The 144,179-nt window shown below is 39.9% G+C and overlaps 1 protein-coding gene across 8 annotated transcripts; it reads left to right on the top strand.

Moving 5' to 3' along the window:
- Positions 1 to 25,238: 25,238 nt before the first annotated feature.
- On the top strand, positions 25,239 to 137,829 carry phf14 (PHD finger protein 14). 8 transcript variants are annotated; one of them, XM_084378999.1, is made up of 18 exons: positions 25,239 to 25,327; positions 30,325 to 30,435; positions 36,062 to 36,801; positions 37,748 to 37,880; positions 48,840 to 48,999; positions 49,783 to 49,894; positions 50,894 to 51,031; positions 61,666 to 61,812; positions 62,146 to 62,416; positions 65,482 to 65,588; positions 68,408 to 68,503; positions 74,831 to 74,937; positions 75,188 to 75,319; positions 81,884 to 82,034; positions 89,008 to 89,070; positions 92,432 to 92,553; positions 112,922 to 113,039; positions 136,354 to 137,829. In XM_084378999.1, coding segments are annotated over exons 1-18 (2,784 nt in total). In that variant the 5' UTR covers positions 25,239 to 25,326; the 3' UTR covers positions 136,429 to 137,829. The 8 variants fall into 8 exon arrangements, with proteins under 8 accessions (XP_084235125.1, XP_084235124.1, XP_084235123.1 ...); XM_084378998.1 differs by having other exon boundaries at positions 81,884 to 82,046; XM_084378997.1 differs by lacking the exon at positions 136,354 to 137,829 and adding an exon at positions 124,750 to 124,929.
- Positions 137,830 to 144,179: the final 6,350 nt, after the last annotated feature.

Genomic DNA, 144,179 nt, shown 5'->3' with positions numbered 1-144,179 from the left:
CATGGACGACTTAACGCCGAACACTAGCACAATAGTCCGACTTTTAAAAAAAAAAGTAAACGGACTGATTGTGTTTACTTGGGGGTCCTTTAACTAAACAACTCAAAATCCAGCTCCTGTTATGCTTTTATTCTACTCTTGTGATTATTTTCTGCCTTCGCAAAGCTCTGAGAAGCCTATGACAGAATATCACCATGTTGCTAGGCAGATCCCATAAAACATTTACTGTAAACCAATATGACATCCTTCTATAAAATAATATTTGTAGGAATAACTCTGTTTCCTTTTTCCCAGCACCGTATAATAGAATACCCTCCTTATTTCACAGGAAATGTATCACGTGCAGCACTGCCAGAAGTTAATTTACCATGGCGCAGATATCCCGTGCTGCTCTACCTGTTTTGATGTCGATGTAAATGGTTGTGTTTGAGGGCTTGAGGAAACATGATTTCTCCATACAATCTGTGGGCGCAACAGATGGATTTTCCCCTCCAGGAGCTGAATGAAGAAAGAGAACATTCAATATGTAATTACCTTCCATAGACATTGTCACGGTGTTGTCAGGAATTCTATATGCACCCATGACACTGGCGGTGTAATGCGAAGGAAATAAATGTTTGTTTGGCTTTGTGGAGGAGGGCGAGAACCTCCTTGGCTGTTCATCATGAGAAGCAGGTCGAACCCCCTTCTGACACTAGGAGATGTCTCACCATGCCAATGAGTTCCTGTCGCAGCACACATACAAACCCCAACAGATAAGTCTCTATGTAGTGTTTGTAATGGTTGTGTGAGACTCCGTCGCAATATATTTTTTATTCTTATTAACTGCATGGGTGCAATTTATTTTCCTCTCAGGCAATGGAGGTGGTTGGGAGTGAGGGCAACTCTGGTCGGAGCTGATAAGCTGCTCCTCACACGCAATCCTGCTGGAGGGACCAGATTTACCAGGAAGACAATGTCCACGAGGTCAGACGCTCACATGTGAAAAGCACACGCACAGACACATACACACTCATCTGTATAACTATTCCTGTGAGGACATCAGCTACATTTCTACCACAACCTCTCACCTCTCTGCCAGATAAAATATTTCAGTGGTTTTCTTGGATAAGAAACAACAGTTAACTCAGCAGCTGCAGCGCAGAATTTCTGGAGATGAAGATGTTTATGTCTGTATGACTGGAATACTGAAACAGCAGATTGGGACAAATGGGGCACCACAAAATGAGGAAACTGGTTGAAAAAAATATATAGGCACATATATATTCCAATGAAGATGTATGATTTTTGCCATGGACGACTTCTGGGTCAACGCCCAGCGCGGGGACTGTGGTTCATGTGCAGAACGCCTAATGGACTAACACAGTAGTCTGACTTTTTCGAACAAAAAGTAAACGGACTGATTGTGTTTACTTGGGGGTCCTTTAACTCAACGCGTCAAGATCCAGCTCTTGTTATGCTTTTATAACAAGCTTTGCCTTCGCAAAGCTCTAAGAAGCCTATGACAGAATATCACCATGTTGCTAGGCAGATCCCATAAAACATTAACTGTAAACCAACATAACATCCTTCTACAAAATCAAATTTGTAGGAATAACTCTGTTTCCTTTTCCCAAACACCGTATAATAGAAACCCTTCTTATTCAACTTTTCTTACAAATAGCACCTTTAAATGGATATATGTATTTTAGGTGGCTAAAATACATCTTGCAGTTGGTACAGTTTCAGCAGTACAACGCTCCTGTTCCTGCCGGTGCTGCGCGCTGCTTCTCCACCCAAGCGGAGAGCTGATGGTCATTTACTGCAGGTAACACACTGACTAGGGATAAGTACCTCATACAACCCCACATCAAAAGACCCTAACTATCCCTTTAAATTAAGAAGTTATAGATTTTTTTTTTTTTTTTTTCTCTTTACAAGTACATTATCGGCTCTCCTGGTTCATACCAACCCTCTCTTCAGGTAGAGATTTTGTTCATTGACAATTTATTTTATGCACTTACTTGTTATGTAGACTGCATGCCAGAGTGACGGCGCCAACTGCCAACCTTAAGAATTGTGACAAAAGCAAAGGAGGAAGTAACACGATGATATAAAGCAATAAATTCAAGTATGAAGGGAGGAAGTTGGGTGGATGCGTGGGTCAACAGAATTGGACTTTCACAATGACTTTACTTTTGTTTTATGCATAAACATGATCTATCCTTAACCTTAATCAAGTGTTTGTTATTGTAACCATGACAACAATGGTCTACTTACCATATTTTATAGGCACTTACATTAACCATCAAAACCATGATCTTTCACTAAACCTAACCAACATACAGTACTTTAGTGCCTAAACCTCACCAAACATTAACGCTAATAATAGAACATAACTTAAACACATGCTTGCACACTAACATACAGCACATGCATGCATATCTCTTCTGTGACATCATAAACATAAACACCATCATAAAAATTAGGTAGTGAATCATGGTGATTACCATGCATGGCATGTCAGCTCCATCACCTGAGTTAAACAATCCCAAAGTCATGATTATTCAGTTGTCCTGCTTGTTTGTTTACATAAGGAGGCCGGGAACAGCAGTGTGACGATAAGGGAGAAAAACTACAGCATGCGATGCACAGTCAGGAGCACAGAGACGTCTATAAAGTGAAAGAAGCACTGCACTGTCGGAATATGACAGCCAATCCATCAGAGAAATGGAGGCTGTGTCTAAAGCGCCGAGGAGAGAGTGCCTGGAAGTTTTATAAATAGTTGTGCCTTTTAAAGGAAATTGGAACTTGTCAGAGACATGCCATCTCCATTTTTTTGAGAATATCTCCAATAGAGGCACTATTTGAACATGACTGAAACATCATAACATACAAAGTGGCAGAGCTGAAAGCTTATCTGAAAACGATTGGATCTCCTGCTGCACTGAGAGGAGTCTATTCACAGCCCGGTAACATGGTGTCAAGGTGCCAGGGCTAATGAATCGAGTTTCCATGACATCTATTAACCTTGCTTTTACTTATGCTGTGTATGTGTTTGTGTGACTGATTGTGTCACTGTGTTTTGCAAACATCTATTTTTATTACGACAGTTCATGAAAATCCTCTAGGGGCTCTGATTCTTGTTCTGCAAAGGTAGACAGAAGATTATGACCTTAGCACTTAGCAAACTTTCAATGTAGTTAAATGAATTCATTAAGAATACTGATGTAAACTAATGTATTTTTGAAACAAATTAGTGTTCTCCAAGACACTTCCAGCTCAGAATGCCTTGATTGATCAATCAGGAGTCATTTCAAATGTTCCGCAGCGTCGGAAACACTTGCAGTACATTTCATTTTTACCTTAAAAGAAGAGTTGCAGGGATGTTCCTTCAGGCTCTGCAACCCATCATTACACTTTATTGTTGTGCATTTAAGTCTGTGTTTATACTTTACTCTTTGTTGGTTCATCGGTAGCCCCTTTCAAGATACCTTTTCAAGGCAGGAAGTGACAGTGTTTCCCACAGGACTTCCTGAGACTGGTGGGTGGACCTCACCCAGAAGAAAATTTTGCACATTTTAAAGTTAAATGCATCAATCTGGTGCACTTTGAGAGAAAAAATAGGATGCAATCTCATAAATAACATGACCATAAATGAGAAATTATGGAAAATAGAAAATGTAGAAAATAATTAAATATAACACTAAGCTTTGGTTCTGCTGCCTGGTGATTAGTCCAGTCCTCTACACAGCTCTGGCTATACAATGTTAACACAAGCCTATTAGCTGTATTCAGTATCAATCTATTGCTGTTCATCTTGTAGCCTGTTGGTCCAGACTTGTAACTAAACCTTGACTGAGAGACCAGATAATTGTTGACTTGTCTCAATCACGGGCAAAAAGTGTCTGTGAGTGCCATCTTCACTATATATTGTCTGGTCTGTATGGTTGATGGTGGTGCTGGAAAACGCAAGTGTCATATCATGAGCAGTTCATTGACACAGCTGCCCATTGCCATTTATCAAATGTATTAAATAATGTGAGTTGTATTTCAATCTCACGTTTTTTCAGGCAGTTTCGCAAAACAGAGCTGGAAGTGGCTGGCAAATAAAACACAGAGCTATACGTTATGTACTGCCCAGGCGGGGGGGTCAACTGACCCCCAAATTCCCCCAAATCCGTGTTTGGTCTGTTTCTGATCCGCCAAGAGTAAGATAAAGATAAAGATGTTCCTTTATTGATCCCCCTTGGATGAAATTTGCAGGTAACACAGCAGTACATAGTATAGATAGGTTTCACTCAAGTGTGTACTTCCACTGGCTCCGCTGCTTATCTACTTCATTGCAGTTCCGGCAATCCAGACCCTTCCACAGCATTAAGCCAAATTCAGCACAGAGCAGACAGGAAGTCAGACACCAAAACAACATCAAAACATCCGCTTAATTTTCAGAATAAAATGCTCCATGTTGACACCAGCACAAAAATCTAAAAAAAGAGACAAATCCAAGCAAGTCTACTCTTCGGCTGGGAACACATTTTTTTTTGTCTGTTTGTTGTTGTGTTTATAACACATACAGTTGTAATTGGGATCGCGCGTGATTCTGTAATTACCGCGGGAACTCCTCGGTCTCGCCACTCCAGCTGTCCGGCAGTGCTGCACTCAAAACGGAGCCAGCGGGTGTTGACGGACGAGGGAACGCGGAGCAAAACCGTAGCGGAGCCGTTCTGCAACACACATGCACCCAGTGGAATTCTAGGGTGACTGGGACTGAAAGATGCCTTGCTGAAGCAACAGCAAAACGTTAGAGATCTTGAGTGCTATTATGAGAGGTAAAAAGCATTTTTTGGATCAATATGAGACTATGGTGCAGCAAATTAAGACGATGGCGGACCCCCAGAGTCTCATTAATTAATGGGAAACACTGGGTAAATCAACATATGTGTGAAATTGTAAGCCAGCAGGGCAGGACATGGGTGTTGTGGTCTGATGGCACTCACAGTCTGACAACAAAACAGATCTCTCACTGGATATCACTCAAAATAAAAGAGAAATGTCCCACACGTCAACTCAAAAAGCAATGTTACCAGACCAGACAACAGTAATGTGGTAGCAGGTAGTGTCTTTGGCAACTTATATCATGCAGAAATGATGTATGGAAAAGTCGCTGTCATGCTGTGACATTTCCGCCCGTCTGTCAGCGAGAGCCAAGCAGCTCTCAAAAAAACAGGTATTTCCAGGAATAGCGTTCCATTTCCCGGAATGAAACCCTCATACACGTTGATATCTCATCCTTTTGGTCTTCATGATTCTTTTTATGATATGTCTACATTTAAATGAATGATTAGCAGGTTCTGTTTTATTCTACATTGCTGTAGACCATTTTTGATTATATATCATCTTACATGTGTTTAGAAAAAACATTGTTCATTGTTGCTGTTTATCACTGTCCAAGCTTGTAGCTAGGGGTGGGAGGATCGATCCAAATATCGATAGTGAGGTAAGTATTGGTATCTGATCGATACTAGCGTGATGAGATCGATATTTTTGTTGTAGTTTCTCTTCTATAAGTTCAGCAAATCACTCGTATTTCTTCGCAGAGTTTGTGTGAGCGCAGCAGCTAGTCCTTTCTAGTCCTCTCCACCTGTCTCAGGTTTCTTAATTGTTTTACTGGATCTCAAAAATATATACTTATATTAAGATATATAGCCTACCTCAAACCTGAAGTATGAATATGGCAGAATATAATAACCCTTTTGTGTATCTGTTGAAGGAACATTAGTATTCCTATTTTGGCTACATGCAGATTTTCAAGTAAAAAGTATCGGTATCGGTATCGGTAATACTGGCCCTGTAATTACTTGGTATCGGGACGATACCAAAATTTGCAGTATGGCCCACCCCTTGTTGTAGCTACTAAGGAGCTGGCCAAAACATAGCGTTAAACAACAAAATACTCCCTTGGTAATTATCTTTCCTTTCGGCCCTGCTGGTCTTGGTTTTTTTCCAGTTAATCTTTGGGAACCTGAAGAAGGTCTGTAGCACACGTCATTGCAGCAGAAATATCATGTTTCTGTTGGCATCGGAGGGCGATATGAGCAAAGGCTTCACCAGTTACTGTTTGCTGGCAGCAGCTCTGGATAGTCAGTGTAGTTGTAGTTCTTCCGAGTACCAGAGACATGGGTAGTTCCTGGAAGACTGGCAGGTTTTAAAGTGGCCCCTCAGAGACACAGAGAACATTAAGAAACCTAATTGGTGTGTGCCTCAGCATGCCCCAGATTCAAATAGATAGAGATTAAGGTTGAAACTGGAAATGTTATCCTTTAAGATATTTAATCGTTTTGTGCTATGCATTACATACATTGTTAAATGTCAGACAATTTAATTACAATGGGCTAACAAGTGGCTAAATGAGACTACAGAAGTTGTTGGGGACATTATACATCATCATGCTGAACACAGAGACTCATCTACTCCCTTTTCCATCTTTACAGGTGGACTTTAGTTGCAAATTATTCTCACTCTAACTTTACAACTTGTAGATTGATCCATTTATAGAAAAGTGGTAAATGGACTTGCATTTCTATAGCACTTTTTCTAGTCCACTGACCACTCAAAGCACTTTACAACACTTGTCACCATTACCCATTCACACACACATTCATACACTGATGAAAGAGGCTGCCATGCAAGGTGCCAACTTACTCATCGGGAGAAATTTGGGGTTCAGTATCTTACTCAAGGATACTTTGCAGCCAGAGGATCGAACCAGTGACCTTCCAATTACTGGGCGACCCGCTCTACCTCCTGAGCTATAGCACCCCCTAAGTTACAGAGACCCCATGACTTACACATTACAACGGCAATGTATTCTGTATGTCTAACATTAGCTTTTTACCTCTAGTGTTTCAATTTCAGCTTAGAAAATGACAAAAGTGGTCGCTGGACCAAACCTGCACGTATCATAAGCTTGTGTTTGCCAGAGAGCTTATTTTCAGTGATAAATCTAAAATCCAATTAAAAAATCCCATAGGCTTTTTATTGAGGGGACCAGGGTGATGCTAACTTCCAGGTTAGCTGACAAAAATACCTCACCAAATGTCACCAAAGCCACGCCACTTACAGTTTGCTCCATTGGACCTATTTCAGAAAAACTTTGTATGGTAGTGAATGGAGAGAGACAAATAATTTTTTTAATCACTTGAATTGTGCCATGTGATGCTTGCCAATTAAAAAAATAATTTTCTAAGTCAGAAAGTTGCAGTTTGTCATAAAAGTGATGAAATATAAGACTGTGAAAATATGTAATTATAAAGACTACACAACCAACAGTCACATTAGTCTCGATGAACGGTCACCAAAACCTGTAACTTAAACATTGTAGAGCTGGTCCTGTATATTGTCAGATTTATTGTTATTTTCAACTTTGTTAATACTTTTTCAGTGCCAAGTTGGCGTTGGTGACGTGTGTTGAGTGAGACGATGTAGTTCACTGAGTGGTTTAACACAAAACTAGATGATACTTTACTTTATTTACGACAAGCTGAGACTTTATTGACTTGGAAAATGATCTTTTAAATTGAAAACCATCATATGTGATACTCATGGCAAGATTTAAGCCGGATCAAAAAAATCTTTGTCTCTTTCCATTCACTACCATACAAAATCTTTCCAAAAAATGGTCCCATGAGGTCTCTTTTATATATGTCAATTATAGACTAATCTCAAATCTCTCCTTAATGTTGAAACTGTTGGAAAAGTGGTTGCCAGCCAACTCACTGCCCATCTTTCCAGTAATAGTATTTGATCAGTCTCTTGAGCAATACATCAAGAATAATATGAACTGCCTTCTTCCAACTCCATAAAACAGCCCATATATGGCCCATTGGATCAAAATCAAATTCTGAAATTATCCTACATACCTTCATATCCTCAAGAAAAGATTGATGTTAATTCACATTTCTCTGGTCTTCCTAAGACAGCATCAAAAGGTTAGCAGCCAGAGTCTTGACACAATATAAGATGTTTGAATGAATTACACCTACTTATATCTCTACATTGGTTACAAGAGCTGATTTTAAAATCCCTCTAATCTATAAAACTCTAAATGAACCGGCTCCCACATTAATTCTCCTTACATTCTATCATGTCCTTTACGTTCTTTTAGTGCCGGGTACTTAACTCTTCCCTGATATAATAAAAACTCTTGGTGGTTGAGCCTGTGCCCACAGAGTTCCACTTCTTTGGTATAACCTACCACTACACATATGGGAAGCAAGCTCTGTTGATATCTTCAGATCCACATCGAAAACACTTCTGTTCTTTGTCCATTATCTCTCCTGACTTCACTGGCTAGGAACCTTAATCACTGGCTGTTTTCCTCACTGACAATCCTGTTACGGATTCACTGTATGATCCTTGTTTTTAAATTACTCACCTTAACCATGTAGTCTCATTAACACTGTGACCTATTATACTTACATATTTTTTTGTATAATGTGGTGTTAAATTATTGGTCTCTTTTAGTCACTAAAGCCAGTTCGCATGGAAAGTAAAGTTTCATCTATTGATCCTTGCCAGATATTAAAAATAAAAGTATGTAAGAAATGAGAGAAACAACAATCTAAAATAACAGTCTTAAATTGTGAATTTGATTATGCTCTGGATTTGTTGGAAGGCTTTCCCCCCCTACCTATTTCCTGCATGTATAGCGAGGCTATGCAACTTCTGGTCACTTGGGGCCATAGGCCACTTTTCAGTAAAACTTAAATAGTCTCCTCTTAAGGGGCATTATTAAACTTTTCTGTGTTTTAAAACATTTTCTAACCTCTTTTTAAGGCCAATGAGTGAAGTTTTAAGCCTGTGGCCATCTCATCTTGTGAGGCGTATTCCATATTTGACGTGCATGCTCGCGACTGCTTTTCTCATCTAGCTCCTAGCTAGCAACAGAGCATCGCAGAAGCTCAGAAATGGAGCCACTAACAAGCGACAGCTATCCTCCACAAAACACATACCAACAGACTGCTCGTAAGCCCAAAAAAAGAGAGTAACATCCACTGAAGCCAGTCTGGCCAGACAGGAATTGGACTCACGTCAGGCAAGAAGTAAACATCGGTGGTGCATTCGAGTCATAGAGGGAGCTTCGCTCTGTCGTGAAGCTCCTAAACGATGCAGATGTGGCTTTCTTCCTGTTAGACAGGTAAAATAACATTGCAACGAAGCATGTGAAATAGCTGTGGATGTCATCGCCTTGTTACCACAGGTTAGTCAGGTTAGCTTTCTTGCTAATGCCGATGAACTGCAAAAGTAACTAACGTAGCAATTTACTGTGTTGAGTGGAGAACGTCAGCTATTTCATCCGGACTCCCCAGGGCTGATACAGCTGGAAAATTGGCTGGCTTGTTTGAGAATTACTTTGTCAGCTAACGTTACGAAGAAGTCAACACCAGATCAACGCAGCATCACTATGTTACCACTGAAATGTCTTCTACTACAGCAATTGATAGCTAAGCTAGCTACTGCTATTAGTGGTGGATGAGCAAGTATGTCACACAGCATTATCATTTCTACTGAAAATGCCATTTATTTTTAGGGTTTGTGGCGAGGGGTGCTTCATGAATGTGGTGAGTCGCCACATCCAGAGGTGGATGTTGACATCTGCCAAGGGCCTGTTGACAAGACTTCATGATACCTGGTTCTGCAGCACATCAGACACTCTCCCAGATTATTCTCAACAGATGCTGGCCTGAAGGATGTTGAGAAGTTTCTGACCTTTTGGTAAGACTAAACACCGTTATCCTGACAGTTTTTTATTATTTAATGTTATAGAAATGTTATAGCAATATTATCAATATGATGCCCCTATATGACTGGCTTGTGCAACAGGTATATGTCGGAAAGTTTTTTTTTTTTTTCATGAATCTTGAATTTTTCGTCTTTGCACTACAGGTAAGCATCAGCTCTGGAGCCCTTTCAAAATCATGTTCTGATGTATGCCGGCAGTGGTTTGCTTCTCTCCTCCTGTGTATGAAGCAAGGATCCTCCTCGCTGCACTAGGCTTTAATCACCACAACCCCCGGCCAGTGCATGTCAACCATAAAGGGGAAGTTTCATAAGTGGTACGTGTGAAAACATATTCTATTGTTTGTTTGGCCTGAGGAATCATAAGGGGGGTTCACCAAGTTCACTAGAGGATGATGCCACCACTGACGTGGAAATGCTTTGGTAGAATCTCTTTCTACATGAATTAAAAATCACACAGTAAAATGTCACTGTTAACTAATGTTAAACGTTGCCGTGTCCACACAATAAAAGCTGTCAAGGATTACAGCTACATATTAGCTTATTATCTTGGGTAAACGCTTGAGCTCTGCAGGGGGACTCAAAAACGGAGTCTCGGGCCAGACGACCCACAGGCTATTGGACTTCCACCTCCCTACAGTCCTATCTGGTCTATCACAAAGAGCCACAGTGTTTGATTATGGTCCATGCAACAGTATAGAATTCAGGGCTACAACTCATGCCTGTAATGGCTCTTCTACTCAGTCTCCTTTTCTGTGGGTTATATGCCACTGTAATTTCATTTTGATTGAACATGACCCGCCAGTTTGTTTTTTCTGCCAATATGACACACATGCTTATACTTAATAGATTTCTGTGTATGTTTAGTCATGTAAACATACATTAAAACATTACACATTTACTACTTACCGTGCGCATGTTTTGTGTAGACGTGCATACGATGCACTCGTGCTCCAGCTCGATCAGTCGGCTCTTGGACTGTCAACTGCATTTTGGAGCTTCAGGAGGAAGATTGAAGGAAGTTAACGTGTTTAGTGCCACTGTGAAAGCCGAGAATGTGGTCTGAATCCCGTGCAAAACTAAACGTTTTCTGTCACAATTTCACATGGATATGATAATATATGCACATGCATTCATTGTTAATTGTTTGTCCTGAACGTTATTTCATGAATTAATTATTACCAAACTGTTACCTTGACAGCTCGTCCATCAACATGGCTAGTATAATAGCAAATACAACCTACACCTGGACACTCATCGTGGATCATCAAAATACCTATAACCTGTTCCTAATACAGTCACACAATAGTAGTACACTTTATTAATTTCTGTTGAACACTTCAGTGGAGTGATTATTAATAAACTGCATCCAAAAGATGGATGATGACCTCCAGACTTTCCTTCATCAACGCCTGGTGTCAGAGGCAATTCACGCGTGAATTTTAATAACACAGGTATCCATGTGACCTCCCGGGCTCCTTAGTTTAACAATGAAGACAACAACTCCTATGATTCCATGTTACCTCAAGGTGCTATAGCCTGAACAGGCTGGACACACAGGATGCATGTGCAGCACTGCTGCTTGGCATTACCCTTTGCTTTTCATTTCAGCGTCCATGTTAACAGGTCAGACCGTTCACACTGGATGCATGATACACGCTTCTCATGCATGTGTCGCTGCTGCGCCACGTGATCTAGAGATTCAGTTTTAACGTAGAATAAGTCGCAGACATGAAGAGAAAACACACAACAGGTGAGGGGCAGTTTCTTTCCTTTGCACTATCTTTATTTCAAGTTCACTTTCTCTCCCTCCCTCTCTTTCCCCCTCGTGTTTTTTCATATTTATCGATAATCATCCAAGGCAAACTCCATATAAACAGATAGGGCAAGACGGAGCTGCACTACACAGGCATCCAGAGTGTCCAGCCTGTAAGCCATCATGGAGAAAAATAGACGGATTGTTGAGTCTCATTTCCAGGTTGTCACATACATATGCTTTGGTTGGTGGCTTGGACCTAAAGCATTGTTATTTGACAACCTGTGAATGAAACTCAGCAATCAACTCTCTTTTTCCAACATTGATTACTGCACCTTTTCAATGTCATCAAACTTGTTTTCATTGTTTTGATTGAGAGAGAAATGACAGTGGCAGAAATGACATCCTATGCATTTTACCTCGGCTAAACATGAAGCACACCTATCATTGCATTCACATAGCGATGAAAGTTATCAAACATCTCTTGATTCTGGATAATCTCTGTCAGAATAACTTTGATTAAATTTTCAGAGTCAATGAAACCACAGTAAATTGATTCATGTCTCTTCCACAAGGGCTCCTGGAACTCCTGAAGGCCCCTGTTTGACAACCACTGAATTAAATAGTAAAGCATTTTATTCCATGTTCATCAAATTGCATTATCAGACTTATTTTAGAGAGAGCTGAAAATTACACTACTTTAAATATAATTTGTTCTGCATGCTTCAGATGTAATTGGTTACTGGTGGACATTTTATTGCTAGACATCGTTGAGCACTGCCAGTGGGGTAATAATACAATTCACTCTCTCCAGATGTAGAATGAAATGTAAAGGCAGCCACATGAAAGATAAATGCACAACGTGGTGTCACATGATTTACACCATATGAACGGACAAATATTCCAATTTAAATGCAAAATCTTGAGGGGGAGCGAGGCTGTAGATCAACACAGACATTTTGGCACATTTTACCTCAGGTTTCATAAATAACATCCAATGCAATTACTCCTCTTCAAATGAGGTTTTAAACCTTACTTGTCATGCTGTGTCCTTATAGTAATGTTTTTATTTCCTAAACCCTGTGTTATTCTTGCTCTCAATGTAATAGCTTCTGTCCTGTGGCTCATCAGGCTGACTGATATCTGTGGTAGGACACTTTCTCAAGATCTCAGCTCTCTGCACTGAGCCTGCAGAGCCCATACTACTGCTCCTCTTAAATCAAACTTCACTAAAGTCACCACCATCTAGTTTTATTGTCTGCCGCATTTCATTCAAACTCAGATTAATGGGTTAAGGGTAATTTCCAATGTATACAGTGTGTTTGTGCACCTCATTTGTCCCTTTTAAATGACTCCAGTGCTCTTGAATCTCAGTATACTAAATAAACAGTTGAATCTGTGTGTTATCACTCAGGAAATTACTTTTAAATTGAACATATTAGTAATTCATACCTTTAATGGTACATCTGATGAAAACATTATCACCGTTTGTGATTACTGTCTGATCAGACACATCTTTAACTCCTGGACAACTCCACAGATCTGTTATTTCTTAACCACTGAGTGTACAGCCTCATGGACACCGCATCATTTCAATCAACCAATTTTATTGCCACTGCTTAAGGTTGAAAGGCTCAAACTGTCCGCCATTTGATGGTTCTTCCAAAATTATATTGTTTGAATTGTCCATCAAACTATAACAGTGTGAGGATAGCATGCACTGATTTTTTACAAGAATTAACAAATTTCAGTGGCAGATTTGTGAAAAGGTGATGTTTCTTCAATTCACTTCACAGTTACTTTTTAAACTCCAGTTGCACTATAGATTGGTACAGTTTAATTTTCTGGGGGAACATTTCTACAGTTCTCCTGGATGTGCCCTACATTTCAGGGGTTTTGGCAGGGGGAATGTGACCCCCCATTCAACATTCATTGACTTGTTTTTCCATTTGATCCAGAGATTTGTGTAGCTTTACTCACTCCAACCTTAAGAATAGCCACACTATTAGGCTCACAGAGTAAAGCATTTTACAAGATATGGCAACCCTTTTTGAATCATATGGAAAATAGACTGATTGGAGCCCTGTTGAGTCTGTGAGGTTGTGTTTACCACATGATCCTGGAGATGAGATGTTGCCCTGAGTCTCTCAATGTTTTGTCTTGTTTTGTTTATAGACTTTAATTTGTTTTTACTGTGGAAAGTGTCTATTTGATGTAAATTTTGCTAATTGTTTGTTGTACTGTCTGTTTCCATATTTGGTTTTGGAAAAGCAAAATAAAATATTCTAAATAGTAATATTTTTTGATAATAATAACAACCATAATAAAACATTTCAGTCCAGACGGAGTGTATGTTGAACTGCACAGACAGCAGAGGAAGGTGTACAAAGTGCAGGACTTTGACACTGGAGGCTGGACTCCTCATCCTGTTTTCCAACTAGGTTTAGGCTATTAAAAAAAACTTTTTATGTTACATTTTAATCAGATTTAATCAGATCAATTATCAAAATCGAAATAGTGGCGTATGTTGTTGTTGTTTATGATATGATGCACATTCAAGTACCCAGCCTATAGGATTATAATGACATATTAAGACCCGCTGTGCACATAGACTTTGGGAGTGGGGGTGCCCCTTCCCCCTACCGACTGCTTCCTTTGACTTCACCAAATATTTTCTTTTAAAATAAAGAATTGTTGCTCTGTCTAAATTTCATTTCTGACTATATTTACAGTCATAAAATTGGAAATAATGAGTGAGAATGCCTGCAGTCAGTTATGGCACGCCAGTGCAGAGTTTTCTTTTATAAATTCCAAATCAACTTGAAAATGAGTTGATCCACATGTACCGCCCTCTCCACAACCACATTGTTAATTCTTTCATGAATGTTGTCCTCTCACAGTGCAAATACAGTGAAGTCTGTGCATGCAGCATTACGCACGAGTGGCACCACACTATTTATATGGTATGTTTACAGAGACCAGACTGACTGCTTCAAGTGCCGAAATTATGCATGACAATCAGTGGTCTTCCCCACCATGTGATATCATTTGAAAATGAATGAAAGTTATTTATTGAATTTTAGTTTTGGTGAATGATGCATTATGATATCGACTCGTGATGGGGATGTAGAGTGTAAAGATTGTGTAAGAGCTGTAACTGGGTTCATTTCCAGACTTTGATCATTTTTACAATCCATGTGTGCAGGAGGTTAAGATGTACTGGTGAGCTGACTGGAGAAAGCAGAGTGTGTGCATGGAGACCATGCTGTCTCCAGTTTGCCCCTATGACAGCAGTCATGTTCACTGCAGTGATTCTATACACAATGTTAAACTTAAATCGTATATATGTGATATATACACAGTATTAGTTCTTTCAAGCTATTTGATGTCTTCTTTGATTTCTACAAGGTCAAGGTCAACAAGGTCAACTTTATTATCCCACAAGTGGGAAATTTATGCGGTCACCATTGCACGTTCCATTGCTATATACTGTACAGCATTAAAAAGAAAAGAAAAAACATAAATACATAAATATAGAGAAAAAAAAGAAGACAAGACAAACAAAACAGTAGGAACATTGGGGAAACATGACAAGCATGTATGAATAAATGAAAATAGTTGAAAGCTCAAATGGAGTCGTTTAAAGTGCTTAGGAATTTTTTAATCTATTGTTGTGCAGTCTAATTGCTGTAGGCACAAAAGACTTGTTGTACCTTGCGGTCCTAATTTTTCTTTGCAGGATTCTGCCACTTAACCTGTTAGTTCTTAAAAATGTCAGGTGAAGTGGGTGGGTTGAGTCATTTAGGATTTGATCTGTCTTTTTTAAACTGAGGTCATTGTACAATTGAGCTACAGATACCTGATCAGCTCCAATGATCCTACTGGCTATTTTGACTATTCGTTGTAGTTTCTTTTGATCCTGAATATACATGTTTCCAAATGCACAAATAAGGCCAAAGGATAAGACACTCTGCAAGAGAGTTTTGTAAAATATCTGAAGAATGCAGCTATCTATACTAAAATGATTCAGTTTTGTAAGAAAAAACATCCTCTTCTGCAATTTTTTGGTCTTATTTTGTGCACATGTCAATTTGTTGTTAATTTCAACACCCAAATACGTGTATGTTGAGACTCGCTCTACCAATTCACCATTAATATTTGAGGGCGTAACTATAATTCCCTTTTTATTAAAATCTCCAATGATAATTTTATCTGTTAGTAACAAAACAGTCCAGCCCTCACTGCTGTGCTCCGGGGAAGCGCAAGTACAAATAACACTGCTGGTTTGAATGTTCATTATAAGATAGATCTATAATTAACATTTGATACTCAGTGAAATCAAACACATCATTATGTGTAGAATAATGTCTCACACATTTAATTTTAATAATCTGACTTCAGTTCACAACTTCACCGTCTTGTCTGTAGACACAGCCTTCATAAGAGGGCCGTCATTCTCGTTCAAGTTTTAGCACTTTTATGATTTAATTGATGTCTTTTTTATTGTCAAAATAATAATCTTACTTCTTATTATATATATTCTCATCTTTTTTTTAATAGTTTTATATTTCTCAAATTATTTGAAAGTAAAGTCTTGGGAGGGCTCAGTCTAAGCAGCCCACTGCTGTGTTGTGTAGTGCTACTCCCCATTTACAGCACCCTCTCAGAAAATAATTCCAACGTCCCTGGCTGTGCAGTAAAGGCAACACAGGGTAAGATACGGGGGAAGGGCATCTTCCAGTGGCAGCAGATGTGGAGAAAATGAACATAAACACACAGTACACAGTAAAAATACACAGTACACAGTATAAACACACGGTACACAGTATAATTACTAAGTGCACAGTAAAAATACACAGTACACGGTATAGACACACAGAACATAGTATAATTACTAAGTGCACAGTAAAAATACACAGTACACAGTATAAATACACGGTACACAGTATAGACACACAGTACATAGTATAATTACTAAGTGCACAGTAAAAATACCCAGTACGTAGTATAAACACACAGTACACAGTAAAAATACACAGTACACAGTATAAATACACGGTACACAGTATAGACACACAGTACATAGTATAATTACTAAGTGCACAATAAAAATACCCAGTACATAGTATAAACACACAGTACACAGTAAAAATACACAGTACACAGTATAAATCAGACTGCAGCTTGTTGTTCATGCGCAGCTGTTTGTTAAACAGGTAACAGACAGAAAATCACAGACGCAGTTTGATCTTTAAGGTTGTGGGTTCACACAAGAAATTCAGAAGAAGTTTAAAGTGTTTAACAGAACTTAATTTGCACGAAATTGAATAATCAGGATATCAGCAGGTGCATCGCATCCCAACATGTCCAATGAGAGATAAAACTGTGATGATGAAACAGGAACTGAACTCAAACCACAAAACCAGACAGCAAAGCAGATGCAGATGCAGCTGTTAGTGTTTCTCCAGAGATCAGCCATTGAAAAAATAAAGTGATCATCGAGCCAAACTGTTTGTCGTCTCTTTAAAATATATTTAAACAGGTATAAAGGGCAGGATTGGTTATAATGTACAGTAGGACACAGACAGCAGTAAAATAATGCAGAGTACTAACTGCAAAAGAAATAATATCTTTATTTTAATCAATCTATGAATCAAGTTCATCACAATCTAATTTCCAAGTGTAGGTCTAAACTATATTCACTACAGAACTTTAATCACATAAATGTTTATCATGGTGATGATGTGGATCACAGGTTCAGTATTTATTAGGCTATTTTAAAAGTTCATAGATATCTAGACACAATATAAGACATTACAGGTGAACATGGGGAAAGCTAATAGATATCACCATGAAGCTTCTTCAGGACTTATATTAAGTCAATTATTTTTTGTATTAAAAGTTTTGTAAAACTGTATGTTTGAATATGCAATTGGAGCCGTCTATTTAAATATGCAGTAATTTGACGGATCCCTAAATGTGTATTTTGTACATTTTCTTTCCATTTGTCTGAAAGAAGAAATGTTTTGGAAGCACAATGGCCCAAAATCTCATAATTGACCAGTGCTTTGTTGTTTTTGACCCACAATAATCTCATACAGTATTATCCAGCCTATATTGTACATCCAGTGATGTTTTTATATCAAAGGATACAAGAGAAACACAGCACTATGACGTTAAACTGTAATTTAGGTGAGCTCTCTGGAGTCTGATAAAATGGCTTGATTTAAATAAAAAAAGAAAGAAAAAAATGAAACTTCTGCAGCTTTAAAATGCAATTCTTGACATCCACATGCTTTTTTGCTAATTGTATCCTCAGGAGGCCCAGTGGACTGTCTTTACTGCCCTATATCCATTTGTATTTCAGGAGTTGTGTAAATGTTCTGCTTGGAAAAAGAAATTCAGTGAGTGTAATTCTGTTAAATGTACACTTGGCCTCACTAACATAATCAGTGCTATCTGGCTGCATCAAAGGCTCTATGTTGATCAAAGCAGGGCAGGATAGAAAATGATGAAAATGCTGATAGTGACGATGACAATGATGGCTACTGCGATATCCCCAAAGTGTTTTGATGTAAGCTGGGAAAAAAACCTACCTCTTGCCAACACAATACAGGGCCATTTGTCATCAAGCAAGGACAGTTGTAATCATCCCTTTTGCTTCCCTGCCCCATCAGTCTTCCCCTTTCCATGTATCAGGATCAATCTAGGCTCATTTATTTTAATCATCTCTTATTTGCTAAACTGGCAAAGTCAAAGTAGGACAATAGAAACAAAGCTCATTTTGAATATGAGGTACATTTTTATGCAACTGCACCCTTTCAAAGGAACTTGACCATTCCTTCATAAACCCAAAATAAAGTCTGAATACAGTAATTACATGATGAAAATGTTTTTAAGAACTTTTGAGGAGAATTACAAACAAAATAAGATTCAAAGGGAAGATAATCAGGGTCATCTTCAGCAGTCATCCAGAATCCAATCTGACCAATTTTGGCAATTTTGGTACCAAACTGTTCCAAACATTTAAACAGGATTGAAAAAATCCATTACATTCTGATCATCATCTGCATGTTTATTTGGACACACTGGAAAACATGGATCATAACTCTATATGTTGTTTAGGGAAACAACAGTTTCACACATTTTGGGAAAACTGTTCATTTAATAACTTGCAGAGAGGTCTAAAATTAGACACATCTATTGATCAAGAAGAGGCCTCATCAAGAATGTGGTGAGGGAGGCATGTGGTTGTTTCTTTTGAGAGGCCATTGTATTCAAATAGCTGTTCTGATTTATTGTGATTTTTGTAAAAAAAATAATAATAATAATAATAATACATTTTGAAAAATAAAAAGAAGGCTGTTTGTGCACAGTAAAATAACAATGCACTATAGAATATCAAAGTAACCAACAAAATACTGTATTAAATCTAAGTAACCACCAATGTTCTGTACTAAATCACAGTAACAAACAGTGTGCTGTATAGCTGGTGGCTAGCAGACACTGGAGCTGACGGGAGGCTAACAGGTGGCTGACAAAACCAAGTCTAATTGAAGGGAGTGCAAGACACAGGTGGACACAGAAAAAGGGCGGGACATTCACACAAAGGGAAGAACCGAAAAGCAACACACTGCACGAGGGCAAAACTTCTAAATAAAACAGGAAATCACTGAAACACACAGAATCATGCTAGGCAGTACTTTAAAGGATAACTACCGTTTTTTACAACCTGGACCTTATTTCCAGCAAAATATATGGTCATTTACTCACCCAGATAACTTTGGTGTCATTTGGCGTCGTTCGGACGAAATTAGATCCAGTGTAGCGGCGATATATCCATATAATGGGAGAGACGGGGCAGCGACACACAGCCTCTATATAACGCATTATCTGCCACGAAACTAGTTCATTTCATCAATATTTTGTTATGAAATGCTAGCGCTATTCCCCTCTGAGTCCGGGCTCGTCTGTTGTCAACATCCGGGGTCTGTAGGCTGATCTACTACCTCTGACCTGGAAGATGTCGTCTCTGAGCTGCGCGCGCACCCGCGACAGCCCAGCTTGTTTACCTGTAGCTGCTACTGCTAGTTTGACCCCGGATGTTGATAACGGACGAGCCCGGACTCAGAGGGGAATAGCGCTAGCATTTCATAACAAAATATTGATGAAATGAACTAGTTTCGTGGCAGATAATGCGTTATATAGAGGCTGTGTGTCGCTGCCCCGTCTCTCCCATTATATGGATATATCACCGCTACACTGGATCTAATTTCGTCCGAACGACGCCGAATGACACCAAAGTTATCTGGGTGAGTAAATGATCATATATTTTGCCAGAAATAAGGTCCAGGTTGTAAAAAACGGTAGTTATCCTTTAAGAATCTGGTCAGGATAAATCTAGACATTAAAGCTCTAGGAATCTACTTATACACTCTAATTTGTGATTTAATTTTTTTTCTACCTGGAAACAGAGGTATCTGTGTGAAAGAGGCAAAATTCCCCATACTATAAAAATCACCTACATTACAGTTTCGCACAGCTTACAGTATCCCTGCCTCAAGTTTTTGCAGATATTTACAAATTTGAGAATATGTCAGAAAGCATGTACATTACTTTGAAACCCTGCATAAGCATGAGTCCCTGGAGGCGATAAATAAATTTGATCCCTCTAGACGTGAGGATGTTTCCTATTTTTATCACATTCTACAAAACACAACTTTGTCAAACAGAACAAGATTCAGACAGGCGTGGGCAGAGGAGCTAAATGTAGAACTCAAAGATGATGTTTGGGATGAGTGTATGAAGAGCATACATGATTGTTCAGTAAATGTGAGACATAATCTTATACAGTTTAAAACATATACACATATACACAGACTATATTACTCCAGGGAATAATTACATTGCTTCTTTAATGAAGTCTCGCCCATTTGCAACAAATGTAAGTCTGTAACCAGTGATTTAATGCACTCTCTTTGGTCATGCAGTACACTGTACACATGCTAGAAAAATAATTTCATTGTTTTTCAGAAGCCTGACCCACTCATTGCTATTCTCAGAGCTACTAGTTCCTTGTCTCAGGGAAATAACTATGAAAAAACTGCTGTTTTATTGGAATGGTGATAGAGCTGTTCCCACAATGTCAAACACATTAGATCTGGAAAGACTGAGATTTTACGATGAAGACAGAGGAGATGTGTTCGGTAAGTTGAAATTTTTTTTCAGGGCAAACAGTAATGTGCTGTGTCTATTGTGAAGCACCTTGCTGTACATACTGCTCTTTATATACTTTTGTTTCTTTGTCTTTTTTTCTTTGAGAAGAAACAAACCTCTTTGTATTTAATTTAGTCATGACTGTGGTTATTGATACTAATACCTTCTGGATGTGTTTTTAAACTTTGTTTGTGTATTTGGTTACTTTTCCCTTCCTTTTCTCTTTTTGCTCCTTTTTTCCATGTCTATTATTGTTACTCTTGTTCCTATATAAAAAACGGTATGAATCAGCACTATCATCGCTGGTGCAATTTATGTGTGTAGTTTATTTCTGTGCATAACACAGTTTAAACATCTGTTGAGGCAAGTTCAATTAGACAGATTGTCAATGTAACGTTATCTGTAAGGTTCAGTTAGAGGCTGTCTACACCCACGGTTCATATAGCTAACTTTATGATGCACTTCTGACTGGAACAAGTGAGATGTGGATATGTAATTACCTTTGGGTAATTCTGCTAACTAAAGTTAGTGAGTATTTTTGTACTGGGTGCTATCTATCTATCTACAGTATCTATGATATAAGCTCCGTTTATATTGACAATATGAATCCCCTCACTATGAGCCTCTTTTAATCAATACTTGGATCACACAGTGTGATCTCTACACAAAACTCAGGTTACGGCCTAGGGAAAACCTTGGATTTGTTAAACGTTGTTTCTAATATTGTGCTCCTCCATAAAAGTTTCATGAACGTAGTACTTCTGTAAAGGTCATGTAAAGGATTACGTTTTGGTGTAAAGATTTTTCTGTTTTTTCAGGTATCAGATGTACATTGTTATAGTTCTTGTGAACCTCAGTTCAAGGTCAGTCCAGTCAGTTATAAATACTAAAAGATACATATATAATATACTGTAAATGTAAATAGATCAAAGACAAAAAATGACATAACTAAATACTCATGGCACGTGTTTTATTCCATTTTGTTTCAGGAGACACATTGACTAATGGCATTGGATGGTGAGCATTGAAGGCGATTTTGCACCCTGCAACATAACCCAACCTTGAGTAACAGGAGCAGCGGGTTTGAACTCTCACAACCTCAGAACATGCTTTTCACAAATGTGGATGTTGACTCAATTAAGAGTAGACTGTATGGTGGCAGGAAATGTTTTGAGTCTTTCCTGCATAGGCACAAATCCTGTGAGAGAAACAAACATGCCACAATAAGTGATTTGTACATAGAGACAGGTTGCAGTGAATCCACATCTCCAATATCCAGATTTACTACCAGTGGCAGAAGAATTATTTATTATTTTTTCAACCTTCTTCAGATGAAACCACGGCCACTTCCATGTGACTCTCTCTCTCTCATATCGCTCTCTGTTGAGTGAGAGCTTGAATGCCACTCACTGTCAACAAACCCTGTGTTTCCAAAAAGCTCTTACAGTAAATCAGTAAATGATGTTATAGCAGACAGACTTCTCTCATAGATTAGGAAAAGGAGAACGTTTCCCTTTTGTTTCAAGCCTTACTTAGCATCACATGTCTTACGATGTAATCATTGCATGTGCGCACATCACGATGTTGATGCTGAAATGTTATGAAGTGCATCCAGTGTGTGTGAGTAATTATCTATAATCATATCTTTCTGTATTTTTTTATTTTCAAGGGTATTTTGGGGGTAATTGAGCCTAATATATTGTATGGATCTGGACCTGCGGTACTCTTCATGTCATTCTTTTCTTGTTCAGAGGGTTTATAGAGACTCACTTGGTGCCTTGTTGTTGGCTTTAGCCATGTTGGCCAGTTCACAAAGTGTTTTAATATCTTCAATGCCTCTGTGTTATGATCATGTTGGTCAACTGTAGTTCATATGCTCTTCGTATCATTCTGCATTGTTTGGAGGACCATGTTGATATGTGAAGTTTAAAAAAAAGTACAAATTGAACTTGTTTTTATGATGTCCTTGAATGTTTTTGGTTACCTTCCTTTACCTCAGTGTCATGCTTTTATTTCTAAATGTGTCATACGAGCTGATGTTGGTTACAAGTAATTCCAACCCACTCAGTGTTTTCTTTTTCTATCAGACTTATTTTTATATTTGATTATACAGTATGTACATTTGTGAGATCCTTTATGCAACCAAAGGACTTTGTGAGACATTTTTGAACAGCTGTGAATGTAATTTCTATTTTCAATAAACTTTCATTAAGATATGAAGTTACATAGAACAGAAACAAGTACTAGGGGGGCAGAGTGGCTGTGACAGAGACACCATTCACCCTATTACAAGACATTGTACCTTCAAAATGATTTGAAGCTGTTTTTAATGTTAAAAAGGTTACATAATATTGCTTTAACTGTTCCCTGAAAAATCAGCTATATATACACCGGATATACAGTATTTCCTCCAAATACAGCAAATTCAATTGGGTAATTTATTGTAGAAATCACAGCATTATACTGGAAAATGTGCATCTGGTAAATTACCGTATTTTAATAAAAACAAATGCAGTAAATTGAGTTACAGTAAAAAAAACACTACTGTCACCAAAAATACAGTATCTTTGTTTAACAATAATGGGATTGTTACAGTTAATTAAAAAAAGTAAAAATACTGTGATTTCTTCAACAGCAAGTTACTTGTCAATGGCAGATAATTTACTGCAATTTTTGTGTGCAGTAAGATGTCAATGGCTGCCAGTTAGTTACTGTAAATTGTGTTTTGTACAGGTCCCTGTACAAGTCCCTCTTGTAAAAGAGTTCTTAATCTCAATGGGACTTCCTAGTAAAATTAAATGTAATTAAATTTAATAAAAGATCTTTTAATTTTCTTTTCTGCTCTAATTACTGTTATTATGTATTAATTTGTGTCTCTTTGTTGGTTTAGTCTTTACTCTTTTCCTCCATCTCTGCATGGCAAACCTCTTGCTTAAAGGAATATTTTGAGAAACAACTGGCTGTTTTCTGAAGGGGGGTTCCAGAAGTCTGCCTATGTTTGATATCAGGGTATGAGATTTTAATGTGCTGACAGCAAATACTGAGTGCTAACATTTCATGTTTGGATATTGGGCCCTTCTACTTAAACAATCAATGAGTATGTTCATATGTGCACAAGTATCCGGGCTATAATCCACCTTTTACAATTTTCCAGTTATCATATTGTTGATAACAATCATCGAAAAAACAACTTCAATCAGAATGGCACTCAGTAAAGCGCATACCTCCCCAGGGCCCAACAGTCCCCTTTAATTCAATCAAGCTTGTGTAATCCAGTATCAAACTGGATTGGACTGTATCACTCTAAACTTTAAACTACCCATAACTGCTTAACTGTGATTTAAACTCACCAGATCTGTAACAGCTAACCACTAGGACACAAAACAATGCAGATGGTATCATAATCTCCATTCTGTTGTGGAAGAATAATAGGTTTCTATTAGGATTTGCTTAAAATTGTACTCACTCATGGATACCAGCCATCCTTTTTCATAAATATCCATGTGTTATTCCCTGAGAAATGAACTAAAATGGTGAAAACTGTTTGCAATGTTTAGACAGTGAGAAAAAAATTCTGGATCCTTAACTATCCAGATCTGCACCAAAAGCTAATGGGGTCTATTCTTGGCCAATTAGGGTAGAAATCCTGACAGCAAATATTGTTTATGAGCTAGCCTAGCTGTGCTTTTTTAAAAAAATTTCTTCTTTTTTTTTTACCGTCTGGCAATAGATACAGATATAGCCCCTGCCATACCACCAGACTACGGACCAGACTCATTCCCCAGGCCATAAGACTCCTCAATTCATCATCAACACTCCATTTTCGAAAACAGATGTAGCAGGCCTCAGAGGACTCAAACATTGTTTTGTTTTTCAAACCCTTGTGATTTAAAAAATGACCTTGTAAATCCATTCAGTCGTTTTTGTGTAATCCTGCTGACAGACCAACCAACAAATGGACACAGGTGAAAACATTACCTTCTTGGCAGATGTAAATATAAGGGAATACATTGGAGGAATGCTGTTCAACCCCCCCCAGTAGAGTTTCATACACACGGGCAATCAATGATAAGCAGCACTGAAGCTGTTTTTGAGGCTCAGCGTGGAAAAACACCTTACTTAGACACTTAGCGTTGCTTTTGCTTTACTGTCCAGCATACCAACGCTAAACTAAAGTAAAAACAGTGAAGAGATGGTCTTAGAATTTCTAACTCTAACTCTTTTCAATGACAGTAATTTGCTTTTTTTCTCATTTGTTTTTATTTACAATGCATGTAAGTGTTCTTGGTTTAGCTCTGTTATAGGCTACAGTAAGTCAGATCAAATCAATCAGATACCAATGTAGGGTGTAATTTATAAAATAAAGTATGTAAACGAACTGATTAAATAATACATTATGTTTACATTTGTCCCCCGTTTTTTTACATTAATTTTGTCTAACTATCCTGTATCCTCAATTGTCCCCATGGCAACAACATCCAGTCGTCTTTACGTCACTGCTGTTGTTCATTGTCCACCGAACATGCTGCTAAAGGGAGAGCTGCCTCGTTCCTTGTAGTAAATACGAACTACAGAGTGAGTGCCGCTTTCCATGTTGTCACTTTTTACTTAGATACAGCACGATTTTGTTCAACTGTGTTCACCGGCGAACCGATTTATTAACAACATTTGCTGGCTCCAACTGCTGCTAATCAGTAGCTAGTCGGCTGCGCTAGCCTAGCTGTGCTTTGTGACTAGCACTTGGTGTTGCTAATAATGCTAATGATGGTTGTTGTCGTTTGATACTTGCTAATTCTGTCATTATCAATCTAACCGGAATCTCAACCTTTAATTCTGTTCTTATATCTATGTGAAGCAGACTTAGGGGTTTTCGTAATAGTGCCGTAATTTAACGCGAAACACTGCAGCTAATGCTAGCCACAATTAGCTAACAGCTACCTTGCTTGGCAGACAAGAATGTGATGTGGGGACACAACTGTAGTACATGTGAGGTCGTTTGGGTGAATTACTGTACACACTAAAATGTTATGTTCAAGAGAGTCTCTGTGGTTAACTAGTGACCGAAAGAGCAATACTTTACTGACGTTTAAGCTGCTGCTAGCTGCAGAGGTGCATCGATGCACAGTTGCTAATATCAAATGCGGTGTGTGTGCAGGTGAGGAGCGTTCATGATTCTCACATTTGTCCCAGTTTCTGCATCAGAGTTACGTGTTATGAAAGCATTTGGGATGAATCCCAATAAACGTGTACTTAACGTTTCTGTTGTTGCTGCTTCACTTATTCTCTGGTTGTGAGTGCATTTGGAAAATGTAAACAATCATTAATGGCGGCGATCCTTTTTTAAGGAGGATGAACAAAACCCAAACTGATGCAGTGCTCTGCACCAGCTGTTCTTGGTTTGACTCAGCAGAGCAATAGTTTACGTTTAAGCTCAGTTAAACTGCTTCATGAACAGCAGAAAAGCTGTATAAGTAACTTCTTACACACAACTTAGAGCAGTTTAGCATTTCCAAATATGTAGGCTGTTTTTAACTTTAGAATGAGGTTTTGGTAGCAGACTAACCAAGTTTACTATAATGGTAAACTGAGAAGAAAATGAGAGAGGTGCTAAGATCAAGGTGTAGCTGCCACTATCAGTGTTCCCTGCTAGTGCACAATGTCCAGCTGGGTGAAAGTAGTAGTCAGCTTGGGTGGGGGGGCAGCGTGTCTACACAAATACACATATACTCAAAGCTGTACTCCTACTATATTTATTTTATTTCTTAATAAGTAAAGATAATCCTTGCAACTGGAACTTGGCCTACTATATAAAATAAATAAATAAATAAAATGTAATAAAGCAAAAAAAAAAGAACTTGAAGAGAACTTGATTTGATAAAATGACTACCCAACGCCATCTATAGGGGGTATGCCACTTTTAATGTGGACTGGAAAATTTCAGTAAGTAGCTGTGAATCAGACGCCAACTTCAGCATCGACTGTTGCAGTGTGGTGGAAATCTCTGCATGTGTCTTGCCAGTTTCAAATAAGTCTTTGTCTTCTGGTTATTCAGATTTTCTTTCACACTGAACTGTTGGTGGGTGAATTTGCTGCATGCTTATCAAGCGCAACATGTGAAGAAGTCAATAACTTCTGGGTCACACAAATCGGACAAACTAAATATCAATCTTAAACTAATTTAACAAACTTCTGCGTTTCCTGCAGCTTTGTATGTAGTTTGTCCAAGTCACGTTGCCATACCTAATTGTCAAAGATGGCGGATGTACTTGCGCATGCGCCACTGACATCGGGCAGCCACTCACATCAGGTAATGACAAGGATGACATGCAGCAAAGGGCCACAGGTCACATTTGAACCCATGTTCAACCCACTGTTGGTTTGTCACTGTTCACTATTAGTATGTCACTGCTGTTCCACTGGCACATACCTCTTTCCATAGCTACGTACTGATTCTTACTGACGTATGCCACTACTGGTTATGGAATGTTGCGTTACTCGTACGAGTTCAACTCAAAAGGAAGCCGAAATAACATCATAATGCTGCCTTGTAAAAAGCCTAAATTCATTCTTTGTCAGGTCTGTCGGCCAGACGACAAGCAAACAACAAGCTTGTTCCCTGAACAGAGTCCGGACCGATAAGAGCTATACCTTGCTGTACTGAGATGTATTTCAAAAACTAACCAGGTAGTCTTACTTTCTAGCTCACTTCCCTCCTCGTACAGCTCTTGGTGTCCGCAAACGGCCACGATTAGTGATTATTATCCTCTCCATTGTTGTTCATGAATGTCCAGACATCAGACGATGAGACGCAAATTTGTGTCAAATCTTGTCTTATCATTGACTTTTTATGTAGTCTTGTGGCACAAATAATTTGCGTCATGTTTGGTCTGAACTCAGCATTAGACTGCCAGATACTGCTATCCACTGACACATCCTGATGTTGTGTCACCCTCGTTTTAGTGTCATATTCTGAGAGTTAGTGGCATTCCACTTTGATGTTGTGTAGCTGCCATCCACCTTATATATAGCACTAAAACAAGATTGTGCCTCTTTTTCTCCACTGGCCGGTGCCAAGTATTGTGTAAAAATTGGTATCTCAGAATCACAATTCGGTTTGTTATCAATAGGGGAGTGAAGTCCCTCCCCTTCTGGTGGACCACCATAGAGCTTTATTTCAGAAAAAATACATTTGGTAGTGAAAGGAGAGAGACAAATAATCTTTTAGTCCAATTTAAATTGTGCCATGAATTAAACAAATGATTTTTGCTCGACTGCTTCTCAACTCGAGAAATGGCAGTTTGTATGGGTAAGTAATAATAGTCAGTGTAAGATTGCGAACATGAGAACAGAACATGAGAGATGCGCTGTTTTCATGTGCCTTATACCCGTAGAACAGTAGGACTGCATTACTAGTCATTGGTGGAATTGGACTAAGAACTGACAAGTCATAACACTTAGTGGCATATGTAAGTAAGAATTGGTTTTAGCTAAATGGAAGTGGTACGTGCCAGTGGAACAGAAGTGACATTTAGCAAGAGAAACTCAGCAGCATACCACTACAGCTTGATTTACAGTTGAATGGTTCATGGTGTAGCTTAATATCGTACATACGTAGCCTCCTAAGCTAACACTGTAGCTGACATGCACCCCCTAAAATGTGACCATGTGGGGAACTAGCAAATTGTGTCTTCTCCTACAAGTTTCTGATGCAGATTTAGGTTGTTGTTAATGCAAACAATGTTGAAGAAGTTTAAGAAAGACTCGGTACTGAACTATAAATCAAAATCTGTTACTCTTGATAACCTCTAGAGTCTAACACAGTGCATTCAGAAAGTATTCAGCTCCCTTCACTTTTTTCACATGTTATGTTGCAGCCTTATGCTAAAAACAGATTTTTATCACATCACATTGACCTAAGTATTCAGACCCTTTGCTTTGACACTTGAAATTTAGCTCAGGTGCCTCCCATTTCTCTTGATCATCTTTGAGTTGTTTCTCCACCTTGACTGAGTCCTCCTGTGGTGAATACAATTGATTGGACATGATTTGAGAAGGCACACACCTGTCTATAGAAGGTCTCAAAGCTGACAATGCATATCAGAGCAAAAACCAAGCCATGAGGTCGAAGGAACTGCCTGCAGAGCACAGAGACAAGATTGTGTCGAGGCACAGGTCCGGGGAAGGCTACAAAAACATTCTGCTGCATTGAAGGATCCCAAGAGCACAGTGGCCTCCACAATTCTTTAATGCAAGAAGTTTGGAACAACCAGGACTCCTCCTAGAGCGGGCCGCCTGGCCTAACTGGGCCCTCGTGGGAGAAGGGCCTTAGGAAGAGGGGCCTTGGTAAGAGAAGTGACCAAGAACCGATGGTCACTCTGGCTCTAGGGATCCTGTGTGGAGATGGGAGAATGACGACCATCACTGCGACACTCCACCGATCTGGGCTATATGGCAGAGTGGCCAGACGGAAGCTTCTCCCAGTAAAAGACACACGAAAGCCTGCTTGGAGTTTGCAAAAAAGCACCTAAAGGACACTAGAAACAAGATTCTCTGGTCTGATGAAACCAAGATTGAACTGTTCTAAGCGTCATGTCTGGAGAAAACCAGGCAGATTGCCCGATACTATCCCAACGGTGTGTGGTGGCAGTATCATGCTTTGGGGTGATTTTCAGCAGCAGGGACTGGGCGACTGGTCAGGGTTTAGGGAAAACTAAAAGGAGCAAAGTACAGTGATATCCTTATTGAAAACCTGATCCAGAGCACTCAAAGGTTCACCTGCCAACAAGACAATAATCGCTGCCAAAGGTGCTTCAACTAAGTACTGAGTAAAGGGTCTGAATAAATAAATAAATAATACATCTGCAAAATGTTCTGAAAAAATTCTGTTTCTGCTTCGTCATTATGGTGTATTGAGTGTAGATTCATGAGGGGAAAAAGTAATTTAAACAATTTTACCATAAGGCTGCAACATAACAAAATGTGAAAAAAGTGAAGGGGTCTGAATACTTTCTGAATGCACTGTATACCTGGACTAAGATATGCCAATCTATCAAGAGTGACCTTAGTTCTTTAAATCCATATGTTTCACATATCCTGTTGAATTTACATAAGTGATGTAATAAAAATTTGACTCATAGTTTCAATGAACATCTAAAGTACCTTTCACCAATCACAGCCAACCTTAGCTCAAACCTCATACTTCTAGTATTTAGTGAGTTTTTCTAGTTTTCTGATAAGGCACTGTATGTATTTATAGAGGATGACAGAATTAGTCTTTTGATTAATCTGTATTATATGCTGTCATCAATCTGATGCGTTGTGTTTGGGTCTGCTTGTAATATCAATGTGTGGGTGAAATCATCGTTAGGCAAAAATTTAATCACAGGTTTTACATGGCACAGATTAAGATTTCTCTGATTACCTGCTTTGTATCGGTGGTGTTTTTTTTATAGTTTCGTGCAGCTTGTCACTGCTCTCCTAAATCCAAATCTGTTATCTTGCCGCATGAACGTCACATCTTACTCAAACTATGTTTTCTTTTGTTTTGTTTCTTTGTAACTGTCCCTTTTCAGTGGACCGCAGTTTAAAGCGCCGGCAGGTGAAACCACTTGCTGCCTCTCTCTTAGATGCCTTGGACTATGACAGCTCAGATGACAGTGACTTTGAAGTAGGAGATGCCTCAGGTAAGAACAGTGTCCCGCAGACTTAAATCTTTATTTGAACCATTATTCTACATCCTAATTAAACAATTAAAGAAAATATCCATAGAGGTCGATGCAGGACGACTGAAGCTTCCCTCATTGTGTACAATCCCCAGTATGAAACCTTTTTGGCTTGTGACCTCTTAGATATAATGGGTAAGAATTCAGCATTACAATGTCTAATAGCAACTAGACCTTTGTTATATATTATGTTGAGTTGGCAAATTATCCGTAAAGGTCTCCAACAATGTTCACACCCAGAGAAATCCACAAGTTTAACGGTGCATTTCATTTGGTATCTGTCGCTATAACTTCCAAGAGAGGATCAGAGAGTGAGGAAGAAAGTTGGTGAACGAGTCAAAACGTAATGGGAATGAAACTAAACATTACCTCATCTGTGAACATTTGTGCCTGAGTCATGTTAGATTTTCATCAACAATGGTGGTAGTTTAATGGTGTGTTCACCTCAAGCAAAGTAAGTTTGACCGCAGAATCATTTGTGTTTATTATTGTTATGAGTGTTTATTTGCCTCAAACAGCCAGATAACTTCACTCTACATAAGCCATAAGTTAGCGAGCAACGGCATGCACTGAGTGCCTGGGAATAATCTGGGAACCAGCTGGCAGTCGGCTGGCAGCTGAAAGGCCTTTGGTTGGGAGGGTTGGGGTTAGGATCAAATCAAGGTGGCTGCAACTGTATATCGATATAAACGACATATCGTCCTATATCTCGTTTAAAAATATATCTTAGAAACTTGATATACAGCCCATGGTGGCAGAAATTGCATATTGTCCCTTTTAAACAGCCTTGGTGTACATTGAGACCAAATCTGATGTTAAGGCTAAACGCGGCAGGGTGGTGCGGTGGTATGCCCACTCCACGGGCTGTGTTTGTGACGTGTTGTGAAACCCCCCTGATCAGTTTGCAGAGAGGAGAACCTGCTATGTTGATATGCTACTAGCATGCTAGTGCTACTAGTGATTGTTTGATGGATTAACAACAGGATAACAGGATGTCTGGCAGATCATTACTGTGTGTCTGGGGCACAAGACCAAACCGAGTGATCACAAGTGAAACATTACGCTAAACAGAGAAATGTGCGTTGTTTTCCTCTGTAGCATTTAGCCATGCTAAATGGCATGTCCTGCTACTGACCTGTTCTACTCTGCTTATGATCTGCAGTCATGCCTCTGCCAGAGTAGGTGTAACATGCCAGTCCTACAGTGATTGTCGGCATCCACATGTGTATTTTAAACTGGTACACAATGCCAAACTGAGTGAATACACATGACGCAAGCTTACACTCCACTGTGGTTGTACTCATTCATGCTGCAATTCTGATTGGCAGCTAACATGATTGGCCACTGCTTTGTGATGTCGGGCTGTGTTTCTCCAAAAGTTGAGCCTGTGCCTTTTTTTTTGCTGCAGCCGGCTGGTTTTTCTTTTTCGGAACCCCCTGCAGTTAGCACCACCACAGCCAAAATGGACCACTCTCATTAGGATGAAAATAAACAAAAGGCTTTTTTTTATTTATTTGATAGGGACAGATGTAGAGGCTGACAAGACATGGGGTGAGAAAGGGGGTATGACATCTCTGCTGTCCTCCTCTTGCCTGCTTCTCAGCATATAGCATACATATGATGGCAATCACTCTAATGGTTCAAAATTAATTTGGACTAATTTAATTCTAAGTGCTGTATCATAGGCAACTGGACTTGTTTCAGTTTCTTGAAGATGTTTCACCTCTCATCCAAAGAGGCTTCTTCAGTTCTAACTAACTGGAGGGGAGTTGCAGGCTTTTAAACTCTGTGTGGGAGTGTCCTTACAGAGTCGTTAAGGACACGTGTGAGCTCTTAGTTTCAGAGTCGTTAGGGCCACTTGTGGGTTGTTGACCCAACCGGCCTTCATGTGGGTTGCTAGGGCTAGGTGAGCCCAGGTGTGAATGGTTGTTTGCTGTTTGGGGAGGGAACTCATTACTGCATTGTAGGTGGGTGATAAGTAATGTCTTAGGCCACCTCCCCTGTTCAAAGACGGTCGTTCCAGTTTGACATAGATGGAATCTTTTACTCCTCTTTCAAACCACCTGTCTTCTCTGGCCAAGACAATTTCCATGACTTTTGAATGTTGTGCAAAGTTTCATGAGTTTTTGAGTATGTTTAGTCTCTCAAAAATGCGATTTACTCTGGCATAGAAAGAAAGAAAGAATAATTCCTTGCATTTCAATTACTACTACTGTGTGAGTTGATAGTTTTACAGGCAGAGCATGGCTGGTCTTGTGAGAACTGCAGTCCATAGTAGAGGTGGGTGCAATTCAACGATGTGGCGATGCATCGCGATGCTTCACGTGACGATTCGGCATCGATTAATTAACGTTGATGCTTTGCTAGGTCCGCGCATTTAGACAGAAGGCGGCAAATTGGCGGTCCGTTTTGGTCACCCAATTTGACGCCTCTGAGGGTACACTTACTGCCGCCTCCATTGCTACCTAAATCCGAGGCGCCAATGTGCCGGCAATTGCGGGACATGGGCAGAGGTGTCGATAACGTGCACTGTTGTGCGACCCGCAGCTGCGAGTTTTAAAACCAGGAAACAGCTGATCACAGCAGTCAGTTCATCACTTCATCCGCGGATGTAAAGATGAGCAACTGGAAAGCCGCTGAGATCCGGGAGATGCTACTGTCTCCTCGGTCTCTGTAGCTGACAGCTAGCGGAAACAACCAAACAGCTAGTAGCTGCTGACTGTCAGCTGTTGTGTAGCGGCAAGCTACGAACGGTCGCTACTTTCAAATTAAAATCCCCCCGCTAAGAACCCAGTTCTAAAATCCAATGGGGTGCAATGTAAAGCTCTTATTTTGAAGACAATTTTGTTGTCACTGATCACTGCCTAACTTCGTGCTTCACGCCGTCACGTCACATGTTTACGCCTCATTAAATCCAGGGCTTGACTGTTTTCAGTGTTTTCCGCCAATAGAGGGGGCTCTCCTGCAAGTGGAGCTTTCCCTGGTCAAAGTTAAGTTGGTCAAAGTGCAAATGTTTACATAGTCATAAAATAAAATATTTTGTGTCTTTGAAAAATTCAAGTCAAATGTTCAAAAAACCTTGTTATTTACTTTATGAGTGTAGTTTTAGAGGAACTGAGTTAATTGATAGGCTATTTATTTACAAATATAGCCACAGATGAAGACAAAATCAATCTTGTATGGAAAAAAGCATTAAAAATTGCAATAATCGAAGGATCGTGGCCAATAATCGAATCGAAGCTCCCATAATCGAAATCGAATCGAATCGTGAGGTACCCTTGTTGGAACACCCCTAGTCCATAGTAATGCCTCTGACTCCCGCTTCTGTTGTTATCAGTCACATGGCGATGGTGTAAACTAACTACACACCTGATAAATGATTGGCTTGCGTGTCACTCGTGGCATGCTCCATTATCAAGGGATATGATAGGCTGTTTATAAGCCAGGGAGTTAAAGCTATCTGTTGTCAAGTTGCATTTAATGCATACACATGAAGCTACAGAGCATTTAATCGATATTATTTACTTTGATTTTTATTATTAGGGCCGGGACTCGATTAAAAAAATTAATCTAATTAATTAGAGGCTTTGTAATTAATTAATTAATCGAAATTAATCGCATTCTTAATCGCATATAAATATTTGACCTGAGAACGGTGAGAAGCAATTTTTTTCATATGGGTTTTAGTATACCATTGAATAATGACTGAATACATAAGCTTAAGCAACAAAACATTGTTTATTTTTTTTCAAGGTGGTACTTAACCAAGACCAACAGACTAGGGATGCAAATTATCGATTAATTCATTAATCGTTAGTTGATGGACCTTATCGATCGATTAACGATTACCTGATAAGATGCAATTTTCCTGAGAACCTAAATTTAAGGGGAAAATTTAAGCTGAACATTCCTTATACAGGACTCTACACTAGTTTGTTAGTTTATTTTTAGAGCACAGCACAATGAAAAATGTTTAAGTAACACGTTATTTGGTAAATGGCCTTTCCTGCCACTACACTATGATGATTACTGTATTTAACTACTTAAATCACAGTTGCATAAACTGATTTGTTGAACTCAGCCTGATGTAAACATTAATAAAAAACAGGCAGCTCTATGTTTTCCCTGTGTGATGTTCAGGGACAGGTCAGGACAGTCTGAAGACAGAGAGCTCTGAGGTTGAAGTCTTATGCACCGTGAGACAGTGACAGGTCTGTAGGCTACCTACGTCTTGACCACATGTCAGCGGTTCAGCTGCAGCAGAGGAAACTCCGCTGTTCTCAGCTCCACTGCGACGAACGCTTTTTAAAACACAGTAAAACAGCACAGATCCAGTGTGTTTATCAAAGCTTGGTCGCAGTGCTGAGGCACCGGGTCGGTTTGAGCTGCGTTCAGGCTACATTAAAACTTTATAGATCCATGGGCAGTGATCAGTGTCGGCGGCTTTTTAACTCGTCAGACCTACATAAAACTTCGCCAGGCATATCAATTGCACACTTTTTAGTCAACTCCACATCAGGCAATGGCTTGTTAGCTTCAGCAAGACTCCACGAAACGTGCAATGATGCAACTGTTGTGCTCTCTTGTGCTGATGTTGATTGATTCATAGTAGAAACGGATTGCTTGTATGATGTTAGCATGTTTGTTATTTTGTGTTTACACTGACCTGATTTTGTAGGGTAGTTGGCATCAGAACTGGCGGCATGCATAGTGGTGACGTGCTGCTTAAGCTTCTCTGTTCTGCATACAGCTTCAGTCTGCATTTATATTAAGCATGACAGTTAAGCAGTGATGTGGTCTGGTAAAATAAAATAAAACAAAACTGATCAGTCCAGTCAGATTTGAACTGATGGTTCTCTTGGTCGAGGGCAAAGGCCATGTTGTTCTTGGTTTATTGATTATCTGAGACCTACTGGTGATCATTTGCTCTGATTACGGGTGCTTAAGTTAATGTTTAGATACTCAAAAAAGCGAATTACTTTTGGCATAAAAGAAAGAAAGAAGGAGAGAAAGAAAATGAATAGTAATTCCTTGCATTTCAAGAGGGTCCTTGCACCATTTTGGCACCTTAATGATATTAAAGCTATTGTGCAGACTGTTAAATTTTCCAATAGGATAAGACAGTTGTTGGACTTTTATTGGAAACAATATCTAAGCCTCCAGCCTACATAACCTGCAACCACTGTTCTTCTCTGAGGATACCACTGAGTGAGTATTTCCCATCGTGGGACCCTGAAACACGGCGAGTTTGAAAGGGAGCTGGCTGTTGGAATTAAAATGATAAACAAACTTTTTTTAGTGGTGCCCTTACAGATATTGCTCAAACCAAAGTATGGGACCGTCTTTACCAAAAATGTATTTCACTGTTGAGCACCAATGTAGGGGGTACTGCCACTACAGTAAATTAAGTTCATTTGTCTAAACCTCTTAGTGATTTTGAGTTTGAATTGAATTTTGACCAAACATAATTTCATGACAAAATCAATTTTAAATTCAGTTTGACTGTTCTTACAGATGCTATAGTGCAGCAACCATACCTTATTTTTCTCTCTATCGATTCTGTTGTCATTGCTTTGTGTGCTGATAGGATCAGACGGCACAGGCAATGGCAGTGATGAGGAAGGGTCTAAAGCAAGCGCTGCTGGGTCAGAAAGTGATTCGGAAAACGCTGGTTCTGCAGACGATGGAATAGATGAGGAGGAGGCCAAAGCTCTGGCTGCTGAGGACACCTTAACGGAAGATGAAGACAAGATCAAACAGCAGCCTTCCTCAGACAGCTCCACCAAAGACACCCCCGCTGTCATCCCACCCAAAAGCCGACGCAAGAGCAAGAAGACACCAGAGCCTGAACCTGCTGCAGCTGCAGCTGCTGCCATTGAATCTACCTCAACATTGGGGGCTGCCAGTGCTAACACAGATGAGTCTCAGTCTGAGCCCAAGAAATGGAATTTCCGCAGAAACCGCCCACTGCTGGACTTCACCACCATGGAGGAGCTGAATGAGATGGACGACTACGACAGTGAGGATGATAATGACTGGAGACCAACAGGAGGGAAGAAAAAAGGCAAAGCAGCTGCTCAGAAAGGAGGGACTGAGGAAGAGGAGGGTGGCAGTGCTAGTGACGATGATGACGATGATAACGATGACGACGACGATGAGGACGATGAGGACGATGAGGACGATGACAAGGAAGATGGTGATGACAACAACAACAGTAGCAGTGATAGTGAAAAAGAGGTGAAGAAGCCCAAGAAGAAGGCCAAAAGCACCAGTGCATTTGATGAAGAGCTGACTAATGACAGCATGTCCCAAGGAAAGGGCAACGAGGTGAGTGCAACTCCATTCGCACAAGACCTGACTTCAGTTTAGCTCAAAGTAAATTCAATGTTGTTGTCGGATTTTTTTTCTTGTAAAGAAAGGTTCATAGGTCAGCTTCAATGTGAAAACATTGATATCCGGTATTGCAGAATTGCTGTATCGTGATACTATCGATATCGCTGGAAACATATCGTGAATGGTATCGTATTGTGAGTAACTCTAGGATTCCCATCCCTACATATGAAGAGCAGCTAAAGATTCACGCTTAAAATCAGCACGGCAATGGTCCAGTTATTTGTCATGACTGCTAAAACGTGAACTTGACCTCAAACAACCAACTTCTCTGCCAGTACATTTTTGCTTGATGGACTTGCTTTCCACCTGAAGTTGGCAGTATGTGCTCCTATCACTACTAGCAAACACCAGATTAATGTACTTGTATATTTAAATGTAATATACATAATTTCTTTACTATTGGTTCAAGTTCAAAAGTGATTGCATCATTTTAAGTGTCAATGACACTTTCAATGACATGAATGGTAACCTTCTATGTCACAGCACTTGGACCCACCCCTACTGGTTCAGCTGTCAATCAAACACATACTCGGAGATCAGTTTAATTCTCCCTTTTAAATGCAATCTTCCAGCTTGTCCTAGTTATGTAAACCACTGCAGATGAATTAGATATTTGGTCTACACATTGGCCACCTTTATATGTTACTACATAATACCAAACAACAATTTGAGTCACAAAGTCACTATATAACCCATTGAGAGGTTTAGATGGTATCGGGGTAATTCCAGGAGAATTTCTGCCTTTGTTGTTATCGACTTAGCACAGTGTCCATGAGCATTGTATGTGGGATTTACTAACTGCCAGTTACTGGATCTGTGGTCAGATCAGAGGGAGAGGGGATAAGGGGCTTTACTGTAGCTCTGTTTCCTGATTCCACAGGATGCCTTGTTGGACCGGTCCCAGACCTGGAGCACTCAGCACATCCTCATCTGCTGTGTGTGTCTGGGTGACAACAGCGAGGATGCAGATGAGATTATCCAGTGTGACAACTGTGGGGTGACCGTGCACGAAGGTAAGCTGTGGAGTTATTCCAATATGTAACTGTGTAGATATATGCAGAGCAGCTAAAGATTCATGCTTAAAATCGGCACAGCAACAGTCCAGTTATTTGTCATGACTACTAAAACGGGAACTTTGACCTCAAACAACCAACTTCTCTGCCAGTACATTTGCTCATTTACAGCATGTGCTCCTAGACTGATTATCACTACCAGCAAACACCAGATTAATGTACTTGAATATTTTAAATGTAATATACATAATTTATTTACTACCAATACAGGTTCAAAGGTGATTTTGAGACTACAAAGACGCACAAATAAATGGTGTCGAATGTGGCCAGGTGGAGGCTGTGCCGTGTCTTTAAGTATGGCTATTTGGGATAACACAGCTCTTTTTCTTGTTGTAATACAACAACACAACCTTGTGACAGAGGTTGAGGAGGGAATAATCATCCTGTGTCAGCATTATAAGCTGAGTGAGCTTGACTGCTTGGAAACAAGATCACAAATTTGAAATCACTCCATTTATTAATTTATTTGTTGAACTAATTAAAAAGCACAAGACAGACAGAGAAGACAGAACATGTTTATACAGTATAACAGTTTAGCTATTCTAGATGTCAGTGCAGCATGTTGCACTGAAAAAAAGTTTATACAATTTTAATTTTGACAAACCCTGACATAGTTGAAATAAGATAGGGTTTATTTCTAGCACATTTCATATACAGCCTCATTTCAAAGTGCCTTCCTAATCGAATAACAAGACAACACTGTCAGCAAAGAAAACATTGACAGTTAACTCACATATATAGAGTTACATAATCAGCTACCATGTTCCCTTATGCCTGTAATCACACATAACATAAACTCACGACTTGAACACACAACTTGCACTGCACTGACACTGTCCAAATTACTGTGATTAGCACACCTTTGAGATGCAAGCAGGACTTGTTAGATTATCTCAGTCTAACGCATATACTCTCTTATGACATTTGCGCGCGCACACACACACACACACACACACACACACACACACACACACACACACACACACACACACACACTCAAAAACACAGTTCTAATCACCAATTCTCCATAGCAGACACGAGATATTAGGAGCAGGTCTTAAATTTATCTTGTTCCTTTAGTTGGTTGATATTTTCTACCTTTGAGACATGTCTAATCTCCCTGAGAAGACACAGAAGGGAGACTTAGTGGTTTGCAGTGGAGGCTTTAGAGTGAAGAGACAGTGGCAGCACTTGTGGCCAGTTCCTATCTTCCTCTCCAAGGACATGAATGGTCTTCCTTTTTTTCTGGGGCAGTAAATATGGTACTTAATTTTAGCAATATGTTTTGAGTTCATATGCACTTCTCCCTAAAGTGGTTAGATCTAATGTGCTAACGAAGGTTTAATTGTCATGGTATAATCTTATCCTTGAAATTTACAACATGAGAATGTCATCTCTGAAGATTTCTGTTTATACTACTTAGTTTAAATTGGTGAACCGGTTTGTGTCCCGTCGGTTTGTCCCATTATACAAGGGTGGGACAAGTTGCACCCACTTTTACCATATTGAAAATGCGGCAGTCAATTCACTCTGCGCTCTTTTCCGTGTCTATGCTTCATAATCGAATCCATTCCGCTTTCTTAAGGGAAAATTCCCAAATCAATTAAATTCCATACCGCCTTTTCATTGCTACTTTGCACTCAGGCAGATTGACACAAAGCCTGCACACAGATAGACACAAGCTTGATGCCCGAATGCCAGGCAGCAGGTGGGTCACACACTGTCACCACAAAAAAGAAAGTATGCTAGGTACAAAGAACGGAAACATGACAAAAAGATGGCAAACGTGACAAAAAGGGAGAGAAAGAGATGAAATGAAGAGTAGAAGAAGGAACAAATGAAGTAAACAAAAACGATGAAGGGTACATAGGTAGGGAGGAGGTCTTCTGGAGGTCCTCTGCTGCTCCTCTCTGGGTCACTCATCTTCCGGAGCCGCAGCCCACCACTAGGGATTGACCGCTTATCGGCTCTGGTATCCAGCATATCAGTGTTTTATTTTTCCGATTGTCGACAAGAATTGATTAATTTAAAAGTGCACTAATTTGGCTCTGCTGTAGCCGCTGCCTCTCTGTCTGTATTCACTTCTGTGGTCTCACTTAATGTCCTGCCCTCATAATGATAACGTATACTAATGTAAACTCTTTTAGAGCTAATTTGAATGCGTTAGTTGATGTCAATAAGTTCATTAACTGGTCCAATATTTAGCCTGTTGGCGAAAGCCTAAAGTATGATAGGCTATAACGTTTACGCTACATTGCACTTACCTCGGCCAGTCACATTCTCAGTCTCAATAAGTTAATTGCTGCAACGTTACTGAGGAGTCCTGAAGCTGTCTGACTCTTTCTTGTAACCCTAGAGAGGTGCAGTTTTGCAGGATACTGTTGTTAGATACGTGAGACATACAGTAATGAAACTGTATCTAAGGTGTCTCAATCCCAGTGGTAAAAATAATTCCTTGAGTAGGCTACTGTACAAGTACAATTTTGAGGTACTTGAATGGTACTTTAGTTGAGTATTTGCATTTTATGATACTGTATATTTCAGATTGTTAATATAAAATAAAAAACGGCCAATAAATTGAGTCACTGTTATAGATTAAGCTATTCAGCAGTATAAAAAAATGAATATGAGCCCTCCCATAACCAGTTAAAGTGATGAAAACATTAATGCATTAGTAATTATATTCCAGTAGTATATTATTCAGAAGTGCACTTTCATGTTTTGGAAAACTAAATTATAAACACATGCTTAAATGCATTTCAGCGAAGCTATGTGTCAGAGTTTTATATCAAATTCAACATTTTTCAAAATGTCTGTTATCGGTCGCCTTGGTTACAAATAATCGGTATCAGCCCTGTCAGCCATATTGGTGGACCCCTAATTGACACCAGACAACCACTGAACAAACAGTAAGGAAATAGTAATAACATTTTTCATGGCCCTGGTAATGTTAGTCCACTGGACAACAAGAGACGTTGGGATCTGCATCCACGGCCGATTGCATGTTCTCTGCTGTCCTCAACTCAAGTGCCACACCCCCCTGGGTGCTATGGTAGCCCTGCTTGACAATCAGATGGAGGGGGGACAGTGGATTAACCACGATTAATTCACTGTTAAATCACACCAGAAAAGAGACAAGAATTAGCTATCTAGCGTGCTATCTTCTTCCTATGTTCATTGGTTGTCTGGGACAGCCGAGAACAGGCACTTGGCTGTGTGCTGAAGTCCCCCCAATCAAAAGTCACCAGGGCCACGAAAAAAAAAAATATTTCCTGACTGTATGTTCAATGTTATTGTGTCTATTGTGTTTCTATTCTCATGGTTGGTATGTAAAAACAACCAGCCAGCGGCAGAGCTGATGCAGCTGATTATGAGCCAGTTTCCTTGCCTTCACAGCGAACAGGCTGAGTGGCAGAGCAGCGACAGGGCAGCCCACCTCTGCCATCTGCCTGTTCGCTGTACTACCTAATGAGGCCAGAGATGCTGCCGTAAACAGAACTGTTTATGAGCCAGACCGACTGTGTTAATCAATAAAGCCATAAGAAATAACTGGGACACACAATTCCAACAAATGAAATATCAAAATCAAATACGCCCCATGTCCCATTGTTTAAATTCCCTGTTTTCGATCCGAGCATTAATTCAAAAGTATAAAAAACAACTTGTTTTTTTGTAAAACATTCATAAAAAAATAATGAAATTAAGAATAATTTTTTCATTTTCTAATTTTGGATTCTCAATTGAATATTAAATGAAAGACTGATAGAAGGACCGGGGAGCTCTAGCTGTAAGCTTGAATTTTTTTATTATTATCTCCAAATCTTGTAATTGTTACTGCAGTGCCACCATTACATTAGCTGATACTACTGGGCTCCTGAAAACTAAATGAGATTTTCACATTTGTTCAATAAAGAACAGCAAAAACCTGAACCCCGAAATTGCTCTTGATGTGCAGTTGGCACCTTGTGTGGCAGCCTCTGCCGTCAGAAAAGGGCCCTGCGATGAGCTGGCGACTCGTCCAGGGATATACCCTGGCCTTCGCCCATATGAAAACTGGGATTGGCTCCAGTAACCCCCGCAACCCCCCGAAAGGGGGGGGATAAAGCGGTAACATCCCCGCGACCCTCACGGAAAAGCGGTTAAGAAAATGAGATGAGATGAGATGAGAACAGTAAAAAGCACCAACCCCCTTAAGTCATTATGTGTGTCATATTCATCTAGATATTTCATTAGATTTTTTGTGTAGGATTTTAAGTTATTTGCATGTAACATGTATTTTCAGCCAAAAAAGTATGTATCGGGAGTCTGTGCCACAAAGTTAACTTTTCTTAATATAGTTTATCCAGATAAAACCATCAATTCACCTGTTAAAAGGAACAACAATACAAGAAATGAATGGGAAACATTTTTAGGGTAGAACCCCCAGACCCTTGTTAGATTGTCCCAACCACATTTTAAATGCTTCCTTTGCCCATGGTGTACCCCCAGGACCTGAAAGCTATCTTGTCATGGGCAGTAGCAGTGTCGTGTCACCCAAGGAAAATTCCCCATGAGGATAAGGCTAAAAGCAATTGATTTCATCAAGTGTGTTAACGTATTGGATCGGGAGGCATATTTCTCCAAGCTCTTGAATTGTGTAGTTGTAATCCATTCAATTTTAAGTACTACACTGTGATCTAAGATGTTGCTAGCATAAATGAACACAGGCCTTTCCATGCATGCACTTATTTTGAGGAGAGCTGAGCTGTACTCTTGCTACCTTAAGATCGAGCTTTTTGATTATGGAGAACCACCATGCTGAGGCAGGCTACTTTGTCTTGGCAATGAAAGTATATCCTGTCCTCCCTTAACAACAATTGTTGATAAAGCCATGTTTTATCAGAAATGAATCTCATTTCATGATTTTTAGGAGCACGCACCTTAGTACATGAAATGATAGGAAAATGCTTGGGTAGACACTAAAAAACAGCCTGTGTGCTGATATAGTGGGCGACTGTAGCTTTTCCAATAAAAGTAAATCCCCTGTGTAAACTGATAATGTTGCACCATTTTTAGAACAATTTTCTTGTAGGAATTCCAGTACCAATGCCATATTGATTCTGCTTATCAGCCTGATTATGTATCGATTCTCTTATTGATTCCTCATCAATTATGGTTGAGCTGGCTGTAGGCTGAGAGCTAGCTGTAGCATCAGTCTGTCTGTCGTCATTTAAAATGGATGAAAAAAAGCATATTTGTACTGCATTCACTTTCATTTAGATTTTCTTCAACAAAGAAAAAATCTACTAAGCTTGCCAGTTTGCTGCTATGTTATTATACGGTAACATAGAATTTACCCTTGGTAACAGACGTGCTGCTTGGATGGGAGGCAATGACACTCATGAATGTCAAATACATGGTATTCCTAGATTCAAGCCCATGTTGCATACAAAGATGTTCCAGCATATTGATGTTTCCACCCTTAATTGAAATGGTCATTTTACAGGCATTACAACTAGTGCTGTTTTCAACTTTCGTTGTGAAATGAAGCCATGCTTTAGGCAGTTTCTTAACTCCGCCATGACTGCTCCTTGTTACAATTCAAGCAAGTGATGCTTATGATAATTCCCATCTCAAGAAAATGCATTAACAAGGAACCTGCTCAGGGGAGGTGTGAATTTAAGTAACATTTACTGTGCAACCAGTTTCTACGTTATTATCCTGTTATAGTGTTATGTTTGCACATAAATGCAGATGTCTGCTGCACTTTCACGCACTTTTGAATTTTTTCTAAATGAGCAGAGGTGGGAAAAGTTTTACAGTGCATATACAGTACATGCTCTTCTTGATTAAAGGATAAGCCCTTAAAGTGCTTTGTCCATTGACAGAAAAATGAAATTCAACAACAATTTTTAAATGAAATGATTTAGTCATGTATTAAGAAAAAAGGACAAAACTTTTGCAGCTTCTCAAATTTGAGCATTTGCTGCCCTTCTGTGGTTCATATCACTAGTAGTTTAAGAGTAAAAGAGTGCATTGTCCTGATCGTGGTCTTACCCATGAATGCAGATGGTCACATGGGCTCGGTTTTGCTAGAATTATGTGCAGCATTTGACATAATTGGCTATTACAGTATCACCAACCCAGACGGTGGGTGAAAATTTCTGAAATTTTCTGAAATTTGGAAAAGTAGTTGAAGAGAAAAACATCTGAACTTCTTGTCGGAATTTTTTTTTTCTTCTTCCTCTTTCTCTAGGCGATGTGGTGACGAATTTCACATTGCCCGGAGGCGTGTTTGCCTTCTGTTTCCTTTTTTTCTTGTGTGCCATGTTCATCATCACGAATGTGCCTGAAAATCAGGGAACAGTAGAAAGTAGCAGATCATACGAGGTGTATGATCTGCTACTTTCTACCAGAGTACATCAGAATGTGTTAAACTTGTTTCAATAAGGCTTAATCAATAATATTCTGACACTGATCTTTCTGATGCTGTGCTCAAAATGGGACTGTCCAGCTGATGTCACAAAAATACATATTTGGGATTTTTACTGTTGATCAGACAAAATAAGCAATTTGGAGACATCTCTGTGCAGTCTGGGAAAACTTAATACGCATTACATACTATTTTCAGTCAGTCTTTAGACTAGATGATTAATGGATTAACAGAAAATAAAATAAATAATAAATAAAAAAGAAAAATAACCCTTTTCTACATTAAAGTGTATTTTGCTTATTTGTCTACATGCGAGAAAGATACGTCTTAGTTCTGATAGTGGAGATAATGTTGCGCACCTCTCTTTAAAAGGTGTATTCATAGCATGTTAGCTCTTTTTTACAGATCACAAAGCACCATGTTCAAGGTTAAGGCAAGGTCAAACAAAAAAGGACTTTGAAGCAGAGATGAGAGATGAGCTGTCAGTATCTAGAGCTCATACGAGTTAGTCTTGCTGCTTGACTTCACTGCTTCTCTTTGTTCTTGCGTTCGCACCACTGTCCGGACACCATCACTCCCACTCGTACGAGAAGAGAGGCTGACATGAAAGGTAGACACACAAGACCTGGGTGAGAGATCGAAGATGGAAAGTCCACAAAGCAAGTATCTACACAGAGCACATAGGGGAGACCTGTTTTTACCAGCCTGCCCATTGATTATCAGACTCCCACCAGTCATACAGGCAGACATCGTTACATACTACAAGTTCTCCCTTTGCTTTTATTCGCCTTTGAGGTAATGTCAAAGAAGGCCCTTTTTCCATCTTGTATGTTCATGTATTAAGCTTTACTGGTAAAGATAAATGTTGATAACACATCACCATTGAATGTCATCGTTCTCTGATACAGTAATGTGAATGTGATGTTGGATTTTAGGCTTAAATGTTAGTGATTTGCATTGTTTTTAGAAATATGACTCATGCTATACAGTCTCTAAAGGCGTATGATTCAACTTTGTCCCATGGTCAAGTGTTAAAAACTGCAATTAATCATAATATTGATTTGCGATACTTGTAGAATCGCAATACTAAAGAATTGCAGTACATATCTAATTGACACCCAAGTGTCATGACAGTATCAAATTGGGAGTTTACTCTAATAAGGTAGGTGGAAATAAGAACTTATGACAAATCAGTATATCTATCCCAAAAAAAAAATGTATAATGAAATTTCCCAGTAGCTGATTTCTATAAAGTGTCTCATTAGTCAAGTCATGTCAGTTTGATTTATATAGCCCAGATTCACAAATCACGATTTGCCTCAAGGGACTTATTAAGACTTTGTTCCACCACAAGCGTCCAGAACAACTTCAGTGCTCCTAGATTCGCAAAATGTGTGGAAATCTACTGGATGGGCAATGAAGATGAAAGAAATTCTCTCATTTAGTGTTTCGATGATGGGTGTGAAGGGTACTATTTAACAGGGTGCTTCAAAATTTCCCCAGTGTTTTTTAGTTGGGTTGAGACCTTGTGATTGTGAAGGCCATACCACATGATTCATATCATTTTCACACTCATCAAATCATTCACTGATTATTGTGTCCTGTTTAGAAGGATCCACATTCATTATGTTTTTTCAATCATTAGTTCATGTTCCTCTTCAACCATTTGTATTCCTGGGTATGTAGATAACTATAGATGGATGATTAGCAGAGGAAAATGTGAGTCATCAACATTCTGTCAGGATAACAGATGGCTGGTTCAGTAATGTGAGTGTGCTTATGAGTTTTCTTTTCATCATATGGTAAAACAACCCATGGGAACACTCCTGCGTTACCTTAATCCTATGTCTTCATACCGACACGATTTTATGTTCTCACTGCTGGATGCATCCACACCTAGTTGGTTAGTCTTTGTTGGAGGCAGGCAGACATTTCTTTCTATTATATCTCAATTCAGTTAAAAGTACTTGGTTCAGTCAACTCTACCTTGCCCCTTCTATTTTTTCCTGCCAAGCTCGTCATTTCTGACAAGGATAATCTTTCCTTCAGGGATTATGAAGCTATCCTGTAGTCATCACTTTTTGTCAGCTTAGCTCATATTAGCCAGCAACCCGTGGCTTAACGGTCTGAGCTTTGTATCTCAGTTCAAAAGGAACACCGAAGATCTGTGCCACGTTTCAAGTTTTCAAGTCGGTTAAACCAACATGGTGGTCATTCACAACTCCCAGTTCCACGGTTCAAAGCCCAATCAGTGAAGATGAATGCCCAATGATGCCAGAGGTATTCCAGTAATACCTATACTGGAGATATATTGGAGCGCGCAGGACTTGGCCATTTGCCCTTGTCACATACTGTGAAGGAAATGGAGGTAGAAATAGGCAGTAGTTTTGTTCATATCTTAGGTAGCTAGATTCTAAGTAGTTCTTCCATCTTGAAGGTCAGGGCGAAGTCCAGCTGGGACTTCATAGCCCCTTTGCTATAATCAGCATCTTGATTGGTGTATCCTGCCTTTAAGCTGATCTAAAAAAAACACTAAAAAAACATCAACGATGGCCTGTAAAAACTGTAGCTACCCACCAGCCTCTGAAAAGCAGAGAGAGTTTAAAATTAGTGATTCACTATGACACACAGCAAATGGTCTCTCAATCAATCAGAAAAGGACATGCACCTACCAAACAAAGTGTAGAGCTGAATAAACAACTCCATCTGCCCCAGTGTTTGCTTTCGATGGGCTGCCCAACTCCCCAGTGTGGCACACAGTGACGTGCATGCAGAACATTGAGCTTTTGATTTGTGAGTCTCTCCCATTGCTCAAAAAGCCTGAAGGCTGGTTGACTGAATTAGAAGTTAGAGTGTTATCTCCCCAACGGAGGCTGAGTACTGATTGCTGCCCTCATTGGTAGTGAAGAGCACGTCTGCCTGGTGTAATAGCTGCCATAGAAACCACATCAGCCAAGTAATTGTTTATGCAACCTCAGAAAATTAAGATGACAACATTAAAATTCTTTCCCTTGGCTTCTTCTTACTTTGTGCTATTTTTTTTATGAAATGTTCAGTTTATGGTGCTGCAGTGTCACAGTACATTGGCAGCTGTGGACCAGAGCAGACCAGGTTTGTTTTCAACCTTTTGTCTTCTACTTGGTTCCTAGAGTGTTAGAATAACAAAATCAGTACAGTTACCAATAATGACACTGTGGTACATTGGCTACTGATTTGAGTCAGTTGAATACAGGACATAAAGTATAACAATGCCAGTATGTCTCTGGTTGCTGATTGGTTTCAGTTTCATCCCTAAATGGGAGCATTTAGGGGTTGTCACAATTCTCCAAATCCTTGATTTGGTTTGATTCAACTCAGTGTTTGATTTAAACTTGTTTTTTGCTATGCCATTCTTTTTACTAATGCATCTGGATTTGTAAAGACCAACAAACCATTGGCTTTATGCCCTGACAACTTCCATTACATTTTCATATTCTTCTTAAAATAGGAGTACTTTACTACACCTTGACTTTATCCTGGTGTCTTTTTGCACCAATCTCCATGCACCAATTTACAGTATAAATGTCTGGAATTGCAACTGCAGACTAATGTTAGGCTAGCTGGCGCTCTTCCTGGGGCCTTGATCTCGATCTCTTGAAGAGGAAGTTCCGGTCAAGTCAACCATGTTAATACTCCTCCTCTTCTTTGTTGGTTTTACCGGCAGATTAAAAACCACACCGCCATCCACAGTATCAGATTATAAAACATTATGCGTTCCTGTGGATGAGCTGTCTTGAGTGAGTGAAAACGGGATGTGCAGCACCAAAAATAAAAAACAATATGTGGCGGCTAATGTTGATATTGTTCCGGCCTGCCGCAAAAAAAATGAATGTGTGGGAAACAGAAGTAAATTGCACATGTGTGTGATGAGGTGGGCGGGTCTGGATGGCGGATGGTCTGTGTGCGCTGTACAATTACATCATTGATTGGAGAAAAAAATGGAATTCGGATTTTATCTTCCTGGGCGGGTCTCAGTTTACTTGGGCGGGCCTCCCAAGTAGAGCCTATGTATGGGAAACACTGCTTTTATACCACCTTAAAACACAGGCATTTATGGTATAGTGTTACATGTGCACAATGTGCAGTTGATTTTTTTCATTACAGTAATGAAAGGGACACTGTTGCGATTTTTAAATGTGCCGGGATAGCATCTTACTGTATTACTGCCCAACTCTAATAACAGAAAAAGATCAACAGTAAACAATAAGTTGTTTATTTAGATTCCAAAAATTAGATAACAGGTTAACAGGTTCTTATTGTTGCCATTTAAAGTTATGATCCATCTGCTCATTTGCCTATATCTACCTTGCTTTGTGGAGCATGTGATGGACGGCAATGTTCACGCCACTGCCTTTTATAAGAGTCTGTGACATGGACAATAGGATGACTGTTGTCTTTAATAATGTCATTAATATTGCAGCACTGGCAATCCTTTTCTGTGTTTCCAGGATGTTATGGTGTGGATGGTGAAAGCGACTCTATCATGAGCTCTGCATCAGAGAATTCAACGGAGCCCTGGTTCTGTGATGCCTGTAAGAATGGAGTGACTCCCAGCTGTGAGCTGTGCCCCAACCAGGATGGCATCTTCAAAGAGACGGATGCCGGGAGGTGGGACACAGTTGCACATTGACACGGTGGTCAGTTGCCATTTACTAGAGGCAGCGAGTGGAACGTGTTCAGAAACAAATAGCGCCTTAGTTAATGACCATAGCTGGTTGAATGGCTGAAGGCAATATGTGTACAGGCTAAATTGTACATATATTCAGTAGTGGAAAGAGAGGAAGTTGGATTAAGGAGAAGAGAGAGAGAACTGGTAGAGGAGTGAAATAAGGGGATGGAGGGAAGAGACGAGATAGAGGAAGAAAAGGAGTGAGAGAAAAGAGTGTGTTATGTGAGGCGTGGAGACTTCAGCCACGTTATCGCTGATAGTGCTCCTCAGCCAGGCTGCACCCGAATTTACTACTTCACTAGAGCATGAAAAACACAGCAAATTAAACTGTGAAGCTGTTGCTTGCTAGAGATGGATATCTTTATATTGGACTTCGGATTCTCTTCCCTAAAGTCCGCATTTGAATTGTGTCCCACCAAACTGTAGCTGAGTCTGGGGCTACATAAATCTATGAATCCATTTCTTTTTGAAGTGTCTGAGCAACTCACTGCAGCCAATTTCATGATATTAAGTTTTTATTGTCTGCAGTAATTCACCACCCTAAATGCAAAAATAACCACAGCCATAGATAAATGTCACCTTTTTAATACGACTTTACATCTTGAAACGTTTTCAGGTCATGATTTGCATACTGATGTGCTGGAGTTTATGTTTCTCTTAAAAAACATAAATAAAAAAAACTGTTTATCAGCCAATTTGATGTTTTTCCTTTTCACTTTCAGATGGGTGCATGTGGTTTGTGCACTTTATGTTCCTGGAGTAGCATTTGGAGACATTGATAAACTACGACCAGTGACGCTGACAGAGATGAATTATTCAAAATATGGGGCCAAGGCGAGTACTCTGTGCATGTTGATTTTGGTTTTACTGACATGTTTAACATACTGCAGGAGCCACTTTTTAGATGTTCCTTTTGATTAGTGTATCTTGAATGTATATCCAAATATATTGTTGATTCATCAGCATTCTTAGTTATCATTGACTAGACAATGTCAAATCTATTAATGAAACGTAGCATGCTCACATTCGCTGAAAACACCTGAAACATTTCAAACTTTTCAAAGAATGTTTAAAAATGTTAATTATTTTTGATAAGGTGTACGATGAGAGATGTAGTTGAAGCTGAAGTACTTAAAAAGTTCAAGTACTGAAAGGGTTCGAAGTGTCAGTTTAAGTGTAAGGATTAAAAGGAGTTGAAATTTAACCACCACAATACTGCGATGATGTGATGCCTACTGCAGGGTGGAGCTCTTTAACGTCAGCACCACTTTTTTTTTATGTCATTTGTTTGGCAGTAAACTGCCAGTAACCTGCAGTAAACTGCCAACCCATAGGGATATGTTGCTTATTCACAGTGGTGAAAAAAAAAATCTGCACTGTCACAAGGAAGAAAGGAGAAAAAAACAGTTGTGCTGTGTACACTGTTGGAATATTGTTTGATGTGAATAGATTAGATAGACATTAAAACATATGAACAGAATTGAGAGCAGTTGATAGTGGCATCATTTTTAACACTTGAAACTGCTAAACATCACACCACTGTAAGTCTGTTTGGAGACTTTGAATGTCTGTGAAAAGGCCTTATAAAATCTGGCTCCAAGGGAAAACGGGACGTTTTAACATTTTAGCCATCCTGTTTTACATTTAACACATTGTGTGGTGTTGCTAAAGATGATGCCTCTAGTGATCATGAGATAAAATGCATTATTGTGCAGTAGATAATGTCTTCTGCATCCACACCATTGGAAAAACTAGGCAACAGAAATCAGTATTCTATTCCTCCTTGTAGCAGCTACAACTTGAAGGCTCCTTGTTGTGTTCTGTTGCATTTAGGAGTGCAGTTTCTGTGAGGACGCCCGCTTTGCCAGGACAGGTGTGTGCATCAGCTGTGATGCAGGAATGTGTCGCTCTTATTTCCATGTCACCTGTGCTCAGAGGGAGGGACTCCTGTCTGAGGCTGCAGCGGAGGAGGTGAGGAAAAAAACCTGGATATTTAAACCAGTGTTCAAGATGTAATACTTCAAATACCCCTTAACTGGGTTGTAAGGCTCCGTAGCAAAGATTCTATCACACCCAATCAAATTGGTAGATTTACATATGACTTCAGGGTTTATTTTTCTCTGTGGGACCATTTAAACAAAATGTTGCTTCAACTTACAGACACAGTTGGCACATTTGACTTAAGTGTTAGTTACTCATGGGTAGTGGAATTGATTGATGGATATAACAGTAGCTACAAGCAGGTCAGGGCCAACAGAAACATTTTAAAGACGGCTTTAAAAAATAAAATAATATGACACTGCTCATTTTGTCTGTCAGCTCACTGCTGTTTCAATCCCCAGCTCTGATCTGTCCAACAAAACAGCAGGCAGCAGCATTAGCATCCGTCCATTTGTCCATCAATCAATCCCCTTCTTTCCTTCCTTTGTGATACCACGTTATACCTCCTTAAAACACAAGTAAAGTACAAGTAATTGAAACATGTACAATGTAAAGAAAACATATGATACAGAGACTAGCCTTGCCTAGCTCCTCTGTGTCCTCTGATGCTCTGCAGTGACTCTGGACAGAGGGTTCGAACAGGCTGAACACACTGGATGCGTGTGCAGTGCTGCTGCGTAGCGTTACCTCTTGCTTTTAATTTACGCGTCCATGTTAACAGGAGTAGAGCAGAGCTTCTCTCCTCCCACAGTAATCTCTGCTGTGAGGGAGAGGAGGGACTGTGAAAGTGTGGGTGTGGCAAAAGTGATATAATGAGTGCACACCTGTGGGTGATAGGACAACAGGAGAGTGTGTGTGTGAGGAAAAGCAGAGACTGGGAGCAGAAGCAGAGGAAGAGGATCTGGAAAGGAAGGAGTGTTTGGAGAAAAAACCATGGGAGAGACCAAGTATCAGGACCAAGGTTCCACTATAATCGGAGCGGGTTTGGAAAAGTTTTACCTTTTTTGCTGCTGATACATGTGTGAACTACAGCTCCTGACTGAGTTTTTAACAGTGGATCATTTCTCTTCATTGCGACACTTAGTATGTCCTTTTTGCCCAGAGACTGCCTTCCTTGAATTCATCACTGCTCGCTCCCCATTTCACACTAGCCCACATCCCCTTATCCTTTCATGAACCTGGGAAATCACCACATCTCCCAGTTGGGACTCTCCCTTCCCCCTCCTATCCCAGTAATACCACATGAACTGAACACACACCCACACACATTCCCATTCAGCCTACATTTCTGGACATTTACCAATTTACACTATTCAAATGACTATATTAATTTGGATGAATTGATTTATGTTATTTCTGATATGTTCTCTTATATGACCCAGGACCAATTATGAACTGTACTGAAGTGTTTTGATTATGTTATGTTAAAGAGTCTAATTTATTTTGTTTAAAATATTAATATTTACTGAAATTTAAACTTGAAGTGGACATTCTTCTGATTTTTATTTAAAGGAACTTGGGGCAGGATTTGTGAAAAAATAAACATGCATTTTAAGTTTTTTAATGCCAATGGGTGATGAAGCGTTCAAAACCAAAAGAATGAGCCCACCCACGTATCTCTCCGTTGCCTTGAACAGGCTGTGTGCTGCATAATGTACTGCAATTCGTGGTCCGGTTTGTTTGTGTCTGTGTAGTAACATTAGCCGCTTACACACAGCAATCCCGTATCAAGAGACAAGTTTTTTTGTCCCCCAATATGCCGTCTTTGCTTTTGCCTGTGCCTTTCAGACTGCATCAACCGTAACAGTAAATCGCCGCGCTTGTTTGTCGCTACACACAGCGAGCCGGCTTCCCGGCTGCTTCATGTGTGTAGGGGATAAGGCATCAGCTGCACTGCTGTGAAGAGTTCATGCATGCTACCGCGCCAGCTTGGCTGATGGCTGCAGTTACCCTAATGGCCGCAATGGCCGTCGTGTCACTATTGAGTCTTATTTCTTGATCCTGCCCCAAGTACCTTTAAACCTATTCTTTGGACTCTTTGGGGTGTGAATGCTTATTGAGGCCAAAAACCCTGAGGTATCTTTTAAAAATTCTATATAATTAATGGTATATCTGGCACCCTAATTAGAATACATGTAGGCCTTCTTAAGTTACGCTACAGAAATGGCGCCCAACGTGGGGCAGGCAGCCACCAAAAGTAATTAAGACGACGAAAGTCAACTTTTCTAAATGGCTACAGCCTACTTCTTTATTTGAATGTTTTCAAATGTTTTCAGATTTTGGCATATGGTGCTATGAAATGTGTTGGTAATTGAATAATGTGACTGATGAAAAGTGGTATTTTCATTAATGATTTGGGCTGACTGATTGATTCATAACTAAGAAAACTAATAATGTCTAGTTCTGACCAAGCCCAACTCCACTCCAGGTCTGTCTCTCTGGATATAGAGGCACCTGATGCACCAAACATACACACTCCATCACAGGTTCACCCTTCCTTACCAGCTCCTATTCAAACATATCTCCAGACTCCAGCCTAGCTTTCTCTAAGGAGGAATGCCCAACGTGTACAGTTTTCCCCTTTTCCACAAACAATTCAATTCATCCCTTCAATCTTTGGTTTGGGAGAATGAACCAATCACTCCTCAAAATCCACCATACTGGACTGCTCCACCAGAGGTAAGCAGAGAAACCTTCCCATCTTCATCTTCTGGATCAGTGTCTTGCTGTGCTTTACCTGGAGAACTTGAAACACCTGCAAAAGAATTGGGTCAAATAGCAGCAGCCACTCAGTACACCTGGCGGACGATGGTTAAGAAAATGGAGGACCAAAATAAAGAAATAAAAGAACTGATGAAATGTGTCAAGGAAAATCAAACTAAAGACCAATACCAAGCCTTTGTTGACCAAAATAATGTCCAATTTTCTCAACTTAAAGTAGCAGTTTCATCCACCACCGACAGGATGGAAACGGAGCTGGATCAAATAATGAAAGTAGTTAAAACAGTGACTTCAGAGGAAATAAAAAAACTCTGAAAGCTCTCTCATCTGAGAATTGTTTCATGATAGAACAACTTCAAGTGGAACTGCAACAAGAGGTGTGTGCCTTACATAAACATCTCCTAGACAGTAATGGCAACTTATGCAAAGTGGTTGACTACTGTGTGACCCAGATCCACGAGCTATCCAAAAAAAGTTGAGAAAATGGAAAACAATATAAAGGAACAAAGGGATGATGGGGAAGAAAAAATAGTCGCTTTGGGAAGGAAAAATAAGTCTGAACCTTGTTTTTAATCTTTAAATTCAGCTTCACACCCAAGGGAGTCACATCCAGCCCCTCCTGCGTTGTAAAGGGTGATCATATCAAACTGATATTCCCAACTTTGGGAAACCTGATGATGATCGAGATCCCCTGAATTATCTATTTAAATGTAGGGATTTTCTGGCCCTACAACCATTAGCTGATCCTGATCTTCTGGCAACTTTCAGAACAGTACTTCATGGTACATCCTGGGGCTGGTGGGACATAGCCAAATCCAGTGTGTCCACATGGAAAGAGTTTGAATCTGCTTTTCAGGCAGCATTTCTTGCTGAGGACTACGAAGATGAGTTGGCGGAACGAGTGAGAAATAGGAGACAAGGAAAGGAAGAATAAGAGATTTTGCTTTCTCCTATAGAGCCCTGTGTAATAAATGGAATTCTTCTCTCCCTGAGTCTACAATTGTCAAGATGATTTTCAAGAATATCAACCCACATCTGGCAAGCCAACTCAGGGGTAGAGTTAATAGTGTGGACCAGTTGGTACGCTTGGGTCATCAACTGGAAAAAGATTTTGAACAATGTCAGAAGTGTTAATGCTCCAAGAAATCAGAAAAATGTCTCCAATAGATTAGCTGAAAACCCTGTGCTGTGCTGGAGATGTAATGGTCAGTGTCCCAATTATAAGATAACCCCCATCCAACCCCCAAAGTGCTCAGCAGAGCAGAAACCTCTCTCATCCAGGTAAAATGACTGTTTTCTCTCGCCACAGCTCTGTGTCAACTCTAACATCTAATCAGGAGAGAAAGCCCCTATCCCTGTTCCAAGTAACCAAACCCAGTTTACTGGTCAGTTGCCTAAACCAGAACAACTAATGGTCCCCATTACTATAGGAACATGGCGGGGAAAAGCTATAGTGGATACCGGAGCTAGCTTTACTCTCATATATGAATACCTCTGGAAGGAACTTGGAGGGTCCAGGGCCAACCTTAAGCCTTGGCTACGAGGTCCACTGTATTTGGCTAATGGTGAGGAAGCAACGCCACTTAGGTGGAAAGACTTGGAAATTGACATTCAACGGAGTATGGTTAGCCTACCAGCAGCCGTGCTGTCTTCTAAAGCCCTGGCTTATGGTTTTGTCCTTGGACTGGACTACATATTCCTCAGCACCATGCAGATTAATGTGACAGAGTGTACAGTTTCAAGTCAAATCCCACAGTTGTCTATCCATTTCAGCCAGGCAGTGCCAGTATACCTGAAACGGTCCACCATCTTCAGAGGCAAAATCAAGTTAGCAAAAAGGCCCCAAACCAAAATGCTTGTCAAGTGTCTTAATAAGCTCCATTCCACCTCCAGCACTCTGTTTGGAACCTGTCCGCATGGATGTTACAGACTATATCCATCTTGCTGTTACCAATGCCCATTTAATGGATCAAGACCAGCAATGGCTACGAGAGTTACTCGAGTCTAATCCAGAAGTCTGTACACACAAACCAGGAGGAACTGAGGTTTTGCAACACCAAATACATACTACTAGTGCAGTACCCATCAAACAAAAGCCTTATCGTATGTCACCTACAAAACAAGTCATTGTTAAGGAACAGTTGCAGGAGATGTTGACAGCTGGTATAGTAGAGCCATCACATTCAGGATGGGCATCCCCTGTTGTTCTGCCACCAAAGAAAGATGGGGGACACAGATTTTGTGTTGATTTTTCCGAAAAGTCAATGCCATCACTGAAACTGATGCATATCCCCTTCCAAATATAAATGAAATACCTTGAATCCCTCTCAGGCGCTGCTATCTTCTCTATGATAGACCTGAATAGTGGGTACTGGCAAGTACCTATGGAACGCAGATGCAAAGAGAAGACAGCTTTCATTACACCATTTGGACTCTATCATTTCAATGTTATGCCTTTTGGGCTGAAAAATGCTCCCGCGACCCTTTCAAAGGTTAATGGAAACTGTCTTGGGAGATCTGAGGGGACAAGTTTGTCTGGTCTACTTGGATGACATCATTATCTATTCATCCAAGGTTTGGGATAAACTCCATGAAGCGAGACTGACCATCAACCTAAAGAAGTCCCGATTCTGTCTACAGGAAATAAAACTCCTGGGCTATTTCAGCTGATCCTGACAAAGTCAATGCCATCCAGTCATATCCAGTACCAACTAATCTAAAAGAAGTTCAGCGGTTTCTTCGGCTTGCTGGATGGTACCACAGATTTGTGCCAGACCTTTCAAAAACAGCTGAACCATTAAATGCCCTGAAGAAGAAAGGAAAAAAAATCATCTTGAGTCCAGAGTGCCAAAATGCTTTTGACCAGTTGAAAACAAACCTGCTTCTTCCTCCCATTCTGGGTCATTCCAATCTCAATTTACCATTCGCTGTCTATACAGATGCAAGTGACACGGGGCTAGGAGCTGTTCTAACACAGAAAAAGGATGGCAATGCGGAGGAAGTACTTGCCTGTGCCAGTCGAACCCTGATTCAAGCTGAACGAAACTATCTGCCACAGAAAAAGAATGTCTTGCCATGGTTTGGGCTAGGGGTGTCAACATCTACACGTGTAAACGGGTACACGGATAATAAATCATAACCGTTTAGAAAAATCAATAACCGTTTACACGTCATTTTTCCTCCTCCTCGTTTATTTCTCACCAATATATAGGCCTATAGTATTTTTAGGGATGATAATGTTGCCTGAAAGCTTCAGATAATAACATTAACTAACTATACAATTAAATGTTCCCACTAGTGCAGTTATCCGCATATATAATAGATGCATGGGGCACAATGTTACGTTGATATATAAAAAAAACCCGCGGCCACAGCCATTTGTGTTTTTCAGACCAGCGAGACAACTTGAAGGCAAGACAGCTGCTGTGTAGAATAGGCTGCGGAGGACTTGAGAAGAGCTCATCATCTTCATCTTCTCCATGCGCAAATGTCGTCCTGCTGAAAACAAAAACTGTTAATGGCTTATTATTTTAGCCTTTATTGTTACTTGTTGTTGTACATTATATTGTTGGTTCGTGTTCTGTGTCGGCTTTTTACGGCCTGATCACATATCCTAGCGTCTAAAGAGGAGGAAAAAACATTTTTTTTCCGACAGTTTAAGTGAATAATTGTGAGATTCCCCCTCTACTTTTTTAGCTTTGTGGATATAAAGGTGAAGTGTTTTCCTCTCACTTCAGCATACTTTGGCTTCTTTTTTAGTTTCTTTTTATCGCAAATTCCAGATTACTTTTACTATGAGACGTATATTAAAATTCAGAAGCAGCTCCCATTGCGAGAGAGGGATGCAGTTTGAACTATAAGTTTAAAAACAAATTGTACAACTGTGAGAAATAATTAAAACAATGATTAAAAAAGAAGGTTAAACCTTTTTCAGATTTCACACATTTTCTCGTCCGTCAAAATGATAGATGATTTTATTTTCAACTCATTTTACTTCCTGTCATAAGTAGGCCAAAGTCTTAAAATGTTAAATGAAGCTCTGTGATTTATCTGTTATGTTGGCTTTAATTTAGTACCTATTTGAAATAGGTCTACAAGAATAACCTTGAATAAATGTTTTTGTCTGATAACTACTGGAATGGCTTTGATTTAATGGGATTAGGAGGCGGTTGAATGGAGACAGAACCCTCTAGTGGTTATGTAGCGCAACTGCGATAGAAAAAGATCATAAATCATAAGCCCCGTGTACATGTGTAGAAAAAATTGTAAACGTTGACACCCCTAGTTTGGGCTTTCGTTCTTTTATGGCTTTTGTTTCTGCAATGGGTTATGAGCTCCACAAAAACCACCAGCCGCCTTATCAGATGGGCTCTGCGACTGCAGAAATATGACTTCATGGTGGAGTATCAGAAAGGAAAATGAAATGCTGTACCTGATGCTCTCTCCAGGATACCTACAGGTGGTGAATGTAATTTCTATTCCAGTAAAAAGGATGTGGATGCTCTTCCAATGACACTCCAGTTGGTCTGGGAAGAACAACACAAAGACCCCAAATTCAAGAGAATCTTTAAAACTCCAATTATGTCACTTTGGAGGACAAATTGTATCTCAAAAAACAAATGACAATCAATGTCACTACCGACTCTACATTCCAGAGAGCTTGGTTCATCCAATGCTAAGAGCTCACCATAATAGTCCCTTAAGTGGTCATTTGGGAATCTTCAAAACGTACAAAAGACTTCAAGAAGTAGCTGTTTGGCCTGGGATATGGAGAGACGTTAAACAGTTTGTGAAGTGCTGTTTGAAATGTCAAACTCTGAAAGCAGATTACCGAAAACCTGCTGGGAAACTCCAGAAAACCAAAGTTGTAAAACCAAACTCAATGTTGGGTGGGGACGTAATGGGTGCTTTACCTCGGAGCCCTGAAAGGAACGAGTATCTCTTGGTCTTTGTGGATTACTTCACTCGATGGGTTGACTTTTCCCTATGCACGTTGCCAATGCTCAGATCATCGCTCGTATCCTCAGAAAATACATTTTCACAAGATGGGGTGTTCCAGATTTCATCCTGTCTGAGAGAGGATCACAGTTTGTTTCCTCTGTTTTCAAAGAGATCTGTGAGCAATGGACAGTAACACCTAAGGTTACCACTGCCTATCATCCCCAGACCAATATGACCGAGCAAATTAATCGGACATTGAAATGCACGATCGCTTCATATGTGGAAGATAACCATAAAAATTGGGAAAAGTATATACCAGAATTCCGCCAGCTGAGTTGCAACTGGGAAGGAAGTTGAAAAGCCCAATGGATAAGCTTCTACAAAGTGGTGCCGACTCCCCTCCTTATGATGTTGTTCATCAGTTGAAGCAGCTCCAATGCCAGGGCCAAGGGAAGCACATAAACGTCAGTTGAGGAACTACAATAAAAACCGACGAGATGTTGGTTTCAAAACTAAGGATAGAGTGAGGGTCAGACACTTTCCACAGTCCAGTGCAAAGGACAAATTCATGGCCAAGTTGGCTCCAAAGTGGAAAGAACCATACCGAGTAGTTACTCAGCTAGGACCCCTTAATTACCAGGTCGTAATGGAAGAGACTGGTGAGGATGTCAGAATGGTATATGTGTGCAACCTTAAACCATGTTATCCCAGTGCTGAAGAATGGGAGAGCCAGGAGAAACAAAGGATGCTGGACCTTCTTCAAGACACTTCTGAGGATGAGGAGTTTCTAGGTTTCTCTGACTGAAAAAAAAAAAAAATCAATGGGAGAAGAGTGTAGCAGACTGAACTGCTCCTTTCCTCTCCCTCACAGCAGAGATTGCTGTGAGGGAGAGGAGGGGCTGTGAAGGTGTGGCAAAAGTAATATAATGAGTGCACACCTGTGGGTGAGAGGACAACAGGAGAGTGTGTGTGTGTGTGTGTGTGTGTGTGTGTGTGTGTGTGTGTGTGTGTGTGTGTGTGTGTGTGTGTGTGTGTGTGTGTGTGTGTGTGTGTGTGTGTGTGTGAGGAAAAGCAGAGACTGGGAGTAGAAGCAGGAAAGGAAGGGGTGTGTGTGTGTGTGTGTGTGTGTGTGTGTGTGTGTGTGTGTGTGTGTGTGTGTGAGAAATGTGACTTTACAGAGACTTACAGTTGTTATTGTTAATGTTCTCACTTGCTCTGTGTGCGTACTGTATGTGTGTGAGGGGTTGCCCCTGCATTATAGTTTTGTGAAAGAGTTTAATATGGCGTGATATTTGTGCCACATTTGTGAAGGAACAATGGGAGATTTTGAGCACAGAAAAATATATTTTGCAAGCACATAAATTATATTTTGAAGAGAAAATATGCGCAAGCACAAAAAATATATTTTTGTTTGCTTAAATGAAATTATGTTTTGCTCGTGAATATTTTCTCTCCAACATATAATTTATGTGCTTGCAAGATATATTTTTCGGTGCTCAAAATCTCCCGTTTCTCCTTCACGAATGTGGCACAAATATCACGCCATAGTTTAAGAGCCAGTTCTAGTGCTACTCCTTTGCACAGTGTGATTGTGGCTGACAAGTCAACAATAAATAATATTCCTATCGGGAATAACTTTGACTACTGTTTGAACTACATTTAGCTAAATAGGGTTGCCCAATTCTACTACTGTATTTTTACATGGGTCATATTCTTGGTACTTGGAGAGCCGGATATTTTCTGAGGTGGTACATGATGTAAAAAGTTTGAGAATCATTGGGTTAGACCATTCACACTGGATGTATGGACACTTCTCAAGCGCATTTCAAGCGTGGCTGCTCACATGATCTAGAGATCCGGAGTCTCGCCTATTTCTGCCGTGACACGCACATGGTTCTCAGCAAAAATCAACCTGAAAACGACCTGTAGACATATGGACATCATACCAGCGTTTAACTACAATTTTAATGTCTGTATGTGTAGACTATGTCACAGAAAGAACACACACAGCAGTTGAGGGGCAGTTTCTTTCCTGTGCACACTCTTTCTTTCACTTTCACTCTCCCTCGCTCCCTCTCGTTCCCCCTCTGGCTTTCTCGGCAAAGGCAAACTCCATGTAAAACAGATAGGGCAGGCAGAAGCAGCGCTGCAGCAGCAACGCAGCCTATGTGAACACAAACACACAAGTGAGCAGCAGCAGCTCGGCAACACAGCCGCCATGCACTACACAGGCATCCAGTGTGTCCAGCCTGTTACACCTGAGAAAGTCCAAAACACAGAAGTTCAACTTCCTTCAAATTCGTGCTGTGCCTGCAGCAGGATATACTTGATCAGATGGATAAAAGTACTTTTTATGTTGTTATTTTATGATATTTCTTTTAGCTTCACCCTTTTAGTGCTGTGTGTGTTCACATAGGCCATTGGCTTGCTGTGTAAAGTCCAACCTAACCTTGAAAGTTTTCAATGTATTCCTCTTTAATTTGTCATTGAACTATATAACATTTGTACCACATTTGTACCACATAACCACATTTGTAAATAGTGTAGTTCATATGTCATTATACATTTTATAATAAGTATATACAATATTTGCCCCTCAGCTTTACAGTTTTACTAGTGATATCTATTTTGAGACAGTATTTTTAACAAGAACAGGAGTATTAATAATCACTGTCGATGCTGCAAGGCAGGATGCACCATACATCCTCTACTTCTTCACAATATAAACATTCTATCGACTGCAAACCTCTGAATTCAGTCAATCACACGAAAAAGCTTCTATCAATAAGTCAAAGTCCTGATGGCATCTATCTCAACAAGTTAGGCTCAAATGGTTTCTAGAAGGCCAGCAGCTCGACTAACTTTCTGCTTTTTTTATTTTACTTTATGTGGCAGAGTGAGGAGTGGAGGGGACAAGGTTGTCAAATGTTAATGTAGTCAATGTTGTAAGCGATAATGTTCCCTTTCTTTACCAATGGTGATGTATGTTTTTATGTTCTCAGGATATTGCTGATCCATTTTTTGCGTACTGCAAACAGCATGCAGACCGCTTTGACAGGAAGTGGAAAAGGAAGAATTATCTGGCCTTACAGTCTTACTGTAAGGTCTCTCTGCAGGAGAGAGAGAAACAGCTTACTCCTGAAGCTCAGGTAAGATTCCTTCATTCATGTCAGCTGCAGCAACCAAATGTCAGAACAACATGGGCATGTGTTTTTGTACTTCTATTCAAATAAGCCCATATGACTTTAAAAGGAGAAGATGATTAAAAATTATTATTAATTATTTTACATGTTTAATTTGATTTATTTGAATCTCTTTTAGCTCATTGGCTAATTTTTCCAAGAGTAAATGTTGCCTTTTTTATTATTGATTTAACGTGGGGAAAACATCACAAATCATGTGTAGACACTGGCAACTCAGTGATGCTTTATTACCTTTAGACTGTGGGATTATGTGAACGTGTGTGTGTGTCCCATCTGCAGGCCCGAATCACTACCCGCCTGCAGCAGTACAGGGCGAAAGCAGAGCTTTCCAGGAACACTCGGCCTCAAGCGTGGGTGCCCCGGGAGAAGCTGCCGCGACCTCTGACCTCTAGTGCCTCAGCCATCAGGAAGCTGATGAGGAAGGCAGAGCTGATGGGCATCAGCACAGACATTTTCCCTGTGGACACATCTGATGCCAACGCCAGCATGGACGGACGCAGGAAACACAAGCAGCCCGCCCTCACAGCAGACTTCGTCAACTACTACCTGGGTGAGGAAAGTGATATTCAGCTGGCTTAAGCATGCTTTTTTCTTCCAGATAGCAGAACTATATACTCTACAACTTGCAACTATGTATTTCCAGATACAACTGATCTGATCTCAATTTTGCAATAAGCTGAAAACCATTACCCATTTTGCTGCCATTCCTGTGTTATTCTTTATTCTGTGGAAGATGGAGACACCTCCATGTCTGAATCTATGGGGAAGTTTGTTTGAAAGGCACATACAAACAATATGTATTAAGAGCTGAAGAAAATAGAGCTCACCACGGGTAAGTGGTGTAAAAGAAAAAAATTGCATGAAAATCCATGTGCACAGATGAGGAAATAGGTGAATGGATAGTTAAGAAGTAATGTAATGCAGTATTCAATATTCGGTTCAACAGAAGTTGGCTGAAAATCCATTGACAAGGGGCCGACTGGTGCCAATCATATGGGTAACACTGCAACAACTAGGTCCACAGATACTCACCAATGGCCCCGACACTGGCCAACGACCAACTGTTGGCCTGGTGTGTCAGGTCCCTTAGAGTTGCATTGTGGTTAATGTAGCTGCCTGTTTTTGACAAGGAGGAATTGTTCTGTTAAATGTCAAGGATACAGGAGACACATTTTAGAATTAGTATTAGTATGATTGTTTTTTTCCCCCACAAATTATTAATCCATACTCCCAGTAGGTGTATGTGGGTTTTAATAATGCATTACAGGTTAGATGTTGTTGAAGGTTCTCAGCCATCGGAGAGCTTTCTTCAGTTCTAACTAACTGGAGATCCTGCAACTCCCCTCCAGTTAGTTAAAACTGAAGAAGCCTCTTGGATGAGAGGTGAAACGTCTTTAAGCAACTGAAAGAAGTCCAGTTTTCTACAATAAATCACTTAGAATTACATGTTAGATGGTTTCCCACATTGTTTTATAATGGAAGAACCCTGCCTTGCCTTAAAGAGCGTGCACTAACATTAGAGGAAATAATTTCACGTGCATGAAATACAATATGAGGCTTATTAAAGAGCCTCTCACCTCCACTAACCAATTCCTCTGGGAGAAGCCTGCATTACCTTAGCACTTTTCTTTGGAAACAAAGGCAGATCTTTCCTTAAACGGTGAAGCATGTGTCCAGATGCTATTTTCATGCAGCTTTAGCAAACAATGCACATGAAATATTTCTGTAATGTAGTCAGAAAGCAGCACTGACACTAGCCGCAGGGCTGCCTGAGGAAGAACACTGAGCTTAAAACTTGATGCTTATCTATATGTTTGCAACACCTACTCCTATGGGTGTATTCTACTTCATGCACTCTCATTAAATATATACACTGCTCAAAAAAATTAAGGGGACATTAATCATTTTCACAGGTAACACTAAGTCAGTTAAACTTCAGGGATATCAATTTGTCCATTTAGGAAAAACAACTGATTGTGAACAGCTGCAATGAAGAGGCAAAAGCAAGACAACCCCCAAAAAGGGAATGGTTTTGCATGTAGTGGCCACAGACAATTGCTCTCTCCTTATCCTTCCTGACTGATTCCTCTCTAGTTTTGTGTTCTGCTAGTGTCACTACTGGTAGCATGAGGCGGTCCCTGCAGCCCAGTCAGGTTGTGCCGGTAGTCCAGCTCCTCCAGGATGGCACATCCATATGTGTGGTTGAAAAAAAGGTTTGCTGTGTCTCCCAGCACAGTCTCAAGAGCATGAAGTAGATACCAGGAGACTGGCCGTTACACGAGGAGAGCTAGACAGGGCTGTAGAAGGACATCAACCCAGCAGCAGGACTGGTAACTGATCATTTGTGCAGGGAGGAACAGGAAGAGCACTGCCAGAGCTTTACAAAATGACCTCCAGCAGGCTACTGGTGTGCATGTTTCTGACCAAACTGTCAGAAACAGACTGCATGAGGGTGGCATGAGGGACCGATGTCCTCTAGTGGGACCTGTGCTCACAGCCCAGCACCATGCACCTCGATTTGCATTGATGAGAGAACATCCAGATTTGGCTGGTCCACCATTGGTGCCCCGTTTTCTTCACAGATGACAGCAGGTTCACACTGAGCACATGTGACAGGCGCTAAAGAGTCTGGAGAAACCGCGGTGAACGTTATGCTCCCTGTAACATCATCCAGCATGACCAGTTAGGTGGTGGGTCAGATGGTCTGAGGAGGCATATCCTTGAAGGGTCGTACAGACCTCCCTGTCATAGCCAACGGTACCCTGACTGCTGTTAGGTACCGGGATGAAATCCTCAGAGCGACTGTCAGACCTTACGCTGGTGCAGTGGGCCCTGGGTTCCTCCTGGTGCAGGACAATGCCCGGCCTCATTTGTTCAGTGTGTAGGCAGTTCCTGGATGATGAAGGCATTGATGCCATTGACTGGCCCTCTCGTTCCTAAATCCTATTGAGCACCTATGGAACATTATGTATTGGTACATCCGACGCCGCAAAGCACTGCCACAGACTGTACAGGAGCTCACTGATGCCCTGATCCAGGTCTGGGAGGAGATCCCCAGGACACCATCCTCCATGGTAAAATTCACGCAAGTTGGATCAGTCTGTGATTTCAATGTTTTACTTTGACTTGCGATGTCATTTTGAATCCAGCCCTCAGTGGGTTGATGATTTTGGTTTCCATTCACCGTTGTTACATCATTTGGTTCTCAACAAATTATACAATGTACATCAGTAAATATTTTCAACTTGAAGAATTTGTTCAAGATCTGATGTGTGATTCAAAAGCTCACTTAACTTTTCTGAGCAATGTATATGCTTCCGATCTCTATTTACATTTTAACCAAGTTAAAATAGTTTAAGCATTAATCTCCCCATACTCTATATCTCTAACTGTTATACAAGGTGGTTAAGTTATTGTGTCTAATACTGTGTAAAGACATGTTCTCCCCAAATAAATGATTGTGATACCAGATGTGTAAGACACCATGCCAGTCACCTTGAGAGCATACTAGGCCTGCAGCAGAGGGCCTATCTGCCATCAGTACACTCTCTCATGTGCTTTTTCCTGTATATAGATTGTGATCTTGCTATTGATTTTTGTCCCATTGATATTCAGAGCGGAACATGCGAATGATCCAGATCCAGGACAACATCTCTGAGCAGAAGAACTTGAAAGACAAGCTGGAGAGCGAGCAAGAAAAACTGCATGTGGAGTACAACAAGGTGAGCAGCATAATCCAAACCCACAGAAAAAAGGGTTGTTTCTGACTAACTGGAATGGAGTTGCAGGTAGTGGGAGCGCAAACGTTTTGATAACAAAAATATCTTTATTATTTTAAGTGTTAACTGAACATTCACAAGGTAAATAAAAATGTATGATCCACACACAGACGTGTATTAAAATACATTAGAGTGAATGTCAAACTGTCCTTATTGAACCAAAGGTGAATTGAGCCTTGCCCTACGCGCACTACCTGTCCTTTCTGTAACACTGGGGCAGCAGCAGTGATGCCTTATGGTAGACAGGCACCCTTACAAAAGGAAACCCACACTCAAAATGTTGGAACATAAGTGTATCAGTGGCAGTGCACAACACCTAACCTCTCTGTGACACTGCACAGTTTTGTCTTTGGTCATCATTCCTTGTTAATGGCAGAGTGAACGGTGTGACGCGGCTTGCTGTCCCCTGCACTGCTGCAGGTGCTTGCGATGTACCGGTGCTGGCTGAGGCTGACACTCTTGGCTCGGAGACCGCAACATCAAACGCGATACAATTGTTCACATCGATGCCTTGCTGCCTTAAATGTTTGTCAGATTTGAAGTGCAACCTGAATTGTCATGTTTTTCTTTTACAAAGTGAAGCCACACTTTTAACTGTTTTCTGCGGTCCCTCTTCTGCACTGGTGACTGCTGCTGTGACATGCTGGTCATGCACGCTAGCTCTCCAGCTCACTGTTGTGTTGATGAGTGACGTAACAGGTCGTGACTCCTGGCAAATAAAAAAAACCATAGAAGGCAGCCAGACGAGCAATGGCCTCGCAAAAATACATAGCCTTTGTTTGCACTAATTCATTTTTATGTCACGTTTAGAAATCGAAAAGCAGAACCGACATTTTTTTTTTTTCACGGGTACCCAGTACTTGCCATTAAGTACTCGGCTCTAACTTGAAACCGAGTTTCGGTTCCCAACCGTAGTTGCATGTTTTTAAACCCTGTGTGGGTGTGTCCTTACAGAGTAGTTAAGGTCATGTGTGAGTCGTTGACCCAACCAGCCTTCATGTGGGTTGCTAGGGCTAGGTGAGCCCAGGTGTAAATGGTTGTTAAGCTGTCTGGGGCGAGAACTCAGTACTGCATTGTAGGTGGGTGAGAGGTAATGTCTTTGGCCACCTCCTCTGTTCAAAGATGGTTGTTTCAGTTTGACATAGATGGATTCCTTTACTCCTCTTTCAGACCATCTGTCTTCTCTGGCCAAGGTGTTTACATTGTTGTCCTCAAAGGAATGATTTTTCTCCTTTAAATGTAAGTGGACAGCAGAGTCTTCATCTGAGGCTAATTAGTACCAAAAGGAAACAGGCAGCAAACACAACTTAATGCACAGGAACACTAAATCCAACTTAAAATCTGGTATAATATATATAAATATTAGGCAAATTATTTTCATCGTTGATTAATCTGTTGATTATTTTTTGATTAACTCATTAGTGGTTTGGTTTGTAAAATGTCAGAAAATGGTTTAAAAAAAAAGTGGATCAGTGTTTTCCCAGGATGATGTCCTCAAATGTCTTATTTTGTCCACAACCCAAAGATATTCAGTGTACTGGCATAGAAGAGGAAACCAGAAAATATTCGCAATTATGAAGCTGAAAATTATTCAAATATAGTAAATATATCTGAGTCTCCTGAAGTGTATTATTATGTGTAGTTTTGCTGACCTTTGCACCATGCTCTGGTGGTGTCTGCAGTGGTGCTGTGTGTTAAGTTAAAAGTGCAAGATGAAGGCAAATAATGTAGTGAGAGAATGTGTTTTCAGATGAAAGTAAATCAATGTATGAATTTCAAGTGGTATTTGGTATTGTCTTACTTTGTTTTATTACCTAGGTGGCCATCCTACCTCAGTTTCTTATGGCCAGTGTTCAGCCTGGCGCGTACAACTATGTCATCACAATAGATAAGGCCTCACTTTGCTATGTGATAAAAACTGAAACCTGTGCATGGTTTTCTCCCTTCTCTCCTCAAACGTGACCTCTGTGAAGAGGCTGCCGCTCTATTTGTCACCATGAGGAAGAGAACACAACGGCAGAGCAAAAGTCACAAGAGTTAATGTTGCGTTCAGTACTGTGCCGTGCATGTTAAGCATTATTAATGGAGTGTGTGTTGCTAATTGCACTGCATGAGTTCCTCTTACATGGCTTTGGCCTTGTAGAAAATGGCAGTGGATGAATGCCATTACAAGTCCTTCTTTGACGGATAAGTAGTAGTCATGACACAAGACTCAACTCTTGCAAATCGTAATCATCAAAATAATCAAAGTGTTAATATGAAACGGTTACATTGACTGCAGAATTAAACGCTCACCTGCAGCTGTGCAAAATATATCATTTAAATGGCTGGGTTATCATCAGTGATGTTTTACTTCTGCGATGTTTTTAAATTCTGACCTAGAGCTGCATTGATTAATCGATGAGTTGGCGACCATTCAATCATTTGCCAACTATTTTGATAACAAATCGGTTTGAGTATTCATTTTGAGGAAAAACTTCAGCTTATCAATTTTTTCTGGTTTCTTTCTGAATATTTTTGTGTTGTGGACAAAACAAGGCATTTGAGAACCCTAGGCTTTGGGGAACACTGATCAATATTTTTCACCATTTTCTAACATTTTATAGAACAACCAAACAACTAATTGATTAATCAAGAAAATAATATACAGATACAGTATACAGACAATGAAAATAGTCGTCAGTTGCAGTATATCTGTGTCTGCTAACAGGGGCAGAACATGTTGTGTCCTTTCCTCATATTGTCTCTTTCCCGTTTCGCAGCTCTGTGAATCTCTGGAGGAGCTGCTGAATGTCAATGGAGAGCTGCGAAGTGAAGGCCAGGCCATGTGGACGCTGCTGGGGGGCATCCTCGGCCAGGTACTAGCACCATTGCTACCTTTTCACACACCGTCTCCCCCTTCTTCTCTCCCTCAACCATCCTGCTTTCCACATACAGATTAGTTGTTAAGAAAGTCTGTGTAAGACTCCTGTTGATCGATTTCCCTTTTTAGCGTAGCAGTAATTTGTGAAGGAGAGTTATCCGGATTGTGAGTAGCAGCTCATATGGCCAACAGGGGGTGATACTGCAGTCTGTAATAACCCTGCTGTTTATAAAAATCCTTTCATTTTGCACTAACTGATTGACCTGTCATTTGCCATGAAGTCAGACCTGACCATGGGGAAGTAAAAGCTGTCTCCCACTTCTCGTTCCTATGACAACCAATTGCCAAAATGTGCCACTATGGTTGATGGGTTATTACCGTATGTCAACTGCAGTATACAGAAATAGACTGAGATCAGTAGTTTTATTGTTGCAGCAAGCTAAAACTTGAAATAACACACAAAGTAAGTAGCTGAGGTTACATGGACGATATTTCTTCAAACTGACTGAAATCATTTTGATTAAAGATTCCAACTTAACTGTTTACATAGACTGTAGTATCTAGGTAAGTAAAATAATCTGATTACGTTAATGTTTACATGCCCCAAAGCATTTGATTAGAGTATAACATTTTTGACATGTGCAAAGTGGCTCTGCCCACTGTGAAGTGTCTAATCTGTCTGAAAGTCTTTTAACATCTTTATTGACAAAAGTAATACAATTTTCAAGATGGATTCATATCTTGTCCTGGGAACAATGTTATTGTTTCTGGTTCAGTGGATTCAAGCCTCTTTCATCTTTTCAAACTTGTTTGAACAACTCGATGTTTCAAGCCTTTGGACCATTGCGGTGGTCAACAAGTCTTAAATGTGTAAGATCTCGAATGTCACTCAAGGTTACCCCCACATACGCGAAAATGTGCAGAAAGAATATATTTATTCCAACCACAGATAAACAATCGCATTAAGCTTTTACATGGTTATTACTCATATTTTCTTATTGAACAGATGATCAGTTAAGGAGTATCTGGTCCGGGAGCTTAGCCGGTCCTGAAGGTTGGCCTAGATTATTTGTTAATGTGAGGAGTGTACAGATCCAGTCTTGAACCTCCCAAACTGCTCCAAGACTGATCTGGGCAAACCCAATAAATATCAAACATGTTTTAATATTTAGGATTTAAAATCTGGACGACCAGGATTCTCATTATGTATGTGCTTTCACAATAGCCAATGAGAGAGATATCTAGGACGAGCTCATGGTGTTGCCAAGCAACAATGAGCATTTTAGTCCTTGAGGCTAAGGTGAGATAAGATATGCCTTTATTGATCCTCTTTAGGAGAAATTCAGTGGCGATAGTTAGTAGAGGTATCACGATCTTGATTGTAAGTTGGATATTGATCGAAATGATGTCATGATCTCGACTGTCGAAATCCAAGGTGGAATGGAGGATTTAGCCACGCCCCCCAGGGGTCACTTCTGGCAGGCGCATAGACATACTGTATATACGTGGACGCCGCATTGACTGTGTTAGCCTGTTGCCGCAGTACGTTAGCGCATCCGCGATATTGGATATGGCAGGTCTGCCCTGTAAACAAATATATATATATATATATATATGAGTGTTATCCATGAAAAGCAGCAACCGACCTGTCAGGAAAGACTGCAGCAGCCAAAGACTTAAGTGTATTTGTTGGGGACACAACAGGTCACAATCCCAGTTATTAGCACCGCCACTAAGTACCGGAGGAGAAGCCATCAAATGCAATGCTTCCAAGCAGTCCAATCACATCCCCTGCGGCCGGCGTCACTGCGACGTGCAATTACATTTTTGGGGGGGGGGGGGGGGGGGGTTTGCGTGTCAGGCTACGCCGTGGGTATGGCGTCGATTCAACAATTAACCACATCGCATTCTTGGTTTGACAAAGAACGTTAGTTGTTAGAAACTCTGGCTAGAGCAGGGCTTAAGTCTTCTTCCTCCATCATGTTTACTAAGCTGCTGGTCAATTGGTGTCACAGAGTGCAATTAATCTGCAGGGTTTTTTAAAACCAAGCAGATTAATCACGTTACTTTTTCTATAATTAATTAATCGAAATTATTGTGTTATATTGACAGCCCTAGTTTTATGTATATAAGTAGCAGCTAAATCCATAAAAAGGCTTATTAAAAATATGGCCCTTGCGAGAATGAGCTGTGTAGATAAATGGTCAGATGATATTAATGTGGTGGCGAGGCAGCAGAATGGACAGGGATTAGAAAGAAAACTGGCAGTGAGTCTGCAATGACCACCATAAATCACCTAATTATGAACACGAGCGGCTTAAGTAGCAACATCAGTCACAGCACTGCATGCTTTTGTGTCATCTATCTGCCACATTTTCATCTCCTATTTGTCATCCTGCCTGTGCATTTGCAGAAATTATTGATGTCCCCAACTGGGACTCTCATCTCTCTTCCAGTACACAGTCAGTGCTTTTGTTCCTGACGATCCTTGAAGTTTAGCACTCCTGGCAACTTCACAAGAAAACACTCAGAAGACATATTCCACCAGCCTCAATAAAAAGCCATCAGGCTGTAACAGCTATGAGGTGGCAAAACAGTGAGAAGTGCTACAGTGTAGTCCAGTTTAGTGTTGATCAACAGGAAAAATAAATTCCAACTAGACCTGCAACCTGATATTTTGAGGTCCAGTATCTTACAAAATTCAGAACAGAAGGAACTTAATAAAATGTAATAAAACTGAAAGGAATAGATACCAATGTGTGAATGAAGTTGAAGCTGAGTGACATTAATACCTGAGTTTATATTTCAAATTAATAGATCATATAATAACGAAAAAGAATAAAACAACCCCAAACTCAAACAGGATGGCAGGTAACGGTTATTGTTTAGGGTCAATCATTAAACCGTTGAACGGTTAAAGTGTTGAACAATGGTCCAAACCCAAAGATATTCAGTCTATAATGAAGATGGAGATAAGATATATAGAACGACAACAAATTCACACATTTTGAGAAGCTGAAAATATCCTTGATAAATGTCTGAAACAAGACATTGTTGATGAAAATAGTTCACTTTTGTACCCTGCAACTCCCCTCCAGTCAGTTAGAACTGAAGAAGCCTCTTCGATGAGGGGTGAAACATTTTCAACAAACTAAAACACGTCCAGTTGACTGTGATAAGGCACTTAGAATTACCATGACCTGGATGACTGAGAACCTTCATCAACATAGTTGCTTAATTGACTTATTGTTTCAGTCCTCAACTAAACAACAAAGTTTGTTGCCTATGTAGTTGTAAGCCTTAGCCCTTTGAGGTTTTAGTTGTCAAATCTACAGAAGAGGATGATATTTGTTGAAAACTTGAAAGGTTTGACATGTGTACTTAAAGTTCCCTCCAGTTAAAACTGTGTTTTTCTTCTTGTCCCTGCAGCTGAATGTTTTAGCTTCACTGTGTTGAATGATGGATGTGTAACATGTTCTTTATGCTTATTGAATATCTGATATTCAGACGGAGGCCTGCAGGCATGATTTTTTGACATCACAAATAGTACACAAGTGTGATGTGGAAAATTGAAGCCTCCAGTGCGCATACACTGAGAATGTACTTGACAATGAAGTATAGGAGGTATCTTGTGTCCAGCAGTTAAATTATTCATATTCATACATTGGACTGGATTGAAAGAGGAGGAGTAGATGCCCTTCAGAAGTATTTAAATGTGGATATTATACTTTAATTGAGGAAAAAACTATTTGTATGTATGTCATAATGCATGTTGGGAGGGGATCTTTAATAACAAAACAGCAACACCACTGAAAGAAAGGCAAAAAAAACAACAACAAAAGAAAAACAGACTAGGTCAAGACAAAAGACTATCAGTTCAAAATTGACCAAGGTAGTATGAGAAGAAGGAGGAAAAACTTCAGAACTACACCTCCACTTGGTTGTGTACAGACTTTAAGAGTGGCTTCCATTCTTGCTGCTAGCCACATGCATCCTCCGGAGGTAATGGAGAGATTTTAGCATTACACAATCTGATATTAGATCAGAGAGCTTCAGATAGAAGAGGCTTTAGGGCCCAGAGAAGGGGTGGTTTGGTTTTAGAGCTGAAGCACGCAACTTGCACTTGCAGACAAAGCTTTTTATTCATTATTTTACTGTATTGGTGAAAATGCTCTCAGCAACAGTAAGTGCCTGGTTTGCTCTTGCACTGTAATGTTTTGATGAGTTTTCCCTGAGAACAGAACAGCTTGAAGCTTGTCTGTGAACCTGTTTCCACTCCTCCGCTATTTATAATCTCTGCTTTTAAACTTCTTCATCTGTCTGATAAAGCATGTTAACAATGTTGATACTGCTCCATATCAGCAGTAGAGATGCTTCCTTGTGGTGGGACTGCAGTCCAGGTTGAGGAGATAGCCCCAGCAGCCCCTTGTGCTCTGGTCACCCCATCCCTCCATCTATCAGGCCTCCCTGCAGGGACGCTCCCTTGGTGCTGCCGGCGGAGTGAGCGTGCCCAGATTAGAACTTCCTCAGGGAAAACCTTGTCTGTTAAGTGACAGACTTGGTCCCTATGAGATAAGTTTTCTAATTAACCTGTGTGGCAGCAATGCACCTGAGATGCAGGGGCAAATAAACTGGCTGCTGCAGTCTGCTGCTTCTTTTCACCTGCCACGTTCAATAGGTTTCCTTCGTTTCTCCTCACAACTCTGCTGTGAGGGAACTTTTACAGCTCCGCTTTGGCTGACACTTTATTTGGACAGTCTAAACTCTCCAACACAAAGCAGGTGTTCAATAAAATGTCACAGGTCGTTAAGTCTAACAACTCCAGCCTACAATTGCACTTTTCTCTCTAAGGCGTCCTGGGCATGGTGGACTTGGATGAATTTGCTCAGAGACAAATGGGATGCACAATTGATGATTGACAGTTTACTCTTTTAACAACAACATGTACTCTTCATAAACCTGATTTTAAGAACAATCCACTTGCTTGACTAACATTGGTCTGTAATGTACAAACTAAAATGTTTTTCCTAAACTATCCACCAAAGTGAGTTTGGCATCGTGAAGCAAATATTATTATGCAATTAAAGATAACAAAATCACATGTTATTGTATCTTTGACACCAAGTGTAAAGCTAAGGTTATTTTAGAGTTCTTCTGGAAGTATTTTTTTGTTATATTTACAGAAAATCTCATATCATCCTGACAGCAATCAATAAAGCAAATGCTCTGACGAATACAATTTTAAAATGAATATGAAAAGATTGCACAGGCTACCTGTCTGTCTACCTACATATGAGCCTGCCTGCCTGCACACACTGAGTGCACGCCTGTGAACTCTGCCCTTGCACTCATTACTTAAGACTGGAGTCCTCCACAAGGCTATGCTCATCTACTGCTAAAGCTATTAGCGAGCTAGTGGCACAAGAATGGCAGAGAAAGTTCAGCCATAATTTACCAATAGTTACATGCTAGCATGACAGCACATGTAAGATGTAAGTGAGACATTAGGTAGTTGGATATGGTCAGTGATGACAACGATGCAGTGTGCTCACAGTACACGGCCTCTGAGTCTGCTGTTTAGTTGTTAGCTAACTAAGAAGCACAAAGCACACAGCCCCTGAGCCAATAAAAGAGCCACTGGGGCAGCAACACACTCCTTTAGCAGGTAACGTAAGCACAAAGCACACACCTTGGCAGTAAGGTGTAACAATTGCGCTGGGTAGCCTTTCTGGACAGAAGCACGTTTGTGATAGCTGTTATGCTTTTGATTGATTTAATTGATAGTTTTGATTGTGGTACTTAACACAGTCTTTTATTTATGTATTTATTTGACTATAAAAGCTGAGAGAGCTTGTTGCTTATAGTGAACTAGCTGCTAACACGTCTCCAAGCTGCCCAGCGAGAGCTGTGGGGCAGTCGGTGTCGATGACGTCAGGCTGTGGAGGAATTCCTGAAGGGAGGGGGTGGGATTTTGTTTCAGGGATATTTTTCATAAACATTGGTATATGCATGCAAAAAAAGTATAATAATAAAAAATGCATAATCTCTTACCTTGTTACTCCTGATGTTTGAGCATGAAAATGACAGAGGGATGTCAAATACTATGATGTGTTTTTTTTGCTTTGTTTTTTTCAAACGCTACAATATTAAACATTAGTATCATTTAGGTTCCTTGTTTTCAAGTTTGTTCTGACTTTATTCTGAAAGATTCACTGATTTCTGTGTTGACTTACTCCAGAAGAAGTTATGTTTAAACTGTTTCAAAGAAATGCTACTGTTCATAGCTGGGAAACGAAAACATTTGTGGACCTTGTTGTGGCAGAAACTAAACACCCCAGCTGTTCTGAAAGCCCCAAAAGAGAGGAAACCCAGCAAGAAGGAGGGAGGATCCCCAGGGAAGTCATCCAGCCTGCCAGCAATCCTCTACAGGTAAACACACAGTGTCTGCAGAGAGGAATAGGGTGATATTGAAACCAGGGTGCATTTGTTTTAAATATCATCGAATGCCAGAGGCAGAAAGAGTGTGCATTACTTGCATGTGTCCATCATTATTTGGGGTTAAGTGTGTGAATTCATCTGTCACACAGTTGTGCTCCAGTGTTTTTACATTGACAAATCGTGACTAAAAATAACAATAACCAGCCTTTTCTCGCACATAATGTCACATATTTTCCTGCAGCTGTGGCATCTGTAAGAAGAACCAGGACCAACATCTGCTGGTGTTGTGTGACACCTGCAAGCTTTACTATCACCTGGGCTGCCTGGAGCCACCATTAACACGCATGCCCAAGAAGACCAAGAACAGCTATTGGTGAGAAACATGGAAATGTGAGGGGGGTGGGGAGGAGATGGGAATACTGTGTAAGGACACAGAGAATTTTACTTAAAGCACAGGACCTTAACGCTTTCCACCAAAAACCATGTAGAGTAAATTAATGTCAGTAGCTGAGAAGTTACAACAAAATGTAAACAGTGTAAGGCCACAGAATCATTGAACTTGAAGAAAACGGACAAAAACTCAGACTGCTGGAGAGCATTATCCAAAGTTACACAGTTCAAGATTCTACAGAAGGCACACCTGCATATCAATGTGCTGAAAACTGATTCCTCTATTTCTGAAGGTATAACAAGTTCACCCATTGGCCATATACTAAAACAGGTCCATGCTCCTATTATAAAATATGACGACTGCATTTCCAAATACAGTCATTACACAAAAATTGGGATGCTATTGACTATTTTTGTTGTTGTTTAATCCTTTTTTCCTTGATTAATCGATAAGTTGTTGATTAGTAGTTGTGATCTATAAAAGACATCAAATGGTGAAAAATGTCAGTGTTTCCCAAAGCCCAAGCTCTTCAAATGTCTTGTTCTGTCCACAACACAAATATTTTCAATTTACTGTCATAGACAGAAAAACATATTTAAGAAGTTGAAAAAAAGATAATTTTGTGAGTCAACCCGATAAATCGATTATCAAGACAGTTAGCAATTGGTATAATAGTTGACAACCATTGATTAACTGTTGCAGCTCTACAATAAATCGCCTAACACAGTATGAAGTTTTACCTAATAATCTTTAATAGGCCTCGAGATTTTTTATTTGTTTCTTTTTTTTTTTTTTTTTTGCAACAACAAAGGCACAATGGCTTGCAGATAGGGACTAAAAACAACATAAAGGATTTGGAGGTGGGAGATAAACTGTTGATGTACATGGAGAACATGTGTGGTGAATGGTCGTTGATGGGAATATGCTGGCTGGAATCAACTCGGGAGAACATTCAAATGTATTGATTACGACGTTTTGTGGCAGTAGTGATTAGTTGGTTAATGAATGAAAAGAGTGCGTGTGTGGTTATGTCCGTGTCTTGTCTCTTTTATGTCTAGTTTTAAAGAGTATATATTGCTTTACAGTTGTGTATGCTATAGGGGTGTCATAGTCTTGATTGTAAGTCGGATATCAATCGAAATGACGTCACGATCTTGACCGTCGAAATCCAAGGTGGAATCGAGGATTTAGCCCCCAGTACTGTGTGTGTATGTGTATATATGTATGTACATATGATATATGTGTGTGTATATATATGTGTATATATGTGCATATATATGTGCATATATATATATATATATATATATATATATATATATATATATATATATATATATATATATATATATATATATATATATATGCACATATATACACATATATATACACACACATATATCATATGATATATGTGTGTGTATATATATGTGTATATATGTGCATATATATATATATATATATATATATAGGATGCTCCGATCGATCGGCCGATATGGACCCTAAACAGGTTGATCGGTGGGCTCTCAAAGTGCAGATCAGAAAAGCCGATCGCATATAAATACATGGATAAAAGTTCTCTGACGCTACGACGGATTTCCGTCATTCAAACTTAACAGAGGCGACTCGTGAGATCAATGTAGATCGGAGGAGAACTGTTGGCTGATGTTTATTGACAGATTGTCACACTCTACAGCCAATGGTATCGATAACAGCGTGCGCCTGACCAATGACAGTGTAGTGACCCACACAGGGCGGGATCTCAACACGGAGCGGCGCTAAAGTTTAGCTGCTTAGCTAGCAAGGACTCGTCGCGCTGCTACGTTATCAGCTGAGTTTAGTCAGCACGTGAGAACTCGTCTGACACGGAGAGTCTCCTGTTGTGTGCTACATGTGTGAAATAACAACTATAGTCTGGACTTTGTCTGCAGTGTATCTGTGTAAACGGCTTCATTCAGCGTCTCTCCCTCCCCTCTGGCACCGTGAGTTACCATGGTTACAGGAACGCCCTGAAACTTTATAATGATGATCAATAATTAGTGTTTGGTTAGTTTGACTGTACAGAGTCATGAATGTTGCCTGATTGTAGCTCAATGCTGCTTCAAGAGCTTCTTTGATTATTAACATGTTAGTGATGACAGAAAGTGATAACTCGCCATCAGACTGACAACGCTGCAAAAGTTGCTGTTTGTATGATGTATTTTTCTGTTAAATGATAAGAGGCTCACTTTAAACAATATTATTATTAATAATAATTAATGATAATGATGAAGAGAAGAAGTAGAAAAATAGCATACTGAAAAGTTCTGTAGATGGTTGATTATTTGTTTTGTCTGTTTGCAAGACATGCAACGCCGAAGTTCCAAGAGGTGGTAACCAACAACGACAATTTAATGCAACTAACCTCATCCGCCATTTGAGAACGCGCCAAACAAAAATCCATTCTGTGATCGGTGATCGGTATCGGTATCGGCAGATTTATGATTCCTGTGATCGGTGATCGGATCGGCACCCAAAAATGCTGATCGGGAGCATCCCTAATATATATATATATTCATTTGTGTACTTGCCGATACCGAGTACCGATACCGATATTTCTACCACAAAAATAACTATTAGGTTACAGATGCACTGAATTGGAAGACAGGATTTATTTTCTTCTCTGCTTGTTAAAACAAATGATAATAAATTAAATACCAAATAAATGTAAATAATCATTGTTTCCTGTGTAAACAAAAAGCCTCCACATTGGCACTGTCTTTACATTTGACAAAATGAAACTTGACAAACTAAACAATGAAACTTATTACACAGTTAACACAGTCAACTTAATATCTCAATTAAACAATTGCACAGACACCACATTTGAATCAAACTAAATATGACACGACATCTCCCCCTAGACACTGACAAGACACCCTCTGATCGCGGCCTTCAGTCTCATGCAATTTAAGGCCTAATGCAATAAAGTGGTATCGGTGAATTTTTGCGATAGGAGTATATGAGCGCAGTATCGGCCCGATGCCAGTATCGGTATCGGTGCACTCTAGTGTAAAGTTGTGTTAGCTTAATCCATTTGTGGTGATTGTTGCCATGGGTGTGCTGTAGAGAAAATTCTCCCCGAGCTGTCCCAGATTGGGTCTTTGAACAGTTCACACATACCGACAGCCGGTGCGCGCTGATCTGCCCCTGATCTGGGGCTTTTTGTCACCAAGCTCCAATGGGGACATAAAAGATCTGGTCTCAAAACTTGTAGTGCGAACTTAGTCTTTCTCATGGTTTTTTTTTCTTTTCCTGATCAGAAGGATAATTCCACCTCATTGCAGTTGTAAACAATGACACCCACTTTGATACGAGGGAGAGGCGACGTTATTCATGGGCCTCAAACTGGAGTATATGTGTGTGTGAGAGAGAGATTGTGTGCGTGTACAGCAGGGGACAAGGGGCTGGGGCTGCAGCGTGTCACATCGCTGACTCTGACAATGTGGTGTGTCATAAGGTAGCATGTGACGGGTGAGTTTAATATTAAACTAGTCAAACAAAGGAAAAGAAACCTAGACCATGAATTCAAAACACTGGCTTCATTCACTACTTGCTGAATTCATTGAAAAATTCCAGATTGTGTTTTCAGCTTTCTCAACGCTATAATCCTTAGCTTCCACATGGTGTTAGCAGCACCTCTAACAGAATTTTAAGCTCAGTGATTGGATGTTTGTCCCCTGGTGAGTTGTAGTAAACGTCTTTCTCTGTTTTTTGCACATAGGCCTATACCTTTGACTTTTTATCAAAGAGTCAGATATTTTCTAACTCAGCCCCTTAGTTTTTGTACTAATGATTTAACCAGGAGAGTTTCGTGTTACAATCCACCCAGAAGTACTCCAACTGTGACTCACACATATTGTCTGTGAGAAAAATGAATGGGATGTTAAATTCCATAAACAGAGGCACCCAAAATAGCCAGCAAGGTCCACCAATCAAATGGTTCTGTTTACGTTACAGTGACAGATGGATAGGGTTTAGCATACTGTTGGGCCATACTGGTCCGATATGTGTGAGATACTGGTTATCCATTATTCCATATTTAGAGAATAATAACTTGACAATAATAGTTGATGCTAACATCATAAAGCATCTTCACCCTGTGAGTATGAACTGAAATTGCTTTTCATATTCATTCTTTGTCTACTATGAGCAGCATTAGGATCCACAGTTTGTTTATTCATATTAGTCCTGACATTTGAGGCCAGTCAGTGGCAGCTGGATTATCAGATGACGGATGCTAAGATGGTGGAAATGTCACAGTCACTTCCCTCAACTACTGCAGTTCCTTATCTAGAGAGATGTAGTGCATCTGTTCTTCCACATGTGATAGTTCTAAGATATTTTCTCGTTTAGTGAAAAAGAGAGAAGCTTCTCTTTCTATAGTAACTGAAAGAACTGAGGAGGTGCAGCTGGTGTTACAATACAGAATGTGTTTGTGTAAAACAATCTGTTTGTGACAGTAATTCATTTTGCATTCATTTTTGGCATGAAGCTCTTTTGGTTTATTGGGTGAAAATTAGAAACTGTTGAATGATTTAAGTGTGTGGGTGGAGAGTCATGATTAATTACAGAGTTGTGCGCATACAAAAAGCCACAGAGACTGCAGGTTACTCTGTTCCTTTGTACAACAAACAGAGGAGGCGGAAGCTGCTTGTTTATGGAAACCACATTACTGATTGTAAAGCAGTATCCATTCCACATCTAACTTTGACTTGCTGCAGTAAATTTCAGCATTATCTAAATTGGTTGTTGTTGGCTTGAACCTCTGATAAGGTGCAGACTTTTGCTGAAATGCTGAAACAATTCCAGGAACTCAGGATTGAAATAGTGAGTTTGGTACTGGTCATCCATAAATGTACAGTATGTGTTATCCTTCCTCCACTCTGAAACACAGTGATGACTGTTGTCTCCACTCAGCATATATACTGCTGTTTTCTGCATGGTTTTAGGGTTTAAATTTTAAATGATACACACTTTTTTTAAAGTAAAACATTTTTTATGTGATTTTAAATTAGAAATGCGCTGATTGCAATTTTAAAAGTTTGACCTGCTGATTCTGATTTGGTTGATTCCAACTTTCTTTCTGAGAACTAAAATCGACAACACACAAACATTTTTTAATGGAAAATGTATTTATATTATTATTATTATTGTTTATATATTCATGATAAAAAAATGAATGATTAAACAAGACGAGTAAACATTACATTTTACCTTACTGCACAAGGTTACAGGTCCTTCTCTCACTCAAACAAATCTCAAAATAAAGTGCTCCATAAAATCCAACTGAAAATGAACTGCAGTATTTCCCGTAATCGTTATAAGCCATGCACTGGTCACCGGTAATGGCCAATCATACTGAGTGACAGGAACTAGAGATTAAGTTGAGTTTAGGTCCTGGTACTTCTCAGTGAAGCAGGTCCACAACATACCATTATATTTACATGAACACTTTTGCAGTCATAAGCTACAGCAACAGCAGTGACACACAAACTACTAATTATCTCTCAACAAGATTCTGCAGCCATGCTACAATAGAGGCTATGTGAGACTTCATTTAGGCACAGTGGTGCTAATTTCTAGTACTAGCATGCTCATGCTCATAATGATAATGATGTTGAGAGGGTATAATGTTGACCATGCTCATCATCTTAGTTTAGCCTGTTAGCATGCTGACACTAGCTCATTAGCATAAAAAAGTACACCTGAGTGTAATGGGACTGTCCTTAGTTTTTCAGGTGGTTAGATATAAACCAAAGTATAGGACAAATACAAATTCTGATCCGATGATGGTGGGGGTTGAAAAGTCAGTGGATGCAATTTCTCATGGAATTCCATATATCAGCTCTACCTAGCTAACATGGTAATTTTGTTGGTTTCCAAACAGTTGCTTTATTTCTAAATACTAAATCAGATCTACTGGCAAGTCAATATTCAGTAGAATATTTGTAAAAATATCTCAGGTTGGACCAAAGATTGATCAACGGACATTGTCATTCCTCGAGCCACACTGCTATCATGGTGGATAATCATCAGCATCTCTGTGTTGTCAACAAATACAGAACTGGAGTTGGGATGTGGTTAGACTAGCTTAGCATGAAGGCTGGAAACAAGGGGAAACAGCTACCCTGTCTCTGTCCAAAGTTAAGAAATGGGAAGATGTATTTGTCTAGATGTTTTAAATTGCTGCTCATCACCAATAAAAGTTACAGATTACTTTATTCTGTTTAAGGACAAACTGTATCAAAGAACAGCGTATCAGCGGAAATTTAACAATGTTAGAATTTGCAAAAACAGTTCTTTATCAGAAAGAAGTCCAACATATTGGTATGGTGGTTTCCTCTTTCTTTCTTTCTTGTCACGAGCAGTGCTGCTCGTGTTTTTTACCTTTTGATCATAAACAGCTGTCAGGGCCTGTTTTTCTTTTTCAGTGTAAACTAAAGATTTGGGCCTGTGATAATAAAATCAATACAGTTCATTGAGAAGAGCTGTCTTCTGTCTCCTCAGGCAATGCTCCGAGTGTGATCAGGCCAGCAGTGATGAGGCTGATATTGCCATGGAGACGCTACCGGACGGCACCAAGAGGTCCAGGAGGCAGATCAAGGGACCAATCAAATTTATCCCACAGGAGATGTCGCCAGAGCCCAAGAAACATCAAGTGAGAGGCACGGTGTGTATCAGCACACTGGAAATATAAAATGTGATCAGAAATGTATTTCATCCTGAAAACAAAAACTTGTCTTGTTACGGCTATAATGACAGATTTGTATGCTCAACTCGTCCTCCACTCTAATTAGAGTGTAGCTGATTTCAGTGTTGGCTTATTGGTTGATCTGTATTGATCTCAAATAATTAACTTGAGTTCTCATTAATCTCATGCTCTCCTTAAGGCTTCACAAAGTTGCACAAGGTGATAATGTTAGTGTTCCCAGGAGCACAAAATAAAAAATTGTAATCAAAAGCACTTTTGTTAAAATATAAAAGTCAGTGGAACAATAAACAGACTCCTCTTGATGGAACTGAGGCAGGATGCATCCAATCCACACAAATGAGAAAATGATTGTTACTGTTTGTTGTATCATCACTTCATTTGATAAGAAGCAAGAAACAAGAGCAGGAAGGAAAGAGCCTGGGGAAATAATTTGAAACAAAAGGCTTCCTAGAGGGAAGTCTTAAAATCAGTCTTCTGTCACACACTCCTCACAAATTCTTGTAAAAAAAGCAAGACTTTAATTTGGTTTGCATTGTATCTGCAGGGCAGTCTAGTAGTTCACAGGTTTTTTTTAAAATAGGCCTACAGAAGTATGAAGAAGCAGAAGCTCCGACTCAACAGGCTAGAGTCTCAGCCTACAGCTCAGTCAGGTAATGAAGCATCAGGCCTCCGCAGAATTAAAGCATTGATGTCTGCATTCACTGCACGACGTGATGTGGATTTTCTAACTTAGAAAAAAAACGTATGAAAAAATTATTGATTTGTGCACTTTTCATTAAGATGAAATCTCTAGAAGGCAAGTGCATTTAAATGTCAGTCCAGACTTATTAAGAAGTTAAAGGACAGGTCTAGTGCTGTCAATCTTCATCTAAAATCCCGTTCAGTTTTCATTCCTTATTATTTTTAATATTGAATTATATTTGAATTAAAGCTCAAATGTATTTATTTATTTATTATTATCAATATGCACTATGTACTTCTACACTGTATACACAGGCTTATGCATTGCCAATGCCACTATCAACATGTGGTTGTTATACATTCTGTCCACTAGAGAGCATTCACAGAAAAAAATGTATAGATTTACTGATAGTTTCCTTGCTAAGTCATAATAAAAATGCTAAGACGCTGATAAGCCCCGTGATGAGGAGTGAGGCATAGCATCTGATACTGTCAAGTTAGACGTTAATGTTAGCATATTGATCATCAGCTTGTGATTCAGAAAACTTAACTGTTCATCCGACAGGGGGAAGCATCTTGTTTTCACAGGTGTTTAGGCCAGAAACTATCATAGTACAGACAGAACAGTTTTTGTGGGAGCAGATCAGTCAGACACTGACTATTGTCCTTTTATCACTCTACACATTTTACCCTTGTCAACAGCTATCAAGCCAACCCTCAGCTAACGTAGCGTTAAGTTAGCTACCTAGCTGGTCTCGGTTAAAACCCCATGTTCAGCACTTTTTTCATCCCCGCACTCTGCTGTGTTGTCGCCACTTTCTTATCAGAATAAAAAGCCAGGGACATGGGGCCCTGGGCAGAGCCAGATTCAAAAATGCTCTTTGTACTTGCTAATAGCATGGAGAATTGGGAAAATTTGAGATGAATTTGAACATGAGAAATTTGTCCAGAGCTAACTTTTCTTTTAAAAAATTATATATTTTTTTTTTAAGTATACTAGGTGAAATTATTTCCATGTCCTTCCAGTAGAAATTTGAATCTTCACTGGCCTCACGATTCAGCTGCCAATGATTTGAATGCAAAGCGATGCTCGATGTCTCTTAATGCAACTCAATGCATGGCATTCTCAATTTTCAACATTGCTGCACATGGCTACTTTTTCAATCATTTGAATTCCCCATTTATTTAGAAAGTCCTTAAAAATCATGCTAGAACCGTCTACAATATGAATGCTGTATCTTTTAATACCAGTATCTGTGTGACCCACCTCACTAAATAAATATTACAAAAACAAAACATAAATACATCTGCAGTGCATTAAAAATGTACTGTTATCTACAAATATATTATTTTCACATAGCAGCTCTAAAACAGGGCACCTTACTGAACGTGGAAAACACCACAAACATGACTCTGCTGCACATACCTGTCTTGGGATTGGATGGTGAAGTTGACAGTGCCTCATCAATTCTAGGCTGATTAGCTCGGCTCTGTGTCTTGTGCAGTTCATGTTTCCCAGCAAGTACATAAAAACGAATATGTCCACTTTCAAAACTCTTTGCCTCCTTCCCTTATCTCCCAAACATGAGGAAAGTTACAATTCAAACGTGTCATTGACGTTGCAATGTAACTTTACAACTCTATTGTCCAGCTGAGGGCAGACAATCAATACAAGCTGCAAACTCTCCATTATGCTCTATCTCTGCATCGACGCAGAATTTTTACTGTCCGGCCCTGCATGCACAGATATGGTTTTCTTTGAATTATAATTTACATAAGTTAACGCACATCCTCAAAACTTTCTGTGGATTTTTATTCTTAAACTGAGTATTGTTGGAACTTTACCAAGTAAAATCATACATACAAACACAAGAGGCTTTTAATGATATCTTTTTTCTTTTATTTTGACCCAGAATGTTTTCAATAGTGGGCAAAACCCAAAATATGACCTAATACAGCATGATGATGAGAAAACTAAAAACAACAGATGTGTATTATTACTATTAACAGCCGAAATTGATGTTCAGATGTTGAGAACCAATGACAGAAGAAGATGTTCACACAGTTGGTGAAGTCAATGTTGTGTCAGCGTTGCCATAAATCTTGTGGCTGTTTCCCTTTGACTTCTTTCTGTGACCATAGAAGAGCGACAGTGTAACATTTTGTGTCAGCTGTGAGAGGGGACAGAACCCTCTCTCCATCCCTCACTGGATCTGACTTATCTGTACCGACCATGCTCTGATCCTGCGATACAGAGCAGCTTCCCTGCTCCCTCAAGAAGCACTCCAGATTGATATCTGACAGCTCGGTGGTGAGGAAGGGGGGGCTGGGCTTGTCTTTCACTTCCCTTTTTTTCCTCCACTGTCAATATGTGACCCTGTGCCACTCACCTGGGACTGGAGGGAACTTTCCTCTTGTGACTGTGGACGTTCACAGCAGAGTCAATTCCACTGAAGCTGCTCCTGACTACAGTCTCTGTTACAAATAGAGAAATGAACAAAGGAAAGGAGGAGTGTCTCAACCACTTCTCCCCTCCCTGCACTATATCTGTTTTAGAGGGGAAATAGTGGAGTGTTAGAGCACAGTGGCAGTCTGGGTTAATGTGTTTTTCTGTTCAAGTTTGGAAACCAGGACCCAGACATGTGCCGAAGACCCTGCTGGAGCTCTCAGGGATTAAGCAGCTTTCTGATTTTTCTCACAGCCACAGCCACTAGGCCAAGGCACTTCAGTGCAGCATTTATCTTCAAATGCAAGGCCTGCAATGGCAGATTCTAAAAGGACCCTGCTTTGCATTTTTAATGCTTTTACCAGGGCACCCAGGCACTGGCACTTCTCTAAAGCCATGTTACAATTTATCAGGACTGGCTAATCGACCTCCTGCTGGCCTCCGAGGCTGCAGAGTGTATGTGGGTGTTGGGTAGTTCTTATGTAGGGACGGAGCGTGTGTGCGCACATACACACATTTACATTTGGCCAAAAGGGCTAACATGGACCAATGCCACTTTGATGAAGCTGAGAGTCTTGTGGTTGTTATTCATGGCCTGTAGTTGGTAGTGCCAACTGGAGGAAAACCTTTAAAGTCAACCTGTGAGCTCCATTTGATTTAACATGTATGTAATGTGGCAGCTGTAAAATTAATGCTCCATAGCACACTCAGTCTGGATACATGAGTGTTTGAGATGGGCTGTGCAAAATCATGCAAAGACATGCAAAGTTTTTCAAAAGAAAAAAATAAATATGCAAAAAAGAAAAAAATATATATGCAAAAAAGAACAAGGGAGCAAATGATTTTATGTACTTTGTATTAATATTTAAAGGGAAATTCAGGTTTGGAGAGGCTACCTGCAGGTGGTACTACAAAATACTCCTCTTAACGGGTTATGATTTACTGCAGCCCCCTATCACCACAGTGTTAATACTAAAACGTCCCATATGAACATATGCCATTAATCAGTTGGAAATTATGAGAATTAAGTTAATATATCTGGTAACTACCACTTCCTATGCTCTGTTAATTTCTCTAATCCTGTGTGAAATGATTCATGCTTGTTAAAGATGCACTGATGTACTTAATTAAAAGATTGATTTTGCCTGGGATTTATAAACTGCCTGCAGTTTTAATTTCCTCACCTGAGCAGAGCCTGAGATTAGCTATGCTGTGTGGCTGAGTGTTTTTAGCTGAACCAGCTATTGAACTGCACTCTGCCCCCCCCCTGGCCTTATAGATTACTTAACAAGACACTACTTTAATGCAAAAATAACTAAATAATGTCAGGCCTTTTGTTTGGCAGAGCAGTCACAGGAGAGATAGTGAAGGTCTATATGAGCCAATTGGCAGCTTCTTGCAGTTAGCATTCTTAATGATAAGTGCTCCATCTGGCGAGTGGTAGCGAGCCAAAGGCGACAGATGGAATTGTTTTCACAATCTGTTTAAATATGTTGTCGATTTTTCTTCCCCTTTTAAACCCTCCCCAACAGCTCTGACGCTCGCTTGCTAGCAACAAGAAGATGTTTGATTCTTTTTTCTTTCATGCTTGGTTCAGTCTTCTGCAAAGAGAAAACACACTTCAGAGCAGTGTAGTATATGGGAGTGTTGCTAAACATCTATCCAGCCTTTTTGACTTCCATAGACAGAATGTGAAGGAATGTGACCGGTGTCCTGCCATGTAAAGCAGTCATATTTAGTGCCACAGCAGTAGTGCTGTCAGTCAGGCTGCCTGCTTGTGTTGAAATGAAGAGATTAGTGGTTAGGACACAGAGGGGCACTGAACTGATCAGCATTGAACCCTCATAATCTTAACCACATCTTTAATGTGTCTGAGTTTGTCACTCAACTTTCTTGTGAACAAAAGTTAATTCAGCTTTTCCCTTCTATTTCTTTCTACCAACGATGTAGGTTTGGTCTCAGGGGTGGGGCGCAATGAAGTCTGGGGTTCTTAAAGATATACATGTAAGATTTCTACATTAAAATGTCTAAAAATGACGGGAACTTTGTTATATATTTTGTTGAGTTGTGTACATTATCCCAAGTGTTACCAACAATATTCAAACCTAGAGAAATCTGCAACTTGGTGCATTTCATTTGGTTACCTGTTACTATAACTTCCAGGAGAGAGGTCAGCAAATGAGACCAAACACATGAATAAAAGGGTAGTTGGGATATGTTGTTTGTGCCAGAATGGGGAATGTTCCAAATCTCTCTCAAAGTTTTCAAGCCTGTTTTTTGTGCTATATAGGACCTATGTGTTTGCAAAGGCAGGAACAGCTCTAAGTGGGTACGCTAACCTTTTATTGTCAGACTCGGGTCAAATTGGTTTTCAAATATTTGTCAATCCACATTCTCAACCATAGCTAGGGGTGGTCGCCATTCGGTCTAGAAAATCTGTAAGGTCTTGCAAAATGTGCAAGATATTAATTTTCAGGATTTTATGAAAGCAGCTATGGACGATTTTTCATCAGTTAATGATAATGGTGCTGTTTCAATTCTTTTTTGCGGGAATCATTTAAAGCTGTAGTAAGAGGCAAAATGATCGCAGATGAAGCTTCGAACGAACGTGAAAAGAACCATGAAAGGTCAATAAGCAAATAATTAAGATGAGACAAAAGCAATTTGAATTGAATGACAAGTTGTTGGCCACGCTGTTGCAGGGTGCACAGGAAGTAGGTCTATTTTCAAAATCAAGTGTTCATCTGGGGAAATCTTAACCAAGATATAAATAACTATTTAAGAGATCTCTATGAACAGTTATATCCTTCTAACTGTACTGCAACAGTTGATGATATAGAGAAATTCCTGGATTCTGTTGATTTACCTAAAATCAGTGAATCTGCTAAATGTGATCTGGATTCCAATTTCACTATTAGAGAAATTAAAGGGGCAATTAAATAACTTCCTAGCGGTAAGGCGGCAGGCTCGGATGGGTTTGGTGCAGTTTTATCAGACCTACTGTGATTATATCGCCCCCTTGTTGTCAAGAATGATTAAACGTTCCACTGTTAACACATTTTTTCCATAATCCTTTATGGATAATATTTGTCTAATACTTCAAAAAGGTAGGGATGCCTCAGATCCGCTGGTGTATACAACCCTTAAACAATGACTAGAGAGTTGTAGCACAGATGCTGGCCACTAGGCTCAGCAGACATATATCATCTCAAATACATCTTTATAAAAAGATACTTTTTAAGATGGATTTGGGAACTTGTCTCAGGGATACATCTTGAAAAGACAATAGACATTTTAAGTCTCCCTGATCTTAGTAGAAGGCCCTATGTGATATGCGGGTGGGACATTCCTTGTCATATGTCTTGTTTAGGCTGAAACTTGGTGTGTATATCTCTTACTGGTCTGGCTTTCTGTGGTTGTTGTCTTTTGATATTGTTGTTTTTGAATGTGGTGTATGTGTGTTTGGTAGTTGGTTTGTAGTTGTCATTCTGTTTGGTCTGTATGATGAAAATTAGATATAATTTTAACTATCATTTTACAACTACAGTGTTGCAAAATGAACCTGAGTTTGTGAGTCCCTTTATGCTACATCATGATGTTGTATTGCATCTATACTAGTAATGACTGTGACTGATGTACAACAACTGTCCTTTTTAATAGGCTATTAGAGCCCTCAAAACCTGGCCTCAAATCCCACTCAGAAGAAAGTGCGAAGAAAAAAAGATTTCACTGAAGAATTGTAGTGCTTTGTTTTTGACCACTGCTTAAGAGTGAAATGTTTTCGTTTTGCAGAGAACCAGGGGGCAGAAGAGGAAGAGAGTTCCCATCTGTGAGGATCGAGAAGATAAAATTGAGGTTTGTCACATAATTATTCTACAGAAAACTACTGCTGTTGTTCCAGCTTACATGCTACTGACATATTCCAAGTCTGTATGCACCAGTTCAGCTTTGCTCTTACCAACTTACCATATTGTGTATATCTAACAATATTGACCCTTTTATGAAAAGTAAGGTATCAGTAAATGGATTTCATCAACCTCAGACATCTTAGTAAATGTGTTTTTATTACTACAGGGCTTTTTATATACCAAGTCAGAGAAATCATTACAGTATTGTGGGGGAGTAATGTAATAATCAGAATATGAAATTCAAAAAGAAACCTGCCTCAACCTGACCTACAGAGCTGCTACCCTCCTAAGCCCTGGTAACTAGGGGCATTATTATATGTTTTTAGTCAGTAGAAGGGCGGTAATAACTTTTTTAACTTGCTTATTTTCTGTGGTTTAATCATTAATCCTTCATTAATTTTGATGTATTAATTATTTAGTGTAATAAATGTCAAAAAATAATATGAAATTTCAGAGATTCAGTTTCAAGATAGCTGAAGTGTCACATTTATTGAGAAAGCATGCAACTTTTGCTTTCGATATGAAGCTGTGCAAAGCAATGTTTGTTGTATTTACTTGATAAATAATTAAGACACTTGATTACTTTATGTCAATGGATTCACAGACTCAGAAATCTGGCTGGCTCCAGCAGAGAAAAATAAGTCAACATTTTGTGAAATTCCCTTTTTTGCATTCTTTACAAGAGTGAAAAAAAGGTGTTATGTTAACTACAGAGCTGGAGCCAGGAGGTGTTAGTCTAGCTTTGACTGGACATCAACTGATTATTTTTGACGGAACTTGGTTAATAAGCCTCTCACTCGGGCGAGTTAGCTCTGTGTAAGGAATAAGATGTATAAGGCCTTCCCACGTACAACCAAAAAATGCATTGTTAACACAAATTGATGCAAAGATGAAGTAGAATGATTTCAGTCAACTTTGGCTGTAAGAAATAATCAGAATTATACTGAGTAACTTGCATTAAATTTACCTCTGGGCACCACTCTTAAAAAAGGGAAAATGATTCTCGAGGTTGTTGCTAAGTTCTTGACATTTTATCAGTGACCATTATACTGCATACAGTAGTCAACTCCATCATATATGACTACGCCCACAACTTATGATTACTAAACATTCAAATGAATAAATAAGTGCAACCACGAATACAGTGGTAGACCACCGTATACCAGATGAAGCAGTATGTGATTTGTTATTGATGAGAGACCTTACTTTAAATGGAAATTGCTCTGCCTTTATACAGCACTTTTCTAGTTTTTCTGACTACTTAAAACGCTTTTCAACACAAGTATGCACACTTTCTCACACATTCTTACATTGGTGGCTCCTGGAGAAGGCCATACTCCCATATTTGAAAATGTATCAATTAGTAGTACCTTCACCTTTGCATGACAAACTCGGTTCTTTTGTTTCTTGTCCTTCGGAGTCCTATGCTTCAATGTCTGTGTCCATCACCTGACAATTAGATGGAAAACACAGATAATGTGTTAATTGCTGACCTGTTGAGATGTTAGTGTAGTTTTGAGTTTTGGAGAGATCCAGACTAGCTGCTTCTCCCTGCTACTAGTCTGTACGCTAGGCTGACCATGTCCTGACTCCAGCTCTGTAGTTAACACACAGATATGGGATTGATCACTCACTCTTGTCAACTCTGTCTCTCTTGACAAGAGATCTGATCCAGGAAAACTAATGGGGCTTATCTGTGGCACTTTTGGCCCTGAGTCAAACTGTGCAGCGCTGATGTGCGGTTGTATTACCAGTTTAACTGTGCCAAATTGTGCTGAGCCGTGGCTGAGATGGACCATCTCTGGAGCGGAGTAGAGTGCTCCGGACCCACCTTTGAGCGGGTTGCGAACCCCCTCAAACAATCCTGTGTTTTAATATTGATACTGAGACCAGAGAGAAAAGCGTTTTTAAAAGTCCTCGTCTTCAGCCCTCAGTACTTTTGTTGCTTCTATCTGAGTCTCTGTGGTTTGAAGTTTAGTTTCTCTCCTGTGTCTCTGTTTGGACTTTCAAAAATCTGCTTTATTTTCTTTCCTTTTATTTCAGGATTCGTGTGGATTAAGTTATTGCTGGTAAAAGGCCAACATTTCCTGGTTTTACAACTTTAGAAAAAAAGCTCTCAAACAACAAACTTATGGGGGGCTTTTATTGTTAAGGATTTATATTAAATGAAACGTGTTTATCAGGGATGCACAATATGGATTTTTTTCAACTGATACCATTAACTGATAATTACATGCCTCTTGCAACCAATAGCCGATAAAATGTGATCATTTTGACATCACTATTAGCCACAAAAACAAAGAACGGTTCTGTATTATCAGATGTTCATATACTTTTTCTAGTAAAATACATTGAAAAACGTAAAACATACTTTGATTTCTATAGACCATGCCTGTTGAATAGACACTAGTGTGGAGTGGAGAACTCATCTTTTTTAGTGTGTTAAAGCTAGCTGCTGCTGCTCTGTACCCCTTTAATACACTCGTGGCGATGACAACTTTTTAAGTGATGTAAAATATTTGTTGTGTTATAACAGAGACTTTTTTCCTCCTCTCGGAAACCTTGAGGAACATGTATTTCAATTGTGTTGTCTTCCTCTGAAACTCTATTATATGTTATATGTCCATATGGGCGACGATATCTTTGAACCACTAGTTTGTTTTGAGTGTTACAAACCCCGGGAAATGACTCATTTCACTATCGCTAATTTGTGCCATTCCAATAAAATTTGGAAAGCTTAGAAGAGCTGCACGATTTAATAACTTTATTCCAATTCAAGTTAGCTGGGTGCTTAATCCGAAGTTAGCTTGGTCAGTGGAAATCTCTAGTGCACATGCTCTATGCATGGACCTATTACTACTGGACACATCCTTGGAGGCAGAGCCCCATTTATTCCTGTGAAAGCTGCTCAGTGGCTCATGAACCCAAAAACGCTCAACTTTTGGCTGGGGCTCTTCCACATAGCTTCCACATTGTACGGCCCATAGACTGTGCGCACGAGAGACTCCTGCTGACCGAGCCGGCTAACTTCCGAATGTGTAAATTCTCTTTGGGAGTGACTTTTTTTTATTAACATAGTTTTTTATGACCTTAATCTATCTGCAATATGCAAACAAATTGTATGCATATTTGCTTTAAGTTCAGAAATGTCAACTGAAGACAGTCACTTTCAATAATTGTATTCAGAAAAAAAATTGCTGTAATGTTTTCTCCATCTCTCTCCAGTTTAACATTTCATTCCTTTATACAATCCAACCAGCACCAAGTGCCCATACAGCTCTCGATTCTAATCAGCTGTGTTTCCATAGGAACCACTGCCACGGGAACGCCGACAACGGCAGTCTGCAATGCAGAAAAAACCCAAAGCAGATGACACAAGGACTGAGTGTACAACCTGCAAAGGACCGGGTGACAACGAAAACCTTGTGAGGTGAGGGAACCTGTGTGTGTGTGAGTGTGTGTGTGTGTGTGTGTGTGTGTGTGTGTGTGTGTGTGTGTGTGTGTGTGTGTGTGTGTGTGTGTGTGTGTGTGTGTGTGTGTGTGTGTGTGTGTGTGTGTGTGTGTGTGTGTGTGTGTGTGTGTGGCTCAGAGAGAGAGCGGGGGGTTATTAAACATGCTCTGTGTGTGTGTGCGCCCACGCACACATGTGTGTTGGTCTCGTGAGGAAGCCATATCCTCCTGATGATTAAAGTTCAGTCTTCATTAGGGCCTGGCCGCCTCGGCTCTGCAGAATGAGGGGGCTGAGGGTATCTTCTCCATAGGCCCCCTATATTGACCTGCCACATACATTTGCACAGTTCATTAAGGCATAATGAATAGCACAATTTATTCTGCTCCTTTCATAGGATTTCAGGTGTCAGGCTCCTAATCAGCAGGATTCTTCTTTGACATTGGTATTCTGTGAGAAAATATAAACCTAGATCACAGCAGCCACCAGGTCAGCACATTGTCATGTGATAACTGTAAAAGGAATTCTCCATTGTCACCAGAATTTCCTTCATGAATTTAATATTGGCTCTCCAAAAGTGTCATTGGCTCATTGTAACCTAAACCAGTTTCTGGCTTTTTGAATTGTTATGTTAAAACAGTTCAGTGTTTACTATTTTGAGCGTGACACCCTTCTACATCTTTTTACATTCTACCAATTATTTACAGAAGCCTACATCTCAAATAGTGGAATGAAGCCTTGAAACTGACAAACTTATTCAAGACAGGCATTGAGCATTTATTCCATGTTTTTAAGCAAGTTTTGTCATTTTAACAGGACATCTCTCATTCCCCTCTCTCCTTCACATCTGCTCCTGCTTTCATTTGCTGTTGATGCAAACATCCACACTTCCTTCATCTTTACCTGTTGTCTTGATACATTCTGACTAATGCACATTCTACAGCACTGATTCCATTACTATAACAACAGAGTCTTGCCACTCTGTTGAGTAAGGCAAGAAATACAATGGTCATTCACTACTTTATTCCACCAGCTTCTACTTTGCTGTTTTTTTCGATAGCTGTTAAACTGCTATCAATGGAAGTCAGCAGCTCCTGCACAGATGTTTCTAATTCCATAAATATAAAGAATATAATCCTTCCCCAGTGTGTCAAAGTTTAAAATTAATGGTGGACCACGGGCCAAAAGGTAACACATATTGTCTTGTATGTTAAGATGTGAAATAGTACTATACAGAAGCCCAGACAGGCTGCGAGAAAAACAATTCTAATGACCCATTTTCTGACCCAAGTCTGATCTTAATTGTTTTCTCTCCTGAGTTTATGATATATGAACAGGTGAAATAAGTGTTTTTGTTTATTTGGATGATTTTTTGATGTTCCTTAATGTTTGTTTGTTTTTGTTTTTTTACAATGATCCCAAGTTCTCTTAACTACTTTGGGCCACCAACTATTTAGATAATTTATCTTCTAATGTTTTAATCAATAAATTGAAAAATAACTGGCAGGTTGATCAATGAAGAACATAGTTGTTGCAACCTTAAATCCCTCCCTTTCTTAGTAGGCATTTAATGCAATACACGTACAGAAAGTGTTGCATTCCATTGACTTTGCCGTTTTTATCCTTCAACAGCGATATGAAAAACAGCAAGTAGATTTAAAATAATTATGTAGAACTTAAAACAGCAGAGTAGTGATTATGGCATGACTGTTGTACTGATAAGACTAGTCAAATGTGCAAAACACTGAAAATAAGATCAGAAAGGTCATCACCAACCATACCCACATTTTTTTTACCCACTCTTTTGCCTTTATTCACAACATTACACTGAAGTTTGTCTAGACAGGAAGCATCAAGAAACGTTATACTTTTCTATTTACGTGTATGCAGTGGCATCCTGTGCTGCTCTTAAAAAAATGATGCGATGTCCACGGTAAGAGCAGTATCATGGAAGTGGATGTAAGAAAAAGTCCAACACTTGAAAAAAACAAAGCGTTTGTGTTTTATTTGTCATGCTCTTGAGTAAGTGTGAAGTTGTAAGGGATGCTGGTCGGGGTGTGAGGTGTGCTGCCCTGACTCTTTCTATCTTTGCATTGCACAGGTTTTGAGAGCCGGGGCAGCCACCTCACCTCCCATAAAAACTCGGGCCAGATGACCATTGGCTTAGAGACAGAGAGAGGCAGATTGAGGCGTTTGAAGAAAGGCGCTCGAGTCAGGCTGAAGAACGAGACCGCCATGCTGCCCCGCAACCACCTCTGAACCAAACTGGACCAACAACTGTCCAACGAAAATTGGGTGGAACTTTCTAGAGTGTTGTTGGAGCCCAAATTCTTTATTTAATGTTGGACTCTTAGCTGTCTTTACACTCCACAATTAAACAATTGTGGCACCAGTTGCACCTATGCAATTGTCTTTATCTACAAAGTTTTGACCAAGAAAGAAAACGTTGTGTGTTCATACAATTATTGATGAATTATTATTGAGTATTAAACCATTTTGGCCCATTAACACAACACCTCTGTTGCACTAATTAGGTAGCCTTAAACACAAACAAGAATAGAATGACTGGAGAGCTTACCATCAAGCCAAATGATGGATGCAACTGTTCCAGATTTAATTTGCATGACATTGAGTCCATGAAATGGTGTACTTAGGGTTAAGGTTAGTAATGTGTTGGGGTTAGAGATAGCATTATTAATGTAATGTATTTCCTTTAGAAACAGGATGTTGGACACGGAGGGATCTGTCAGCTATGAAGTAAATCAAATCAAACTGGTTTGATAGGACGGTATACCCACTATTGACACATAGATTGCCATCCACAGATTTCAATGAAGAGTAAACTTTGTAGATAGCTCAAGCACCCATGGAATCTTTAAGATTGTGTTCAAATGCGGCTGTTGAGAATAATAAGTTTGTCCAAAGCTTACAAGCCTCTGGACTGCTCACATGGTAGCTGAGCTTCCCTCTGTAATAAATAAGTGTAAGACTCTATGCTCGTTTATTGCAGTGTTTAAACACACCAAAACACTCAAGCTGCTATAAAAGGCAGAAAACTGCCGTGCTCAGTTGATTTTTACATCCACTGACTTTGGACCCTATCTCGAATAATTCCTCTCCATGCCTTTAGGGGCTCACCTGCATCCAACATATATGTTAATTCTTGTAGATCAACTATTTTTTTTCATTGGTACTAGTCTGGTGCTCTGCTCTGTTGTCCCCATATGACTTCCCATCAGTACCAATCAGTATTATTGATTGAATCATCTACCACCCAATCACCCTGAGCATTTCAGTGCGAATTCTGTTCATTTAGGATGCACTTGAACTTCCCAGATGTGAATGTTGTGTTTTCTAAGTAAATGGAGGACCAGAGTTAAGAAAAGTCTGTGTTGTATATAGAAGAGCTTACTGTTTCATATGTATCAAGTGTAGCAGTAAGTGATGCTACCATAAAGCATCTGTAGTAGAAACAATCTAGTGTAGTTAGCAGTAATAGCACTTAAATATTAGTCCAACTGTCTCTAGTGTTTCAAAGCATTTAGAAGTCTTCGTCTGTCTTCATATCTTGAAGTGACAGTGAAACTGCCATGTCCTCAGAAAGAAGCCCGGCTTTGTCTCTGTGTCCCTGATGGACCATAGTCAGTGCTGTCAAAACAACAGCTGCTTGCTGCTCTGTCAGGGCTCATGACAAGTGTCACATTCTGCCCTCATATGTCACTCTGTTACCTATCCAGGGTCCTATATGCATGCTTTTGGGAGCAGTCAAGCCCACGCAGTTCCCTGCTTTTTGTCTCCCTGCAGTGTGTCCAGAATCAGCACCACGCTGGGTTTGTCTTTAGAGGGGAGATCTCAGTGTAGTATGACTTGGTGACCTGATCAGTCCTTTCCTATCACTCATACTCAGTCTCAAAGACAGCATGTCACTTCAACAATGCATGGCTATATCTACTTACTTTTAGAACTGTACAGTAATTTAAAACTGAAAATAAGTGATGTGGTCTTGTAGAATTTGAATGCCAGGTAACTATGTAGTGTGACAGTGTGTACAGTATTTATTGCAGAGGTCAAACATACATGTCTTTTCTTTTTGTGCCTACATACTTGATTATATATCATAAACTTGTGTTGTGAACAGAGTTTAGCTCTGATTTGTGGTGTAGTCTTACAGTGACTACCATATTTTCTTTGAGTTGCCAAACATTTGTTTACAGACATGCGTTGAAGGGACTGTTTCTGATTAATTGTGTACTGTATAGTGTATTACTGTGATACTGTATGAAGTAAGAATGTGAATGTGGCTGCTGTTGTGTATGTGAAGTGTCTCAGCCTCTAGCCCATAGCTCTTGAAAATTCAGCAGAGCTTTAATAAACTCTTGACTTTTTCACCTTATTGACGCAGTGATAAATGAGTGTCAGCCAGCTAATTAATTGTTGTAAAGGTACGGCAGCGGCGGTCCGTTTGTGCGTGTAATGCCCTCTGTCATCTGTGATTTATCACCTGGGAAGTGGCCTTCTTGTTGGGGGGTGGGGGGCTCAGACGAAATGTTGCTTCTCAGCCCACATACAGTAGAGTCGACACTGATCTGTTGAATTCTTTTACCGCAGTAACTGACAAGGTTTGATCAGCATCGACTTTTTAAAACACAGCTAAATGTCTTTGTGCACAGTATTGAAGCTGCTGATTGCCAATATCTTGACCATAACTTTTGTACATTTCCATGCCATATAGGGATGTCACAATAATCCAAATCCACAATTTAATTCAACAGCATTTTTTTCAGCACTGACTGGCTATGGCATTGTTAGACCTTTGCATCTGGATCTGTAAAGATTGGTTTAATGTCCTTGCAATTAGTCAAGTTCAAATTATATTCACAGAACGTAAAGATTTCAGAGTTCAACAAAAAATACCATCCATCAGTGATTCAACGATAAACAAAAAAAGAAAAACAGAATTCAGTTTGTTGCATTGTTCAGTTTCTCTAATATGTCCCCAGTAAACCCTCTTCCCAAACAAATCATAACAGATCTCTTAAAAAAGAAAATAAACCAGACTCTATTGCAGTTACGTCTGGTACCAGGCAGATGACTGTTCATGCATACTGGATAAGTGCAGGCTACCAGTAAAAAAGCTGTTCTATCTTTGAAGTGTTTTTGAAGGACACATGCAAGCAAGTTGAGGTGGGGAGAAAAAAAAACACAAGGAGAATTAAAGTGACACTTCTAATTTTGTTCCCTAGGTATAGAAAAATGTGCACATCTAAAAAATAACCAAGACGTCCTAAAAAACATTTAGAGAATGGTAACCTAAAGCACATCATATCAGAGTTGAACCACACTGAAGATTTTTTATGAAATAACTAGAATTGCATGCAGTAGAGCGTATACCTCAGCCACAGCCCAACAGTTCCCTATAATTTAATCAAACCTAATCCAATATTAAACTTGATAGCCCCTCGATAAGCACCCATAACTGCCTAACCATAATTTAATCTCAAATTGTACTCACTCATAGATACTAGCACCTAAATCTGTCAGATTTTCTTCATCAATATCCATGCATTATTCCCTGAGAAATTATTAGACACAAAAATGTCGAAAAGCTCCCAATGCTAAAGAAAGTGACAGAAAATTCCCTGATTCGTCCCTTTTTCTGTATCCACACCAGAAGTTAATGGGGTCTATTAGGGGCTCGTCCCAGTCCAAGTTTTCAGAGAAATCAGTTAAATAGCTTTTATGTAATCCCGCTGACAAACCAGTTGATTAGTCATTGGCCATTGAACACAAATACAGTGGGGTTAATCTTCTCAGGAGCATGAATATAGTCGGACAATTTCATTGCAGTTTGCAGCTTAATGTCATTTAATAAGATGTGTCTGAAATTTACATCTTGGCCTGAGGTCAGCGCTAGACAAAAGTGTCACATATTGTCCAAAATGTAAATGGCTCATCCTCTTGAGAGCAAGACTTCGCTCAGTAAATTTAATCAAAGCCTGGCAACTAGATGTTGATCGAACGATGTCTCGTCGAAATGATATTTTTTACATAACATAAAAATCCTTTAAATTTGGGTCTTTAACAATTAGTGTAAATATAAACTTGCGTGCTTTCTGGATGATGAACAATGCTGCTGAAGACTCAAACATGTTGCTCTTTCTGTACAGCAATGTTTTTGTCATATATCCTACATATATGTCAATACACCTATTGTTAGCTAATATTTGTTGGTCTGGTCTGGGTCTAACCTTGATGGGGCTTGATGGTGGGGTAAGAAAAAAGGTAAGGAGGGCCACTGGATCATGAATCAACCACATCGGACCCACGTCATTGGCAGTACTTGAGTTTTTAGCTTCATTACTGACTTCAGAAACACCATTTGACAAAAAAAAAATACTTGATAGTTTTCTCAGTTGTCATCAAGAACAGAACAAGTGAACAATCTGCTGATGGAGGCCGGAAGGTATGGCTGAAAACCCTGGGGAAATTCCAGTAAGTGGATCGTGCTTAAGAATTTTTTTTGATATCCATCATTAATAAATGGTAAATTTATAGTTCAACTTCAGTTAATAGTTATTTCACTGTTACCAAACAATGATTTTTTTTTAGGAACCATTTATTTGTCAATTGTAAAAGTGTATAAACATCAATGCGACTATAATGGCCATCCAAATAATGTTTGAATATGACCTACACAGTATTTATTAACCATTTAAATTTAAAGCAATATAGACATCAGTTGTAACTTTACAGTGAACAATTGTAAATGGTTTATACATATTTCATTGATGGTTAAAGTGAAATAACGGTAAACTAAAGTTTAATCAATGATAAATGTACCATTTATTATAAAGGATTTTTGTCATATTGTTAGGATTTCGTTGTGGAGCAGTTTTTGACAGATGGAGCTGATACTGCTGTCCCTAGTCATGTAAAAAGCCAACAAAAAAATTTGGAACACACTAAAACAAAAGGCACTTTGTCTGCAGGTTGATTGACAGCCTTTGTTCTTTAAAAAATTGTGGGAGACAGACTGAAAGAGAGACATTTTGGTTTTCAACACGGTGGCATCTCTGTGAGATAGAACCAACTCACCGTGGCGAACTGTAGCTGCCCCAATCCCTCATCCTCGACCCCAGGGTCTTTGGGGACCAACCAGCAGCCGACAAACCAGAGATGAGCTCTGCTACAGCTGGTTTCTCTTTAGGAGGATGAGACTGAGGCCAGTAGCCACAGGATGGGGAGGGGCCGAGGGATAAAGAGAGAGAAAAGCTAGCAGGGAGGTTCTGGAAAGCAGTAACCTTTCCGATGATGAGTGCATTTCCCATTACTGCTCTGACACCGGATCCGGAGAGATGATTTAATGGCGGCATTTTGTTTTTGCTGACTTCACCCTTTTTCCCCCCTATTAAAACAGAAAACACAAGAGCTGGGACTGGGGCTGTGTGGGAAGTGTGGCCAAGCAGCTAAAATCTATTACTCTTCAGCTTCTTCCCCCGTCTCTTTATCCAACTGATTCTGCCACAGTGTGGGTGCGCTCAAATGCTTCCTGAGGTACACGCTCTCCTCCTTAACTGCTTTCTGTCTTATCATCTTTAAACGGCACTGTGTTGCCTCCTAGCCCATTTTTTTCATCATTACACACCGAATATGAACTGTAGAGCCCTGTGGGTGCCTTATATCTTAATTGATTACCTCGTCAATATACTTGTTTTTAATGGAGTTGAAGTGTGCTACAAGCTGCTTGTATCACTCATGGAATTTACGTAGCGAGGTGGCGCTTGAGTAGACCTGAGATTCTGGCTGGGTCAGATGCTCCAAAGCTCCAGTATGTCCTGCAGAGGTGAGCACAGAGACCTGCTCCTGAAATCAACTCTTCTCCGTGGTTGCACCCAGTTCACTGGGGCCCCCTGCTGGAAAAAAAGAGAGACTTCAGACACGTACAAAGCACCAGGTGAGGGCCGTAGAGATCACTCCCCTTCCCTTCCATCCCGGCTGTGAATGAGTTGTGTCTAGATGAGCTAATAAAGGCAGCTACTCTGACTTGGCCTTCTCCATAGGTGCGACTTCAGCAGTCTATTCATTACTTCCCCGTCTTGTAAAACAATGGCTCTTTTATAATGATGCAGTGACCCAACAGTAAATCAAAAAAGTTGGAGGTTCACAAAGTCCAATAATCCACTCCTTTCTATGGAAAGACACCAGCGCACTTTGTCTTGGATGAGAGTCAATGGCGGAGCGCTTTGTGTCATATTGATTTCTGTCACGTGGCCACTCCCAAGATAATTGCATTGCCCACTTGTGATAAATTCACTGCCTTGTTTCAGTCACTTGGGCTCAGACACCAGGGCTGCTGCAAAGAAAAGAAGTTTTCGAGGCTACAAACCCACTGTCAATACATGGACCCAAGACTGTGGATACAAAGCAGCTGAGAAGCAACAAGCATCAATAACCCCCCAGGTTCTGTGTCTCATCATTAAAGTTTTTTAGCTCAGTGCTTCATTTCTGTGTTTGATTTTTGTCATTGTTTTAGTCATCTGGTTTGGTTTTGATAAGGAAAGAACAACATGGGACCTGATGCCTTTCAAGAGAGCTACTTCTCAAGGGGTTTAGTCACAGAGAAGCTAATCAAAATGGGCAAAATGCTTATGCTCTTAACAAGTTCACAGTTACTCACATTTAACTGATATTTTACCACCTAAAGCAAGACTATGTCACTATTGTAAAGCTGATTTTAAAAGAACAAAACTTGGACTTTCTAAATTCAATACACTAAGAGGTTTTGTTGTTAGACTTTAGTCTGGTTGGACCAGTAGCTTATTGTTGCTAATGTTAACACACTTTATGTCTGTATTGCTGTAAATCTACAGAATCAGTTTGCTGCCTTGGTAAAACTCGTTTTAGCATTTGCCATTATAGCCTAATTCTTACATTTGGCCACAGTGACAAAGGTGGGTCAGTATTTAAGATAAAATATCTAACATTTTTACACAAAAATACATACTGTACATTTAAGGCTGGAGTATGCTTGAAACAAGCTTGTTGTTATTAGAACCCAACCTTTATATTGGTCAGCTGGTCATATTATCAGCTGATATTGGCCTATCACAGATATATTGGTATCGGCGTATATGTTTTTTACAACACTAAATGCTGAAAAAGATGCTTTTTTTAATTTATAACTATTGTTTCCCAGTAATGTGCACATAAGTTTCTTCTTAAACTTTAAATAATTTTTAAAAATCCAGTATCGATCTGGCTCTAGTCGTTATCACCTGTTGTCAAACATCTCTGAAGGCAAAACTGTTTTTAATACCTGTCGTTGGAGACAGGTTTGAGATGTGATAATCCTTCAAATTGGTGTAAAGGTACACACTTTGGTACAGTCCTAAACAGACATTTATGGTCTTGCACTTGGTTGCACATATGAATAGTGATGGAAATGGTTATGAAAAGTAACAAAGAGCATCAGAGAGAAGCTCTCTGCTCTCTTGTACCTGGCCTATCACGACTGGAAGTAGGCGGATTGATTTTTGGACTCTGATTTTCAGTTTCAAAAAGTTACAAATTTGTCAGATGCAACCAGCCCAATTCCATTAACTGAAAGTTGGGACAAGTCGATTAAACTGTTTACTATCCAACAAGCACTTCCTTTAAAGCATACTGAGCCTTTGACTTGGTCTGATGTGAGCAGTACTTTATTTCACTGATTTTAGAAAACTTTTTGGAGATCCATTTTGCTGACTTCTATCTCTACACAACTTGTGCTCCTGTTTCACTGAATTTTACCACTTACCATTACTGTATCTCATAGCTGTCATATGCCCACAATGATGGGGGTGGGTCATGGTCAGGGTTACTACCGCTTTTGAAAGCAGGGCTCCACAGTGCAACTATTTTGGTTGCATATGCACTCAACAATCTGCCAGTTGCGACTAAACATTTTCATTGGTCGCACTACGGCACCTGAGATTTAGCCTGGGGCCAGAGGTTTATTTTTTTAAACAACTAAGATTCTTGTGATTTCTTTTTGCATGTGATTTAAATGAAGAAAAAAATGTATTTCCAACTTTTTCCCTGTTTACAATCATTTACATAATATATAGTGCAACCAGTCTAAAAAATGAGTTTGGAACCCTGGCAGGAGTTGGGTAGGCTTTATTTAATTGCTTTTGTGTTGGTATCTTTATAGTGTTATTTACAGGACACAGCATGCTTTGTGCTGACCAACTGCCATTGAGAATTCCACACGTATAATAATAAATATAGCCCTAACCCTTATCAGACATAATGTGTAAACTTTATTTGTGTAACATTATGTATGTCTGTATATAGGGTCAATAGGGTTATTCTGTCAGACACTACAACACAAAAACCTTAAGCAATAACACAGAAAATCCTTTTGCTTGGAGTTATTACTACTCCTTTTGAAATTGTAACCAGTTCCGTCAGGAAATAAGGAGTAAGATGTGTTGCTTTCCCCTGCTTTTGATATACTTCATCTACCTTGAATTATCTCGCCCCATTTTTTAAGACTAAGGCTGCATTCAAACCAAATCCGATGTGCAGCAAAAACACAGGTCCTACTATTCATTTTAGATAAGGGTAGAGCGTCCTGGCTGCAATGGTGCAGGCCGCAGGGGATTTTTTAAAAAAAAACAACACAGCCGGCGTAAAAGTTGAACCAGACTCAAGCTGGTGATTAGACCAGCAGCGTGAATGACTGAAAACACAGTGGAGTGTAACGTCGTTGTTTATTTACTCAGCTTGGCACTGTGCACCTTTTCACATTAAGATATATAAGTGACTCAATTTAATATAGCATCATGATCTCATCAGTGTGATCATGATGCTAGTTGTGGTGATAAGTTGTGGTGATAAGTCACTGAATATTTCTCCAGGCTATGTGGATGAATGGAGGCTCTTTGCAGTTCCTCAAGTAATGTCTCTTTGTCTTTATGAGACCTGGACAGAACTGTGACAGCGATTTTGAAGAGGTGGATGAGATCAAATGAAGCCAGCTTAGATGTGTGGGCCATCAGCCCAGCTTGGTGAGGACTGGTCCCAGGGGTGACACTGGAGGGGAGGAGGGGAAATTAGAACTTCACACAGAGATTAAATACAAGATGAAAGTGGACACAAATACCAAACTGAGAGCAACACGTGTAGCAGACAAAAGCAATCAATCATGTCCCCTCCACCACCACTCACCTCCAATAAGATTACATCAATCAATAAGCTCTCTTATGAGTGATTGGATTTTGTCTGCTTCCAAAGTACAAGGGAGAGGGAGGGGGGGTGCTGCTCAATTTTCCCAATGATTAAAGCAGGGCCAAATTGCTTTGATAACATCAAGGACCTTGCTATGGCTGGGTGTGTAAGGGCAGTAGTGGGAGCAGATAGGCTGCTGGTAGCAGATGGCTCAGACAGTGAAGAGAATGAACACTGGCTACATTACGTATATCGGCCAGTGAGGGTCTAAGTTCACCATCCTCCAAGGGCCCAATGCTGCTGAAATTTGACTTTTATGGATCAAAAACCAGCTTGAAGCATCTGGTCTGTTAACCAGCTGTCTAAAACCACAGACTGTAGGAAAATGTGTGTCTGTGATGTCACCCAGGATTTTCTGAATATATGTTTTGTTGATTGATATTGTGGTTGTCTTGGCCACTACTAAAGCCGCAAAATCCAGATTTGGGCAAGATGGGTACTAGATGAAAGTATTAATCTGAAGCTCCCCCAGGCTTTACAGAGCTTTATAGTGGGTTTCGCCTCATTGTTAGCTGTCTGACTGCTGTTTTAGTTTACTTTCTATTTCTAAAACAAAAACCTGTTTTGCACAAAATGGCAGACTGACACTGTCAGCATAGTGGAGCATTTAGTAGCTTAAGAGCCAGATGATTCCATCAGGAGTTTGGAGAGACCAAAACCAGAGCTAAATGAGAGTGAATACTGGACTTTACTGGTGGCCAAATTCGGGATTTCAACTGAATGACAATGTAGCTCTGTAACTGTTGGATGTGTAACTAAACAACTGTTTGCTAAGAAACAGCCCTTTTTCTCAATATCAGCTGAAAAGGTGAAGATAGCTTGTGCTCACAGCTTGTCTCCATTGCCTCCAAGTGGCCAAACAGTCAGGCATTGCTGGTTTATTTTTTAGCCACACAGCTGGTTTGCCTCTAGGGATGATGATGTTGGTCAGTCTGCCACTTTGGTCCATACCGAAATATCTCAAGAACTACTGGATGGAGACATTTTGCACAGATATTCATAGCTGCCAGAGGACGAAAGTGAACTACTTTGGTAATGCCCTGGTTTTCCTCTAGCACACCAGCAGCTACAAGTTTTTCTTATCCAGTGCAATATGTTATAACACCTACTGGATTGATTAACAGACAGTTTTGTAGAGATTCATATTTCTAGGCAATATATCCATCTGACTTTGGTGAACCTCTGACTTTCCTTTGCCACCATCCTAAGTTTGACGGGTGGTTTTGACTGAAGTGAGACAGTAGTTGTAGGTAAAATCCTCACACTCAGTCATTTGTACTCACTGGAAAATAGAAGAGTAAAGTGTGTGAGAATTTTGGTTCCTTCTGATTACATTTCTTTAAAATCACTGATTTCTGAAGTCACCAGCCATTGGCTTTTTGTGGCACTGCATCTCAAGGAACTTTGGCATAATTTTAAGTGTCAAGCCACAGCAGTCTATTGATAGACACTGAATTAAAGCATGGCTCTACTAGCTTTTCTTAACAAATATAAATTCTACAACAAGCTGACTGACCAACATTGGCAGACTGAACAGTTTGACATATTAACTGGCATGAATGACATGAAAACATGTATTGAGTGATGGAATTAGTGGATGAAAAGATAATGAATCCTTTAAACAGCTAACTAGTACCATGCCAGTGCTAGTGAGCCACCAAGCTAGCTGGCTTGTTAACTGCCAGTTTGTAAGTTTATGGAGAGAGAGATGTATATACCATTAATGGAACATGAAACTGGTACAATAACAGTCAGGTCTCACCTTCCCTTCTAAAGTCAGCAATGTCAAGATGTTTTGCTACTGGTCAACACAAAGTACCGTGCCAAAGTTGATCCCCACATGAAAGCTTCCTGTGTATGTATTTCGACTCCACTCCAATTCATCTGATTACACTGAAACGAATCTGGTCAGCTCTCAGTGTGAATGTGTGGAACTGTCCGTTTAAACTCCATTTTGCTGAAAAAGGATAAAGTTCAACTCACCTGCCATGGATAAATGAAGATTAAAAACCACATTATCACACACACACACACACACACACAGAAAACCCTGCATCAGTGAGCACTGCTTAAATTCAAAGATCTTCCCCACGATACACAACAATCATTACAAAAGGTTCATTAAGGTAAAGTAATTAGGGGAGCATGTGTGCAGTCGTCACAGTCTTGCTAAATAAAAAGAGCCCTCCTGTGAGTTTGGAAGGTCTTCAAGAGTCTCCAGCAGCGAAGCTGAAGAGTTTGCTCCTTCCTTTTTGCTTTAGTTGGAGATTCATGTGAAATCAATTGGCAGTTTGTGTGCAACAAAAGGAGTGTGCTCATTAGTGGAGCACACACACTTTGGTCATTTGTCTTCTATTCACTAGGTGGCCAGAGGGCACTTTAAATTCACATCATTTCCTAGGCAGATATGCCTGCTCATCCCGTCCAAGTGTGTGTGTGTGTGTGTGTGTGTGTGTGTGTGTGTGTGTGTGTGTGTGTGTGTGTGTGTGTGTGTGTGTAAAAGAGAGGGAGAGAAAGAGATCCACCTGCCTTGGCATATTTGTGCTAATGTGCAGCAGCTGTTAGCTTATGCCCCTACAACTCATAAGATGCCAATTATCTATGCCAATTAAATTTCTACTCTGATTTGAGTAAATCTACCATGCTTAATGTGTAAACACTACAGGTATATTATGAGACCTATTTCACAGCTTTTCTTAATCCAATGCTAGAAGGCTACCTTCCATAATGTTATGCTTTCCTGGTGTTTGGCCCTTCTCACTCTAAATGTGGTTGAGACTGGCCTGTGTTCTGCTGTCTGTATTTGATGACCTGTGAATGAGACTCCGAAATCAACTATCTTTCTCCAGAATTACCCATCTTTAACTGGGTGGTCTAGTAGATATTTAACACTACCATAAATTACATGTATATAATCACAGTGGAAAAAATGCAAATTTGGCTCATTATTGTACATTACTTAAGTCGTCACAAAAAAAAGATCATATTATGCATTTTCATTTAATTTGATGAATCACTTCTTTCTAACTGTAAAAAACAGTTATGATGTCATAAAATATAATAACAAACACTTTAAATCCTCAATAGAAGACACAAATGAAAAGATTGGCACAGCCATACAGTACATACTGTCAAATCTAAACATTGTAAAAATCCATCATTCGTCTCACTCTAAGTTTTAAACCAGCCTTGATTTAAGCTCACCAGACCTAGGCTCTGCATCAAACTGTATTCACTCATAGATACCAGCCACCTTAATGCATCTGATTTTTTGTCTCACACTGTTAGACTGTGGTGCACTCAGACTGTCTGAGGGGCAGGGGCAGGAAAAAGAAGAAATTCTCACAGTACGTTTTGAATGAATTGAACAAGAACATGCAGAATGACCCTCTTCAGGCTCTTGACTCCTTCATGTTCAGACTGGAGCTGTTCTCAGCTCTTTCTGTGGAAAGTCAGCCTCTTTTCACATTTTGCCTCAGTCAGTGCCTGAGACACAGCTGCCATCTACCTTGTTGCCATTGTCTGTAGAGACATCAGATCTGATACCATCAAAATGCAGAATTCCTTTCACTCGGCTTCATTGTTGATATTCATCCCGAAATCGCATTATGAAAAAAACAGTACAATCCCAACAAAATGAAACAAAATCAGTGTGGAGAAGCGCTGATAATCCCTTGATTTCTCTTTATGTATGCTCTTCATTTTATTGACTAAGGCTGTACTGAGTATTCGGTGACTGTTGCGCAAAGAGCAGACTTCTCTTTTAAACATTTATGAGGCTGACTGCCCTTCAACAGGACCCTGCCTGGTAAACACACACAGTCCACAATTAGAGCCAATTATGTCCTAATCAATGAAGGAGATTCACATTCTCCAATGAAAATCTGATAACAGCTTAACAGCCAGGGAGGTCAACCTGAACCCTCTCTATTCGTCTCCATTACTGGAGAAAGGAAAGCATGAGCGGTTTGAAGACGGGGAGAGAAACACACCAAGACAATAACGACAAGTGTATCTATCTTGACCAGTGCAGCTGATGTTAAAATCACTTCTCTAAAAATAAGTCAAGTGGCAATGGGACTTAAGAGTGGACATGCAGTGCAGAGAAGAATAAATATCACTTCTCACAAGTACGTTTACCAAGTAACAAGGTTTCTAATTCCTCATTTATCTTTTCTGAAGCATTGTTCCACTGTTTTAAAGATACTATAAGTAAGAATTCTGTATTAAAGCTGGGGTTGGTAATTCTTTTCAGAAGCACTATTTATTATATTTGTTTAATAACTCTTAACATCCAGACAGCAATCAAATATAAATGCTTTGGGAAATTATTTTTATTTTTAAATCCATGGTCTGTGGCAGCAACAGGGCTGTAATAACTTCATCCAATCAATTTTGACGGCCCGAAGATATTGTATGGACAGTCTACCTGTCTATCAACCTGTTCTTACCTGATCACCCTATGCTGACTCCACCCACTGGTGAAGGCAATGGAGTGGAAGGCCTGAAAACGGACGCCATTGTAGCTGTGTCTCTGTTGGACAGGTAATGAACTGGTTTGTTTGGTTGGGGGAAATGTATTATTAGTCTGCATTATGTAGTCAACCTAGCTAACGTTAGCTCCTTATGTCACTGTCATATGTATTAGCCCAACACTAATATCATTAGCATCGTCAGCTTGTAGCTAACGCTAGCCACTTAGCTATGATAGACTACTGCTGTATGGAACGTATTTACATGTGACGTCACCGTTCACCAATGTTTATACGTACTGTGGATCTAATCCATGTAGCAGTGTTCACACATGCACTGCTACCCTGAGCTGTTTGGACATTAGCCAGGCGAGCTGTATGTGAGAGGTGGACTGATTCGAAGTCCACTGTTGGGAGGTCATGGGAAGATTGCATATATCTGTGAATACAGTTTGTATTGTATTTGTGAGCCGATGTTGTTAGATGGTATTTATGTGACGTTCATTCTTATAGACTTTGAACTGGACGTTTTACAAATGTGCTGATGTTGCTTATTTCTGTGTTCTATAGTTATGAGAGGGACGCATCAACTTCAAGCCTTGAAGCGTCAGTTCACAACAGAACCATATTCTGATGTTTCCACTATTTCTGCAATCTCTCTCTGACAGGTGAGTGTAACTTGATACTGGTAGCAACATGGATCAGACCACTGGTATTCAAGTAGTATGTATCTTTGATGGATACATTTCATAAATACATGTGTCCTTCTTTCGTATCAATTTGGTTTGCTTTATGTGCATGAATGTGCTCCTTGATACAATACAAAAAGGAATGGGATCATTTCATTAGCTGCACCAGGAAAATGCTTCAAGTACTGGTCCTAACAGTCAAATGTTAGCGTACCGCTTGAGACTATTACATATTAGTAAGACATTTTTTAACAAAATAAACTTTGCATTTCAATTCATGATCTGACTGTCAGCTGACCACAGTAGAATGTAGGAAACGCATAATGCACCTAACAATCCCTTCAAATAATTGCTTGCCACCCATCACATAAGCTTCCCATCACCCACGTAACTCCAGACATTTTTTTAACTTTTTTTTTTTACATAGCAACAGTCCTGTGTTGTCTGAAAGAGAATCAATAAACTTGTTATGCCCAATAAACACATTCAGATGTGACTTATTGTCCTGGATACACATTTAAATGTACTTTTATGCCCTGTAAATACATTTAGTTCTTCATCCATAATCAGTTTTCTGTAATTATTAGTTGTCAAGTTGTAAAGTAATATGAAAGTTTCACTAAGCTGGAATTCCTTTCTCTTATGCCAGGTACTCCGAGGTGTACAACAAAAAGTCCAGAAAGTAGAGCTTGTACACACTACTGTTAAAATGCATAGTAAAAATAATAAAAACATGAAACTATGTAAGTTACTCTGAAAATGAAAATTTGCCAACCCCCCGAAACAGTAGATTTGGTAAATATTAAATGACTGTAAATGGTGTAATTCTGATACACTGTAACAGAGGCTATTTCTGGTTGATGTCAGGAATATTTGTCACTGCATAAAATGCATCCAAAGGTGTGGTGGTATAATATATTGAAAGTAATTTTAAGGTCCTTGAAAAGCTGTATTTCCTGTCAGATAAGTAATTGTGCTGTTCTTTCTACAGGACAATCACTGCCAAAACAGTAGATGATTGCGACAGCACCGACAACAACAGCCTAACCTGTTGGCCAACACTGACCTGTGTTTATAATCAGTCAAGAAACCTCTGGAAGTCCTTCCTGTATATAGTCGTACTATAAGTGTAATGTATATTGTCTAAACAAAATGTATACTATTTTTGTTGTGTTATTTATCTACATGTGTTCAAGAAAATGCAATAAACAAGAGTCTCACCTGTTATTATAAGTGCATCATGTAAAGTGAAAGAACTGTAATGGGATGGTTGTTTATGCTGGAAGTGTAAAGAAAAGGCATTTTTTCAAGACTTTATTCAAACAAGTTGGAGATAATGCTAAACAAGGTGTAAATACAGAATGACAAATAAAAAGGTGAATGGCTGGATACTTTCAAAATCTAGCCTGGCTTGACGGTCTTCCCAACCCTAACTTTAAATGATTCGACCTTTGTTATATATTTTGTTGAGTTGTGTATTTACAGTATCCCAATTATTAACTATGTTCAAACCCAGAGAAATCCACAAGTGTACTCAGTGTAACGGTGTGTTTCATTTGGCCGCCTATCGTTGTGTTTCTTCTGCAAGTGTTTATTTGCCCCAAACAGCCAGACAACTTGAATGTACATTAGCTGTAAGCTAGCGAGCACTGGCATGCACCAATGTCATGTGTATCTGTGTTTTTGAATTCAGGTCAACCTCAATCACTAAACTCAGCACTCACCACAGACTCTCGTTCTCTCTATTCTCTTCCCCTCTCCTTTCTGTATCATTACATCATATGGTAAAGTACATTTCCCCTCCACCTCCAGTCAGCAGTCAATATAACAGAACATAAACACCCAACAATGGAAGTCACCTCCGTGGGTCACTGCTGCAGTCAGTCTGATTTTCAATTCAAAAATGTATTGCAAACTCACGACCCAGATAAAAGACAAGACATTCCATAAAATAAATTCCGCCCAAAATCACAACAAAAGATCATAGTTTAGTTTAAAAATAATATACATCATGTCTTACAAAGAGACAGCTGTACCAATGTCTCCACAACTGAGATTGGTAGCACGTAGTGCTACACCTTATGTTTGATAAAACAAGAGGATTTCATTTTAAGAGACATCAAGTTGGCAAATAAATGAATACATGAGGTTTCTTAAAACAGCTTGGAAAGTACCGACTCCTCCAGCAACAAACATCTCAGTTGCATTATTCCATCTAGGTCTCTTAAGTAATATTCTCAAGGCATCATCATAAGCTACTTGAAGTCTGTATACTTGTTTTTCTGTAGTTTTACCACAAGTGTGCAGTATACATTAGTGTACAATATGCTCTAAGCGGAGACATCTTTACTCCATCCACACATATTAAACTTGCATGAAAGAATGTTTGCTTGCACATACATCTTGTGGCATTGCCTATACACTGTAAATGTCATCATTTGTCATTTCTTCTGTAATGAAATGTACAAGATATTTAACCTTATTAGCAACCTTAAGATTATTATCAGACAATTTAAAGTCAAGGAATTTCTTACATTTGTCCTGTTGGTTCTACAGATTAAGACAACACTCTTACTGGCATTGTATTTGATGTCATGTTCAACACCATACACAGAACAAACACCGATCAGGCATAACATTATGACCACCTGCCTAATATTGTGAAGGTTCCCCTTGTGCAGCCAGCTCTGACCTGTCAAGACATGGACTTAAGACCTCTGAGGGTGTCCTGTGGTGTCTGGAACCAGGACATTCTATAGTGGATCCTCTGGGTCCTGAATGTTGTGGGATGGGGCCTCCATGGATCAGACATGCTCCAGCACGTCTTACAGATGCTCAATCAGATTGGGATCTGGGGAATTTGGAGGCCCGGTCAACACCTTGGGGCCTTTATTGTGTTCCTCGAGCTGTTCCTGAGCAGTGTTTGTGGTGTGTCAGGGCACATTGTCCTGCTGGGGGGCCACTGCCATTGGGTAGTGTTGTTGTGATGAGGGCGTGTACTTGGCCCACAACAGTGTTTGGTGGTGTTTGTGGTGGTGCATGTGGAGTGGCATTCACATGAATGCCAGCACCCAAGGTTTCCCAACAGAAAATTGCATTGTGATGAGATGATCAATGTTATTCACGTCACCTGTCAGTGGTTTTAATGTTGTGGCTGATCGGTGTATAGTAGGGGGCTGCTGGAGACTAGTGCTACTTGGACTAAAGAATGCAAGATCATCTGCATACATAATATAGTATGACAAAGACTGTAAAGACACTTACATTATTAACTTCTTGCAGGGTTGTGCCAGCCTGTAATTCCTTACCCATTTCCACACTCATATCTGCTTTAAACAAGACAGTTTAGCTGGCTCTTTGCTGGTTTATTTCAGTAGTTGTTAAACCAAGTTGTTGATTGTGTTGTCAGTCTATTCATTTGTTTGACCATTATTTTATTATGTGAGTGATAGCAATTATTTTCACCCATAAAAAAGAATAATGGCATCTAGACTTCTCCATCAGTGCTTTTCAAATTCAATAAATACAGGAATATTCTCTATCAAAGCAACTTCTGCATATAAGCAACATTTTCTTAAAGGTTTTTCAGTCTGTGTCCTGTATTGTCTGACCCCTGTTACCTCACCTGAGGACAGAGTCAGTCCAGCTTGAGGGGAACTGACAGCCATTTATCTGACACTAACAAGGCCTGAATTTATCTGGCCGCTGATATGAACCATTGGACAGCCAATGGCTGTGTATGGTCAAGGGAATGGCATGATTAGAGGGATGTTGGAATGCATTAACAAAGCCTCATGACTGACAACAAGCTGCCTTGTCATCATCCATCATAGCTCCTGAGCGGGCCTCATCATTGTAGGAAGACAGACAATTTATTTATGTGAGGAGTAACACATGCCCTTCCTGACTGTGTCTCAGGTGTGACGAGTGCCGGCTCTGCTATCACTTTGGGTGTCTTGACCCCCCACTGAAGAAATCCCCAAAGCAGACGGGATATGGCTGGATCTGCCAGGAGTGTGACACATCTTCCTCCAAGGTGAGTGTGCATTGTATGTGTATGCATGAAAGCAACAAAGTGGGGAGGTTCATTTGGGGTAGGGTTGACCTGCTTTGACATATTCCATATGGGAGTATTTTGCTAAGATATCAATTTGGTGTTTATAATGACTTGTGTACTTATTAGTTACAATTGTTATGTGTGGAAAAAAGACCATATTTAAATGTAGTTCATTTCTGCTGTAATTAGTACCCTATATTACCAAAAATGTTGGGACTGTCATTAGATTGGTGTGATTGGGGTGGTGTCTTGGCAGATGGCGCTAATAGTTTATTATTCCAAGATGGACGTCTACATTGACAACATTAGTGTGAAACCAAAGCCTCAATTAGCTATTTAGCTATAGGTACAGGTACAGACAAACCGTTTATAGCTCATCTTTCATCAATGGAACCAACTGAATCAGTCTCAATGTTGGATTTCATTTCAATGTAACTGCCAACAATGGTGGCTTTGCAGCGATTTTGCCCCTGGTTTGTTGGTACGTCTATAGTTCTTTTCACCGAATTGGAAGTATTGTTATATCTTAATCTTAATGATAACTGGGAACCTGACATGAACTTGTTCTCTCTCTTGGCTGCCCATAAAAACAGTCTGAAAGATATAACCTGATCAAGGCTTTACAAATTGCAGAAGAATGTGCTAAGTGCTGAGGTCACAGATGGAGCAACCCAGGTTGTGGCAGCCTGGTCTAGTGCTTTCACCTGAACTGGACTCCTGAAAGAAAGACTGCTAACTCTAGGTAGACACTTTCTTTTCATGATGTAGCACAGAGCTGAGGAGCTTGACAACAATTCTGCAGTAATGCGCATAATGTCTTCAGTGCTGCCAATAGCAAGCTAGGCTGACTAGCCTCCACTTTCAGAGTGGAATACAAACTTAACAGCATAATGGACTCTCTATATGTTTGATAAAAGGTACAGACAGATTAAATTACTAACACTAAATACAGTATTAGTGAAACATTACTAATTGAGCACATTTTAGGGATACATTTTAAAGAGGACATATTCAATGTCAACTCAAGCAAAACAAATTCAGACTTTTTGTTGTGGTGACAAATTTTTTTTTTTAAACATCTTAGTTAACATGATGAGCATGTTCTTGTTTTGTTTGTATCCTATGCTTAACTAGCACACACACAAGGACTGACATGTTCACAAAACAGCATACAGATGTTTTCATGCCTTTGCACTCCCTGAGTTGTATTGGTATTGTGCCAAAAACTGTAGCAACCACCAGGAAAGGATAACTGTGGATGTAAACAGTGCAGGTTTTAAAATATTCCACATTACTTTTTAAATGTTTTCTGTATGTTTTCTTAATATGTACACGCATGAAACAAATTTGATAGACCCTAGAGGTACACACAATGTGTTCTGGTGTTATTTCTGTTTGCTTGTTTGCTTGTTTTTATTCAATTATATTGCAGTAAAGGTTGACATTTGGCCGCCTCTCAACCTAACCCATAAATGTATCCCCATTTCCATTTCTCTAGAATCTAGCAATATGTCCAGCTAAGCTCTATCAATGCAGAAATTGAGGGATGATTTATGCTGCTGAAGAGAGAGTGAATAATAAAAGCGGTGGTGATATGAAAACGCATGAAGACAAGCTGAATATGAGCAGTAGTCTGGGCGGCTATCAGAGACTTGAATGTCTGTCTTCTTATGTCCATAAAACGGGTTAGTCCCAGACCATTAGGATTCCACTGTTAAGTCTTACAGACTTCTGTTGAGAAAAAACAAGCACTGAATTTAAGGGCATTTTTGCCTTACTTGAGTCTCCGTTAATGATTAGAATTGACTCCATTCAGTTAATAAATTATGTTCAAAATCACTTTATTGTACATTTGTATCATCTAATTCTGGTTCCAGACAAAAGTGTTTCTTGCAACAGCATTTCTTTTTTCCAAAAGATCAAGTAATTCTGTCCTTTAGAATAAAAAAAACATTGTCTTTAATCCCATTTGCTCATTGTGTAGAAGGAGCAACATGTTCACACCAATCTGGGCAATGCCTCTTTGATCGGGGCATAAAAACAAAAGTTCACTCTCTGTTGTGGTCATACACTGAATTGAGATCCAAATAGCTGTATCGGTGCACTCCTAAACTTACGCCTAATGTGAAGGCCTAGATGCTAGCAAGGTAAAACTATATCTATTTCCAAGAAGACCTAGATACAGAATCAATACTTTGTCATTACCTTCCAATCCATACCAAGCCTACCAAAACTGTTCCCATGCCTGTTACAAGTCAGAAATGCCTGAACGTTTTCATGTCATTCAAATCCTCAAGTTAAATTAAACCTGTTCCACACTGTATTTTACACTGTATCCACATATTCTACTTTTATTCTGCAGACTTTTAACGGTAAAGACAAACAGCGAGTATTAAGTCAGTCTCTGTGGCTTTTCATCCGCAACACTGTGTGTCATCTCCCTTGTTCTGCCATCTCTTAGACTTGCGTATCTCACTCCCTCTGGAGTATCTTGTCCCTATGAAGTTGCTCCCATCCTCCTCCTCCTCCCTCCTACTTGTTAACATCAAATGGGAGAACCTCTGGGCTTTGGCTCTCTCTGCCCCAGAGCAGGGCGACATTTCACTGGTGACAGGAGAATAACGTTTGCAGCACTGATGTGACAAATGAGTGTGAACGTTTTTCTCTCCATTCCTTCAGCGAGCAAAGATCACTTGTGTTCAGAAACTGGGAGACTGTTCAAAGCCTTGGTTATACCAATCTGTTTACGTGGTACTTCATAAAGTAGCTCATGGATATACATGAGGGCTGCAATGGTTCCGATTCTGAAGCATTTTTTACTATTCGATATGAGTTCATCTGGCACATTGAAGAGGCATGTTTAAGCAACAAATGGATGAAAGAAACCAACACGTGTATGCCATTTCCAATATTGCAGGGTCTACATTTTAAGAGGCAGTTAAGAATGTGACATTTTTGAGAAAGCATGGTGTACAGACCTCTTAAGGCGCAAGGTGCTCAGAGTGTCTCAGTAATAGCAAGTGTGGGGAGATAATTGACTCCACTAAGGGCATCTAAAAAGCACTCTGAGATGAGAGCTGTATTTAAGGAAAGTTTTATTATCTGCTTTTAAATGCCAAGCCATGCACCATTTTTGCCTGTGGGGGGAGAATGTTTCTTAAATGCCAGCATTAAGTGCAGAATATTACCTGATCGCTGCGACTGAGAATCAGCTGCTGGCAGAGATAGCTTGCAGTCACCTCCTCTGCCTGACAGTCAGAAGAATGGTACAGGAAGTGATTTGTCAAAGCTCCCTGCAGCCACTGCTCTTATCTGAGAGGAGGATGTATGACATCTGAAGGAAGAGGTACGCAGGAAGTATCTTACAGTATGTGATGCAGACCTCAGCTTTGGGTAAAAATAACTTGTTTGAAAGCCAGCCTGTTTGTTAATTGCAAATGTTTTCCAGAGGTTGAAATAAGTAAAACATGAACAGGATACTGTTTGTACTGGTAGGGTTCCCAACAGAATACTGGAATTTCTAACTTTAATACAATACCCTGAAAAATATCATGGTTCAATGCCATGTTTGATACCACAGGAAAAATTGACAAACCGGCATCAAAGTTAATTTACTCCTGACCATAGTCAAAGTATTTTCTCATCAACTGAAAGTCTGCTGTCTGAGATTCCTCAGGCCTGGTAGCTCCGAAGGGTAATTAGCTTAGCTTTTAGCCCAACAACAGGACAACACACTGATCAAGAACCATCTAGGGCCGTCTTGTTAAATCCTTAGTGAGGTTGAAATGGGAGCTGTCACCAACCTCTCAAAATTCTTCAGAGGTTGGTGTGTTGGTATTTCAGGAGCTTTGCTAAACTTGTGTTTAGCAACTTCAGTTAGCACAGCTCTGTAGCATTGCTTGCAGATGGGCATGCTTGTATCCTTTGCCTTTCATTGTTTATTTCCCTCAAACGTGAAGTATTTCCAAATGGCACTCCTGCTGGTTTCTTTTCAACCAAAACTTGTTGGGGAGGCTTTGCAATTGCCATCTTTAATGAGTCTTAACACCATAACACAATGGAGCAAACGAGACAAGTGGCAAGAAGACAGTGCTTTGATTGAGCAAGAGGATGTGGGCACTGCAGCAGTGTGTGTGTGTCAACTCGCTGTCGGAGAGTGAGAGAGAGCAAAAAATGCAGCAGGTACTGGTGTATTGATACTGCCAAAAATGAGTATTGAAATCAATCAGTTTGTTCAAGTTAAGTTTTGTCTGTCATGTCAGATGACAATATGTTTATACCTGTTCCAGATGGCCACGCTCAAAGGTAGGACGATAAGCCTGCTGTCATGAAGAGAGGCAAGCTGCTATAAGTCGACATAACAGCTCACTAGTAATAATTACAGCAGGATAAGGAGCATCAAGTCTGTTTAGGGAGAAGGTGGAGGGTTGGGTAAAACAAGCACAGGACACGCGCATGTGAATGTGTGTACATGTGCAATGGGGTTATCCTTCCAAGCCAGGCTGAGAGCGAAAGACGCTTTGTTGAAGCAACACTGCAAAACGTTGGAGATCATCAGCGCTATTATGACAAGTGACAAACATTTTTGGATCAATATGAGTGTATGGTGCAGCAATCTAGACTACGGCAGGCCACCAGAGTCTCATTAATTAATGGGAAACTCTGTACTCTCCAAGACCTGTAAACACACTTTAAATGTAAAATTGGTGGAGTTACCCTTTAATGATCAGATTCTGGCCGCAATGGTTCCTAGGAACAGTTAACAAATGCAGATTGACCTCTACAGCTGCATCCATCTCATCCAAGTTTGTTGCCATGTTTGTCAATTTTTCTGTCACTAATTTTAAAGAATGTAGCTCAGTTGCAAGCCGTTTTTAGGTGAGCTTCAAAGCTGTACACAAAGCTCTGTTCAAACTGTTTCTCCAACCAGAGGAAACAGTAATCAATGAGCACAAAAACCAGGTCTTTTTGAATGACAGGACAAATCAGAGGTTTGGGTGTTGATTCAGAAGTCTAGAAACAAGCCTTTTACTGCTGGCACAGATGTGTCCCAGACACGTTGTAAGAACTTGTTCTGTCATTTAGTGAGTTTTTGGTCTACCTTAGAAGAATTAACATTGAGTAAAACGTTATGAATCTTGTTTGTGATCCTCAGATCCATTGTATTTTGGCTGTGACCAAACCAAATACAAATGTTCAACAGTAAAGTAAATTTTCTTGCGATAATTTCTACCAAGGAAAGCAAGCCCTATGACACAAGTGCTTTTGTTGCCGTCTGTGTATCTCTTATTGTCTGGGATTATGTCTGTGTCTATGTCCTGATTAATAACCAAATATCAGTTTGATGATGATTTGTCCCTGTGATTTGCTTGTATTATTGAGATGTTTGTAGACTGGTAGTCATTACGGAGGAGCAGCTGGTTTACAGTGTGGCAGGAAAATGCCATTTCCGACATGTTTCTGTTGTGCAAAGGGCCAATAAAAGGCTTTATTAGACAGGCTTGAGTTCATTATAGATGCTGTGTTTCTCTCAGCCTGCTTGGCTTAGATAAACCTCACTACGACCAAGGCCACATTCCTCCCGCTGTTGCCCCAGGCTCTCTCTGAATTGATTTCAGTAATAAAGTGACAGTCTTGCCGTAATATACGGATGGCCTTTAATTCAAGCCTGTTACCGTGCCAAGGAGTGCTTGTTTAATGCTTTATTTACACCCTTGCAGCTCTGCCTAGCATGCTGGGCTCCACAGTGAATCAGACCAGAAGATTTGGATAAAAGGTTTGAAATGCCAAAAGCTCTTAAAGTTGCTCAGGCAGTGTTTAAAGTACTCAACTGTGAACTTGTGTGGGATGCACTACTTTAGCTGCACTCAGACGTGTTGTCATCAAAAGGATTGCAACTGTTGAAATTACTGTGCGTAAAAGTTAAATTTTCCTCACTTCCTCCACTGCCATAGGCCTACTCCTACTCAGCAAACAGTTTGTATTTGAAGTTCTTTTATGACCTCAGAGTATTCAGCTCTGTTTGTGTACATTTTACAGTTATCTGTTTGAGGATAGTGTTTGCCTGCTTCTACTTCGGGGTGTTTGAATGTATGTTAAGTGTCTGTAATTTGTGATGGTTTGTAGCAGTTAATGTTCGTTTTGATGTCATTCCCAATTCAGAGGAAGATTACCTTTACAAGCCATGCCATCAATCAGGAGCTACATCGCTTGACCTGTGAAATATTCTAATTAAGTTAGCTAATTAACTTAATGATGTGTCACACTTGGCTGACTTAACTATAGTGAGTAAATTGAAAGAAAAATAGGCAGCATTACTCATCAGATGTTCTGCTATTTCAAGTGAGGCAGAGGGAATGCATTCTCAGTGGGAAAGTTTAACCTTTGCCTGTTTTTATTCTCTCAATGAGCTATTTTTCATTAGATTTAATAAATATCATTAGTGCATTTATGGAACAAAAAGAATTCCCCAAGTGTGATTTGAATTTTTGTTGCTCTCATTGTCTTATCTGTATTCAAGTTTAATCTTAATGCCATAAGGACTGTGCGATCAATAAGCCCTACAGTCGAGGCTTTTACTCAGGCGTATAAGGTGCTTAAAGCATGATAACCTCATCAATGATGGTTGTCTTTTAGACGTGGCTAAAGTTTAACCACAGTTTAATGTGATTTAGAGGCAGGCAGTAGCAGCTTAACAGGGGTAGCTAGCTAAAGTAGCCTGCAGGGAGCACAGGACATGGTCAAGGGTGGCCAGGCGGGACGCCAAAGACGAAGAGAAAATCAATGGCTAGGAGTCACCTCAATCACTTTAACTAGGCGCTATAGACGCCCATGCCCCTCTCAGGGGCCAATTTGTGGCGTAAACAGGAGTGTGTGATTGCTGTCGGGATCCCCAGTGGCCCCAACAGTCCATTTCTCTGGACCTGGCTCATTCTAATAACCCTCTTAGTGGAGAGCGTACATGAGGCCACTTTTCGGACCCCCCTTAGTATTTTATGGCCATAAACAGTGTAGCAGACACTGAGCAGCAGCAGCACCAGCCTTCGTTAAGATAACAGTCCCACAAGTCCCTGGCTCCTGCTGCGTGGGCAGAAAGCATGCTGTATTCTAATGGCATTCTGGATGGAGACACAACAGTTTCCTCCAATAAACATACAAACTAAACTTTAGTTTAACATTTCTCTTTGTGACCACACCAGATCTGAATATAACTTTGGATAGATATCTGGCCTAAACTTGTGTTAAGGAATAAAATAGTACACGTGTGTCTGTGTACAGTATGATTTGATTTCGATTTAGGTAATAATATCATTATGCCATAAATGTTGATTGCATGATGAATGGATATGGAATAGGGATGAAAAGATACTCACGGTATGATATACTCACAATAAATAGTCCATGATAATAAATCTGATTTCCACAGCATTTATTATTCGTATACAATTTGTTTTACTTTTTACTTGAGGTACTACTGCCTTTTTTCTATAGTTAAATAAAAGTAGCCAGCCATGACCTAAGTGTGCAAAAAGTAGCCATGAATTTTCTTTATGTTGTACTATGTACAACTGCTAAACAATACAACAGCCAATAGCCAGTAGCAGTCCTTCCCTCCCTTGTACAGCAGGACTACCAGGGGTGTGGCATGGGACAACAGCCGAGAACAGGCACTCAGCTGCGAGTCCCACCAATCTCCCTCCCTTGTTGTCCAGCAGGCAACCAGGGCCAAAAAAATGTCTGTCAACATAACTGACACGTTATTATTTACTAACTGTATGTTCAGTGGTCGTCTGCGTATTGCGAGCCATAGTTTACGGTAAACATACCGTCACTTTGGCTGTCGCAGCTGCAGTGTCTCTGGGCTCGTTAGGTAAAGCAGACACTGTAGCCCAGCGGAGGCCTGCCCTGCGGAAAGCCGGCCTGCATGCTCCACCTAACGGGCCTAGAGACACTCTTGCGTCTCTGGAGGATGAGTGACCCCGACAGGAGCAGCAGACGAATGGGAGAGAGTCCGAAGAGGTTGGGGCGCCGGTGTGAAGAGGCTGGAGTGTTACTACAGCTCAAACGCTGCCTAAAACAGACATTACCAGCACTACTGTGTGAGTTACCAGTTTGAGTCAAGCATAGTTAACGCAACCAATGAAGCTAACCAATCAGAGGCAGAGTCTGTCTTCTTGACCAGCATGATTGTGCCCTCTGCTGTTCAAACAGAACAATACAATGATGGAAAGGAAGGGAGAGATAGTATAATGCATTTATACTGATTTCCCTTGTTATAACTTTATTAGCAAAATAACCACATGATATGTTGGTCGATATCGTCACAGTCCCACAACAATATCACATTTTTTATCGTGATGTCATGAAATTTGGTATATCATTAAATCCCTAATATAGAATAATGAAACCATCAGTGCTTACATTGGTTCCCTATAAACCTGGCTATCACTATAAAATGTTGTCTACCGTTGGACACACTCGCCCTGGAAAAGGAAAGGTTTATTGGAGTTCAATTTCTGTTACTAAATGATTGAATAAACTCAGGTTTTGTCCTGTGTTGTTATTTGTATGTCTCCAGTTCAGTTGTCTTTGCAACAGTGGCGTGAAGAATAACATCACTTGGAAAGGCTAGCGGGAAAAGTTGTCTGTTGCCACATTCAGTCCAAGATTGTGCCCATGTTTGAACTCCACCTAAGTTACTGCATCTATGGTTTCAAAAACTTTAGACAAGTTGATAGTTGATACTGATAAAACCTAACCCAAACCCACTGAAATATGACAATTCACAACACATCTTCAAACTAAAGACTGAAGAATGGTGACTCCCAAAGTCATGTACATTCACAATTTGGTAAGATTTAGGCAACATATCTACTTGGTTAGGTTGAGGAAATAAGCATTTTACCAACATAACTTAAGTTTCGCAATGTGCGTGATGTAAGTGTAAGTGAAAATATAAGTTAAGTTAAAATAACCCACTGTTGTTCTTTTGGTTTCACACAAAACACATAAACAGCTGTCTCCTGGTTGAAAGTCCTATGCTTGATCCTTCTGACACAGACTTTATACTTCGTCATCTGACTTTATCCTTTGCTTCTGTTATAAATACTACAGCCACTAGAGGTCGCCACCTAACAATAAACGTACGTAAATATGGGTCAGAACTAGCTGCACTCAAATGCAACCTTTAAGGTATTTTTTCTGATGGACATACCAGGACAAGCAGTGAGCATATGACTCGCACAAACAGATGTGAGACTAGATCGATGCGGTTATACGTTGGTGCTTTCTTTTTTCAAACTAATTATTTTCAGTGAGACCAATTTCTTTTTCCTTAATGACCTTGGCCAAGTACAGACACAACCTTTCAGAGCACATTAACCAGCAACAGCTGCAAAAGTTTTTTTCTTCTTTCTCACAAAATGAAGTTAATTGTCTACAGCTGATATAATCTGTTATTGTTGTTGTTGATGTTGTTGTTGTTGTTGCGACCGCTGCTGCTGCTGCTGTTGTTCAGTTAGCATACTGTAACTATGCCACGAGTTTGCTGTGCATGAGACCTTGTCATTTTCATTTGTGTATTTGAAATTTTCAAGGGAACCTGCATCAAATATTCTGTGTAGAACTCATTATGTCATGTAAAACACATTCCCCACTTAGTGAGAAGTCTTTTCCTCTTTGTTTTCATTTTATAAGACATTTTCACTTTGACATGTTCCCAGCCTTGCTCAAAAGGAAGCACAGATACGCAATCAGTTTTCCCACAGTGCCTAAGAGCTCAGACCTATTTAATTTTCTCTGCTTTATTCTAAATGCTTTAAATTGGAAACAGAGAGAAAGCAGCTCTCCTTTTTCCGACTGTATATCCTCTTCCAGGAGGCATCTGCAGTTATCTGACAAGGCAATAAAAAGAAAAACCTGCTTGTGAATTTTACCTCTGATTAAATTAGGTGTTGCCTGGTAACTTCGCCTCAGTATCAGATATGCCTCACTAAAATGGAAATACGTTTCTTCTGGAAAAAAAATGGACATTAAAGAATGCCCTTTGTAATAAATGAAATGGGAATTTCAAATATGCGCAGTCATGAAATTTAATTGTGCTCTCTGGTGACTGGTTTGTGGGTGCTGAGGAGCAGAGGCGCAGGAGAAGTGCTGGGGGCAGAGGTGGTTAAATGTAGCGCATAGCGCGCTGCCTGAACAGGCTAATGAAGCCGCTGTTTATGACCCACTACAATTGTGTCATCTCTTGAATGGCAACAAGATGCCAGTGCACACATAGAGCCACTCAAACACACCCAATGAGCAGCACATACACACATATACGCACATGCACGCGCACACACACACACACACACACGCACACACACACACACACACACACACACACACGCACACACACACACACACAAACACAGTCACGCACGCACGCATAAACACACACACACACACACACACACACACACACACACACTCAGTCCAGAAAATGCCCTTCTTTACAAATGGTAATATTGTCTTTAGTCAATTTATGTTTTTAATGAAAAAGGGGAGAATGTGCCTAACCAAAATTCATGCCACATACAGTATTTACAGTACAACAGAACAATCCACAGCACACAAGTATACATTAAAGTCAGTTATGATACCTATATAATGTCAGTCAAAGGAAATCCATAAATCAAAGCAATAGGAAAAATATAATATAAACAAATACAATGACACATAAAACAGTGTAATTGCAGGTGTAGTCCCTATAGATATGTGCAGGCTTCACAGTTAGCAAACTTTTGTAATTATCACCAAAATGGCCTATATTAAATGAATAAATAAAACATTATTACATAAACAAATGAAGAATTTCCTGAAAAAAGTGTGAGTGAGTTCTGCAAACTTTCCTGTTACTGGCATGACTGTTAAAGGAATTTATATTAATATGAAAACTAGTTGACCTCAGTGTATTTGCTGAGTAATGGATGCAATGGGAGGGAGTGGTGGTCTGTATTGCACTTAACTACATTATTGTATATAACTCATAAACTGTGCATGTTGATCACTGAGCATTTAGAAATATGAATCCAGTTTGTAAAACTCTGTTATCATGAAAATAAGATAAAGAAGAATATTTATTTATTCATTTATTCATTTGGCATGATCGATATATAGGTATTGTTGCATCTAATTAAAATGTAGCCAATGCTATGTATATAGGGCTTCTGACTGTGGCTTATTTGCAGTCGTTGTCCCCAGCTAGGCTTTTGAGGAGTAAAACACATGATGCAACATTCTAATACAGGCATAAAAAGTAACGATAAAACAGACGTAGACAAGCAGTAACTACAAAGACTGAGAACAACAATTCAGAATAATGACTGAAACAATGACTAAGAACAGGAAAAAAAATGAAAAAGCATGTAAAATATGTACACTATATAAAACATGTAACATAGTGTTGGCAGACTTGCCTTTGTTTAAGAAGCAATAGTTTTGCCCTTTTGAAAGCTTTGAGTTCAGTTAATATTTTTATATCCGATGGTAGGGTATAAGAAAATAAATGAATAAATATAAATCATAACAATAAGTGATGAATGATTGATTTCTGTTTGTTTGTTTGTTTGTTTGTTTGTTTGTTTTTTATTACTTCCACCAAGGAGGTTATTTTTTCATCCATGTCTTTTGCTTGGTTGGTCGACAGGTCGGTCGGTCGGTTGGTTTGTCAGCAGGACACAAAAACTACTGTGTGGATTTCCATGAAACTTGGATGGAGGATGGGTCTCGGTCCAGAATAGACCACATTAACTTTTGGTGCAGATATGGCATTTCCACATTTTTGTTAATTTCTCAGAGAATAATTCATTGATCTTGATGACAAAAAACAGGCACATTTAAGTGGCTGGTATCTATGAGTGAGTGCAATTTGATGCTGATACAAATAAATCTACCATATTAAATATGTTTTCGTAGAGGGTTGTCTTTTTAACCGCTATACTGTTAAAAATAGGGATATAAACCTATAACTACCACCAAGGTGCAGCTGAAATAATGGAGATTTAGAAAGGTAGCATGGGTGATTAGGCTGGATGAATTAAAGGGGACTGTTGTGCCTTGGGGGAGTAATGCGTTCTACTGAGTTTATTATCTAATGATATTTTATTTGTTTCATTTTTTACATTTTTCTGTAGTGGCCCATTTGTAAAACAGCATGGCATTCCTTCAAAAATACCTTTGAAATACTTTATTGTTTTGACATGGAGCATGACAGCTGATCACACTAAGAAAGACCATTAGATGTGGTTGAAAGTTACTAGTAAGTGGATTCAAAATGAACCCTAACCCTTCAAAAGTGTGTACAAGAGTAAACTATTTCTTTTTTGCACTCCTTGTATTACTAGTTCAGATGTAACTGCTTGAGCATGTGCCAGTATTAGCCCTGGGGTTATTATTCTGACAAATATCATGAAAGCCTATCCTAATCTTTAGCATTACAAATTAATGAAAAAAAAAAAAAGAAAATTAACAAACTGGGATGTAATTCAAAGTGTGCCATGGCAGTTTCATGTCACATTGGATTTGATTATTTTAGATTTAGTTTTACCTGCGATAACCCTACTGTTGAACATGAATTTTAAGTTACATGAAAACTTGATGCTCCCTAATGTTTTTAGCACTTCACAGAAATGTGCCTGACTGTGCTATAATCTGTGCAGCTGAACAGTGAGGGCAGTGAGTCCATGATAGGTGAGAGGACACCATAATGCCAAGCATCTCGGTGTCTATGGTTTGCATACACAAAAAGTGCAGTGTAAGACGCACTCATAAGTAAATACAGTGAAAGCAGAAAACATGATAAGAGAATAGGTCACTCTAATTAACTGCTAATTCTTTTCAGGAGTGTATAGGCTTGATAAAGGATGCTGTGTTGTACATTATGATTCCTTTACAGTGTAAATTTAATCCAAGTTTATGACGTGATTGTGTGGGGTGTGTGGTCGGCAGATCTCTTTCTGTGTGTGTGCATGCGTGTGTGCGTTCAGGAGTTGCAATTACTGGTGCCAGCAGTAGGGATGTGAGGCTGAGCACCGTTAGAGCTCCACTGGTCTTTGTTGCCACCTAGGGCTCAGTCGACGCTCTCCTCTTCTCTCTGCATCATATGACAGAGACGACGCTCTGCTCCTGCCCTTTAAAACGACGACCTCAACTCGAATGAAAAATGTGGCATTTGATTATCATATATGTATATGTTAGTGCCAGAGGGCCTGCCAGCCTATGGAAAGCAAGCGGCGGAAACAAACCCAGCCTCCTCCCCTCTCTCTCTCCCTCGCGTCCCCAGAGGAAATTGATGGAGACATCCCACAATGCCAGAGCCCATCAGCTCCTGCAAGCTTGTCGTAGGGAGAGCGTCTGCCTCGCCACTCTCCACAAAGCAAACGTCTCTAGCAGGGGCCACTGATGCATAACACAGCTCCATACCTCTGTAGTCCACAGGCAGGAGGCAGAGAAAATCACTGCCTCCCCTCTTTCCCCTATCTGGATCAGGGGCTAGAGCTGCACTTTATAACGTGCTACAAATTTTAATACGGCAAGAACAACACAGATGTCTTCTAAACAGATAATATTAAGTTTGGAGTTATGAATATGGCTAAATGTTGTTAGGATCTTAGACATGTCATCCACTACTGATGTGATGGATACAAGGCAGTTTGGTTGATTACGTATTGACTCTAATCATAAATATACAGTTCTGAATTCAACATATGTTGTTGAATATAAACCTCCTTACAGCAATTTGAGTACAATGCACTTTGTGTCTTATATGTCTGAGGTCCCCAGTTAAAAAACTAGTATGCTCTCCCCCACTGAAATGGCGTACCCTACAAGACGTTGATATGTGCAATGCCATTTGCCATTTATCTGATGGAGATAGAAAGCGTAGACGCCTGCAATTTATTCACAGTTTCACTCTATCAGTCAATTAAATACTGCTCCATGACCTGGCTACTAGCGGTGCTTTATAGGCTAACATTAGCAACCTGGGCTCCTGACCTGCCAATCTACACTGATATTAGAGGAGCAGTACCAAGTGACACAACTTTGCTGCTGGACTTTTGTTAAATTTCAGGCTTCATATGGCATCAAAGTGGGGAATGCAACATTAAAATACATCAAAATACAGGACTGTCATGCATTATTCAGCTATAATAATTTAAAGCTAGCTAGGAAGGCAGTACAGATTGTGTTATGCTTTTTATAATTAAAGGACCATTATACATTGAAACGACAGAGTTCTCATAACACTCTCTCACCAAGTGTGCCTCTGAAAAGCCTCTGTTTGGAGGGCCATGTAGCCCTAACACTTCACCCTACCCGTCTATCCCAACAAGAATCAGGACACTCTGCAGGGTGCCTAGGGACCTGAATGTGCAAAGCAGAGATGTAGGGCTAACTAGTAGTGGCAAGGGGTGTATTAGGGTTGGGTCTGAGAGTCATACAGAACAAAAAACAGTTTGGATCAGCACCTTCTCTGGTTGCAGTGTGTTTCAAATTTGAAACACATGATGGAATGGACAAACCCAGCTACCAACTCTGCAGTTCTCATCAGCTTTTTTTCTGATATAGCAGGCAGCTGTTTATAGCAAAAAATCTCTAACAAGTACAGCGTACACAACTGGCACAGATAAGCAGACAGACAAAGTCACAACTAGCTAATGAACCTAGCAGAGCATTGAGCAGCTAAAGTGCAAGATATTTTTCTCGGTAGGTTGGTGGGCACCAAAACAGAGCTCAAGGAGAGTGAATATCTGAGTAACATTAAGCAGGTGGACACAAACACAATTCCAAAGTTACTCTGTGTCTGTTGGATGTGTAACATACCCATCACACAGATTAATAAGGTGAGATAACACCATATGTTGTGTTAACAGCTTGTTCTAATGCCATACGTGGCCAATAAATCAACTTTACATCAAAAAGGTTTTGATCATCTAATTGCAGGACAGATCTTTCAGTACAGCTCATAATGCTATGACACATAAAGATGCTGGTTTACAGAGTTATAATGACTGACTTCTCTCCACTGCATCATACAGTATGCTCTCTAACAGGACTTACACCTCTCCCCAAACAACTTGTCAGATACTCCCCAGTGATTTGTGCATTTCAAATATGATTAACAGGTCGTCTTGTTCATCTCTCTGACACTTTAAATTGCATGCTGCACAGGCAATTTCTGTAGACTCACTCCATAAGCCTGACTATAAGGGCAGATAAATGAGGAGTTGGCCCTAGCAGAAGGCAATTTACAGCTGTAGTATCACTTGCAGGTCGGCATTTCACTGAAATTCAAAGAAACATGAAAACAGATGAAGATTGGGCCTTGTCCCTCCCTGCTGCTGCCCTCCTACCCATACTGGAGGAGGAGGCTCTGCAGGCAGGCAGACAGCAGGATAATACCAGCAACAGTGAAGCTGTGGAGCACTGACACCCATCTGCTTCCCTTGGGCAGAGACATGAGTGATAGGTGGCTGAGGGGTTGGAGTGGGGAGGATAAAGAGCACATGAGAAATCCTGTGAAGGTCCTGAGAGGCCAGGAGGACTGGTGTCACCCCTCTCCCCAGGGACACACACTAAATCAGTGGAGGAAGGCACATCTCTTGCTTTATGAGATAGTTAGCATGCGCTGGCCCCTCCTCCCCTCTTGTTTCCCATTTAAGAGCTGACTGGCCCTCCGATAACGGATGGCGCCACAGGTAATTGGAAAATTGGCAGGCTTGTCAGGGAGATTTGGTGGATGGCACGAATGTATACGATGGTGGGGTTCATGAGGTGTCACCCCACAGCTAGATTTATATCAGCCCTATGGACCAGCACCAGAAAGTACCCAGAGTTCAGGAAAAAGTAGCACATTTTTCTCCAGGGGAGGCTGCATATCAAGACTGCTCCAGAGGCACCGACAAAGCTCCTGTTAGTAAAGAGATGATATATGAGCCATCCTTTGCATTAACCCTAACCTTAATTTACTGTTTCTACACGTGCCTTAACAACTGCAGCAAATAGCACTGCACTTCTTCCACTCTAATTTATTTACACTGAGATCGAGGACATACACGAATTCAGCACATCTTCATCCCAGGTTATCCGACACTTTAAATTTCAATCTTGTTATAAAATTATAAGACCAACATGTATTTTTACTAAACTTCAAAATAAGATGTTGCCAAGAATATTCAGTGACTTTCTACAGAACGTCATCCACAGTTTGAACATTATGGCTCAATAGTACAGGAAAGGGGGCCAGTGGGGGCCACTGCCCCTTGCAGACAAGTTTAAATATTCCTCATAATTACTCAAACCTCATGTTGCTTCTGTAAACATAGTGGGTAGATAGTGTTGTTATGACTTCTCCTAATGACCACTAGTGTATCTCTGATTAGCTAAAATCAGTCAGTAATATCAGTCAAGTTCAGACATCAGACATCAGAGCAGGCAGTGAGCTGTCATGAGGGTGCTATGGCAACCGTGACAGTCTTTATTCATGATTACAGAAAGCAAAATCATTTCTTTGATATATTTTCAAATCAGATAAAATTGGGTTTCATTGTCACAAACATTCATACACACAGTACAATATAGTGAAATTTGATCTTTGCGTTGAGCCCATCACTGGGGAGGAGTGGGTAGCCACTGTGGGCGCCTTGGGAACAACTCCAGCCATGACAGAAGAAATATCCTCATACATACAGAGAATGAAAATCAGGACCTTCTGTGAGGCAACAGTGTTTTTGTTTTTTTTTATTTCACAAACAGTTTAACTAACTGAAGAGGATAACTCCTTATATTTCTGTTGCTCACTGAATAAATCTCAAGAATTGCACCTTTTGAAATTTCACTGTCGGAAATGTCAGGAGAAAAAACACCAGCACACTGTCCTCTTCACTTGCAATCATTAAAAAAAAATAACATTTTGTTGAGCCTTTTGACAGGTGTGCCAAAGTTTTACTCTGACTGTAAGAAATATACATTATACAAATGTACACAAGATTGAGGGTAAGGCAATAACATCAATTGTTAATCTACATAGTCCACATCTATAACATGAAAAGGTGTCTGATGAAGTGAATGGCAGGAAGAGGCAAGAGTAGTTCTTTTGGGTCATATTTTGTAGGTGTGTAAAAGCATGTCCTTCCTCCAAACACACTGCCAGTTGGTGAAACTCACTGTCCTCTCAGTGCCTCACTTAGACTGTCTAAATACTTTCTTTGTCTTCAGTAAAGAATAATGAAAAGCAAAATGTGGCCATCATTACTAGAGCACAGACTATTTTTGACCAGTGTGGCTAACGGGACACTAGAACTAGAACACAAAGAAGTGCACCATTTTCAGTGTCTGTTGGCATCGATGTTACTGACAAGTATCGATAAGATAGTATCACTGTGGGCTTAGTAGAAGGTGTTAATGGTAGTAATGTGTTTAGTCAGGCTAGCTGCATTTCTCTAGAGCTCCACCACTTTGGTCCAAACAGACATTTCTCAGTAACTACTGGATGGACTGACAATACATTTGGTATCAACAGTTATGTTCTCCTGAAGATGAATTGTCATAACTTTTCAAGAGTTATAACTTTGCATCTTGTGGCATCATGAGGTCAGAAACTTCCTTTGTCAAATACTGTTTTGACCAAATACAGTCAAAAGTTTCCATCCACTCATAAAGATCATGTACGTCACGGCAGTCTTCAGTCCCAATGATTTCTACAGCTCTCATGTTTCTGTGATGAATGAGTGGAACACAAACTACTAACACAAAAAACATTCATGAAGTTTGGTTCAATAATGAATTTATTATAGGTCTTCTGACAATGTGACCAAATCTGCTGGATCATAAATATTCTAATATTCTAATTCTAATATTTGGTTAAATGTCTCTCGGCCATCTTCCCCTCAGTTAGCTGCTTTTGATATCCATCCACAAGCTTCTGGTCGTCCTCTGGCTGAATGTTTAACCACTCCTCTTGACACAATCGGTGAAGTTCAACTAAATTAGTTGGCTTCCTGGCACAAACGTGTTTCTTCAGTACAGTCCACATGTTCTGATGGGGTTCAAGTCAGGACTTTGTAAAGCTATTCCAAAACCTCAATTCTAGCCTGATTGATCCATTCATTTACCACTTCTGATGTGTGTTTGGATCATTGGCCTGTTGGAACACCCAACTGCACCCAAGAGCCAATCTTCTGCTGATGATTTTAGGTTTTCCTGAAGAATTTGGAGGTAATCCTCCTTCTTCATTATTCCATTTACTTTCTCTAGAGCAGCAGATCCACTGGCAGCAAAACAGCCCCACAGCATAATACAACCAGCTAGGGATGCACCGATCCACATTATTTCACTTCCGATCCGATCCCAATAACTGAATTTGGATATCTGCCAATACCGATACTATTCCTATACCAGAGCTCTGTTTGCTTTAATATTATTATTATCATTATTGTTGATTTTATATGAGGCTGAAATAAACTCCTCTCTACAGGCAAGTATGATATGTATGTATGTATGTATGCATGTATGTCCCAATAGGCAACTTGAGGTAAGTGTAAGGTCAGAAGAGGAAGTCAGAAAAACAGGAAATCCTGTTAACAGGAAAAATCCCATCCTGAAAACAAATATGTAAGGGTTTCAAATTGATTGTCAATATTTATTAAATTCCAAAAAAAAAAAAAAAACCTGTCATATTAATACAAGTACTTGGTACAAATCAAGTAGACACTACTAAAATACAAAGGGCTGCGTCATCTGATCAGCACAAATTAAGTACACTGGCTCTTGTAGCATCAACAAATCGAGGTTTTCAAATGTCAAATATTTGAAATAAAAGAAAAGTGCAATAAGTGTAAACATCTTACACACACACTATCAATAAAACAGTGTGCATCTGAACAGCACAAATCAAGTACAGAAGGAGGTTTGGCGCTGAAGGTGACCTGGATTAAGCTTAACGCCAGAGTCTGTGTAACTATTCTTCAATAGAAAACAATAAGTGTTCATTCATGCTGCGAAATCCCGCGTTTTCCACCACTGATAACGGTTGGTCATTGAGTACGATGAAGTTGAGCAACTTCTCGGTAATCCCTTTAGCTTTCACGTTGTCGGCTGGGAGTTTACCTTGCTTTTGGAATGACTCCAGAAGTGATTCCTGGTGCTTTTTTAAATGTTTAATTGCGTTAGTGGTGTTGTACGTCGCGAGGGAGCTTCCGCCTCTCTGAATAACGGCTTTGCAAACATTGCATTTTGCTGTCTTGCTTTGCGGTGTTTCCAGTGTAAAATATTTCCACACAGCGGACATGTTGGCTAGCCACAGTGCTGCTCAATGCTAGCCAGCTAGCAGACTAGCCGGCAGGAATCACTTGTGGAGTCATTTCAGCAGACAACATTAAAGCACAGACATGGCTCATAGATCGGGAATCTCCGCAGGTTGGATCGGAAATTTCCAACCCGTGAATTACGTTGGTATTGGACCCGATACCGATACTGGATCGGATTGGCCCCATCTCTACAACCAGCACCATGCTGGACAGTAGGTTTGGTGTTGTTGGGTTAAAGGCCTCACCTTCTCTCCTCCAAACATATTGCTGCTCATTGTGGCCAAACAACTCAGTTTTTGTTTCATGTGACCAGAGTTTTCCTCCAGAAGGTTTTTTCTTTGTCCATGTGATCAGCAGCAAACTTCAGTCGAGCTTTAAGGTGCTGCGTCTGGAGCAAGGGCTTCTTTCTAACACGGCAGCCTTTCAGCTCAGATTGATGTAAATCACACCTGACTGTGGACACTGACACCTGTCTTCCAGCAGCTTCTGATTCATTGCAGACTTTCTTTTTGGTGGTTTTTGGTTGACTCTTGACCATCCTGACCAGTTTTCTGTCAGCAGCAGGTGATAGTTTGTGTTTTCTTCCTGATCGTGTCAGTGACACAACTGTGCCATGCACTTTATACTTACAGTTGTTTGTACAGTTGATCTTGGGACCTGTAACTGCTTTGAAATGACTCCAAGTGACTTTCCTGACTTGTTCAAATCAATAATGAGCTCTTTCAGATCAATGCTGAGCTCCTTAGACTTTCCAATTGTAGTGTTTGTGGCTGAGTCTAATGGGTGTATCAAACAAGTCCTATTAAAATGGGCCCAGAGAAGTCACCAGCTGTTATCAATCAGAATCACTCAGAAGAAGTTAAGAGGCTACAAAGAACATTTGATTCACACAACTTTCTATAATCACCAACATTGGTCATTCAATTTGATTAGATTTGGTCACATTTTTAGAAGACCTATAATAAATTCATTATTGAACCAAACTTCATAAAAACATATAAACTCGCTCAACAGCTTTAATAAAATGAACAAAATACAACCTAAAGAATCTTTAGACCAAATGTTTGGGAAATTGTAGTTTTAAAGATGAGTAAGTTTTTGTTTTAATATATACATATATGCATATATGCATATATGTATGTATGTATGTATATATATGACCAGTGATGTACTTTTTCTGCCCAAGAATTGTTAAGTGAATCTGCAGATAATATTCTACTAAAAGATCCAAGCTTGTCAGGACAGGCTGGAGTAATAAAAAAACAGGTTCCTTGGGGATTTTTGTTTTTTTGGAGCAACATTCACAAAGCACATTTGTTTTTTGGAAGTATTTTTGAAGTACCAACATTTTAATGTAGTCATGGACCAGATTGTGCCAGGATAAGTATATCAGACGACGTTCAGAATATATTAAAACATAACATATTTACATTGATGTGAGTCCACAGCAGTAGACATGCCTCACTGACAGAGAATAAGAAGCTAGTTCATGTCTGCTCTCAGCTAGCTGGAGGAATGTGGTGTTATTGGCTGCAGATCCTAACCGTGATCACACATTCTGGTGTGTAGATGTGTTCATTAACCTCTGGAGGGGCGATAATTGTATCTGTCAAAGTCGTTTAATCACCACTGCAGCTCTCACCACTGTCACTTTCACTTTGTCCGCTTTACTAAATCAGCTGGCTCCCTGGTTGGCCCACTATGACTCCTGCTCTCTGTATGTCACCTTCTTTTTGTTGGCTTTGAGACTTGCATATACATTTCATGAAATTTAATCAAAGGGAAAGCATCATAATAGTGTGGCCCAACAGTTTTAAAGTAACACCAATTAAATCAAACGATACAGTACATTAAACATCTATACATACAAATTAACAGGAAGTGAACAAAGAAACATAACGTGATATGGAGTGACATTAAATGGCATCCAGTAACCAGCACCAGCAGACTTGCAGTCACAGCCTCCGTCAGCTCCACCTTACACTTTGACACATGTGACTGTCTAACATCACAACACTTGGAAGGCCACATAAAGAGCTGAAGTCATGTTAGCTGGCTTTTGTAACCCAGTAGGTTTTCTCTCTGTCAACTGTTTGCTTTTTTCTGAAAAGCTTAAATATGTTTCTCCATGAGGCTTCATGAAAGAGTCAAGACTCAGGAAATGTTTTGTTGAATGCTAACAAACTGTCATTTCACCACGGCTAAAATAATGAGCTGTTAGAATTTTACAATCCTATTGTTGTAGATACCCATTTAGCTTAGAATGCTTCTTGAAAACCAGGGCTATATGTTAAGCTTTTCACAAACGTTGACGTTGAGATGGTAGTGAAAAAGAAGCTAGCTAGGAGAGGGTTATCTAGATAGTTACAAGAAGTTCTATTGAAAATGAACTACTTTGCATTTATACAACTTGACCTTGCATTCTGAAACATTACCCTCAGTAACCATCGAGGCAAATAATTTGCCTCATGCCTTCATTTAATCCAGGTTAACTTTGCAGTGCAGTGTTTGGCATGGATGATTATTTCTGTTGCACAAAGAGCTTGTGGTGTTAAACAGAGCTTGTGGTGTTAAACAGGCCCTGAGAACTAAATTATTCAGAAATTATTAAATAGCATAAACTCCTACTTTATAACGTTTTGGCGTAATTGGTGATCCCATTGTTGCGGCCTCTCTTCTGCTGAGCTCCTTCACATACACACACACAGAGCAAGTCAGTGAACAGCGGCGCAGAGTGGTGGCGGTGGACACAATGAAGTGAACTAGGTGATGATTACTGACGTTTCCTCAAGTTGACAGCAACAGTGCTCGTTACTGTAAGTGCAATAAAACTGTCAGGAGTAAAATGCTAATAATTTATAAATACACCTTTTCAACAAGCATACGTAAACATGTAGATAGCAATCTGCTGTGTCAGCAGTCTCTCATCCACCATTGCTGTTTTATACAAGCACAGCATGCTAGCTCGGCTAATAGTGAAATGGTATAAAACAACGTAGCAATGCACTTAATCGAAAGCTGGTGTGTAGTAACTGCTTAGCTTGGTTTGTACCAGTTTTTTAAAATGTTTCAATCTCATGTAAACTTTGCTTGTGGTTGAGAGAAACAAGCCCCTCCTGCCTCTACCAGCAGTACCTGTAGGCTGTGAATCACCTGAGCTGAAGGAGGTGGACTGATACTGCTGTCTGTCTTCTTCATTCTTTAAACATCACTCAGTATTTTGATGTCAGGAATATTATTTTATTGACATTTTAGGTCCGTTCCTACTGAGATATTATTGAGATTATAGTTATTTTGCTGTTGTAAATATTACTGTTGCTGCTCTGGTAACTATATAGTTATATTGAAAACATTGCAGTGAAAGATATTCCGATTCAAGGCATTAAACTGTTGATTTTCTAAAAAGGAAACCAATTGTTTGCTCATTTGTCTTACTTCCTCTTTAGTATTTTATTATTGCTCTTAAATAAAGCAAAAGTAATTTAATAAAAACAAATTGCAGAGCTACTATGAGGCAAGATTTCTTATCCGAGTACTTGAGAAATAATCGGTAGAATGTGACATACGTGCGTTTGTGACAGAACACAACATTTCTGTCTCCTTCATGAAAGTCAGTTGTGCTATGTGCCCACATACTCCCCGTCCTCCTTACCTTCTGTGTCACTACATAGAGAACGCCATATTTCTTATGTTGGGACTGACAGCTGATGTAAAATTTGAGTTGAGGTGTGTCCATTGTGAATGTAATTCCTGAGGATAGTAGCCGTGTCAGCAACACTGCATCCATATATAAATGCAGTCTGTAATACAAAAGGATACGTTGAAAAGGTAGTTACAGTTGTAACACCTTGGCTATGCGATAAGGGTCAGTATACTTTTGTTTTCTTCACTGCTTTAAAGGTTCCTTCTGTCTTGTGACGGTATGCTGTGTCATGTGTTTGCAGGAGGAAGAAGAGCAGCAGGTGGAGGAAGATGACTCTGTTAAAGACGAAACAGCAGAGCAGGAGATTCCAAACTGAACCTGACGATTGGACACAAACACACAACTGCTCTACGGCTTCACCTCCAGTCTTAGCATTTCTGTTCAGACTATAGCATACATAACTTTCTACCAGCCTCCCAAAGTTTCTAGACAGCCAGCAGTTAGCTTCTACGCCAAACAGTTTAGCAACCAGAGGTGTATTTTAGAAAACGCAATTTAAATGCTGATATCTCTTCAAGGGTAGAGTTTGTACTTTTTATGGACAGGGCTGGACAGACAGATTTCAGACAGATGTTCATGAAGCAGCACATCAAAGCATTCAGACACAGCGGCACAAACCACTGTGCTTCCTCTACAGCAGAGATCCTGTCTGACTGCTAACACCCAGCCACCTGATGAATTTATGACACTTTCCATGTAATCTATTTTCATACACTAATGATCATCAGACAGTGTCCACACAGAGTATCCTCAGTGTCCTGTTTACAAGACGAAGCTAGCAGAGTGGGTGTGAGTCCACTTCTTCTTCCCCACCGGGCACGCTCACACCCGTTTGATGTCAGCTGTGAAGTGCTTTCCACCATCTTTGAGTGCATTTCACTTGACATTCGACTGGAGGATTTTATTTTTATATCTCACGCATATCTACTTACTTCGACCTATTTTCTCACTTACTTATTCACACTTTGCATCTTTGATTTACAGTATCTCTAAGTGCTACATACCAATCAATAGTGTCCTCTGATTTGTAATAAAAATCTTCCATGTTGTGGCTACTTGTAGATTCTATTTACATACTTTGTAAAGTAGAATTACTGTAGTTTTTTTTTTTTCTCATTATTTTTCTAAGCCAGATGGTTCTATGACCTGCTAGTACTGTGTGGTCCACACTGGATCTCTAAGCTCCCTGGGAATCATCACTCACTTGTCAGTTAAGTTTAGCAAATTAAAATTAATTGAAGGCACAGAGGCTGCCAGTATTTATAGTCTAACTATCAAAAAACAGCTTTCACATGTAAGTTGATACTAAATATGACTGACTTTACTGCAAATTAGAAATAATGTAAAGTTGATTTGAAATAATGGTTACATTAATATCATGTGACCGTTATCAGAGAGCTAACAGATCACTAGATTGGACCAGAGACTACTGTCAGGCCAAAGCACATCAGACTTTCACAACAAATCTGGAATTTTCCCTTCAAGTGCCAATAAATCTGAACTGCAAAAAATGTTTGCCTCTCTGTCAATGATAGTCAGTGCACATTAAATGTATGAAATCTCTTGATCAGAGTGGTTCTTGGCCTGTTTGGTGTCTAACTGACTGTAGTGACACATTAACAGTAATTAATTGTTATTTTAAGCCACAAAGATTTGATTTATGTATTTTATATAAACACCATTAATAAATGTATGCTTGTGAATGCTTTGAATCCTGTCCAGAAATGTATGATTGTGATTTTTTAGCCCCGACTTCAGTAATCATTACAGCCCCGGTAACCTGCTGTTTTTCAGTGAACTTGCTGGTCCTCCTACAATAAAGGCAAAAGTAAGATACATTTTACGAGACCAATTTCCAATTTCAGCATGTAGGTTGCAAGCCCCCAGGAAGCATGCTGAGCTTTGAAGCCAACTTTTGTAGCGGCCAAACTGTGTAATTACATCATCACGGGATGCGCTGCAGCCCAAAAAGACTCTTTTCCATAAGCGAAGGTGGTGACAGCAGGGTCTGTAAAACGGTGGATACATTTTTATGAGCGTCACAACCCCCGCAAAATGCATAAGTTAAGCCATTCAGTCTAACTAGTATCATGCTAGTGCTTGCCAGCCACAAGGCCACCCACCAAGCCTGCTGTCAAACTGTCAGTTTGAAAGCTAGCTAGCAAACACAATTTTTTTAAAGGGATAGTCCAGGAGTTTTGACGTTGTCAGTGTATTACCTGCAGTAATGACCATCAGCTCTCCGCTTCTATGGAGAAGTAGCGAGTAGCGCCGGCAGCAAGCAGAGCATTGTGCTTAACTGGACCAGCAGCAAGACGTATTTTAGCCACCTAAAACAAGTCACGTAAAGCGCCCAAAATGTTCAGAACATAGCGTACACTTAGACTGATATATATATATATTTTAGGAGGGACTTAAATACGTCTTGCTGCTGGTCCAGTTCACAGCACAACAAAGCTCTGCTTCCTGCCGGTGCTACTCGCTGTCATCTACTGCAGGAATACACTGACTAGGGATAAGTACCTCATACAACCCCACATCAAAAGACTCAAACATCACTTTTTGTGGAACAGTTTAGACCCTGGGTGGAAACAGGTAGACCAGTATAATATCTCTTGTATTTTGAAACTCTAGCGCTCCATTGTTTCAAAGTTCAGCACTGCTAAGATGGTTTGCAGATAGATACAATCAGAATTCAAAAAGAAGCTCTGCATGAAAGTCAGTTGATTATGGTTCTAATTTTTACTGCTCTGACTGGGCTTTAAAGGTGCACTCCACTGATTTGACACATAAAGATGTAGTTACTCGTCATGTTCAGCACTACTCTGCCTGTGAAAACAGTCGTTTAATGTCTTCTGTTTTTCATATGAAGCAAGAAACAGTCATGGGAGAAAAAGGTTATATTTTCCATTTTCCCATGATACAAAGTAAAATTGTGTTCCCTTGAGATCACAAGTTATTGATGCCATTGTCACAAAATAACTAATGTTGTTTTCCTAAGATAATAGGATAATTTTCTTGAGATCTCAAAAAAAAAAAGACTTTGTTTATGTCGTTGCCATGGAACAACAAATACTGTTCTTCTGAAATAAGGAGATAATTTACCATGAGAAAACAACTTCTTAAGAGTCATAAGAGTGGACCATGACGTACACACTGCTCTGGGGGGTGGGTTTGGAATGACATGAGCTTTGTATGAACTTTTGCTATTTAATTTGTTTTACCTGATTTGATATGAGGGTATTTACATTATAACTACTGCCAGGGATAGGTGTAACCATAGTATTATTATGTAATTCTTGTTTCAAGGACTTTTTAGAGGGATACACTTTTGAGAAGTAGCTGGCTAAAGTGTAAAGGTATATCAGTGTAAGCAGCTTAAAATGCTTTGATTGTTCATTCTGTGTACAAACCCCTAATTTCCTAATAAAAAGAAGAATTTAACAACTACTATATATATATATATATATATATAGTGGTGGCCAAAATTATTAGAACACCTAACAGATCTGAAAATATTGACCATTTTTTGCCTCCAAAGCATGATTTCAATATCAATATCAATGTCAATATATTTCCTGAGAACTTTAACACAAATGTTATCTCATGCCTTCTGCAACTCAAGCCAAAGGCTTTCCTTTGAATATACCATAGAGATGTCCAGTTTATTTTCCAACTCACCCCAAATTTGCTCGATGGGGTTGAGGTCCGGACTTTGAGGGGGCCAGTCCATCATTTTTTGGTACTGCGTGCCTGACCAGAATGTTATGGTATACTTTCTTATCCATGATGCCATCAAAGTCACCTGTTCCTGAGGCTGAAATGGCACCCCACACCATAATACTACCCGCTCCAACTGTTGGCAAGAGACACTCATTTTTATATCTCTCCCCCTCCCTGCATCGAACATACACTCTTCGCTTGTTGCCAAACTGTTCAAACTTTATTCCAATCTTCCTTGTCCATTTCTTGTGTTCTTTTGCAAATTTCAGGCGTTTCACTCTATTTTTCTCTTCCAGTAATGGTTTCTTTGCTGCTATTCTGCCAAGTCCTTCTTCTCCCAGTTTCTGACGCACAGTTCTTGAAGACGCTGTTGCACCATTAGTCATTGTGGTGTTGATCTCGACACGCAGTTCTCGTGAGGTCTTTCTCCGGTCCTGAGAATTTTGAGATGCTTCACTTGTCTGTCTGAAAGTTTCTTTTTTCTACCTCTCCCCTTTTGGTTCTGGTGTGAATCGGTGGCATCATGGCGGTCTAAAGTGTACTTTACAGTGCTTGGACTGCATCTCAAGTCCATGGCTATGCGGAAATGACTCCAGCCAGCATCAAAAAGGGCCTTTATTCAAACCTGTTGCTCACTCGTTAGCTCCTTCTTCACCTTAGCCATGTTCAAAGAGCAACATGTGCTTCAAGACTACTTCTAGAGGCTTTGAATTTATACCAGTTGGTGGTGTGGCCTCAGTGACAAATACCCTGATGTTACCCATAACTTAATGAGCAGGATAGGCCTTTTACATTCAAAAGAATCACACAGCTGTGTCCTAAGACTCTTGCATCACCATCAATTTAACCATGACCATGCCTGATAATGATTACACAAGTAATTTGGCTTCTTCTGTGAAGGAACATGATTGTGTGACATTGACAGTGAAATAGGCCTAGCTTGTTTTTTGAAAAATGAACAACTTAAATAAGTGTTCTAATAATATTGGCCACCATTGTATATAAATATATACATACATATATATACACATATATATATATATATATATATATATATAGAGAGAGAGAGAGAGAGAGAGAGAGTTTGCTGAATGGTATTAATCCTCAACCCAACAGGAGTGTCAAAGATGTCCATGTTAAGCATAGTATGAAAACATGTTTTAAGATGCAAAGAAAATCATGAAAATAAGAGATTCAGAGATGATGCCACGTTATTTAAAGTAGTTTGTTGCTATGTAAACAGCTCTGTATAAGAAATGATATAAAGTCAGACAGTGCTGGATAATGTGATGTGATTATTCAGTCTCACAATGTTTCATGGGGCCAAAGAGTTTCTCTCTTAATGCTGAGGATTAAACACTTGAAATGTCCCATTCACACAGACCACACAGTACTGTACAGGTCCATGCTGAGCAGGGAGGGAGGAATATGTGTGTGTGAGAGGGGGTCCTGCATATTTTTACACGCCCCCCCACACTGTCCTCCCTTCCAGTGTGTTTCTCAGATCTTCATATTCCATCAGCAGTCAGATCCAGGACATCAACGCACTAGCATTCTGACATTAAGGCATCGAGGGGTGTAATTCCAATTTGTTTCAAAGGAACTATTAATTTGCCCATTTCAAGGCCAGGCAGGAGGGAAGCCCTGTAAGACTGCTGAACCGTGAAAGACATTATCTGGAGGCCTCAGATTTTGGTGAAGAGACATGTAGAATTGATGAAGGGAGGCGTCAGCGCCTGCAGACGTTTGAGCCGGGCTCCCTGCGGTCGAGCTCCCAGCATGCCATCTGAGCGCGATGTCATTAGGCGTATGATAACAGCGATGGGCACATTAATGACAGAGTGGCCCGCTCTGCCACCCAGTGCCCCGCCGATCTCCCATTTACACCCGTAGCATACTAAACAGCTCCTGAGAATAATACACAGAGCAGGAACGGTGCTTAACAACCAGCTCTCACAGCAACAGAGGAAACGCTGCTTGTTTTATTGTGTCTTCACATCCACATTACATCCTCCCCATCACAGAAAACACTCATGATTCGGATGCTTCCAGTGTAGTGCATCCTACTGGACTATGCACACACTGTGACAAACTGAATATGTCAGACATGTACTTCTAGATTGCAGCAGGTATGATGAAGAAAGGAGGGAATTAATGTCAGAACTGAATGATATAAAACTAGGGCTGTCAAAATAAGGCATTCATTTTGATTAATTAATGAGAGAAAAGATATGTTAAAAAAGCAACCCAGATTAATTGTGCTCTGTAATGCCCCTTGTCACTGAACATGTTCCCTTCACGTTCCACAGTAGCTTTGTAAACACGATGGAGGCAGATGGCAAAGCGATGGTTAGCTTACTGAACTAAGTCCCACTCCAGCCGGTGTTCCTTCCTGTCTAACGGTTAAACATTCTGTCTCAAAAAGAGATAGAGGTGTGGTTAATAGTTGGACACGATTCATTACTATCGCAACCAGACTGCTGTTCTACCAAGATCAACATCATTAGCATGTATTCCACTAGCATAGATGTCAGCTGGATAGTGATGGCGGTCACTCAAACATAGGTTCTTTTTGGATATTGAGGAGTTGCAGAGTTTTTTCATGGGGAAGCTAACCTGTACTGTACATTTACAAATTACTGTACAAGACAAATTCACTGCCTAACTTTCCCTCTGCTCCCATCAACAACACCTGTCTCCTGTTAGTGTAGTCACAGTAGCTTGCTCTCTACCCCATTTCTGAAAGGAGCCACAACAATCTTTTATGCCACATAAGCCAAGATTGGAAGATGAGAGGACGATCGTCCACTATAGTCCATTCCATTTCAGCAACAATAGCTTCTTCTTTTTTTTTTTTTATTTGAGCACACATTACATAGTAATTTGCCAAAAAAATATTAGGTGAACAGTTGTCACATGTAACTGCAGTTCAGAAACATTCAGTCCTGCTGTGTGTTTAGCTCCGTTAGCCAAACACACAGCAGGACTCCCACCAGCTGCTAACTGCTAACTAGCTCTCCCTCTGCTGACTTCAACACAGATTCGTCTTCGCAATAGACCCATTCACACTGCCCTTTCAATGCGGGAATTTTGCGCTGATATTCTGCCTCGCCATGTGTGAAAGTTTCAGATGTGGAGAGAGGGGACAGTTTCGCTCCAGCTCTGATCCGCCTCCGGAGGTAGTATCAGAGGTGAGACAGCATCTGTGTGAATGTAAAAGCCGGAGGCGTGGATCAGGGGTGTGTCGGTCTGATGTGTTCACAGTCTGACAGCTAAACAGATCCTTCACTCATCAAATCAAAGAGGGATGTCCCACACTTCAACCCGCGAAACCCGCGAACTTCTATGAGGAAAAAAATACTGCATCAATACGTGGAGAAGGCTCTGTCATCCTGTCTGTCATCCTGTCTGTCCTACGACTCACATTTCTGCCTGATCAATAGTGTCCGTCCCCTGGGGCATCATGCAACCCAACAATTGGAGGGGGCACAGTGAATATGAATGTGCTATTGCGCGCACAGCGCGCGCAAACTTTTTGGGGATGCCCTCAAATCACTTATTTTGGGCACTTCCGTCGGGACACACACAACGCATCTACACCTTGTTAGCTAGCTAACGTTAGCTAGCTAACGCTAGTGCTGGGGACCGAAAAGTTGGTAATCTGAATTTCAGAAACGTTATCTTGGCTAACAATGTCGAACAATAAGGTGGATGCACTTCAAAAAACTTATTTCATATGTTTGAAAGAGGATTTCTCTCTCTACTCACCGTTTAATGTTACACTGCTCTCACATTTCCATGGAAGGCACAGCTCCCCTCCCCAAGCACAGACTGATGCAGGCAACGTGCACGTGTGCGTCGGGGTGGAAGAGACCACATCCATCAAAAAGGGGGGGGTTGTGTTTTGGAAAAAGGCAATGATGTCTTTTTGAGATGGACTATGACATTATTTGTAATACATTTCACTCAGTATGACCACTGATCATAGCTAGATGGTAAAATAATAAGTAAGGTAAAGTAAGTAAAACAAAATTCCCCCTCAGATTCTATTGACGTGACGCCGCTGGCTGCTTCCACAGTTGAATGGCAAAAAACTTTAACTCACCATGTGTTTGTCTCCTTCTGCTATTGTCTTGTTGTAGTTACTGTCTCTGGCAACTTGTATTGAAAAAAATCACTCCGACGGTCAGCCCTCCTGACCGAGACTCCAGAAAACAGCATCCCTCCCCGCGAGTGAGAGTCAGACAGCGTCCTGTTTACTGATGGTCATTATGTTATTGATTATTTAGGGTTAGGGTGCTGCTTGGTTCAGTGTGAACAAACAAAGCAGGAGAAAAGGTGAGC

Source organism: Pagrus pagrus (genome assembly GCF_965226575.1).
Source record: "Pagrus pagrus genome assembly, chromosome: 17".
NCBI lineage: Eukaryota > Metazoa > Chordata > Actinopteri > Spariformes > Sparidae > Pagrus > Pagrus pagrus.
Note: the sequence above shows the minus strand (reverse complement) of the source record. Positions and strands in the feature narration are given on the sequence as shown.

Bases quoted from the DNA above. Each gene is read 5' to 3' on its own strand.
- phf14 (XM_084378996.1), top strand. The intron at 51,032-61,665 runs GTGAGGAAAAAA...TTATGTTCTCAG, and splicing joins CTGAGGCTGCAGCGGAGGAG to GATATTGCTGATCCATTTTT. The intron at 75,320-81,883 runs GTGAGAAACATG...CTGTCTCCTCAG, and splicing joins AAGACCAAGAACAGCTATTG to GCAATGCTCCGAGTGTGATC.